The following is a 144,179-nucleotide window of genomic DNA, read 5'->3' on the forward strand; positions in this document are numbered from 1 at the left end:
TTGATTGACTTAGATTGACTTATAAGGTGGGTTACTATTAGAAGTGGTTACTATTAGAGTGTGGGTTACTATTAGAAGATTACGGTATTAGTTTTACTTGGTTATAAAGCAGATGCCCGGTTAGCTCAGTCGGCAGAACGTCATGGGTCCAGGTGAAGAAGTTAAAGCTATCGTCTATCGAGCTTCTGCGTTTGGAGTCCACAGATTTGAACGTCCCCCTTTCCAACACACATCATGATGAGGCAGTAACTGATCGTGGACCCAGGCTGTGAGAGAGGGCCTTACCGTCCTAGAGGCAAGGGAGAATTTTTTTCTTCTGAAGAAATGACTAAACTCAGAATTATACAGACAATGTTAACCATCAACTTCGAGAAATTTCAGATAGATGATCCATAGATAATTTCAACTAAGACAATGTTAATGTTATTAATAAAAGTTATTTCAAGACGGGTGAAATTATCTCTGTAGACTGCGCTGGTGTTTTATTAATGGATCATCCAAACAATGACGATAAGGTTTTACACTATTGATGAGTCTAAGATACAGTGTAAGTACCAATTTAGTGAAGCATATATAATACACAAATTGATTTATAATATTTATTTTGTTTTCTGTTCTTCTGATAATGAGAATAGTTTCTCGAAACATGTCACATTTTAAGGCAGTTTGCCTATTCATTAAATGCCTCGCTATAGTTATTTTAACTCGTAAGTTCGGTGGAATCATTCACAATATTTATTTATTTTTTATACAGTGTATATAGGCCAAAAACGCAGCAGAAATGTTTAAGCATAATGTTAAGTTGTACTTACAGTTTCAGCCACCAATTAGCAAAGTATGCCAATGATTTATGCAATTGGAAGCCCATTCCACACCAAATTATTGGATATTTTAGTGCTTAGGTATTGTGAAATATTCCATGCATACATGACAATTGGACGGCATTCCATATTTCAAATATGATCAGTTTGTTTCATCTCTGTGTTGAATCATTTTGTTATTAGCGATAGAGAATATAGGATGAGCGTGATTTGTATTTGCTTGAAGGCCTATCATCACTACTACGATTATCATGATGTACATTCATCAGCCAAAATATAAAAACTCCCACATGTTTCCTTGCTACATACGGCTCAAGCATGGAGGTTTACCTCCATGGCTCAAGCACCACTGGTACAAAATATATGATAAATGACTTTTCTGATTATTTACAGTGATTATTTACAATAGGCCTACTATAATGATAGTAGGGCCGCCTATGATTATTTACACGGTCAATTACGAATGAAAAACAACACAGTCATTAGTATCGAAAAATTAAAGAAATACAAAAGTTAATAATAAACTGATATGATGCCTAATGTTTCAAGAGGTCTGTAGGTATCTCCATCATGTAAGCCTCCTCTTTTTTGTAGGCGCTATCGTGCATTCCAAGGCATATGTTTTGATGATAGCGTAATAGTGAAGTTCACTATAATATCTCTATGGTTAATAGGTTATTATTAACTTTTAATATGAAATTGATTCTTTGAAAAATATTTCAAATTGTTCTTAGTAATTAAGTTCCCTTCTTATCTCCGCCCCACCCATGCCTTCTTATCTCACCAGAACTCCCCACGCAATACCCCATACGTCATACCTTTTAAATAAGTTTAAAGTCAGTGATGTCGATTGGTGAATGGAGTTTCTAGAGACTATAATGGACCAATCAGAAGACTTATGTCATCCAGCCTGGACATCTGTCGCAAACATAGTAAACAATATCACCAATGAAACATCATCGACGTGGACAAATTCATTTTCGGCTTGCGTAATTTTGTTTAAAATACACGAAACACACATAGACTCAACGAAACGCAGCTAAGGGTGCAACCTACAATATCAAAATATTACTATAGACTGTTATATCTGCGTGAAAATGTGTGGTGAGTATAGATATATTCTTATTTTAGTTAGGCCATTGCGTACAGCTAAGAAAAGAAAACGACTCAGCAGTAAGAATGAGTTTCAACAAGCTTCTACTCAGCGATAATCTAGGCCTAGCTAGGCCTACAGCTAGACGTGTTTTTTATGGGTTTTTTTAGTTTAATGATTGTAAGAACAATGTATTATAATAATGAATTATGAAAAATAAATAATAAAACCCATTAATTAATTTTTATTGCATTATAGTACAGTATTAATATTATTAATATTAATAGAATCATATACAAATACAGTAGGCCTAGCCCTAGTATTTTAGTAACGAAACGGATTTCAAAACCAGAACTTTCTCAAAATAATTTGTTTTTTAATTCTCTCCTCTTCATGTGCATTCTGCTGGATTTCTTGTCTTTTTTTGTATTTTTTAGTTATTTATTATTAATTTAAAATTATATTATTAATGTTTATTGTGAATAATTAATATAATATCTTATAATAATTTTTGTAGATGATCTTGACTTTTTACGTCATGTAATGCAGCACTTATGTGGTAAACTTTAAAGCTCTTTTCTAGCAATTACCACAGGAACCAAGTTTGTCAAACCAATTGTAAACTGTGATTTAAAAGATCAGTTAGTCAGGTCTGAAGTAGATCCTAGATCGTGGTCACTCAATAAAGTGGCACTTTTAATAACCTTGTATTTAAGTTTTTTGGTTTGATGTTACTTTATTCCAAGTTTATAACACTTGACCCAAATCTCCTAAACTGTCATTCGTCGCATGTAGGTGTGAATAGTTTGTGTCATAGTTTCTTGTTCATTCAGGATTCTGGTTGATATTTAAGTTACTTTAAATTACAGTACTACCACAGTCAAACTAGTTCTACTGTAGATACTAGTAGTATTATTCAGACTTACAATACATTAGCTGTATTAAAAACCAACCATGGGCTTAGGAGGTAGAGTACTACGTTTTATTGTTTTTCTTTGAAAGTAGTTACAATATTTTGATATAAATTTTGCGGTACACCACATGTATTAGTTCTGAAAAGAACTGTTGAGTTTCTCAACGTTTTGGTCAATATGCTTTGATCGTCCTCAGGAGTGAGCTAACTAATACATGTGGTGTACCGCCAAATTTATATCAACATTTTATTTCGCCATGTAAACCTTCAAACAAAATATGTTGTATCATTCTATAATTTGTAGTAGTTTTTATTCTTATTGGACAATCATTTTTAATTCAGGTATATTTGCTTACATTAACTACCTTGTTCCAAGAGACAGAAAGTTCATTTTGGACTGTCTGATAAAAGGTCTTCAACGTCTGGAATACAGAGGCTATGATTCCGCAGGTAAGATCTGCCACATCTGCTACTACTAAGTACAATGTGTTAATTATTAGTTGCATAATTATAGGTTAATTATATTTTGAAAGCAATGTGCATTTTGTTATCATTCAAATCGTCAGAATTTTATACAATGTCAATAAATCAATATTATCCAGTGTAACATCTGGTAGCAGTGTGTAGATTAGGATGGTTTAATAAAAGGAGATATTCACCGAGTGAAATCTGGTGTATATTTGTAATGATGTAATTTCAGTTCTTTATTGCATAGCTAGCAAATAGTGATTTTATACAATGGTGGTTATTATGACCTATTGTGGAGTAATATGAATTTCATGCTAATAATAGTGATCTGGTGGGTTTACACCAGCGAACCAACTTGCAATTATAAAACGTGTAAAAAACGATTTAGCGTACTGTACATGTACACTGTAACTGTTTTCAAAATCATAAATTATGAATCTACCCCTTACGCTTGCTTCCCACTAGGACGTAAGCACGTTACAAGTCATTTGTCCAATCACGATTCGATGCGTTGTGCCTACGTAAAGTAGTTGCGTTTGAGGTTTTAAAAAAGTTGTTTTTTTAAATCACAAGTCTACAGTTTAGATACAATTTAATTAAAAATAAATAGATACTGAATAAGATTTTTAGGATTAACATAAATACTTTACTTTGAATATCAACAATGGAATACAGACACTTTAAAGTGTTTGCAATAACTCAATATCACTATAGTAACATACAAATATGTAAAGGGACTCGCTTATACTTTGATTAATTGACCTAAACAAATTTTAATGAAATATAATTTTAAAAGGAAATCCTCTTATTTAATACAAAACTGGAAAGCCTCTTTTGAATAGGTTTTTACTGTATTTAATATATCTTATGTCTTTTAATTTTTTGTCATTTCTTTTCATTTTTATCTAGGCATTGCGTTTGATGGTGGAAATGAAAGCCCTGATGTTATCAAAAAGCCTGAAACCAAGATTGTGAAGAAGAAGGGCAAAGTAAGAGCTCTTGAAGAAGAGCTAGCATGTAAGTTATGATACAATTTTCCTGAAATACCATATTATAATATATTAAAATAACAAATAATTATATTGAGCTTTTAAAGTATAATATAACAAAAACAGTTTTAAGCAATTTTGCATTTAATGCACTACCATTATAAAAAAACAGACATTTTGTCACTATAAACCATGCTTGGGAAAATACTGCAAATTATAGATTACACTACAAGGTAAGACTGTTTTGGGTGGAACCCAATTGTTTGTTTAATCATGTAGAACCATTTGAGGAATTCTTTAGTAATAAAGATTGACATAAACACAGAAAGTATCCACCCAATATCCACCCATGCATTCAACTATATCCACCATGATTTTAGCCAATTATAAACATACTCTTTGAAAAAATACATGACAGTATTTTTTTTCGCTGTGACTAAAGATACGGTACCGTATCCTAACTTCCGTTTGGTAAAGGTACGGTAAAATTGCATTCCTAAATATAAAACTCGTCCTAAATATTAAACTTGTCCTAAATATTAAAAACCTAACCCTCTAAATAATCTCTCTTAAATTAAAAAATAAAATGCAGCAATCAGAGAATCACCATAGGCCATAGCCTCATCGCACGTCCACCAGGCCACACAGCTGGCTTACAGAATTCCACTTCCATAACCTATTTGATTAACATGCTTACATAGCGTCCTCAATAATTACCATACCTTTAGTGTTTAGAAGTATGGATATGGTACCGTATCTTTAGACATAACATTTTTTTTAGTCCCAAATTAAATCTTGATTAAGACAACTTTTTCATGATTTTTTTTAGGAATTTTACATATTATTAATTCAACGTTATTTCTTAGGATTCTACTAATTTAGTATGTGTTTGCTATACAGTATGACGTAGAGTCGTATCTGTAACTGTGTATACGCATAGATAAAGATGTTAAATACATGAAGGTTTCTTACCTTTCATTCATACAGTAAATATTGTTGTGATAACTTACCATTCAAAGGTTAAACAATCATAAGTTTATTTGTTTTTCTGAGTAAACTAAAACTACAAAATAAATATAATTTTGTATATTACCTGAATAAATTGACATAGAAAATGTAATAAGAACACCCCTCCATAAAGCTCTTTCTACACTATCAAACTAGTTTGACAAAAAAAGTGTGATGTGCCCAAATATGGTAGTGATATGCCCAAATATGGTAGTGATATGACATCATCATGTTCATATATTGGCACATCACATTTTGTCACATAAAGTTTGATAGTGTAGACAAGGCTTTACAGTGCTATCATTCATCTATGCTGGACAATCACGTAGGCCATCCCACTCATATACAGTACACAGTTTCCTGATATCATGGCGGATTTCTAATATTTATATTGTCGATATTATGTCCCTTTTTGTTAACTAAAAGCGAAAAACGCATTGGGAAGGCATTTTCCATGATTTTAATATTTGGATGTTAAAAAACATTTGAATGGCACTTTCTGTAGTTTTGCCACGCTTTTATAAAGACGTCCACGTTTAGACATGAAAACATAAATAATTTTTCTTATCGAGACATTAAATAATGGTAAAATATTTTCTTCCTTGCAGGTGAGAAAGACATGAAGTTAGATATAGAGTATGACATACATTGCGGTATTGCTCATACCCGTTGGGCCACGCATGGCGCCCCCTGTGCTATCAATAGTCATCCCCAACGATCTGATGTAAATAATGGTAAGTATAGATTATATGTGTTTTTTTCTATTTTTGTGAATTTTAAATCATTCATTTCCTGTTAGTTTAGATTTCACATCAAAATGTGAGTGAATATTAAAAAATGTAATAATTAAAAAATCACAGTAAGCTAGATAGATAATACTTATTTAATCTCAGTGTGTTTACACTTCTGTTAAAAAAATCTATAATATAAATTCTATATTAAGTTTGATAAACTTTAAAACAGGAACATAGACAAATATGTTACAAGTACGTTTGGGATAAAAAATATGTTTTTCTTACAATATCTTTTGTGTTATAGATCTATGCATAGTCCCAAGGTGCATATATACAAAATCTGGTGAAAATTAGTGGGACTATACTAAAGCTCTGTCTACACTATCAGACTTTATGTGACAACAAAATTTGCCCATATATGGACATGATGATGTCATATCACTACCATATTTGGGCATATCACTACCATATTTGGACACATCACACTTTTTTGTCAAACTAGTTTGATAGTGTAGACAGAGCTTCAGATGTTGAAAAACATATGGAATTCAACATTAGCATTATGTCTGATGCAGTGATAACAAAAATAGGGATGGGAATATAGATGAGCATGGATTCATACTCGGCACAGTTTTTATTTCCGAATGATAAATCATTAAATTTATTTCAGAATTTGTTGTTGTTCACAATGGAATTGTAACTAACTACAGGGACATCAAGAAAGTGCTTGAAAGTAAAGATTACGTATTTGAGTCAGAAACAGACACGGAAGTGATTGCAAAACTGTGCAAGTACGTCTACGACCACCGTGAGAATGAGGACATGTCGTTCAGAGAGCTTGTTGAGGTCGTCATAGCTCAGCTGGTAAGATGAAAATGATAATCAAAATCTATTCTTAATAGCACCAAGGCAATCTAACAACAGGATGCTGAGCTCCAGAGATCAAAGGGTTTCTTTGTGGCTGCAACACGATCAGTTCAATGCCCCTTAATAGATTCAGCGCGTAAGAGTAAGAAATCATTTATACTGACCCATTTAAGGATCACAATGGAAATAAGCTAATAAACTTTTTGGGCTATCTTTATAAATGTATTTATTTGTAATGTCAGTATGTTATCACTTTTGTATGTATTTTTTATGATGATTTTCCTAAATCAGACCCCAAATAACTTGTCTCAATAAAATTTTAAACTTTTGTTTTTCTTTTATACAATTAGGAGGGAGCTTTTGCTTTATGTTTTAAAAGTATTCATTATCCCAGCCAGTGCGTTGGCACTCGAAGAGGGAGCCCTTTATTGATTGGTGTCAAGACAAAAGGAAATCTGTCCAGTAACTTTGTACCGATTCTGTACCGTGACAACAGAGGTGAGTCACATGATCACATTTACACTCATTATCTATTTAATTGCAAATGCACAGCCATATATATATTATCTATCATATTACAGAACATAATAGATTAATACAGTTTTGAAGGCTGTGAAACTGTCTAAGACGTTCATCAAATACATATCTTACCCGTCGTTAAATCACACTTTCAAAAACACTATCCATACATAGTCAATTTAATAGCTGCATGATCAGTTCCTCTCTTCAATGAAAAAGTTACCAACACCAGTTGCGTGGCCATATGTCCCATACGCCTGAGTATATAATATAGGCTTCCTGTATTGTAACTTAAAAGCATTGATTGTTATATATGCTAGGGAGGGAATTTCAAGATGATGTGGCCTATAATAGAGAAGGTAAGAATCTAAACACTTATGTTGCACTTTCTCTGCACTAACAATAACATAACATCTTACTTACTGTGTAAGGGGCACAAAATGTTCTTTAAATATGCTGTTGCTGTGGGCCTGTACTGTAGCCAATGTTTAGGCTAAATATGTGTTGTACAAAAGTTTGTAGAAATAGCAAGTTGCTGAGCAATCACTCTTTTGAAAAATAGTAAATGGCAAGCTTAGAGGTGGTTGTGCTGTTTTTACTTTAGTTAACCCTATTTGCAGATTAGTTCGGTGACGTAGTGTCCTGGCCTTTTTTAAAAGACTAAATGGTTTCACTTATGTCTTTGTTTCCATCTATTTTATTGCTTTTATAATTGTTTAAACTTTAAAATTACTTAACCACCTTAGTTTGTAGTATAAACTATAAGATAAGACAAATATTCATTGTCTTGAATACAATATTGGCGAAGATGAAATTCAATTTTTGCTAACGCTTAAAGAGACAAAATGTGTTTATTTTATAAGGTCCTGAAATGAATTAAATTAAGAATTTTCATAGGAGCATTAAACCCCTCCCCCCCCCCCCCCCTTATTTAAAAAAAAATGTTAATGCAAAAAATAGGACACTAATTTCAGGTCGGCACCTAAAATTTGGTTAGGCAAAATGTGTTTATTTTATTAGGTCCTGAAATGAATTAAATTAAGAATTTTCATAGGAGCATTAAACCAAAAAAATAGGACACTAATTTCAGGTCGGCACCTAAAATTTGCCATTTTTAGGTCCTATTTCAAAATTCTGGATCCTCCACTGATTTTTATATTTCAATTGTGAAACAAACATGATTGGTTTTTGGTAATGTGTATAATTTTGATTTGTTTCTGAGAACAATAGTTTATTTAAAATATCTTTTAAATTAACTAAATGTGTTACGTGCACGTGTCTGTAGCCATAATACTCATTCAGTGTTGCTCATTTATCACAGCTCGGCTATCATTCATTTCATTCATTTATTGTTGTATTTAGTCAAAATTAATTAGATCAGTTTTTTAAGGTTTTAAAAATGCTCTCATGTAACTGTATGTGTTTGCATAACATCTTTTGATTAATGTATTTTCAATCAGACTTAAGACTTACAAAAAACCATTTAAAAGAACGCCACACTTGCTTCCTCATAAAATCAACAATTGATATTATTGTACTGCAGTGTAATAATAATGGTAGTATTATTTTTAACCCATATCAGTGTTCTCCGTAAGCCGGTTACCAATTGCTTCCAACCGGTATTTAGAAAACATAAAGAAACACTTGTTTAGTAGTAGTGGGCTAGGCCTAGCCATTGAAACCATTACACAAGAGCAATCTGATGCTATATTTTGTCAATTGGATTGATGCATTTATACAATATATTTGAAATTGTAGTATTAAGGTTTAGATTTTTACAGTTTGTTACTTAAGATTCTGTACCTTGCTTAATTGTCTGAAATTGATTTCTAAATTGGGAGAACACTGCATATATTTTTAATATAGATAAATGTAAGTTTTTACTTCACAAAATTTTGTTTCAATTTCTGTAATATTGTACACACATTTTGCAAATTCCAATTTATCCTTGCTTATTCATCCACTAATTTTTACAGAATTTTATTTTGTAGAAAAATAAAATTTGATTAATTAAGTAAAATGTGTATTTTCAGTGCTGTTTAGTCATTTATAATAGATACTAATTAACTGAGACTTTAATTGTTATTTCTAACCTTAACCAAATTTAACCTAAATGTTAATATTATCACCATCATTAATATTTCTAATTTAATAATTAAACCATTTGTCCCATATTGACTCGATCATTTTTATTTCTTTAAATTTTTGCTAACAAGCTAAGGAAACAGGAAGCAGCGTAGAAGAAAACAATAAAAGTAATTCAGGTTTGCCGTTGTATCTTACCGTTCATGCCTGCCATAATGGTATATTCCATCTACCATGTCTATAATGCCTGTCATATAATGATAAATAATCCATCTGCTATGTCAATTTCTTCCCCATATAGTCTTTGCCATTTCTACTATTCTTGTCAGAGGTGTTAACAGTACTAGTGCTAATGGAATGAAGTGATTATCTGAATGCATTGCTGTTCGAAAGTTTTCAGTCTAATTTTTTTCCTTTTATTTTCTAATTAATGTTTATCCCTCCTTTATTATTAATTATTATTTTATTGCAAATTTAGTTCTGAATATCACAGCATACATTTAGTTTTCAAAATACTATGAATTAAGCTGTACATTTCATTTATACTTCTCCATATTCTGTACCAATTATCTTGTTTAATCTCATATTAAATATTTATTCTAAAGTGTTGATAAAGCAATAGTAATGTAGTTAGCATTCAGTGATTTATATTTCTAAATTGACATTACAGATTACGAATTGTCTCTTTGATGCACTTGTTTTTTTGCAGGGGTATCCTGTCTCTTTGTTTGCTATCTTTAACTTTTCCTACATCGATCATCTTGAACACTTAACACATTTTTTTTAGTCGTCCTCTCCATTTAATAATTACTTTAGAATGCTCTATAGGAATAACCAAACTTTTAATGTTTTAATTTTTTTTTTCTGAAGATGACATCGATCATCTTGAACACTTAAAACACTTTTTTAGTCGTCCTCTCCATTTATGAATTATTTTTGTTGTGAATGCTCTATAGGAAAAACCAAACTTTCAATGTTTTAATTTTTTTTTGTCTGAAGATGACACGTTTTTCGCATGTCTGTTCAAAAGAAAACTTTCAACATTCATTGCATGTGCTCTTTTGCTATTTATTATCCTAAATTGAATTGCACACTGGCTCTGGAAACTGTTTTGCTAAATATTGCCTTGATATAGAATAGTGAGTGCAAGGGCAACTAGTATTATTACTACTGTACTAACACCTTTTGAACATGATTTAGAGAGGGAATAAAATTCAAAGATTTATCCAGTCAATTGGTTGTGGGACCATACCAAATTACGGTGCTGTTTGTTGTTGTAGGCATGTCGGTGATGGAACAGAAGTGACATTTGTTGGGTAGCGTGTCCTACTGTCTTAATAAGGGTTCTAATGCATATACCAGATTTGGATATTAATGCATTCGAAAGAGTAGGAAAGAATTTGGACTGTATAGTTTCTAATTTTTAGGGTGTCTTTGAGAATGTTGATATACTGTACTGTAAGTACAAAACTCAATTCATAGAAACTATTTAGTTTATTTTATTTTTTAAAGATGATAACCCATGCAGATTCTTCATTAAAAAGAATTTGTATTAAGAATTTATACATTTTTTATTAGTACAATAACTCCTATATTCTTTCAGTACTAAGAATTGTGCTTGACAAGTTTTGTAATTATACCGTTAATAAATACAATTACAAAACTTGCAATGGAACCTTGATTGAGTTGACCATCATTTCAACAATATTTCCCATCAGAATATTTGATAGTAGATTTAATTTTATGATCATTATTCCTTCCTAACTCATGCATTTTAACACTTTTTAACCCATTTCATTATGTATAACCTATTTCAGTATTCTAACAAATCCTTAGTTCATATGTTACAATGAATATACCTAGATGACAACTAAGGGAGCTGGAAGGGTGTCTGTCAAAATATTATGTCAAATATTAATGAAAATATGCCGCAAGTAACAGAAACAAATTATTCATTTTGTTCTTCAGGTACTGACTCAGCCTTCAAAAGAAGTTTCAGCACAACTGACTTTGAGGTTAGTGGCGACATCAAGGCAGCTGAGTACTTCTTTGCGAGTGATGCTAGCGCCATCATTGAGCATACCAATCGTGTCATCTATCTTGAAGATGATGACGTCGCTGCTGTCATGGATGGATGTAAGTTGTCTTCTTTCTCGGTGTTCATGTGTATGCTTAATTTAATTCAAAAGAACATGTATGTTTAATGTACTTATGGTATGAATTCAAGACTGGCATTTAGATCAGTCAACTATAGTAAAAACCCTATTTTAATTTATGTACAGCGCATTGAGAGCTTTCTTATATGCGCTATATAAGAATGAACTATTATTATTAAAAGGACATCTTCAAAACCCAAGTATCCACTTAATAATGATGTTGAATAGGAATTGGCTGTACTATTAAAACATATATTATCCCCCCCCCCCCCCCCTCCACAGCAAATTTTTATTTTAATCGGGGTTGGGATGTAGTGTTCAAATATATACAGTGTGGAAGCCCTCTTTTGTGACGCCCCTATTCTGAGGACATCCCTTTTTAGGAGACACTGTCTTTGGAAGAAACATGGGAAAATATAATACAAGTAGGAGACACCATTTTCAGGGGATCAAAGGTGTCTCCTTAAAAGGTTCTACTGCATTGCCCTTTGATTGTTTCATGGAAAAGTGTCAACTGAATCGGGTGTACTGTACCAAAGGATGTAATCTGTACACTCACCATGAAATAATGTACTTATCTCTAGACTCTAAGTCACATAAACTTGTTAGAAAGAAGATTAACAGCAAATGTACAAAACCATTGAAAGAAGAACAATGAACCATAGTGACCATATAGTGACTAACTGCCTTTGAAACAATAGCACAATAGTAGATGTTTTAAACACATCCTTCTTTTCAACAAGTGTGTATATTTGTGTTTCTTTTTAAGGTCTTTCTATCCATCGAATGAAAAAGGAGGAAGGAGAGTCCATGTCAAGAGAGGTGCAAACACTCAAAATGGAGATTCAACAAATTATGAAAGGTAATGATTTAATGTAACCATGACTTGCTGTATTCAGACCACCATGATGAATAAACTTAATTTGCATAATAAATAATAATTATTTTTATTATTATTAATATATTATTATTAATTTCAGGTAATTACCAGTATTTTATGCAGAAAGAGATCTTTGAGCAGCCTGAGAGTGTCATCAACACCATGAGAGGTCGGGTCAACTTTAAGGACAAAGAAGGTAAAGAACTTTAAATCCAGTTGTCTGCTTCAGGATTCTCCAATGTATTTTGTATTGTTTTAAAAATTAATTTTTTTTTTAATAAGTAGTAGTCTTATATATAGCACCTAAGCGCTTTACATACAAGAATGATCCATAAAATATCCTAAAATAACCAAAGAGGAAGAAAAGCAGAGGAACCATTTACACCGCTCAGTTCTCCAGCACTTTGAGATCTCGCCGGAACATTATTCACAGAAGCTCGAGTGAAAAAGGATCTGTCTATCCTATCCTCCCAAAATAAGAAGAAAAAAGATGTGTACTTTTTATTTTGTATTTTCTTGAAGTTCTCATAAAGATAATAATAATCATAATTAATTTTTTTTCAGTAATACTTGGTGGATTGCAGGACCACCTTTCTGAAATTCACAGATGCCGACGTCTGCTTTTCATTGCTTGCGGAACAAGTTACCATTCTGCGATTGCTGTGAGTGCATTACAATTTATCGTTTAATAAGGCACAATGTTACAAAACATACAATTTAAATTTGAGGTAGCTCTTTTCCATAAACTATTTCACCTCTTGGGGAATCATTTTTCGAGTTTTGATTACATTGGAGTTGGACATCTACAGTAGATACTATGTTTATGGTTTAAAAACTAATCAAATCTTTCCAAGTACATGCCTATAGAGCTTTATACCAACTATACTAACCTTGCATATTATTATCTACAGACTCGCCAGTTACTTGAGGAGCTGACAGAGCTACCTGTTGTTGTAGAACTTGCTAGTGACTTCCTTGACAGAAGAACACCAATATTTAGAGATGATATCTGCTTCTTCATCAGTCAATCAGGTATGTTTTATTCTGGGATTATAGTAATGCTCGTTTTAATCTGGGATTATAGTAATCTCAGTTTTAATCCTATAGTTTTTAATTTTTGCTTGCTTAATTTAAGTGTAATATATTTTAAGAGAAAAATTTCCACACTGATTGTTGCCATGATATTCTGTTTTATAACCAGCAACCAATTTTGTTTTTATACCTGTTTGTGAAAACACAATAAAGATAACCTGAACTTGACAATTTTTTAACATACACTGTACACAGAGACAACAGCTAAACATCCCATCTAAAGGGCCAGACAATGAAAGTAAAGCATCTTGCTGAAGGACACAAACAAGATGGAACATACTATTAAAAATACAATATGAAAATAGTTTATATTATATTATATTAGTATTTAATTTCCATGTCAAATCAAATGTTCTTTCAAGTTCATATTGATATCTATTGTATAATCTAACCGTTTCTTTTATCTATAGGCGAGACCGCAGATACATTGAATGCATTACGATACTGCAAGAAGCGAGGCGCCCTCACAGTCGGTATCACAAACACAGTCGGTAGCTCTATCTCACGTGAGACAACTTGCGGTGTTCACATTAACGCTGGACCTGAGATTGGTGTTGCCAGTACAAAAGTAAGTGTGCAATATATTATTTATTTTATCTATGTGTTAAAATTCTTGAAGAAAAAAATGCGAAGGAAAAACATATGGAATTAGAAAAGATAATTCAAGATTTAATTATATTTCTCACTGTACCCCTGTGCTAAGTGACTTGTCTGTCTCTGTTTTTTGTTAAGAATAGAATAGATACATAGCTATGCAAAATATATTATTAGTTAGAGCATAATATTTATACTTTACTGAGTGTTCTCTGCGTGGCAGAAGAAACATAGTTACAAATTTATAGAGTAGAAATAGCATATTATCACTTTTTAAATCCATCAAACAGCTTGGAAGGCTTTCATCAAGGGTCTTTCCCACCTGTTCAGGCACGGTTCCAGTTCGACGCCGGAAAATCCAATCGAACGTCAATGTTTCATTTGCAAGCGGCTACGCACATATTGATTAGCGCATAGCGGTGTGGAGCGCCATGAAAACGAAACATTGATGTTCGATTCGCCGGAACCATGCCAGAACAAGTGTGAAAGACCCATAAACAAAGTTTTTGAGAACAGTGCATTATGTTATGGTTACATCTTTGTCATTGTAGGCCTACACCAGTCAGTTCATCTCTCTTGTCATGTTTGGTCTGGTAATGAATCAAGATAGAATCTCAACAAGAAGCCGCAGAAATGAGATCATTGAAGCCCTCGAAAATCTACCCAGTAAGTAATGATGAAAGAGTTTTCCTTCATAAATTTTCTTATGTATACAGAGCCAATGCACTTTGTACAAACTATTTTAAACTTGTGTTAGTTTTTGTCAACTGCCTGTGAAACATCAAACTTTTGTTCCATACCATAGTTCAATTTTCCCGAAACAAACATTTTCTGAAATTCTTTCTACTACTAAAATTGCATTATGAAATTGTAAAAAATATATATATTTTGATAAAATTAAATTTTGCAGACCTAATCAAGGAGGTTCTCGAAATGGATGATGACATTAAGAAATTAGCAGAAGAATTGTACGAGCAGAAAAGTATTTTACTTATGGGACGTGGTTTCAATTATGCAACATGCCTAGAGGGCGCACTTGTAAGTCATTTCTGTATTATAATTTATATTGAAATTAAAGTAAACAACAATAATAAAGTTTTTAGTTGTCTAAATTTTTCTCAATAAAAAAAGTACTTAGTGTATGTTGTTACATAAGACTAAAGAGCACAAGACAATTTAACACTAAACACTACATTCTGACTGGAATATTCCTTTAAAAGTTATCGCTACTAACACATAATCTTAACTTGTATTTTATTAGAAAATTAAAGAGTTGACCTACCTACATTCTGAAGGAATTCTAGCAGGAGAGTTGAAACATGGACCATTAGCACTTGTAGACAAGGCTATGCCTGTTATCATGATTATTATGAAGGATTCTATGTATACGGTAACTACATATTGATTGTTATCAATAAATAAAAATGGTGGCGTCATCTAGAAAGCATATTGAGGGCATTAACAAAATAAACAAAATGAAACAAAAAAACATATCTTTCTATATATATTGTTTTGTAGAAATAGTGCTGCTGTTTTATTTTTTAATTTTCAATTACAGTAAATGTTAGAATCCATAATAAAGTGTTGTGCTTTATAATTAGCTATCCTGATATTGACCAATGGGATAGTTGACTAGCCTGTACATAGAAATGGAGCTGTAACTTGGTGGTTAACATGCTTGCCTTCCAATCCCAAGGTCCGGGGTTCAATTCCGACCTAGTGCCAGGGTTCAATCCTGACCTAGTGCCAGGGTTGTAACTAAAAGCTATTCACTCTTTAAGCCTTGAATAAGACTTGGTTTATGAGCATAATAAAGTTTATCCATCCTGTAATTGGCGAGTTGAGTGTTAGGATAAAAAGAGGAAAGAAATTGTACTGTATGCTTGCTATCTTCAAGAAAATTTCCAACAATTCTGTCAACACCCTTCACCCTATTAAATTGAAGCCAGAAGATCAATCTCAATATGTTTTTTTTTATTCTTTAGAAATGTCAAAATGCACTCCATGAAGTGACTGCCAGAGGAGTAAGTATTGGTTTTCTAATTTATATAAAGAGGCTTAGTTTATTTAAAATTCTTTTTGTATATAAACCACAAATGAACTTCCTTATTATAGCCACACATTTATTAAAAATATGGTATATTATTAAAATTATTATAACTACTGTACTGTTTTTAGATCACAAGATAGTAAGGTGTTGCTTTTGTGTGATTTTAGTATAATATAATCCATGTGTCTTAAATATATATTATCTCTTTAAATATTATTGAAAATAATTGTATAATACCTTTTGTCTCTTTATAATAATATATCTCTTTTTAATTGTAAATAAGATTAAAAATAATTTTTTTTCTTTGTTTCTTGATTTGCAGTGTGCACCGATTTTGATCTGCCAAAAGGGTGATACGGAATCACAAAGCAAGGCCTCACGTGTGATTGAATTACCTGGCACCGTTGACTGTCTTCAGGGCATTCTTTGTGTTATTCCCCTTCAACTTCTTGCATTCCACACAGCTGTACTTAGAGGATATGATGTAAGCCTACAATTTATTTTGATTCATACAAACTTTTCAGTGTTTGCTCTGTAGAATGAAGGGTGACATGCATCCCACCTTTTTTGCTGCTTCAGTTGTGGGTCAATCCTACAACCAGATTTCTTGCAGCATGGGCACCTTCCTCCCTAAGTACCCCTTTCTAAAGCTCTGTCTACTATCAAATGTGGCAAAAAAAATGTGATAATGAAAATGATGATGTCATATCATTACCATATTTGGGCATATCACACTTTTTTGTCAAACTAGTTTGATAGTGTAAACAAAGCTTAAGATTTAGTGAAAAATTGATGACAATACTCTACACTTGATATTAGTACACATATGACACATATTATATGCCTTGCAATTTTCCTCTCAGATGTTTAAAAAAGGCAGTGTCTTAATTGACAATAGGGAGCTTTCATCTTGGATGTTAACAAAAATGTCTGCTAGGCTAGCATGGAATATCTCACTAAATGTGTAATTTATGGGCCTGCACTGTGAGAACAATCCAGTTTTTTTCACATTTGCATTAGTATAAAATATTGAAATCTGTCCACAATTGTTAGATATTAATTGATTAAGATTTACTAACATTTGTTTTTTCTTTCTGCCTAGGTTGACTGTCCAAGAAATTTGGCAAAATCTGTTACAGTAGAATAATCTAAAGCAGATGACGAGATACAGTATCATTATAATGGCATGGAATGTGCAGTATAAAACATGTGATGTACTTCCCAGTTTATACCAAATAAGGTCATAAGTTAAAAACGCAGTGAGGAAATTCTATTTATAGTTTGACAGATGCCATTTCTGGGTATTTTTGTCTATATTGACCAAGATTAAGATTTTTATTTTACCTTTTGCTTTTAAATATATTTGTTGAAATTATTTTGGAACTTTGACTGACAAGTGTATGCTGCACGAAATTAATATTATTATTAAATAATACGATATTGATACAATATAAATGTTTCTGCTTGATCCTAAGAATGTAAAATACCTTGAAAGATTTTGTACATTTTTTGTTCAATTGATCAATAAAGTAAATTGGAATATTTAAGCTTTTTACAGTCAAACTTGGAAAATTGGTATCTATCTTGAAAAACCGTTTATTGTGAAGGGTATCCGGTTTTTAAGTTTACTATAGCCTTATTGTATAAAGCTCTGTCTACACTTACAAAGTTAGATAGTGTAGACAGAGCTTAACATTTGTGTAATTTATGGGAATAAATAAATAATAGTAAATATTTAAGATACTAAACGGTATACATAAAGTTTTGTCTGCACTATATCAAACTTTATTTGACAAAAAAATGTGATGTGCCCATATATGGACATGATGATGTCATATTACTACCATATTTGGGCACATCACACTGTTTGATAGTGTAGACAGAGCTTTAGATAAAAAGTTCAAATTCTCCTCATATTAGTCATGTTTTAAATGACAATGCCTTATTTGTGCTCTGATGTGAGTTATCTTTATTTTGGGATCGAGGATAAAGCTTGGAATTTTATCAGGACAATATTTTCTAATTTTTGCAGTTTTTTAGGTCACATTTTTTGATATAAAAGTACTTTATTTATTTAGCAATTCAATTATCAATTTGAATCAAATTGTTAATAGTTCTTTTTTGCACCACATTGGTACAAATTAAGACACACTTACTTGCATATTTTAATGCTTAATCAGAATATATTATTATTAAAATTATTATATTATTATTTTTACACTCTTAAATAATATTAATTAAATTTATTTACTTCTTTAAATTTCATATTATATTAGACACTGTTTGTGTATTATTAAAAAAATATATAATAGATTAAATGCTACTGGCTAATAAGTATCAGTATTAGCAATAACTGCATTATGTAGGCCTATTTCTTTCCTGAAAAGTGTCAGGTAGGTGAGGCTGAGATTGGTCTTCCTTATCTACAATCAACTCTCCCAATACTGGACGCCCTTTGGGCTGGCCTAACATGTCTGATTTTTCAGAAATGATGGTACTCTGAATTTGGGGCTTTTTGGACCTCAACAAAAGTCTATTTTGGGAGAGTTGATCGTTTTAAGACTTTAAAGAAGATTTCTTCGACAACGAAATTCATTAATATTTATTTTTTATAGATATTTCTACATAATTTGGCATGGGACAATTTTTATGGAAGAATAGGTAAAGAACTAATTTATGCCATAGTGTTTAATTCCTGTTAAGAATTATCACCCTTAATATTAGCGGTTTATAATGCCAGCAGTCAATTATGGGTACCTGATTATATCCAATTGTATTCATTTTAGAATACCAGGTATAATTGTACTGATAATAATGAACATTTAAATAGATATTGTGATAAAATGAAACTGCTTCAGTAATGTTTAAATTTAATATTTGCCGACTGTATATAATGTATTTGTGCACTTGTGGATAAGATAATAAAATTACTCTCATTGTACTATATATATATTCTGCTGTCTGCTTGTCGATAATGTACATGTGTGTTACACAAAATGAATCGGTCATTGCAAGATAAGTATACTGTATTGATAAGTATTGATAAAGAATCATTTTACCTTTGACCTTGACCATTAATTTCTGTACATATTTCTTTATGTACAGTTCAATAATATTTTATAATTATGATTACCAGTATTTTTTTCAAGAACGGGCTAAAAAAAAAATAGCAAGGCTAAATCCTACATTCTGTATGATGCTGCCTACCCTCAACTGGTCATATACAATGACCACCTTTTATTTCAAGACACCAGTATCTTTTTACTATTATTAAGAAGGTCAGAAATTTAATTAGAACAAAAATAGTGCTAAAAAATTAAAATGGAAGACCACATAAGAAGCTTATTGACTTGAGTGAGTGGCCGAGCAGTTAAGACAGTGGAACCGTAATCCATAGCCATAACATTGTCAAAGGTTCGAGGCTCATTCGCTCCATGGTTCTGGTGGTAAAACAAGTCTTTTCAGATCATAGTTCACACACACAGCCAATGTCCCGTGGGCAGATGAGATAGTGCCTTAAAGTGGTTGCACTGACATGACGTGACCCATAGGGGAGAAGCATGTAGTTGAAAAGTGTAACATCCGAGTCCACAGCGCCATGAGCAATGATCCGTTCGTTGGAAATTGATGCTATACAAGAACTTGTATATTATTATTATTGTATGGGGATAATTCATTAAAAAAGATGGAGTGTTGTTATCATGGGAAATGAGGTAGCTCTCGTCGGCCATCCGTGTGCAAAATTTGGCCCCACAAAAAAAAGTTAATCTTTCTTTAAATACAGAAATTGACATGACTTTGCATATATGTTAATGTAATAGTGGGTAACAGGGTCTCTAGATAAGCTGACACATATATATGACCCGTTGACCTTGAGTTGATTGTGGATTGTGTTTAGCCCGCCCATTTGATTACATTCGGGTGATTAAAGATGAAAGTTAACTGAAATCCTGCATCAAAATGTTGAGTGGATATATTATTTACCCCAAAATTTTGGTAAAAGAAAATGTAATGCTAATAATCCGAAAGAATTCTGAATAATAATAATACTGAACTACAATTCTACAGTTTCTGTGTTTATTCCAACGTTGTACAATTTACCTAGTACAGTATGAATCCAGTATGAGATAAAATATTTCAGGTTAAAAAAAAATTAAACTACTTTAAATGATTTAAACATGATTATGTTGATCCTAGTTATCCTCCAATAGCGTTAAATGCTAATCATAGGATAAGAAGTAAACCTATGTTTAAATATCTTATTGGTGGGTATAGGTAAGGGCACCGTGTTCTGGTACCATGTCACGCCATGATCCCAGGGCTTTTGGTATGGTAAGCACTATACCAGAGCCTGTTCGGCACAATGAATATTGATGAGGTACGTATATATTTGAATAAGGCAGCTAATACGGTCTTACCGTGTTCGTGGTGTTTCAGTTCACTCATGCTGTGATGCGGAATTGCATAATGAATATTCAAATACATATACTCATTAATATTCATTATGTCGAACAGGGTCTCATATAGTGCTTACCTTTGGGTATCACCAGCAAGCCAACATATATCATATTGTATAACAACATGATACTAACTAATACTTATGTTATAAAGTGATAAAATTAGACAATTGAGTACTGTGCGTTGTTTTTGTCTATTTAAAATCAGGTTTACCGTTGATCGAAGTTCCTGACCGACCGATACAGTAGTTGGCTGTGTAGTTGGCACATTTTATACACTCTTCAATGTCTTTTCCTTGTATCAGCTGAGCCAAAAATCCTAAAAAGAATTGTAATGTTTTTATTTTATTTACATGATGAATAAAATTGTTTTATTTATTTCTATGTTAGACAGAAAGTGTTTCAATACTCTAGTTATTGTTTATTTAATATAAAGTACTTTTTTTAATGGAAAATTATCAAAATAGGACACTACCTCCAACAAATGCGTCCCCAGCTCCATTTGTGTCTACTATATCTTCTTCTTTAATAGGTATGACTGGAAATTCTTTCACTTCTCCATCTAAAAATTAAAATATTTTAAAATTTAAAACCTCTCCTTCAAGTTAATTACAAAAATAAAAATATCATTCTTTCATATAAAATAGTTTATACCTTTATAAACAAGTGTAGGGTCTGATCCCTGAGTAATGACCACAATACGAGCCTTTTCAGATTTTTTCTCTTCTTCTGAAATCTTTTTAACAATTTCTTTCAAATCTTCAGTCTAAAGAACAAAAATAAAATAACAAAATGCCGGAAGCATAGATCAATTATTACTGTATTTAAAAATACATGCAAATACTTCTTGTGTGTGGAATGAAGACATGACATGAAAATTAAAACTACTAAGTAATAATAGCTATCTATTTCCAGTTCCTCAAAACATGAAAGTGTCTAATCCGAATTTCCTCAGTTTCCAGTTAAGCGTGAGGACCAGAATAAATACATTTAACATTAACATTTTACCAATAAAGGTGAATAAAAACAAATTTTTAATCGATCATTTTGTAGTTTTATTAAAGTTAATCAACAATTAGCAAAAATAATGATGATGATTTTTCAGTAACTATTATGACATGGTATGGTCATATGCTCCGAGTAAATGAAAAAACACCAGCTAAGATCGCACTCAGAGAGGCTCAGCTTCAAATAGAAGACCAAAAATAACATGGATGACAAACATAAAAAAGGAAACAGAACTTTTCACATACGGACCTATACACATGCTTGCTAAAAAAGCTTTCTAAATAAATAACAAATGTCTAAAACTTACACCATAGTTTTGCTGCTTAGAAAATTCAAGGGCTTCCTGAAAAATAAGAGTTATAAGTTGGTTACCAATAAAACTTCCATTTAATTACATTACATAGTGTTTTACTGTAAAATATTTACTATTCATTGAATACATTATTATCAGAATTTAAATCAATGTTATAATTTGTTGTTTAAACAAATAATATTGTACAAACACAATGAACTGCTATACTATTAATATATACATGAAATGCATCAATAATGACTAAAAATGGAGGTGTACTCAGGGCTTTTCCTTCTGTTATTTACTTCAGTATATTAATATTAGTAGGTACAAACATAAAAAATCATATCAAAATTCTGAGAAATCATTGTATAATTAGGATTTCTATAAAACAATGAATGTTTTGTATTCACTGATCCATCTCATTAAATAAAGCCTTAAATAGACCATCTTTCAACTAGTGAAATATTCTCACCATCCACAATTTATATACATTTGATTGGATGATTGTGGGTCACATAGTACATTTTTATTTGTATAATATTACACCTAATTACTTTTTGTACTTACAGTTTCATTTCCAAACAAGTAATCAACATATGGTAGTAGTTTTAGCAATGGATCTTTAAAGAATTGACTAAGAAATGGTGCTGACAAGTTGAAACAATACGTTTTCTTTTCATCGTATGAATGTTGCGCTATTTTCAACATGGCCTCTGGATTGACTGTCAAATGAAAACCCTGAAATCAAATATAAAATAATGGCATTGTAGATGGCATATTTTCTTACCAATCTATGATTCCGGGTTCAAACCCTGGATTTTTGTCATGGTCAGAAACCCTGCAACTATTTATCACTAGCAGCACAAGTTTATTGTCAACTAACAAGTGGTAACATGAATAAACAAGAAATATTTCTTACAAAAAACGCTGCTCGACATTTTAAAATTAATCATTGTTCTTTCTTCAGATATATTTATGATTAATTATTAAAAAGATGTCCTTTAATCCCAAAAATACATACAAATCAAAGATAGTTCTTTAATTATGAATCACATGCCCATTTAAAAATGGTCAATTTTGAACTTTAATGTGCTGTGTGTGTGTGTGACCTCAAGGCATGCAACTGAATACCCTCTAGAGACAACGTGACTTCAAGCAAAGAGTGATATATATTCTTTGATTCAAGTGAGAAAATTCTTTCCAGTCTGTTGATTGGCGTCAACCAATCAAAGGGCGAGAATCCAAAATCGTTCAACCGTGAGCCCTCATAGACTCTCTTTTCCCAGAAGTTTTTTGGGTCAAGCAGCTGAGATCTATAAATTATAGTTGAGTTTACAAATTAGCAAAACTGTTTGCCTTAGATACTATAACTGCTGCTTGCTTTATATCTGAATGAGTAGTCCTCATGGGACGTAGCGGGCTAGAGCAGCAGCGTGAAAACAACCACAAGAGGAAGTTTTGTAGGACCAGACATTTCAAGATGGATTTTACAGTACTTTAAGGGTGCGTTTATGAATCTTAAAGGTCTTAGAATATGCCCTGATAATTTATTAAACATTCTTGAATACATTTTTAATGTCCATCTGGATTTAGCGGGGCTTTAGAATCCAGAGTCAGCCTTGAAGTCAGCAGTGTACACACCAGTTCATTGGGACTGTGTAGTACTGTCATATAAACAAAGGATTTTTTGCATTCTTTTGATTTCTGATGCCAGTTCCGAGTGCTTAAACATTTTGTAATACAGCCTAGGTTTCTCTATCCAAAGAAGCATAAGTATTCGTTTCATTGTTGAGATGCCATATTAGTATACCATAGAACCAATCAAAGACAACATTCTGTTAAATAAGACAATCTTTATATAGTTTAATTATAGCTTACCGCACTGTAAAAGAAACTGGCCTTTTCGACTTGATCCCAGTTTTTATCAAGATGTTTACTGGTGTAGCAGTTGGCAGCAGCAAGATTCGCACAAAGTGACCTATCAGAAAATGAACACACACTGGTTTTTACATTTGCAAATAAAAACAGTTGTGGTAGCCAAGTGATCAGGAAGCTGTACCACCATACAAGAAGGCCTGGGTTCAAGTCCCCCCAACAACAAAAAGGATACTAGGAGGATAAGGCAGTGCAGACAGGAACTGGCCACTCTACTCCATAACACCAAGGCTTAGTACAATGAGCTCCTAACAGCCGATTACTCTACTTTTACAATTAATACAGGACTCGCATTAATTAAAACCAACAATATTGAAGAAGTATTCAATTTTGTCATGCAACATTTTATGTATTTTTATATAAATAATTGGTAAAATGTCTTGCCCTACTAGCTCTAACCGCTGTACTACAGCAGTACCTATGGACTCTGATGTAATTGTACATTGAGAACACTTTAGAACACAAAAGAAATTGCAAGTAGGGAAAAACATCTGACTAATTAACTTAGTTCCCTGATTCTAGCTACTTTGTATTTATTTATTAATTTATTCAACTTTGTTTTACAGGGGTAGCTAACAGCTGTACTACAGCAGTACATCTGACCTTAAATTTTTGTAGTAGAGGCCTTAAATTGTAGTAGTTTAACAAGTGCCATTTTTGTGGTATTTTATGTTATCAGCTCATATATGTGTTATATCAGACATCATAGTAAAGTAACCCCACAGCAAGCATCCTGCAACAGGAAATTGGCCCATAAGGTTTACAGACAGCGAATTCAACCACCGGGTTTTAGTCTAGAATGATTATCAACAATTCTTATAGAAAATATGCTTTTAATAATAAGGTACAAATGTCTGCATTCGGATGGAATTAATTCAATTTGTAAAACCCAACAAATATATTGGTACACAACGACTAGATACATCACACTGTAGCAAGTTATATTGTGTTATAGGGAGTTTTAATTTTGTGATGACCTATGACCAAGGAAATCTGAAGTTAACTCATATCATATTGCTGCATAAAACTAGATGTATCACATGTATCACATTATTTTTGGTAATAAGCCTTCATTTTGGGTTGATCTAGGAACGTCATCTTATTTTATTGTGCGCATGTAGGGACAAAGATTTTACAGATTGTACATCTAGACATTGACACAAAATGCATGGGTCATCGCAAAACCAAAATCTCCCGAATGATGACTACCTGAGGTTATCTGTGATAAGGACAGCACATGTTCCAGTGGCCTCTTTTTCGTTCTCCTCATAATTCACGTTTACTCCACTGTCTTTTGCTTTCTCAAGCAACTTCGTCGCAAATTCATCCTTACCGACGCATCCAAAAAAAGTAGCCTTATTTGGTTTATCTAAAATCCACTATAAAAAAATAAACATGGATTAAAAGAATGAATTCCAAAAGTTTTCTCCACATTTCCACTTGTAAAACACACTAAAACATGACCATAAATTGACATCTTATTACAAAACTATAAGTATGAGTCTTAAAAAAATGCTATGATGCCTAAGCGGGCAATTATTAATTTTTAGAAAAACATTTTGTTTAATGTGTATTTTAAATGCTCATATACCAACAAATTTTAAACTTTGGGGTAAGAGGTTTGGGCAACATAACCGAAATCTTATAAAACTAGTACATTACCTGTGCGAATCTCAGTGAGTTTTGTGTAGCGCCACCTGGTATGTATTGAACTTCAAATTTTGTTACCATTTCATCGTACATTGGTTTGTGTTTATCTTCAGCGAGAATGGCATTGTCCGCCTTAAGATCATACCTAAATTTGAAATCCGAACAGAATTGTTTTTTTTTTCAGCATTTAACAAATTCAACAGCAGATAAAATCACTGTCCTCATTAAAGTAGCAAATGTTCATAGTACAAACTTGGAGAGTGAAACTTCTTTTTTTTGTTGTTAGAAATCCTGACCTCAGACATGACTTGGACACTGGAATTGGTAGGCAATCGTAACCACAATTAAACCATTTATTTAACTAGACACTAGAAAATACATATCATAGAATAATTTTATATAAAAATTACTGTTCATTTTGAGGGTTTTGCGCCAAAAATTTAATTTACAAAATGGTTGACATACTTATCAAGAAAGTCTTTAGTAACTGTCGTTGAAATGTCCAGAAGAGGATTGCCAAGTCCAAACAAGGCACCTTCAGCAACCTCACTGAAAGAGATAATGTTAAAATAATGTACTTTAATGAATTTATAAATTATACACTTTTTCAATACAGACTTGGACTTTATGCAAAACATATCCTTGAAATTACACCTTGGTAGTCTATGAGTACTGCTTACCTGGATAAACCGAGAGAGAGGGCTATATTGTCGGTTTATCCAGGTAAGCAGGCACGAAATAGACTTAGTACTACAGTGTGCCCACTGACGGGGTCACTGATGGGGTCAAATCCTTAAAATGATGGCACAGTTACACTGTGGAACCTTGATATCAGGGAGGTAAGAGGTCCACAAAAAACTAGTTTACATTAAGGTAATAAATAAATAGAAAAAAAAAGAAGCCTATATAGACCATGACAGGATCAACAGGGAATACATATTGTTAAGGAATACCATTGCCAGGACTAATTTATCATAAATAAAATTTATAATGATCGGAATATTATTCAACTAACAGCTGTTTTTGTTTATTGCAATGCAAATTCTGACCTAAACATCTTGTGTAAAAATCAGAATATTGTAGCCTCAGGTATCAATATGTTATCAGGTAGATTATTCTATCCCAAAGTTAAAACAAATAGATATAGAAACACGTAATATTCCATCAGATATCAGGTTATACAATAGAGATTTTGAAACACTGTAATCAACTGCTGTTCCAGACATTACATTTTGCCATTGCCAGGTATAGCACAGCCAGTACTGTAGGTTGATTTTTTTCTTTTCTTTTTTAAAAGTTGGTTTAATATCCAATTGCACAAATAAAAGAGACAATTTTTTAGACTAAAAAGATAAAATAATTTACAGGCACTTAAACAAAAATTTGCAACAACAAAAATGAAACAACAATGGATGACCTCAAAATCACCAGTTTTGTGTTAATAATATCATTGTGAAATTAAGGCGGACTTGGTCGTCACACCGTCATGGTATGATCAAAAACTTATTGTTAAAATTCAGCACCTGTGACCATATTTTATTACAAATACCAATCAATTTCAACATTTTAAATTTGCAATCTGGATCTTCGTTCAAACAATAAGTTAATTAATGTACAATTAAAGGCAGATTCCGTACAGCCGATTTTTATGAGTAGAGAGGAGATTATTTAGGTGGGAGGGTTAAGTACAGTATGTTTAAGGGTGAGGTTAATTTTTTAGGTTGATGATAACATTTAGGCGTACAGGTTCAGTTTAATCACATAACAATTGTCTGTACCTACCATACTTCACATTTAGCAGATTGCAAGCCAACAAAAGTAGCTGAGAGTATTATTATAAACCTCAGCCTACCAGCACCACCCACAAAGGTTATTCAATTAAATTTTAAAGCAGTAGTCATGGCTAGCCTACTACTACTTTAGGCCAACAGTAGAAGGTAGTAATACTCTCTAACTGATTATTAGACATAGGCCGCCTAGCTTAGGCTTACAAATCATGAAAGCCAAAGCCATTTATAAACATATTATAGCTCTCTTACTTAATAATAATAATAAGATTTATACAGCGCACATAAAGTGCTCAAGGCGCTAGTGAAAACCATGAAAACATGAACCTAGAAAAATGATGAATAAAACTGATACCTACCTTGCCATGATAAACCAGTGGTAGGCTTATATAAACACACGTTTAAATTGTCAACGTGGTTGATATCAAAATCTCAACCTACCAGGCGTGTTACCGATAATTGTATGCACGACTGATCACAAAGAAATCATCAGTGACCTGGTAATTTTGGATTGGACGACTTTTAGGTCAGGGGATGCAAATGGTAAAAATTCCAATAAAGAATACAATATATTAAATTATAATTAAATCTATTATGATGAACACTGAACAGAATTATAAAATCGGAAATGTAATTACTGTAGTGCAGGATTAGATAAATACTTTACTAAAAACGATAAAATGAGTTTGACTTTCTTTTGTTTGAAAAATATGCAAGTCACTGATCAATCAGAATCAAATCAAGAGTAATGTTTAATCAAATATTTTATTTATAATTATACCATTTTTGCCTATTTATTTATAAAAAAAAAAATAAATTATTCACACACACACACAAAAAGGCTAATGCATTACATCATTCATAAGACAGTCGATTTATTTGCACTCATCTCAATTACCTCATGTCAGCTACTGAAACCTCTCATTCGTGCGTGATTTGGGGGAAACCCCTAAAACCGGACGCACGCGGCGTGGCATCACAAAGAAAATTGGCGCGATATTTAACCAAACCATGGAGTAAAGTCCATCATGACCAAACAAAGTTCTACGACAGTTAATATGTCTTAAAACACAGTTTTATTATATCCGGTTTATGCATTATGAATGCAAAATAGTGTAGGCCTAGGCCTATTTAGTATATTAGCCCTAAAGCTAAACGTTAGGCTTAATATTAATTCACTATTTTAGGTAAAACATGGAGTTATACCTCATATACATGGGTAAAACGGTAAAACCTGCATTAATAATTAGCCATCCATCCATGCATGACCAACCCGATCAAAGTGATACCTCTTTCTAATACTATCTATAGTATTTACTATTTTATAATTTGTCCTAAATAGTTAAAATTATGCATTAAATAAAGTGTTGTCAGCATACCAATTCGATTGTTTGGCTTTTTTTTGCACAGGTTCTCCGGAATCAGAATCAGACATTTTTATAGTAGACAATGTCGAGCTGCCTTTAGTATTTTTAGCTTGCTGTATTATAGTTTCCTTTCCTCCTCCTGCTTTCCTCTCTCACCTTTTCCGTTCCGGTGTTTTCCCGCCGCTGTGCCTGCATGGTTCCACAGCCTAGCCTCCAATAAACAGCCATATGCGTCTGGGTTTACTAGTCTAAACATTGAAAAACGCCCTCTATTATTAAAAATAATAAACAAAAAAGTTTGTATGCGAACAACATATCCAATGGTCCATAGCAACACGACGAAAGGACTGTGAAAAAACACTGTAAAATACCTCGTAACTTGTGTGAAAGTTACTATTTATTTACGGGTATCTAATTGTTATTACTATTCTATATAACTAGATTGACTAGAGAGCTAGCCTAGGCCACCAGGCTCAGTCAGCTCACGCAATTCAATTATTAGAAAAGTAGGCTAGCTAGGCCTAGCCTAGCCTTGCTAGAGTCACTTATTAGATAGCTAGGCAGGCTAGCCTACGAACTACTCTAGGGCCTGGCCCTAGCCTAGTAGTAGTATAGGCCTAGCTAGTAAGTAGTAGGCCCCTAGGCCTGGACAACTTAATGGAAGTTAGGAAAACGTGACCATTTCAAGAGTTGTAACCTAACTAGGCTTTTATTTAATATCGTTAAGTCTAATAAGAGCAGGTTTGAGGACACTACAAAACATTACTACTAGGCTAGGCCTATATTATTATTTTGCCTGAAACAGTACTAATTATTATTTGGAAATAGGCCTATATATAAAATTTATATTATGATAACAAAATATAAATATACAAATATTTTATTTTGTCCTAATTTTATACAATTATCATTACAGAAATGGATACTGAATATCTAAAGAAACATGTTGGGCATTGCCTGTCGAAAGGCTTAGCTGAGATTGTAGAGAAGCGACCAATAGATCCTATTGAGTACCTTGCTAATTGGTTATACAAGTACAAAATGAACGAAAGGAACGATAAAGAGGACGTTGCCATGACCCTACAGTTAGAAAAAGAGAGAGAAGTGGCAGAACTAGAAAGAGAACAAGAAGAAAAGATGAGGCAAGAAGCACAGAAGCTGGCAGAGGAAGAAACACAGGCAATAAAGGTATTGTTGTAAAATTAATGCAGAAAAACAACTGGTGTAATTACCATCAACCAACCCTAGATATTATCATCTTCATAATTTTTCTCGCACTCTTGTCCAACTCACCAATCTCTGTCTTTCCACAGTCTTGGACTGCATTACCAAAGGATTAGTTAATCAACTTATTACTTGCCTAACTTTTTTCTTCTTTTTGTTTTAACTTATGTTTTTAACATTTGTAGACAAATTATTATAGATTTCACCTAATTAATTTCCTACTACATGTGTTTTTACCTATCAACACTATCAAACTAGTTTGACAAAGAAAGTGGGATGTGCCCAAATATAGTAGTGATATGCTTAAATATGGTAGTGATATGACATCATGTCCATGGGCACATCACATTTTGTTGTCACATAAAGTTTGATAGTGTAGACAGAGCTTAACATACTCTAAATTCAGTTATTATAACAAGACATTTGTTTATTTTTAGGATGCAGAACCAGAAGCTCCAGTTGTCCAAGTAGTAGTTGAAGATGATGACAAATCAACTGCTGCTAAAGACAAACCTGCGCTACCAGGCGCCCCCAACCTGGAAACTGTACCTGAAGCTGAAGAAATATCGGACGATACCAGCGGCACACCTAAGGTACATTTATTTCCTTTTTAAATGCAAATACTGTACAGTAGAACCTTTATTAAAGGGACACCTTCAAGACTTGAGTGAGTCAGGCTCTGTTTACCGTACCTAAAGAGCCAACTATATCGGCAAGGGGTCGAGGCTGACTTACTCCTAGTTCTGGTGGTGGAACAAGTCTTAAGGATAAGGACTATAAACCGTAGGTCCAGTATACACAGTTATAATCCCTAAAGTTCATCATTCAAGACGAGTATGGAGTTACTCCAGTGAAATGGTTCACAAAATATCACCTGTATCAGGGGGATTACCACCTATCTGATATAGGAGAGTGATTAATTTACTATTGGTAATCCTTGGCCACATGTGCCTAAAGACATAAAATAAAAAACACATACACTGTATTTCACCTTGATCATTTCACAGGTCACCTTAATAGGTGTATCCCCTGAATAGGGGTTAACCCTAGTTTTAAAACTTATTTCCCCTCATTCATTTCCCAGAAAAGTGTCCCAAAAGAGGGATTAATCTACTTTCGTGTTTCTGATGGTTGTCACCGTCTTTTCAATATAAAATTAACATGACTTAATTATGGATCTTAAATTTTTGTTAATGCTAGCCAACTGATGCCGAAAAGACAGAGGGTACGAACGAAGAGGTGACAGAAGCAGCAGCTGGAGAGGAAGAAGGTGGTGGCAATGAAGGAACAGAGGCAGAGGAAGCAAAAGCAGAGGAATCAACCAGCTAATAAGGGCTTCTGCAACCTGCTATGAAACGAATATTAACTATAAACAAAGACATTTTTTCAGTCCACAGTACATGATGTCAACACTTTACCATATCTTTTTGTTATTATGTATCTATTTGTTTTTTTTTATTATGATTAAAAATAACTATGATTTAAAATGTCAAAAAAAAATTTCATTTTGGGTACACTGTACATTATGAGGGATGTAAGGGTAACATGGCAGAGGACACAGAGATGCCTGTCAAATTGTATATATTTAAGGAGCATAAATTAAATAAAGTGGACTGTTCTGTTTATTATTTTATCACAATTGCTTTTTATTCTTCTTGGGGGGAGGGGGGTTGGATGAGGTTGAAGAAATATGGTTATTTATTCACTCACTATATACAATCACAGTTTATGCATACAATTATAACAATAAAATTAAAGATGCATTGTCTCCCAAAAACAAGAAAAATGAAGATAATATAAAATAATAAGATAATAAAATTAGACTTTGAATAGGTCATTTTGCAGTTTTAAAAAAGTTATTCACTTCTGTAGAAACAAAAACCCAACAAAATAATTATTTCATTTATAAAAAGACAAAATAAAAGGTTAATTCTAACCAAAAACCCCATATTTTTGGCTTTAAATTACATTTTTTCAGGTAAATAATTTTGTTTTAATTAGAGAGGGCGCTATATATAAAAACGCACTTCTCACAGGAGGAGCATATGATCGGAAGATATGTCTTTTTTCCTTCGTGTATTCCCCATGTATTAATTGCTGCTTCAGTTGGATTATGTATTTGCCTTCATACTTAGAGTTGATTTAATTAGTCAATTGAGGATAGAAATCCTGAATTACTATTGCAACTGTGTGAAGTTTTATCTCGTCGAAATTAAATAAATCAAATCAATGGAAACCAAGCAACAAAGAGGGCATTAGGCCTACTCTCCTAAGCCGCGAATAATTAAGGATTCCAGCTATTTGCTATGTGTGCCACTTATATGAAATAAATAAAATAACTTCTGTCTACTACACTAGGAGGAACTATATAATACAATTATGTCGGTGGTGTTGTCTCGTATTCATTGTACGTATTCACATTTTTTATAAATGTATATTCGAAGAGGTTGCTAAGGGAACAAAATGTTCAGTGTCAATATATTATGTTTGTAAATAATTCAATAAAACTCTAATGTTTTTAAATTGTTATTCAACTGAAACGAAACAATCGGAAATACAGGGACTTTCCCTCACATTACGTCATTGAAAAGAATACGCGCCCCTCTGCTTACTGCCGCAATCATCAAAGCTACCGCAACCAGACGCGCGCGTGAGCGGATATAGGTACTTCCTTTTTCCAGATGATTGACCTGGATATACCACTTGTCGGCAACAAATCAAATTTAATCGTGGATAAATGATTTAATTAAATACGTCTTACCGTTATAAGTAGGTTTATTTATTTGGTATAAATCAATCAATTTAGGTTAGTTTGGGTTTTGTACCGTGGCCCGTTAGTTCACAGAAATTTAAATCACAATAAGCCGAAGCAAAAAATAAAAGTTATTTTTATAAAAATAATATTTCAGGCATTTTTCGGCTCATCAAAAGTCGTTCTAATTATAATAAGGTTTAAACCAGGACAAATGACCGAATATGTATTTTATTTCTTGAATAACAGAGAGAGACCTGGATTCCGATTTGTGTCGCGCAGACGGCGGTGGTGAAGGATCCTCCATACTTACGCAGTCTAATCTCAATTGCGGCCTTTTCTGCATTTATTTTATGCATGGTATTGCTATTTCTTTTGATTAACACTTTAACATATATCAGGCATATACTATCATCCATTACATCATCAAGATAAAATGACTAAATATGTTATCCCCACAGCCTTTATATTTAAAAAGTTTTGATTGAGACATCTTGATTTACGCCACGCCCCGTGCTTTTGTCTATTTCACAACATTTATACGTGGGTGGTCTCTAACCTTCACGAAAAAGAGGCCTAATTATATGGTGGGCGTATTTCAAAATAAATATTTTACATAATAATAATAATGACTACTGACAATATGTTATATTTAAATCGATAGTTTTTTATTTATCGAATATATTGGACTATAGAAAAATGTAATGGTTTTTTAAAAGTTTATGATTGATAATGATACAGTGTATTTAAGTTAATCCATTATTATTACCTCTATGAATAATATTCCGTTATTTTCTAATTTTACACAGCATGTACGGTATAGCGCCAATTTCTTTTCATAAATTAATAAATATATCTATGAATGATTGTACGTAACATCACACCGCTTTCTCAGTGGCCTTCAATCATAAAACAATCTGATTATTGAGGAAAATTTCAACACGACACAAATTCCACATACTGGAGATAAATTTCACATTAGTGCGTGATGTGTCTAGGGATCAATTCTGTTTTGTAAATATTTATACTGTACTGGATAACACTTGACATATATTTGGCACAGTGATCTTGTACCATAGGGTTGTTAATAAAATGTTAATCGTTCTTACCCCAGCTGGTTTTATTAAACGTTATGATATCTCACAATTAACACATTGACCAATCATAATAGATCACATATTTCCTATAGCCAATAGTTACATTCGTTTCAAAGCCCATTTGGCATCCGCCGAGGTCAATGTATGTATAGAGAATTACATGTTTTTGTTACAAAATATGAGCATTATTTTATACAACATTTTTTTCTAACCAACTAAATGCATATTTAGGGATATACTAATATTAATGCTATGTAAGTGAGTACATTTATTTGAATTCATTGTAATTATATGTGTTCTTTTTGTATTTACTAAAATTAGCTATGATCAAAAGAAAATTCTCGCTACTTGGTATCGCTTTCTATTTACGAAAGTACAGTCGTTGTAGTGTGGATGTAGTGGTCAAATGACAAAAATGTGTAGGAAATTGTAGGTAAATTTGACCTTTTGTTCGAAAAAATTGATCTTGTGAATCGATGGTATTCGACTTTAGGATTAATCGTCAAGTTTAAGTAGGTGAAATGGTATATAGTGTCTTTTTTCACCTGACTAACTTGTGATTTTTGTCGGTGGGTAAGTCACTTGTGCAAAGTTACGAGATAGAGCAAAACAATCATAGCAGCCATTTTGTAAAATGGCTGCTGCCAATACAATTAATTTGACAGGAACAAATTAAGTGTTTTGCCTGTAGGGCACTACTAGACAATCTTTTGTGTCATGTTAATCAATGTATTGATTGTAATACTATTAACCTAGGTGACTATGTAATAAATATTTGTGTAAATAAATTGTTAATTTTCTAGCCAGCGTGTCATTCACAAAATGAGATGAAAACTCTAGGCTAGGCCCAGCTAGAGAAGGAGGCTAGCTAGTGAGGCCTAGTTTGGCAAGGCTAGTGTTGTGACTGGGCAAGACGGGTTTAGTTAGTGTAGTAGTAGTAATCTAATACACTGTAGGCATAGGGCCTAGTTTATTTAGGCTAAATCTAACGTAAACAAAACTTAAATTGAAAGTGATTGTACCCTTTTTTCAATTGTTAGTATTTTTTTTATTTTATGAATGAAAATTGAAATATTTTATTTATTGTATCATTCTAAAAGAGGGCTAATAATAACAGATAACATTTATTTTATAATTGAAAATTTACCCATCAGTAAAGACTAACCATGATCCATCTACTCTAGCATAGCTTGACATTATATAACCCAGCAGTAAAGGACAGTATTTTAAAAGGAAATAAAGTTTAATACTGTAGCCATACTACTACAAATAAACCTACAGTACTTTATTAGAGAGATACAGTAGTAGTGTTTAAAAAAAATAAATTTTAAATACTCTATATTCTATTTCCATTCCTTGTCTAAATTGAACAATTATATTAATTTATATATATTGCTTTTTGATGATTTCATTTAGTTAGAAAATTAGTCATTACTTGTATCCTGTTCCTAATGAGTTTCTATGCATGACCAAATAAAGACTAATTTTTGTATGGTACTGTAGTTGATCATGTAAAAAGCATCGATTATTCATTTATGAATATTTTATATTTTCAGATGTGATGTAAATTAGAAGAAGTTTACAACTTTTCAGTCCTAATTTTATTAAATTGGATTTATTATGGATGGTAATAAAAGATACAAACAACCATAATGGCAAAAGAAAGTGGTCAGTGCTTAGCGAATGCCAAGTACACCCAGTGGATATTGGAGGCTATCCGCAAAATACGGAAGCAAAAACAGCGTCCGAACCAGGAACGCATCTGTAACAATCTTGTCTCTGGGCATGGTCTTAGCCGGGAGACAACCTATGAACAGCTTGAGCTGTGCGTCAGAGACGGAAATGTCTTGAAAGTACTCAATAAGGGTATTGAATCGTACCGTGATCCGGAAGGTGCGCGTGGTATGCGCGGTGCTAGTACACGAACTGTTAACAAAAGCACTGACCTTGTGAAGGTAATAAAAGCAGCAATAAAGGAACTAGGAGAAGGTGGCTCTACCTTTAAAGAAATTGAAAAGTACATTACACAGTCAAGACGTATAGAAGTTGGAAGCCAGTCAGAACTTAGTACTAAACTTCGAACTGCTATAAAGCGAGCTGTCGCCTCAGGCAGACTTGTAAAATATGGGAGGAACTTTCGTATACCGGATGATGGGGAAACAAGCAGCTACACTACATCATCCACTTCCTCTAGCCCTCCAATTGAAAAGGTACAGATGATGTTTTACAATGTGTGGAATTTTTTTCAAATGGATGAAATCTTGCATGTATTTATACAGAAGAAAGCGATAATAATAACAGCATCATACATTTCTTGCATTTATACTTGACTGTACTTGACTGTTATAACTTTATCACAAATACAGTTAGACCACTAAGGGAACTGGAAACAACAAGTTGTCCCATGATTAAGGGTTGGCTGAACATTAACATTTTCTCTTGTTTGTTTCACAGAAAAGTGTCCCCTAATTCAAATGTCCATTGGCAGAAATTTAAAATTGGGAAGAGGTTGGGGTATTATTGTAATGTTCTGTCATTTGTATTGCCTGATGTTTAACACCTCCATCCAACACGAGAGAGGCGAATCCAAGATTATTTAAACAAAGTGCTAAACATGTAATATTATTAATAATCTGTAAAAATAGATATAAAGTATTTCACAATTAATTTTAGGTGCCAAAATGGGAGCAATCAAAAACCTACTCCACTGGTTCTGCACCACCTGAATGATTACTATGAGAAAACTCACCTACCACAAGTATATCAAGTGTTATAATGTTACCATTTTTCTTGTATTTTTAGGATGGCAACCGAAGTGTTGCTACACCTGAACCCCTCTGTCGTATTTGTGAGAAGGGTCCTGTAGAGGAAATACCTGAAAGCCTGGTCTCGTGTGCAGATTGTGGCTATAGTGGTGAGTTTCTTTAGTCCCTGCTAATCAAATATATTTTATATATACCACTAGCATGCAAATTATCGCCTGGCATTTTCAAAATAAAAAAAATCAATACACTATAAATAGTAAAAAACCACATGTTGCAACTAACATCTTAGTCTAAGTTGAAAGAGATTCCACAAAGCTTAATGTTTACCCATTTAGTATCGGCCACTATAAGAATATTAATCTTGTACTATTTGTCACCCACACCAATCATTTAGTACTGTAGCTATATCTGTGTCTAAAAATAATGGCTGGTGGGAGCTTGTGGTGGGTGATAATTTAGATGGATGTTTGTTTTAAGATTACATTACTGTACATGACCCACATCATCTATTTCTTCGTGATCCTTAATATTAACAGGTGGTATCCATATTTTGTTGTAATTACATACAGATTTTTTAATGAGACCCCCTCTTACAAATTCAAGTTCAGCAATTATACATTATTACATGATGGCCAACTGGCCTAATTACGACTAAAAGAAACTTGTGGCATTCTTTTTGCTACAGTACTAGGTTCTGCAACTTGTTTCACTGAGCTACGACGATATAGTATTAATATTACCAACACGATTTGACAGATACACCCAACTATATGCACACTCAGGCAATGTATCAGTAAATGTTTGATGTAAAAAATGATCACTCCATGGGCTATAGAAGACAAAAAGATACACAGGAACTCACAGTTATACCTGTCATTTCAATCCATCGGGTATAACATGTTTTGAGATGAATTACTGGTGTAAACACACATAGCCACTGTAGTGGACAAATAAAAGAGGAGAGAACCCTATTTGACAGCACTGACATGGCGTGACCCTTACCGTAAGCCGCCGCAGAAGCATACAGTGTAGTTGAAAAGTAACATCCAAGTCCACAGCGCCATGAGCAATGTTAATCGTTGGAATGACGCTACAAAATGGACATTATCATTATTAAAGTATCTTTGATTTAAAGCTTTTTATGAAAAAATCAATTGAAGGTACAGTAGGACTTCTGTTTTACGTACCCTGATTTTACGTTCCCTGGATTTTACGTACGCATAAAATGACCGATGACGTCATCATTTTTAGTAATTTATTTAAGAATTAATTTATTACAAACCACAAAGCCATGGCTGTGTGAGACAAGCCACACGCGTGCATTCTTCTTACAGCAATTTTATTGATAAAAAATACAAGACAATTGATTTTTGTTTATAATAATTAATAATAATTATTTAAACATCGCACAGCCTGCATATATTTTTCTAGTTAGGCCTCACAGCTAGGCCTTACATCTACAGTAGCTAGGCCTAGATTAGTCTAGGCTAAGCTAGTGACCACTACGTGAGTAAAGTAGGTAAACACGACAGCCTTTTTAGCTACGATCTACGTATTTGGAGGTAAATTTAAGGTCAACCTGGATTTTACGAATCCTATGTCTTACGTACGCCTTTTAGTCCCGTACCGTATGTAAAATGAAGGTTCTACTGTATTTAAATACCCATGTAAAAGAAGGACCCCTGCTTACCCAATTGTCTTTCAAAAGACCAATTGGGTAAACTTAATCTCTTACACTTGAAGAAGAAATTATTAAGGATCCTGGAATATCCATAGATCTTATTACTGTAATCTTGTACTGCTTATTGTAAACTGTAGGAAAGTCCGCAAATTACCCACTAAGCTAATAATGCTGTAGTCATTAATTTATGAAAAGGAAGTAATGGATTTATTAACATGATCAAATAATATCCAATATTGTCAAAAATAAATTAATATGTCTGTAATACTAGTTAGATTATTGCTGTAATGAAAAACCAACAATAGTATCAGCAAAATTACTTGGTACAGTTAATTGAAATTAATATTCAAAATATTAAAACAAACATCAATAATGACATGTATAATAGAATTTGCTTTATGAATGAAAGATTACAAAATATTGAAAAAACAAAATTATCTCTGTTGCTACAGTATATATTGTAAATTGGTTCTTAAAGTTTTGTACTGAAAGTGCTCTGTTAAAAAAAGATTACTGTACTTTACAGAAGATGTAGTTAAAATACTGTAAAGCTCTGTCTACATTACAGACAAAAAAAAGCGCGATGTGCCTAAATATGGTAGTGATATGACCAAATATGGTAGTGATATGACCAAATATGGTAGTGATATGACATCATCATGTCAATATATGGGTACATCACATTAGATTTTGTCAAACTAGTTTGATAGTGTAGATAGAGCTTTAAACCTACAAAATGTTGCCCATGGGCTTCTTTCTTTTAGGACTGCTTCTTTTTGAGATGCCTTTTTTTTTCGAGATTACTTTTACAAACTATAGTACTACTATACAACAAAGAATGTAATTTATTAAAATATTAATTTGTATCTTAATTTCATTTTATGATTTTTGATTGCAATTGCATTATGAAAATTAAAAATGAATAAATTTATCCTGCATTAATATTTGTTACGACTACAAGACCAAAATACATGAATTACTTTCTGCCAGGAAATAATAGATTACCCGATTCCATTCTGTATTTAAAAAATGGAAGCAGCCAATTGTTGTCCATAGATTTGAGATGATGTAATTGTGTAGACTAGCCACTGTATAATAAACTAGTAGTAGACATATTAATGCAATGCTTGGTTACTGTATCAATATTATAATATATGGAATCAAAATCATAATTTAATATTTCATATATTAAATTATTCATGCCCAATATCGTTTTCAAAAAAAGCAGTCTAAGTAGAAGTATATTTTAAATTATTTTTACACCTTTTGGGCTGTGTTTGATTTTCCACCTATTGGCACCAAAAAACCTCTTTGAAATCTATGTATCCGTTTTTGTGAAAACCGAGCAATAAAATAATTAGAAAATGCTGTGTTTTCACTGTACAGTGATATATCTGAATGGTTGCTACACAGTCTAAAAGGACCTGTGTGTACCTGTAAAGTACAAAGTGTGAGTTGAAGTCCACCTAAATTTAGATTAAAAATGACAGAACTTCAAGTTTTGTAAACGTACCCTTGTATTTCTCCTAAGGAATTTTGATATTACTGTTTGCTAATTAGTAATTAAAAATCAATTTCTCTGGGGAAAAAAATCATAGGTTTGTTAATGTTATTGTACTGTGAGTTGTAAAATAAAAGTCCCTGGTACTGTACTACTGTACTGTAAGAATTGTGTAATCAAAATTACTCACAAAATATGGAAAGAGGTCATTGAACTTTATTGACCTTCAATAATTAGTTCAATTAGCCATCGAAAGGTCATTAACTTTGAGTTGAGTTTCAGATACATATGTTATGAATCACTGGTCAGTATAATGTTGCCAAATAACATTGAATGTAACATTTCTGCTGCAATGGTACTGTAGTTCACTGACCTACAGTACATGTACAGTTACTACTGTATATTAACATTCTATTTACAGCTAGTCTGAATAGCAAAATAATCCGCCATTGAAACTAGGTAACCTTACAAGGTGTTAATGTAAAATTATGTGTGTCAATGCTAATGTAAGATGTGTACTGTACCCAAAATATTACACTGTACATAATGTTTAGACTTCACATAATTTTTCACTATTCTCACTCCTTGTTATTTTTCATTGGTGACCGAATAAATATTCATTATTTATTATTATTAATAACACGGCTTGTGGATATAATCATTCTTATAATTCTGTAAAAAATTGTCTTATAATAATAATAATAATTGTTGAATGGAAGTATTTAGTGGTAAAAGTAGTGCTTTATAATTATATTCGGGAAATACAGCAATAAAAATTTACTACCTTTTGAAAAACATAGTGTTGATTAAATGTGAAGGTAGTCTTCAATATTAAACTGGAGGTCATAACACATACTGAAGAATTTAAACATGAATTTAATTTTACTCGATATACTATAAGCTACAGTAGGCAGACTGAAGAATTGAGGATTGATTTCATGCAGTTAATAAGAATGGGTTTGGTGTGAGGCCAAGTAAAACAATATTTTTTTCGTTTGATTTTAAAAAAAAAATATGGAGAATGTGGGTGCTTTATAAAAAATATGTTTTGATTTGTTTACACAGCAAACAACCCTTTAGTATACAGTACATTACAACACCATCAGAACATACTGTACTGTATGTCTACAGGATCAGCACAGGTTGTCAGATTGCTGTTGCATACAATCTGCAATAAATTTACTGTTGTTTTTGTAAATCTGTTATTTTTCCCACCTCTCTAAGCCTACAGTACAGTACGTACAGAATGGCCAGTCAGTTTCACAAATTGGAGATCAACTGTTTAAAGTTTACCTAAAAATTTATCAAAATAAATATATTTGCCAACCGGTTGGAAATGAACAACAGAAATTTGTGGAGAAAACAACCCAAACGATGACATTTAAAAACAAATTAGTCTAGTACAATAACTGCTGCTTTCCATCGATATGAATGTAAAGAATACTACTAGAATTAAGAATAATCTATTTATATACACAGCCTCTCATATTAAAAAAAAAATCCTTATTCCAAGAGAAAATTGAATTTAGACTGTAAAGTAAAACAATCTTGCAAGAAATATGTAAAAGTAAGATTAGATAAAGACCAAACCAAAAAAAAATTATAAAAAAAAATTAAATGAGTAATATTAATAAAACAATGAAAAACTAGAAAAGATAATCGGGCTGATGTACAGTATAGTAGACTGATGATGTACTGTACTGTAGACCACAGTACTAAAAAATTATAATTGAAAAACAAAACCTGTATCAACACAAATGATAAAAACTTTCCTCAGGCAGGGTAATTATATTACGTAGCAAACTGGCGCCATATTAGTTTGTTGAAAGGATAATTTATTAAGGCATATTAGTATCCATATAACAGAGTTACAGTATCCATAGAGGCCCGAGCAACCCTAAATTTTGTAAATTCACAATGTAAAAGATAGGACATTAGATTCAATTTAATTTTACTATTTTTAGACACCCCTCCCCTATTTCAAAATCATAGATTTGCCAATGACGCTACTGTGTGTAAACCACATTTGTAGATCCAAATAAATTATTTTTGTCCATCAAACTTCGAAAATAAGGCAAATAGCTTGATTTCGTTGTGACGTTTGCTCCCAAATCCTTTCCACCATGCGTCGTTGTGCGCTATTTGCAATAAACCTTATGTTACATTGTTTAAATTTTTGTTTTCTTGTAGGACATCCTTCATGTCTCAAGTTCAACGAGGAGGTCAGCAAGAAGGTGCGTCTTGTTAGGTGGCAGTGTAGAAAATGTAAATTATGTGCAATTTGTAAACAACAAAGAAATTTAGTAAGTAAAACCAACACATTGTTTTGATACTGCTAACCTTTGATAACACATTGAATAATGTTTTTATTATAACATTATGAGCACAATGATTAGATGATATAGATTACCACCACTTGGACTGGAAGGGAGAAACTGTTGGTTTTTGTTATGCCGATTCAACACTGGGCTGGTGATCTTGAGCTGATGGAATTGATTGGTATTGGGTAAAAATCCTGCCTAAATGGTCAGTTAACATAAATACTGTAGAAATACATTTTACTTATTTTATCAGGAGTACTTTGAGAATAGCTACACTATCAAACTAGTTCGACAAAAAAGATGTGATGGCCAAATATAGTATTCATATGACATCATCGTGTCCATATGGGCACATCACATTTTTTGTCGCATACAGTAAATAAAGTTTGATAGTGTATACAGAGCTTTAAAAAATACAGATATTTTAAATTTGAGTTAATTGAGATTAATTATTTTGAATAATTGTAAGAAACATTGGTTCAAATCTGTGAGAACCCCAGGATTTGTCTTGTAGTGTACTGAAGAGGTCACTCAGTATAAAGAAGAAATCAAAATATTGTCAAGTAAACAGATGAAGATTAACATAGGATGACTAATCACAGATTGTCTCATCAGATCATAAAATAAATTGTAATTAAAATGTGACTAATTAGCATTTAAGCTGTATCTATCAAACTAGTTTGACAAAAAAAAAATGTGAAGTGCCCAAATATGGTAATGATATGCCCAAATATGGTAGTGATATGACATCATCGCGTCCATATATGGGCACATGTTTGATAGTGTAAACAGAGCTTTATGCTTTGATAAATTTTGGTTTCATTTTTAACTATTTAAAGCAGTTTCACTCACATTAACGCATGCATTAAAAAGTTAAATTATGTCGGTATATTCTTCAGTAAGAGTCATTACTAATTCATTTTTAAAAGGATGTATTAAAAAAAAAATTAATGTAGGTATTTAATGAGAAAATAATTTTGACAATCTCCATAAATGAATAACAATTTTATTGGTATGAACTCTAGATTTTTCTTCAAATTTCTCGTTTGCTAAATGTCCAATGTTTCATCTGGTTGTGTAAGCAACTACATTAAAATACTGTATTTTAAACATTTATTTTCTGTATTTTTCAAATTTAATGGATTGAGCAGTGTTTCATAGAAATGTGCCAAAAAATGTTCTAATCTTTTATCGTAAAGAAAAGAAAGAGATAGTTTTGACGTGATTCAAAGAAATGACTCATAATTCTTAAACTCACTATTTTAATTAGGTTGATTAATTATTTGGTAGTACTAATAGAATTTCTATGAAATGCACAAGTAAATTTGCCACAATTGCTTTATTGAGATTGGCTGCAAACCAACATTTTAACTCCTGGTATATTTCTAATGACCTGTTTCTGATATACAATATAATGCCGAATATCTGTTTATTGAAATACTTATATTAATTATAATAAAAATTACAAACCGACCGCATTTTTTATATTGCTTTATTTATGTTCCAAAAAAACGTAGTTTAATAATAAAATTGACAAAAAATACAATGTGCCAACCAAACGGTCAAACTGCTATGGTAGTTTGACTTAAAGGTCAATGGCGGTCAATTGGATAACAGTTGTCCAGCTAAATGTAATAACCAGTTAAATAATAATATTCCATCAACCAATCGATTGGATGTTTTAACCATTTAATCGGTTATTTACTTGTTACAAACTAAATAAATACCATATATTTGACCCAAGTAGTAAATCTCATGAAGTCTATTGGTGGAAAATGATTTATTTATATTTTATAGATTATTTTATTTATTATAATAATATTATTAAATTGAAAGAAAAGTAATTAAAAAATTGTGTACAATTTGTAGCCCTTCCTATTTGACAAAAAAACCCACCTTTACTTATTGCTACTGTTCAATTAATAGATTTAACTGATTAGCCCCAGGTGATGTGATAGTACATATTCTACTATTATTCTACTATTTTTGTATTTGAATAATTAATATTTTCACTTGAGGTTTTCATGCATATTATAATCTCTTGGGATGGGATACAAAGGTCATGAACTTAATCAGTGTGATGAATACTAAAATAGATACACTTGGTGGTGACATCAAGTAGCAAAAAGTATGCGTATGAAATGCAAGAATGCTTTTGAGCCACGTCTGCGATTTAATACCAAACGAGAGTAATAAAGCATCCCGATAATCAATTATTATAAACTTCAACCATTCCCAATGTGATGTAATTAAGTAATTTATTTATTAACTGTTTGTTTTAGCTGATAAAGCACCATATACATCTTACACAAGTTGTGAAAATGTTTAAGGAATATTGCACATGTAAAAATCTATTCTTAGTACAGTCATTACCATGGGTCCTATGAGCTAATGTAGCTTCTTTGTAGTCATACTTGGGATACCTGGGATTAAAGAGAATTGTAACCTAAAAATTCCCAAAGCTACTGTATGTCACTGCCTGACCTTTATAAGCATGTTTCTAAAGCAGTTTCTAATGCTTTTGTTCTGGTTTTTTTTCTGTTTCCATAGGAACTCATATCATGTAGCTCCTGCGACAGAGGCTATCATACAAACTGTGTTAAACTTAAGAAAACTCCAAAAGGTAATTTTTTAATATCATTTTTAGTGTGATGTTATTTTTTAACCTACTAACAGATTTAGACGTCTACACTTGGTACAATCCACTGCGATTCAGTGAATGAATGCATCCTTCTTGGATAAGGACTTAAACTGGAGATCTTGTGTCCACCTTAAAGAACCCAGTACATCTTTTGGAAAAGTAGGGGGTTAGGGGGTTAGGGGGTCCATCTCACTGTCCGCTCATATCATGGAAAGATGAATGAGTGGAATTGTGTGGCAGTTGTATGACACAGAGGTAGATGAGAAGAAAGTTGGTGTAAAGTATGTGTCGTCCACACCAGTGCATCTTTTGGAAAAGTAGGGGGTAAGGGGGTCCATCTTACTGTCCGCTCATATCATAGAAAGATGAATGAGTGAAATTTTGTGGCAGTTGTATAACACAAAGGGACCCTTAGGTAGATGAGAAGAAAGTTGAAGTGTAAAGTATGTGTCGTCCACACCTGTGCATCTTTTGGAAAAGTAGGGGGTAAGGGGGTCCATCTCACTGTCTGCTCATATCATGGAAAGATAAATGAGTGAAATTTTGTGGCAGTTGTATAACACAAAGGAACCCTTAGGTAGATGAGAAGAAAGTTGAAGTGTAAAGTATGTGTCGTCCACACCTGTGCATCTTTTGGAAAAGTAGGGGGTAAGGGGGGTCTATCTCACGGTCAGCTCATATCATGGAAAGATGAATGAGTGGAATTGTGTGGCAGTTGTATGACACAAAGGGACCCTTAGGTAGATGAGAAGAAAGTTGGTGTAAAGTATGTGTTGTCCACACCAGTGCATCTTTTGGAAAAGTAGGGGGTAAGGTGGTTCATCTCACTGTCTGCTCATATCATGGAAAGATGAATGAGTGAAATTTTGTGGCAGTTGTATAACACAAAGGAACCCTTAGGTAGATGAGAAGAAAGTTGGTGTAAAGTATGTGTCGTCCACACCTGTACGCAATTGCAAGACACTGGTTATTTCCCCCACTTTTAACATTTGATACAGTGTTAGCAGTGCATTGTTATAAGTAACCACCTTTACACGCATACAAAACAATAACTGTTTCATGCCATGTCATGTTAGACTTTTTTAATTGCACTTGTAGCGAAAACTACGAACGAAAATAAGCTGTACAAACATCTTCACAGCCGTGACCATTCCAAATGTTTTGTAATCGTAAAATCTGTATTTGTACAGGTTGAAACACACCATTTGTTACAATACAATTATCTTATATTTATAGCTTGTCATAAGCCAATAATTCTAACGTTACAAGAGGTTATATATTATAGTTACTACATGTATCCGAATATTATTTATGGTTGATCTGATTTCATGTGATATTCTTATTATGTTGATTGTAAGGTTATATTTTATGTTAAACAAGATATTATTTCTATGAATTCTGAAAAATTGTGTGTCATCATAAATGCGTCATATACTAAAGTGACTATCACATTATAAATGCTACTACTAGCCTTATGTTGTAGTGTATCTGAGATAGCTGATGATCACTCCCTAGGGATTTACTGGCTTTAAATACCTTGCAAGGTATTACGCTGTACAATTCAGGAATGTGTTGTGTATGAATTATGATTATTATTGAAATAATAACATTGCAATGGTTACAAAGAAGATACTTCAAATTATTAGGTACCGAATATGATACAGTAGATAATGATTCAGTAGATAATGATTCTTAATATCTTTCAGTTTTAAATATTTTAACATAGTATATGAAAACTAAATTAAACTTCATACAAAGCGGCAAAAAATAAATAAAATTAAAATATAAATTGTTCATACACAGGCCAGTAATAAAGAGGTATAAACTAAATAAAATTGTCTGATCCATGATGCTAACCGTGTCAATATTATTGTACTGCAGTTACTGCAGTAACCACATTTAATATTTAACCTGTTTGTGAAATTATTTAGAAAGCTTTTGCTTTGAACTGTTTATTACAGTGACTGTCTTATAATATAATGTTAATATTAGTATTACGTACAGGTATAGCACGTTCCACAAACAATATCATCCCAATGTGCTAAGTGGGTGGAAAAACTTATAAATTGAAACAAAAAAGTAAAATAATATGTGATAGCAGTAAAAAATGTACAAAATTTAATTTCTTACAACATTTTGATACTGTAAATTCAAAATATCATAAATTACAGTAGCCCTACTAATGCACATGAATGCACCTTTTAAATAGAATGTTTGTTTTTTTACTATAGGACATTGGAAATGTAGTCAATGTAAAGTTGGTAAATGGAATAAAGCATTTGCCAAAGCATCAACTACTATATTAAAACATCGGAAAATTAAACTAAAAGAAGCGCATAGGATTAAAAAACATGCTCGGAAAATCGCTCTGAAAAAACAAGTAATAAGGTATGTATCTACTCAAGCATATTAATTTAAATCTTAAATAATAAAAAAAGCATTTTTTATGCCTTATTAACTCATTAATAAGGAATAATCGTTTATGAGTATTTCATTGTTACAGGCTTTTAAAAGGTAATCTCTTGATTTCGTACTGATTTAATTTGTGATAAAATATTGATGTTACCTTTGACATATATTATGTTGACTTGACAAGCTCTTGGAAATAAATTAATTTTTAATTGTTCTATAAATTTCAATCATCAAAGTCTTCACTTTCTCATTGTGCTTTGTTTCCATAGAAACTGTCCATATCCAGATTGTGACGGTTCGGGGCATATTAATGGTAAATTCAAAAGACATTCAAGGTAAATTATTTATGTAAAAGAAATAAAATTTTTAATTTGAATTTCAATGGCATTCCAAATTAGAAATCAGTCAAAAAAATCAATCAAATCAAAAAATGTTGCTTTTCTGTGATGCAATGATGTAATTAGATTTTCTATTTTCTAATGAATTTAAAATGTTTATTATAACATGATGAATTTTTACAATATAAAAATATTTCTCTTGCAGGTTATTTAATTGTCCTCGGTGTCCCCCAGAAGATAGACCACTTAGAAAACATAAACGTTCAAAGACTATATCAAATGGAACACCAAGCGTCCCAAGTTCAAAATCATTGCATCACTCGGAATCAGACGGTGATGTATTCACCGATGAAAGACTATTTGATTCATCAGCACAACCAAAAGGACTTATTGATGGATTGTCTCAATTTTTCACGCCGTCGAACCAAAGAAAATCACGTAGCTCCTCTCTGTCCATGCTTGGATTCATCCCGATTAGAAATAAACCAAAAAAGACTGTGTTTCACAGACAGACCAGTGAGGAACTGCCTTCGTCAACCACTAAAATTAAACCTAAAATTCCCATCCGCCTTCAGCCGTCCAACGGCAACGATGAAACTCGATCACATTCCAATTCCTCCTCTCCACACTCTGAAATTCGTAACCTTGGATCGTCCCAGCTGAAAGGGCTATTTGATGGATTATCACATTTATATGCAACGTCCGAACCCCGGAAGCGTGGTTTGTATGGTTTACCGCCGGTTTATGCGCCACATAAGAGATTCAAGAAGGATGGTAATTTTCTCTTGTTTCAGCCGGAGGAGATACCACATACGACAACCGTCTCCGACGATGTTTCTCTTAGCGACAAAAAAGAAAGTAATGATGACAAGAAAAAGAGTTTAATGCAGATGCCGTTGACTGCATTTGGTATCGGGTTAAAGAAGAAGAAAGGAAGTCAACCCGTTGTACCTGAACCAGTACCAGATAGTGATACTAATGAAGAGGAAGAAGACCAGCCTTCAGAACAAGAAGAAGGTATTTGCTAAAATTTTATTACAGTTGAACCTCCTTGAGAGGCCACCTCCCTTAAGCGGCCACCTCCGGCCGCACTTTCAAATGCCTGTTTGTTCTTCCTATCTAATTAGTGCATTTGGTACCTCCCGCAAGCGTAGCCATAATACGTGAGTTTGGCTCTCTATTCGCAGAATCTCCCGTTAGTGATCACCATCCCGTAAGCGGCCACTTTTCCTGGTCCCGTGGGTGGCTGCTTCCTGGAGGTTCAACTGTATATTGCTTTTTAATTTTCTGTCAATAGTAATTGATAAGTGTTTGTTGTGAGGCAGGGATATCAAAGTAACAATCCTCTTAAAGGTACATGTCAACTCATTCCATTCTGCATCATCTTAACCAATCATGAAATGTACTTCCAGCTTCAGTGAAATAATTGTGGTTTCATTGGGGTTTAGGACTTTTAAGCTTGGTTCCCTTGTGTTGTGTTCTAGTAGGGAACCAAGCTTTAGTATTTAATGGGATATGGGCTAGCTATGCAAGTCTTTAATAAATTGATGTGTGAGCTTGCTAAGTGTTTAGAACTTAGTAAAACAGAATGCGAGCTAATGAGGGTCTACACTCTTTAATTAAATAAACTGTGAGCTAGCTACAAAGTAGTATACAATATGCAGTAAATGGAAAGTGGTCTGACTCGAGTCAAGCTGTGTATTTTGGCAGCTTTCCTTGTTTTTCTGCTGTCTTGTGTGAATTTTAAAGTATAGGAAGATGGACATCCGTTGCCTAGACTGTTTAGAATTAGTGTTAAAGTGGAGTTTGTATGTAGTGTAGTAGGCAGTGTACTGTCTGTGAGTACCAAATAACCTCCAGAGATAACCTCCTTTAATATCAAGCGTTTCCTTTTTTTCGGGAAAAACAAAACCGTAACATGAATAAAATTATTGTGTATTCTCATACATTTTATTATAAGATAAATATATATCATTTTTATAACAACATTCATGAAATTAAACTTAATAAGTTAATAAAAATTGATAAGATATGAATGACACTGGATGTGATATGATTTGCACGAGGATTTTAAAAGGTATTCAAGGATGTTTGTAGATATTGTAAATGACTGAGTGAAAAATATAGTATACAAAGGATTAAGTTATAATTAATTCAATTTTGGCTTTGAAATTTATTTTAAATATTTATTATTTAAATTTTATACTATTGGGAAAGAAAATGGTCGCATACTGTACACCAAAAAAAAAAAGACATACACAATAAACATAATTTAACTGATACTAATATAATACTAATAATGATAAGATTTAAATTCATTTGCTATACTTCAGTGTATACAGTATGATATAATAGAAAATGTTATAGTTTGATTTGTTAGCCATTTTAGATAGCCTTTTACTGCTGGGAATATTCACTTAACTGTATTAACCATCTTTACATTACACTAATACAGAGTTGAATTTGTACCTTGATTAAAATTAAAATGATAACAAAAATACTCAAAGCCGTAGTAAAGAATCAATTCTTAATTAAACATGCAATTTTTTATAAAACGTCATTTGAGAAAAATAATACTATTTTATTAAATTCAGAAATTGATTTTGAAACCATATATCTAATTTGCACATTATTAAACTATAATACCAGTAAAAATTGTATTCAATATTAAATGTATAATAGTAATTTATTGTCCAACTGACATGAAGTAGTCAACTGATATGCTGATTATTTATGATGCAAAATTATGTGAAACTAAATATTCAAGCAAAATGTCAACTTGGTAGTAAGTAAAAAACAAGGCTATAAAATATTTCCATATATTGAAGTGAATATGAGATTGACAAATAAGATGCTAAGCTTAAGAAGGCACTGCTAAAGCCTGTTATGTTATAAACTGTGTTAATGATCTTTGGTCATTAACAACAATATTACAGTAATATTTATAATATAATATTATACAATATTGAAATGTATTATCATAAATTGGTTAAGATTAATCAAAAATATTTACTATTTATTTATTTCCATAAATTAAACATGTGTACATTATTTTAAGCTTTTTCTATACTATCAAACTAGTTTGACAAAAAAGTGTGATGTTCCCAAATATGGTAGTGATATAATGTCACCATGTCCATGAGCACATCACATTAAAGTTTATTATAGTGCAGACAAAGCTTTATGTATCCCATTTAGTATCTTAACCTCTATAGTACACTATCAAACATTATGTGACAAAAAATGTAATGTGCCCATATATGGACATGATGATGTCCTACCACTACCATTTTTGGTCATATCACTATCATATTTGGGCACATCACACTTTTTTTGTCAAACTAGTTTGATAGTGTAGAAAGAGCTTTACTGCATGACTTTCATCATCTCAGTGTCATTTTAGCTACATCATTAAAGTATCTCATCACCATTATAAAACTGACTCATGCATAAATTAGGTTTACCCAAATTTAATTTGTAGTAATAGCCATCTGAAATTAGAACGTATTTTAGCCGTTGATTTACTACAGTAAACGTGTATTTTACAATTAATATGTTTTCAAGAAAATGGAATGAGATTGGGAGAGTAAATATCGTAAATCTTGGAATTGTAGATTATTCTATGAAAGATCAATGTCCTGATTTTTTTTATAAGATATTGTAAGAGAAGAAATGTATCATGACTATAAGAATATCATTCAACTGAGACCACATCAAATGTTTATCCTTTAAAGTGAATACAGTATATTCCAGTCTAAATACATTTTTACTCATCTTAAAGATGTATTGTCCCCCAAAAACACGAAAAATGAAGATTAATATAATCAGACTTTACATATTTTTTTTTGGTAAATCATTTTTTTTCCATCCAGTTTTTGGTCAAAGTGAATAACTATTATGCAACATTGAAATTGCATATCCAGGAAAAAATATCTTTAAAAGTCATTTTTATATTATGTTATTTATTATTTTTTTCACTTTAATTTTACAATTGACCTCATAATAGTGACATTTAAAAGTGATGATTTATTGGAGGCCTAAGTAGATGACAATTTTTTCTAATGTTTATTCTTACTGGTTGAAATATATATTTCATTTTATAGATAATATACTGTATAGTTATACTTAGCAGTCTTTCTGCTCTTCTAATGTCATTAAGGTTCAATATAAGCACAACAGATATTTTGGTGGTATGGTTTCAAATGTGTTAAATCAAGAAGGCAAAATCGTCATAATAAAAAATCACATAATTCAAATTTCTGTAGAAATATAATCTTCCTGAATCTTGGGAATTACTTCTTTACCTTTTCCTTTTTCCTAGTTTCAGATACAGATGAAGAGTCACCATCAACTTTTGCTCCTCATCCTCAAGGAGTTGCCAAACAAGACATGGAACTCTTCCAGATGGCACAAGATAAAGCACTGGCAGAAATCATGCCAGAACTCAGTAAACCACCAGTTGTAAGTATTCAAACTTGATCTTCATTTTACTGTCTATACCAATTTGTAATAATGATATGTCCATTTGTATTGTATAGTCCTCGGAAGCTCAATGCACAATTTTAGCAGGGATTTTAACAGGCCATCGCTAAATTGATCCTACCTTTGAATCAATGCCAATTAGCCGCCTATGTTATCTCAAACCCTGTCACAAATGGTTCCCCTTTTATAAAATGTTGTGCCCTCTCTGGCGTGGCCTATTTCCTGTCGTCTTGGTAGTTCAAGTCCATAGTTTTTTTTCAGTAAAACAGGTAGCACAAGTGCCTCATGTCTTGAAGTGGCTGCTGCACCTCCCCGTTTGGTTTGTATACATTCCACAGATCATTGCTTATAGCGTTGTCGACTTGTTACACTTTTCAACAATATACTGTACCTCTCCTCTAAGGGTCATGTCACTGTTGCCAATTCAGGTGATCTTTCATCTGTCCAGACTAGGTTGCAGTGCACACAAGCATTGTGTGTCTACTCAACCTATGGTTTATAGTGCTCATCCGAGAAATCTTGTTCTACCATCATTCAGCGAGTGAGCCATTGCCGATATTATGGCTATAAATTCACTTTTTTATCCTTTGTTGTTTTTTTTTTGTATTTTCTTGCTTGCTCTTTCTTGCTCTTAATAACTTTTGTATTGAAATAGCAAGTGCAACCCCCTTGGATCTGCCTCTGGTAGCTTGGTGGTTTAACAAACTTGTCTTTAACGGAAGAAAACAATATGGAAAAGCATTCTATACTTAAGTTTAGATTTTTCTTTTTTTTCTGTTTATAAGTTTATTAATATGGATGATATTTCCGAGATAAAAAGAAATTGAATTGAATATAATTAAAGAAATAACATATGAAGACAGATATTACTGATTATTTGTAATGTATTTAATTATGCTATGAAAGAATAAAGGTGGTAGTTCACGCCACAAAAGAGAAAAAAAAAACTTGTCTTCCAATCCCAAGGTCCAGGATTCAATCCTGACCTAGGTTTGTAACTCAAGACTCTTTCTCTAAGCCTCAAATGAAGCTCAATTTATAGTCCTGTTTCTATCAATATCATTAAAACAAATTATTTTTTGGTACAAATGTACACTGATAACTAGGATTATTTTTAACATCAATATTTATTATTTATAAGAATCACGCCCAAGGTTCAATTATTGTATTACCTTTATTAAGATGCTGTGTAGCATTACAACCTTGGTTTTTTCAAGTGCGTTCATTTTTCTAGTTATTGATTTTTTCCTGAGGCTAGTTAGTGAAGCATCATCTTCTTATTTAGGTGTGGGTTTTATATTCATGAGCAGTGATTTTGTTTATATTAAATCTGTATATCAGGAAATAAACAACGTTCAATAGACCATAATAAGTGTTTTTATTCTCCATAAAATAAGTGTAAATAGACAAATTATGTAATAAGTGCCTTTAGTCTACTATCAAATATTGGATAAATAGTCAAATGATGTAATAAGTGTCTTTAGTCTACAGTACTATCAAATAATGGGTAAATAGACAAATTATGTAATTTGTGCCTTTCGTTTACTATCATCAAATAATGGGTAAACAGACAAATGATGTAATAAGTGCCTTTAGTCTACTATGAAATAATGGCCTTTTTGTGCGCACATGGCTACCAGAGAATTAACTGGTACTAGTAGTACAGATGTTTTCTGCTCAAACACATCCTAATAAGTAAAAATAAATAAAAGTATATGAAAATAAGTTTATGTTTAGTTAGTTACACATGCACATTTTATTTAAGCTAATATGAAAGTTATAATCCACTATTAGGTGTAAGTTTCTTTTTCAGTATTATTTATAGTACAGGAAACAATATAAAAAGATTAGGTAAATCTAGTCATTTTATGAGATACAGTATCACTTTAACCATCTTTTGATTGTCTCGCCATGGCTGGTTGCATTTAAAAATGAGTTATGCAAGATTCCCTGAAATCCACAACAGAAAAGCTTATTTATATAGTGGCTATCATAAGTTAGTAATTCAATTTTTTTTAAAAACAGAATACTTTTTTTGTCTAAAGCGTGTAAAAAATGCATGCGGTTTAGAAACATTTTGTTTGGCTTTACCAAACTAAAGCTCTGTCTACACTTTTATTATATCAAATTTTATGTAACAATTTTTGCCAGTCATTATTCTATACTTATGTTGTTACATACTTGTGACTTCATGTCACTTGTCACACAAACAAGGTCATTAGTAGTAGGCCTATATGACTGAAAAAAAAAACATTTTTTAAGAACTAAATTTTTACTTGGATTCTGATTATACTGATATTAATGTTACTATTAATGTTACTAGTGCATGTTATGGGAAAACTAGAAATGTTCTTGTTAAGTGTTCATGCCCAGACTTTTTATCAAAAGGAGAAAACGAAAATAATGCAGATTATTTGGTACGCACAATTTAAGAAAAAAAAATGTCCTACTGTAGGCCTAGGCCCTAAAACTAGACATTACTATGTGTCGTAAAGTCTCCTTAAAGTTCTGGAAAATAAAGTCATAGTAAAATAACACTAAAATTAAACTATACTCATTAAATTAAAATATTGTGAAGTACACTATCCAATTATTTATAACATCTTTGATAAATTTACTAATTTTATTAACAATAAACAAAAATAACAAACTCAAAATCAACTACTGTATTTTGATATGTATTGTAGATTTGTTGAGAATAACTTAATGGATTTTAAAATTATAAAAATATAGATCATTTTAAATTAAACTTAGGAAATATTAGATTTACCTAAAGCTAAAATTGTTTCATAAATTTTATTTATAGAATCAGAAATAATTTCATTGGAAAATAAAAGGAAATATGAATTAAATATAGATTTTTAAAAATTAAAAAAAAAGATGTACGGATAGAGCTAAAGTAATAAATGAAGCGGGATTTAATAAAATATAAACTTACTTTATTATTAATCTATCTAAATTGCTTTGCCATCTATAATTACACAAATATTTTAAAAATCGTTACAACTAATAGCTGAAAATATTAGCATGAATATTACCAAAGGCGTTTAAATCAAGATAGTGCATACATTTAAATAGCAGTTGTCTATGATCGCAATCTCAGCAACGTACATGGGTTTCTTAATATAGTTATGCATGAGCGATCGCAGAAACGTAACTTTGTTGCTCAAGTCGTTTAGACCTGGCATTTATTGTGAAATTCAATTTGCACTTCCAACCTTTGAAGTAGATTGCATTTTTGCAACTAAGGTTTAGTGCAAAAATAAATTAACTGTATAACTCCATATTTTTGTGCACTGTTTATTTTTAATGATTTTTTTATACGATTATAAATTTATAAAGCACACACAAGTATACATTTTTTATTATGTTTCATGCAAAAATTGAAAACTGTAAAACCTTACGGCTATGAAAATAACAGGGATAAAGCACATTATTCTGACATAAATTTTATAGTATAATAATTAGGTGTTAGCAGGCTTAGTACTGATCTGTTATTAGGTGTCCAGCACCTGTTTGTTGCCATGGCAATTCCGTCATAAAACTGTTTACTTTATACAGTGTTACATTTATTATCATTACTGTTACCTGTTTTTTAAGATCTTAGAATATATACTTTTTTATTAAACAGGTGTTTTCTATAATGTACAGTATTAGTTGTCTGTGGTGTTGATCTTCATCAACTTAGATGTTAATAATTTGTATTAATTTATTTGCCAGTCAATACAATTTACAAAAATACTTTCTTCAGAGAGATCATAGATCATATGAAATTAAACAGTCAATGACTTTTCAACTGCACCTTTTACAAAACATTGCTAATTCAATTCAATTCAACTTTATTTAAGGGAGGCCCAGATCAACACATGGTTGCACATACAAAAAATAAAAATTTAAACAACGTTTTTACAATAACAGTACATTATGGAAGGATCTATAATAATAAGTTTTTATAATCAATAAACCATTAGCTACAGATATTAACAAATCACCTTGATTTAATTTAAATAAAGTCCTGTTAAAATGATAGATTTAGTATAGTTGGTTTCTTGTCAAATGGACTACGTGCGCATAATATGAATGAATTGGTTATAACGATTGATATTTCAGTAACCAATCATTTAAATTTATTCCAAGTAGGATTTCAAACTATATTAAAGCTGCACTTATGACATCACTGGATTTTTAGCGATTTATTACATTTATTTGTATTATCCCCTTAAGAACTATTAGGGTATTAGTAAAGCAGTAAAAACCCCTCCTCTGAGACAACTATATAATAATGGATACTTTTCCATGAAACATTAGCAGTGGAAACACTACAGCCAATCCCCATTGAGAGGACAACTCTATTGAGGACCCTTTATTGGGTCAATTAACTTTTATGTTATTAGTATAGTAAGACAACCCTATTGAGAGGACACTTTCTCATAAAACTAACAATTGTATACCTTAGCCAACACCTATTTAAGGGCCATCCCTATTAAGTAATATGAGAACACTTTGGGTTCCCGAAGGTATCCCTTAATAGGAGTTTTATTGTATACTTTATTGATTGATGATTGATATTGATTGTAATTATTTTTTGTAATGACATATTGAGACAACTTGTTAAAATATCTATACAAAACATCTAACTGTCTCTTTAACAACATTGTACTGTAACTAAGGTTGTGTATAGTACAATTCTTGGCTCTGATATGCCTATGACTCATAACATTATGCCAGTACATACACGCAGTAAATCTAAGCTATTTTTTTTACATCTTTTTGACATGTTGGCTTTGTTTCAAATCAATGCAGTGAACTTGATCTTGTATTATTATTATTGAATATACTGCCTTGATTCAATTGTAATGTTTACTATCTTTTAATGCTACAGATTATTAATGTTAATTAATTATCAAAACATAATGCTTAATTCTTAATAGGCCACACGAGACACAAGATGTAAAGCTCTGTCTACACTATCAAACTATTTTGACCAAAAAAAAGTGTGATGTGCCCAAATATGGCAGTGATATGCCCAAATATGGTAGTGATATACCCAAATATGGTAGTGATATGACATAATCATGTCCATATATTATGGGCACATCACATTTTTTTGTCACATAAAGTTCGATAATGTAGACAGAGCTTAAGGGAAAAGAGGATTTTAGTGTAGTGTGACGCAGAATGACCTTATTATAATAGGAGCTTAAAATTTAATGTGATTGAATTCCTGCTTTTAGAAAACAAGTAAAAAATGAAGCTAACTGTATCTTGATGACAAGATTAGTATAAGAAATGATTTTGTGCTTTACTGTAAACCTACTGTATCAGACTAGTCTGTAGTGTCTTAAAGTTTAGATTATGTCTGGACAGGATTCTAGTCTAGGTCGATACCCTAAAGTATGTTTCTACTAGGACGCAACAAACGAAAGAACGTGCGCAACGTATTTATTTGACCAAAGCTTATAATTGGTAAAATTATGTGGTTGCAACCAAACTATAGCCTCGTGGTGGAGTGTTTTCCCACGGAAACCAGCCACAGGGATAGTGTAAGATTTGAACCTAATCTTAGAATTTTAAAAACCAAAACACTACTACTATGCCGCTACTACATGTATAATTTCACACATTAATTGATATTATATATTTTTTTAATCTTGCCTATTGTTAATGTATTAAAATACACTTTTTTAAACAAAAAAAAAGGTAGTTTTTTAAATTTGGAAACCCACGCGAACGAGTCAACAAAACAAGGATAGATACTTGGATGGCGTCCAAATTGGTTTGGTTTTGAATTGCTTCACTTGCATTGTGAAATGCTATGTCATCATTTATAAAGCAGTCAGATATTAATGGTTGCAATTTGCCATAGAATTATAATATTTCTAACGAAAAAAATGCAACAACAATCCGTGGCTAGAGGAGCTTTATATGATTTTATCACGTTTCTATTTTTGTATCATTTCTTAAGATTAAATACATTCAGTGTTTAGTGAAGTAACATGACGTTTTTTTAAATTGAAAATACAAATTGTTGTCATAGACTTTTAATTTCAGATAAAGCAAAACTTGTTGAGGCAATAAATTATGAAATGGGCTAATTTTCTTTTGGGCTATAAAAACGTATTGAAAACAAAACAATTACTCATGTAATACTGCTATATCAGAACCTTTCCTTTGAGATACCACTATTAAGTGGATATTATTTATAGTGAAAAAATAAGGAAAATATGTTTTAATAATACAATACAGCCAACCCCTATTCAGGGGATACCCTATTTAGGAGGTACCACTATTCAGGGGATACCCCTATTTAGGAGGTACCACTATTCAGGGGATAGCCCTATTTAGGAGGTACCACTATTCAAGGGATAGCCCTAATTTGGAGGTACCACTATTCAGGGGATATCTCTAGCCAGGAGGTACCCCTATAAGGAAGGTGTCCTCTTAATAGCTGTTTTACTATATTGAAACGTAGCTCTTATATTCTTAAATTAAAATAAAAGTGTATAGCATGGTATGAACGTACAGTAGATCTTGAGTACACCAGCAGTGAAGTCAACTGATACGTCAATGACGGTCATGTGTCTTACAGTAAAGGTCACTCGGGTCAATCAGGCAATCAACTGGGATATTGATAAAACAGTTACTGTAACAGGTAGCTGAATTTCTTGTAAATCATAAATAAATACCAATTATAACATTTTGTGTTTTTAGGTGTGCAAGCTATGCTCTTTCACTTCAACTTCTAATACTGTAAAGCCCAACATTTTCACGGCACTAAATTTTCGCAATTTTTCATTTCTAACTATTTCGCAACCTTTTATTTTCGCGAATTGAGTTTCTTGTCGAATTGGCGAATATATTAATTGTTTTGTGGAAAATAGCAAACAAATCATGCTTTAGAAAATACTATGTTAATTTAACCTTTTAGTATCATTATCAATAGTTTTCGCATGTCATTGTTTTACAATCTAGACCTATACATGTGCATTTATCAAGTGTTGATCTTTCAATCACAGTTGAGACTGTACAATTAATGAGCATGCTGTAATAAATTGTATTGTAAATTACAACTTATCAATGACTAACTAACCTAGATAGTAAGATGTACACTATCAACTAGCGATGCCGCAAGCTGCGTGCACAAACAGATTACAATGAAATATTCTACTATAAACGGTTAATTTTCTAATCGCATAAAGGTAAACATTTTCATTAAAACGAGTTAAGTATAAAATTAATAGTGAAAATGCAAATTCATATTACAAAGCCCCTATTATTATATTAAGAGGACACCTCCAAGACCCAACAAAGTTCCCCTTAATATGGCCATAGTGTGTTTTATTTTTCCTCATTCTTTATAGGATAGTGTCCCCTTAATAGTAAGGGTTCCATTTCCTCCCCTTTCTTTAAACTTGCTACTTACCAAGGTCGTAGGGAGAGGTTAAAAACAGACGAGGCAAAGATGCTTTAAATATAATTATTATTAATATAAAATATGACCATATGTACTGAGGAATTGGGGTGGGTAGTGAAAATTGAAAATTTCATGCTGGCTACAGCCCTGCTTACATAGCCAAGCCTCATAGTTTATTCACTTGCATTTTCTAATTATCGTACATACATAGACCATCCAAAATATATCATTTTGATACATAGTAATATTTTTTTAGTCTTGCATCTGCTGAGAATGATTAGCTTATGGGAAATACATAATAACAATTTTTTTCAACCCCCTTTTTTTCATAAAGTTCTGACCTCAAAAGTCAAAACATGACTACTCAATCCAGATTGTTCTCAATTTTTTTCTTTGTTTCTGATGTAACCGTAATCATAAGTAGTGCATCTGTTATTTTTATTACAAATACTGTAAAGAAAGTCACATAAAATGAATAATACATAAATTTATAGTTAATATTATGTTGTTATTTTATACTTACTTTTAAATTCAATAATCTTCAATAAAAATGACTAATACTATAATTGATGACACTGGATATACTCATGGGATACTAGGTATTCAATCAAAATATCTGTCTATAGGCCAATTTACACAGATAAGTGGTAAATGGTAAACCAGAAAACAAAAATATAGAATCTATGTTATTTCTTATGACCATTTGACAAATCGGGGAGCAGATGGGCGATTTAGTGGAAACCTGTTGAGGATAGATACAGATTCTACAAGGGACAAGCTACGCGTTTTTTCCATTTTCTGTTACCGCTCGTCTGTGTAAATTGGCCTTATTGATCTGGGTGGAATTAGAAATTTGCTGTGAGAGTGGCGTTGTATGGCTGTGGGCACAGTAGGATAGAGTTCATACCGATTACTGCTTAGAAGTTATTTTATTAATTCAAACATTTTATTAACATTATTATTAATAGTCATTTTTGTGCTAACCATAAAAATTAAATGTCATTCATTATTATAATCGCAGAGAGGAAATTCAAATACAGATATTAAAAAAAATGATAAAATAAAGTCTTTCTACATACTTGGTTATTCAGTTATTTTTTACCCATTAATTAAGCATAGCCTTAGGGTACCAGCATTTTGTATTGGTACATACAAACCATTCGTGCGTAGCATTTTAAATCCACAGTACATTTGTATTTATTGAAATACAATGCAAATAGAAATGCTACTTAAATAATAAAGAATTGTTTAAATTTGGTTTTAAGTTAGTACCATATTTGCCATCGAGTCATTTACAAATAATGATATAAAAAGTTCAATCACCAGTTATCTTTAATTAGATAAAAAAAGACGTTATAATACTAGTAAACAAGACATGACAAGATAAAACGTGATGAGACCTGGAGAAATATAATTTAATGTATTTAAAACTGATCTGGTGTATTCATTTCATTGTCAATGTTTAGTACATCATTCGAAGTTATTGTGAAAGACATTAAGATTTACTGATACATCAAGTCATGGAAGACATTTTCTCCATGGTCACATTTTTACAAACATTCCACAGTATTTTATATACGCAGTAGAATATACTATCTTCATGCAGCCATTTGCATTTCAGTTGGTATTACTGTGCTGTATGTACTTACTATTCATTGTAGACTGAACTTAGTACTAATACAAGCGTTGATGATTGTGCTTGTTTTTCACACTAATAGTTAATCTCTTTAGATTTGTAATTGACCAGGTGTACATTACTAACTCACTGCAGCAGAACAAAGACCTTTCCTTTATTTTTTATTGTAAAATTAGTTGTTTGTTGAACTTGATAACCTTATTTAATAAATCTAAAAATATTATTTACTATATTTCCCAAATATGTTATTAAAATCTTTAAACAACAATAATTTTCTAATAAAAGTAATAACTGTATACCAAAGGCCAATTTACATAGACTAGCGATAATGGTAAGCTTATTTCGAAAAAACACAAATATAGAATCTATTTTTTTATTTCTTATGACCATTATTTACACAAAATGCAGACGGGTGGTTGAGTGGAAAACTGCTCAGGATAGATACAGATTCTATGTGGGAAAAACTATGCGGTGTTCTGCTTAACATTACCGCTTGTCTGTGTCAATTGGTACCACTTTTTTGTGTGTGATGTGAAATTGTTTTAAACTGTGTTAGGTTCGTGATGATCTTGTGAGAAACAATAATGTAAATTCAACTGTAAAATGTCAATAAAAAATGTAAATCAATTAATTACATAAAAGATGATAAATCGTGTCCTTAAGTAAACTCTTTCTTTATGAATCATCACTTTGGGAGTAGATTGTTTCACATTTATAATAAACATGGTTGTTTATTCTACTTTCTGTGAACTGCCTAATTGAGCAGTAAAAACACGAGACTGATATAAAATTTAATGTAGTATAATTACAATGATTAAATTTCATTGTTGGTAAAAGAGAAGAAATAAATAATTTGTATTATTGGTTTTTACTAGATGATTCTTTTATTTATAATTTCAAAAAGAAATTTAAAAAGATGATACTGTACTTGGTACTACAAAAACCAAAAATGATGCTTCATTAAAAATATATAGAGGACCGTATTTAAACAAGGCCATATACATGGCTACAGTCGCATGCTCAAATTTGAGTTAGTGTTTACCGACCCACCGACCGACATAGTGAGCTGTAGAGTTGTGTTCGCATGCGACTAAAAAAATGAATCAAGATGCAAATCTGTATATTGTTTCGCATTGAATTATTAAGTATTGAGGTTATAGAGTATAGTTTCTTGTTTTTACATTTTCAATGTTAATTTTCAAGAATATATATTATGTACAGTGCATTGTTATTATCTTTTGTTCTATTATGTTTTTGGTTACATGTTTACTTGGGAATTTAGAAAAAAAAAACTTGAAAGAAACAAAATGGTCTGTATGAATAACGAAAGAAAAATAAAACGATTATGTAGAACTTGACAGTTTACTTTCCCTTTTCTGTATGTGGTAATAGTAATATAATTTTTAATAACAATAAAATCTTTATTTTTACAACGAAAAAAACTCGTTCACCAGAAAGGTTTTCTTCCACAAGACTGTATAACATTGTAACACAAAGTATTGTAATAAAAATACAAACAATTTTTTTTTTCCAATCTGTAGTAGTAGTATCAGATTATGAATAATATATGTTAATTAATAGATTAAGTCATATTTGTTACATTAACCTTGAAAATGAGTCATTTATACTTTCAGCTATCTTAAATAATGCAAATAATATTTAATGTTTTTTTCTGTCTTGCAGACGGTTGGCGGGAACGAAGGACAGGTTGATCTACCGACTCGTTCACCGCAGTCGATTGAATTTGGGCCATATGAGATTACAACATGGTACACCTCGCCGTATCCTCAGGAGTACGCTAGGTATGTGTGTCGGCTTTAAAATATGGAATACTTCTTATTACAACATATACTTTTACCTATTGGAGAGCTTTTGCTGTGGCAGCTCTAACTTTGTAGAATACTCTACCAATTTCAAACTGACAATGTGCTTGGATTTGAACTCTTTTAAGACTTTTAACAAACTTTTTCATTTATATTTGCTATTTCCTATTTTAAGATCTGTCTACACTATCAGACTAAGTGTGATGTACCCAAATATGGTAGTGATATGCACAGATATGGTAGTGATATGAAATCATCATGTCCATATATGGGCACATCACTTTTTTTGTCACATAAAGTTTGATAGTGTAGACAGATCTTTACTTTTGAGAGCCTGCTTATATATGCTGTAAAAGATTTAACTTTATATTCTTATTTATTATTCTTATCATACATCTTATTTAGAATTTTAAAATCTAACACCATATAAATAATTTATGAAAATTAATGTGAATGATTAACTCTAAATTAACTCAGTCATTGAGCCTGAGTATGACATCATTATTTCAAAGGGGAATTCCCTTTTTGTTTCAGATTGCCGAAACTGTATCTATGCGAGTTTTGCCTGAAATATATGAAGAGTCGCAATATCCTTCAACGACATAGGGTAAGGACAATTAAATATAGTAAATCAATACATTTATTATCAATAACTAGTTATTATGCTCTTAGAAATAATACTCTTCTATAGCTAGTTTCCATTCATCATTGTTCATGAAAAGCAATCCTCTTCTATAGCTAGTTTCTATCTCTCCCACTGTGAAACTTGCTATTATTTTAGCTTTCACACCAGTGCCAGCAAACTTCCCTCATATTCCCCATTTCCTGAACTTTCTGCATTCTCATTCCTGAGGACGATCAATTCAAAGTATATTGATCAGTTCTTATGTTTATATTGTCCCCCTACAATTTTTTTAAAAATTTTTCTTGTTGAATATGCCATTTTAATGTCGCATAATATTTATTCACTTTGATCAAAAAATACTTAAATTGTACAAATAGGAAAAATCTTGAACAAATTGTTTTGATTGTTTTTCTTAGCAATAAAGTCAATGACCACATTTCAGAGGATGGATGATGAATATGCTATACAACAATCACTTAACATTTACATGAGACATCACATAATCTAATTGTGACATTACCAAACAACTCAACTTCATCATGCTTTTTAAATATTGTTAGAAAAAACAAATTATGAGTCATTTGTAGCTATAAATTTGGAAAAAAAAAAAATATAATGTTAAAAACAATATATATATCTTAAGATTATAGCCTTTATTTATTTAAATCACAATACACACATTGAAATGATATACAAAGCTGTATCTGGTTGGGGAAATCCCCTCTATTTATGAATAATTTTGTTAAGCAAATAGTTGAAAATAGAAAACATGTTTATGTTTAAAAATAGTATATCCTGCGACATAGCATTTACCATATATATTTAAATCGCAAAGACACAAAAAATGAATGTAAATATACAAAAAACTATTTCTTTTTTTTTTTTTTTTCCCCACCTCATTTATTTGACCAAAATATTGTTTAATACAGATTCACATGTTTTCATTTTTTGTACAATTTTATACAGTATAATTTAATATAAAAAAATATTGTTTTTAGGAAAAATGTCTTTGGCGGCATCCGCCTGCAAGTGAAATCTACAGGAAGGATAACCTGTCTGTCTTTGAAGTCGATGGCAACATCAGCAAGATCTACTGCCAAAATCTGTGTCTGCTTGCAAAGCTTTTTCTTGATCATAAGACACTGTATTACGACGTAGAACCATTCTTATTCTATGTGCTAACCACCAATAATACCAAAGGATGCCATATAGTTGGTTACTTTTCCAAGGTAAGTGATGTTACTAATAATTTGCTTTAAATGCAAAATATCCATAAAATTGGAAAACCAAAGGAAAACTAATCTATTAGCGTAAAAAGAAATTACAAAAACCCACATAACTGCATTCTGTTTACCAGTAATTTAACAGTACAGAACGGCTAGTACATAACTCACAGGTGTTCTCAGTTATGTGAGCATCTAACTGGACAATAAAAACCTAATGATTAAATAATAATATTATAATAATTCATTCTTATAGCGCATATAAGCAAGCTATCAATGCGCTGCACATAAATAAAAATAGAGAGAAGTGGCAATGATTTAAATTAATGAAAAACTTGTGAGAAAAGGAGAGATTTCAACTGGGTCTTGAAAGAGTTTGAAAGACATCAAAAAGCATATATATCTTAAGTGCACTCTTGAAAAGGTTAGTTGATTTGCTAACGCGATAACTTATTCCAAAATGAGGAGCTGTAAAGCTCTGTCTACACCATTAAACTAGTTTGACAAAAAAAGTGTGATGTACCCAAATATAGTAGTGATATGTCCATATATGGGCACATCACTTTTTTTTTAGTGTAGACAGAGCTTATGATTGGAAGGAAGCAATACTGTTATCTTTGTTTCTCATATTATCCCTTTAAAATCAATAATATTTTAACACTGTTAATCATCATCTTCTGTCGGTGATAACACACATTCATTGTTTCTTTTAATAGGAGAAACATTGTCAGCAAAGATATAATGTATCCTGTATCATGACGTTGCCGCCGTATCAGAGATGTGGCTATGGAAGATTTCTCATAGATTTTAGTAAGTTTAACCACTGATACAGAGAAAATGTTTACAACAAGGAAACTTGTTTAAAGGGGGAATCCCGATTTCAGTTTCTATCACTTATAGATTACACAAAGTAATTGCAATATTTATCTATAAATAGTTTATTAATAATTTTATTTATAATAAAGTAGATAAGACTAATACAATTACTTCTCAGGTCTCTGTCTATGTAAACAATTTATTATATTTATTATAGGCTATTTTATTTATAATAAAGTAGATAAGACTAATACAATTACTTCTCAGGTCTGTGTGTATGTAAACAATTTATTATATTTATTATAGGCTATTTTATTTATAATAAAGTAGATAAAACTAATACAATTACTTCTCAGGTCTGTGTCTATGTAAACAATTTATTATATTTATTATAGGCTATTTTATTTATAATAAAGTAGATAAAACTAATACAATTACTTCTCAGGTCTGTGTCTATGTAAACGATATATTATATTTATTATAGGCTATTTATTATCAAGACGTGAAGGGCAACCAGGGTCTCCTGAAAAGCCTCTGTCAGACCTTGGAAAAGTGAGCTATAACTCCTACTGGAGGAGTATTATCTTGGAGTATATGCATCGCAATCAGCATTCAGCACAAATAACAATTAAAGGTATGTAGATATCTCATTTATTTTAATTCCATTCTTTTAAAAGAAAGGTAATAATCAAGTCCAGCCACTTCCCCTTAAATCACATACAGTCAACTCTCCCAATACCGGACACCTGATGTCTGATTTTCTGGAAAGTCTGATACTCGGAATATGTTTTAATGCTGAAAAATAAATTTGGGACCTTTTTAACCTTGAGAAAGTCTGTTATTGGGAGAGTTTCAGGTTTTCAGAGAGGCTGGTATTGGGAGACAAAATTATGGTAAACATTTCATTTTTTTCACTTCATTTCATTTATTTCGCCATTAAAAAACATGATAAAATAACTTAATAGTTGACTCCATTGTTTTTATTTTTTGAATGTAATTGTTCTGCATTTATATGCATAAAATTAGTTATAATGTTATATCTCCCAAATAATTGTATTCTTAGTGACTTTTCTTAAATAGGATGCATTGTGTATCCTGAACATTAGAACAAAGAAACTAAAAATGTTTATTTTATTGGAAACAAAACATCCACACAACAAAAGAAACACATTTAACAATGAGAGAATTAGCATTGAATTTCACTTTGTATTATCAAGTTTATTTGCTTTAGAATATCTAAAGTATGATATTACTATTTCTGTACTTTTGTTAAATGGATTCACAAAGACTTTAATTTAACTCTTTAATTTACACTTCTAACAGATGTTTTTAATTTTTGATAACAAAGAATTTTTTCAAGGCATTTTTCTTTTTTTTTTTTTCATGAAATGAATATAAAATATTGTGCAGAGTATTTTTGCAGAGCAAAAAGATAAATGGTTATTGCTTTTCTATTTAAGTAACTGTGTGTTGTAGTTTCCTACCAGTAGTTAAATTTATTCTTGATACATTTTAATCCATGAATCAATCACATGTTTGTTTCTATGACAGATATTAGTCGTGCCACTGGCATGTGTCCGCATGACATTGCATCAACGCTCCAAAATCTAGGAATGTTAGCTAACAGAGATGGTAAACTGGTGATAAAACTTCGCAATAAATTAATTAGTGAACACATGGAGAAGGTGAATAAAAGTCGTGACCCCAGGTTAGTGTTAGATCCAGGCAGTCTGAGGTGGTCGCCACTCATCGTCTATCATCCGTCAATTTTAGATGAAGAGAGGCAAGTCAGAAATGAGGTAAGCTTTGTTCTTTAGGTTATTTTATCTGTGATGAGGCCATTGAAATTTTGAATACATAATGGGATGGTATATGTAAATTTGAACATACATTTTGAGTGGATAAAATTTTTGGACAATATTACCTATATGAAAAATTGTAAAAAGGTGCTTTTTTATTTTCTTGAAATTGAAGTAGGTATATGGCATTTTAGATATTAACAAATAAACAGTAGTATACTGTATTGCTAAGACTACATCTTCAAGACCAAAAAAAGTGTTCTCTTCATAGGGGTGTCCCTGAATAGGGGTAAGGTGATAGTGTCAATGCATATATTGCCTTTAGTCCATTTCACTAGAGGTATCCTCTGAATAGGGGTATCCTCTGAACAGGAGTATCCCCTAAATAGGGGTGTCCGCTAAATACGGGTGTCTGCTAAATAGGTGTGTCCCCTGAATAGGGGTTTCCAATTGGGGTTCTACTGTATGTATATGTAAACAATTTTCAAATGATTATAGGTTACTAGAATGGGCGACATTGTTCGAGACATTGAGTTTGAAAGAAAGGCAACAACCTCAATGGCAGCATTGAAAGAGGTTCCTGCACCACCCAAAAAGGTTAGTCTATTTAAATAAACCTTTTAACCAATTCTTATATTCTTTCATTGTTCATTTTAAATTTTGTTTGCTTCAACTGAAATGCTAAAAGTGTAAATTTATTTTATTATATTAATGATTATATTTTATATATGATTTTCAATTATTATTATTATTGCTGTAGTCTTCATTTGAGCATTTGGTCATATGGTGTTCAGGCGATACTGGAGACGTTTGACGTCACAGTCAGAATCACTTAAACAATCACAATATATGGCTGTACTAAAGTCGTAATTAAAGTGATGATAGTCAATTTTTGTATTCAAAATTAAATAATACAGTTTTTCACATTGTTGTTGCATACATGTAGTAAAAGCCTGACCTTGTCAGTCAGTGATTGTATTTAAAAAAAAGGTGTTTTAATAATATCCGAGTTACAATATTAAATTATAATTTGGATGGTAACATTTTACTTTTGTGGTCATTAATACCATAACCAGGTTGCCATCCTCCAGATGCCAACAGTCTATAAGTTACAACCACCATCCATTTCATTTGATTACAGTAGAACCCCTCCTTTTGGACACCTCTATTGATGGACACCCCCATTAAGGGTTCTACTGTTAATGTATTTACAACATTATTGTGATGTAAGACAAATTAATTAAACTTTTCTGTTAAACTTGTAGCTATACAGTCAGCATAAGGATCTGTTTACCTCGCGGGGGGATTACGTTCCCTCTTCCCATATGAAACAAGGGGACAGAAGCCCCCCTGTCCTAACCAGGGAGGTGAGATGGTTTCTCAGCGTTAGTCTGCATGGATTGTTTGATGTGTTTATTTGTGGTAGCTGGGTGTTAGATATCATTATATCCCTTGATATTATTCAATCAGAGTTCTCAACTTGCTATAATTTTATTTTTGATAAAATATTTCTGTAGTAAATAGAAAATTTTCAGTAGCTTTTTACTTGTTGCGTCACACAGTCATTCTGAGCATGCTCACATGTTTCTGAGCATGTCCAGAATGATTTTAAGACTTGAAAGTTGTCTCTTGGTGCGCCATGAAAACGAATGACCACCACACTGTAATTTCGGCATTCATACAGTAGTGAAAACCTAGAATTTCATCTATTCGTGATTTCATTCAGAAATATTTTTTTTATCTGGGGTTTCTCATAATTTTAGGCCAAATCGTAGTTTTTATGTATTTCCTTAGTATTTATCCTCATTTCTATAAGTCCGTAGTTAGACCTAATTTCCGTATTAATTGCGGACGTTCGCTAGCACTTGAGAACCCTGTTACATTTCACAGTGGCTGAAACACTCCCAGCTTTTCATATTATTCAAATAGTTTATCCTTGCCGGCAATGGCTCACATGAATTGTTCATTTCATTTTTGTTTTTTACTACATCTATAACAATCAACTACTAAGTCTGTTTTACTATCCAAAGTTTGTGCAGAATATTTACACATTCCTGCAGTAACACTGCACATTTTTGAAAAATACGTAATAATGAAATTCGATACAGTTCTTGATTTAACTAATATACCAGGTATTTGTTGCTGCAATTATTAGAAAATATGTTTGTTGCAATTATTAGAAAAGATGTTTCTAGACATATATTCTAGATTATATCATCATTGAGAATAACGTTGATTAAAATAAAAAATATTGGGTTGCTGAATTTTCATAAATCACTTAAATTGTGTATGTTAAAAAGTGTACATTAAATCCCATTTGGAAATGTTACAATTATTCTATCCTATTTTTGGCAAAGATTTCAATTTGTATTGGCAACTCAATAGCCTGATGTAAGGTTGTTAATTGATAGTGACTGTTGATTACTGACCTTAACCTATTTAAACTCCAAAAGTTAACATCGTTTGGATAGCAAAAACAGGCTTAAACTGATGTACTATGGCATGGTTTCTATTTTTTATGATTGTGCACAAATTATAAGTTGTACCTCACGTTTGTTTGTTTGTGTGAACCTATCGTTATATCCCACTATTTATTGATCCCTTACCTTCCATATTCTTTCACATTGTCAATTTATTATCATCAGTAGCACGATAATAAAAAATTGTAGAATCTTTTTAAAATTTCATAATAGTTAATATATGCAGTACTTTTTTTTTAGAAAACAAAAATTATTTGAAAGCTTAACTGTTTGAGTGAAGTGTTTAACGAATAAAACATTACTCCCCATACAATGAAAAATATAGACAATATATATTATTACTGGTTTGTTAATCTAAAAACTATATGGGTATTATTCTCAAGTCATTGTTTCAAAATACATTATTGGTTTGGACAATGTATATAAAATAAGCTATGACTCAATCCTAAAGGGTGTGTGGCTCTTTCCTTTGGAAACCAGTTATGTTGTAAAACATTAATTTAACTTTTTATTCATTATGACATCCATTCGAGTGGTTAGAACTCTTGACTATCGTGCAGAAAGACACGGGTTAAATTCCCGATAAGAACAACTTCCAGTTCACTGTAAATAAGTACCTGTTGAAAATACTAAGGATAAGATGGTGTGGAAAGGAACTGGCCACCGTACCACATAATGCCAAGGCTTAGTACAGTGCGATCTAACTCCTTCGTTCAGAATGACTAGCCTTTACCTTTGATAAAACCAGCCTGCCCCAAAACCAAACTTTAAAATTCTGAAAAAAAAAGCTTGAAAAGCATTCAGTTATCAGGGCTAAGCAAACCCGACACTCAGGACAAGTGTTTTTTTTTACAGTTGGACAACCACATTTGACATGTTTTCTTGTCCCAGGACAAACACTTTTGAAATTTAACTACTAGTACAATAGTAGGAGTGTATAATACCACTTTACTACTAGTTAAGGGGTGGTAAAGCTTGAGGAATTCTCATCTTGAAATGTCTAACTGTCAAATTTAAGAATGTTAGCCTGAAACTTGACATCAAATGATACTTTAAAAAGAGGGAGCGTGTGTAAATCACGTTGAATATTTTGTTTGCTTGGCTTTACATAGAAGAATGGCTTTGCTCTTACGATAAATAAATTCCCGAATACCCATATGACCTTTGACATAATTCCCTTTTTTAAGCTAACTCTGAACTGGCTTTAATATTTTACACTTGTATTCACATAGTAGCATGCTTTCTTTTTATATTGTTGGTTTTACACTCACATCTATCATATCATTTTATGTTGACAGTATTTATTTAATTTATATTGGTTCAGTTTTGTTATACTTCCACATTTATATATTTCTTTTACTTGTTATTGCAATTTATGAATAATTTCAAACACAAATATGTCTTTAAAATACCATGTATATATATCCCAAATGTCAAATTTAAAAAAAAAAGTAAATTGTTATTTTTTACATATTGAGAAGATTGGCAATTTTGAAATATGCATTCTGAAAGATATACATTTTAAGGGATCATGTAAAAAATAATCGACTGCAATACATTTTAATGTAGAAGTTTATGAGGCAGACACTGGATATACAGTGTTTAAGATTAAACTTGCTAAATGATAATTGCAGGTTAGAGAAAACAAAATGTAATTACTGCAGTAAAGTAATTTTTACATGGTCCCTAACATTTGTAAATTTCCCTTTTCATTTATTCATAATTCCAACTGAAAACAAACCCATCTATTTGAGTTATTTAGCTTTGAATTAAAGTGTTCATTTTCAACAGTAATTTTGAATTTATACAAAATTATCCTAAAGCCTTGTCTACACTATCAAACTTTATATGATGTGCCCATATATGGACATAATGAAGTCATATCACTACCGTATTTGGACATATCACTACCATATTTGGGCACATCACACTTTTTTTCATAGTTTGATAGTGTATACAAAGCTTAATTCATGTTTGTCATTATTTATTTACTGATATTTTAATTATATAGATTTGTATACTTAGTATTTTTGCTATTTGTATTTAAAGGTATATGGACGTTGGAAAACAGGAAGAAGGAAGAGAAGAAGGAAAATCCCGGTTTTAGTTTCCCAGAAAAAAGATAAACGAATTCAAGATGAGAAAACTGAAACACAGACGCAATTACCTGGTAAATTTTTAGCAGATAGGATATAATTATAATAATGGCATCATTATGGCATTGACTATGTATATTCTGTGAATCTTCATTTAAGACATCATCTGTCTAGCTAACAGAAAAATCTTTTTCTGCAATTTAATTGCAGTATTAAGTCTGTCTACACTTTAAAACTAGTTTTACAAAAAAAGTGTGATAAGCCCAAATGGTAGTGATATCCCTAAATATGGTATTGATATGACATCATCATGTCCATATACGGGCACATCACATTTTTTGTCATATAAAGTTTGATAGTGTAGACAGAGCTTTATAAGCATTCTCCCGCATGTTTGTGAGACTGACAGAACCCTGAGGTCTATGTATATGCTTCCACTTGAATTTTTGTTTTGTACAGAAAGATTTAGATCTTCGCCGGTCCCTTTCTTAGCTGGAATCATTAAAATGATGAGTCCACAAATTTTGAATAAGTACTACTGTATCGATTTGCCAGTGGACATTTTTTGATTTGATTTTTAAATTTATTTAATGAAATGAAATCTTTGAATGAATCAATATACGTGAATAGAAAACATATATATTTTAATCATAATAGTACAAAAATACTAATAATCCTTTTCTATTATACAGTTACAGGTTTAGAAGACACTAAGGAAAAAGAAGCAAATATTAGTGAATCAAAAGTCGAAAAAGAAATGACAAAAGACAATGTACTATACACATCATTCCCACGCAAGGTTTTGAAAAGCCGGAAAAGCCGAGTCCTAGGACGTCTATTGGATATGAATCGGAACGAAGAATCTTCTGATGATGAACATAGAAATGTTGAGCCCCTGACTAAACCAACATCGCCAAAAAGTCTTCTCCCACCAAGTAAATCTCTACGGCCAAAAAACGTAGTGCATGTGGCCCCTATTAAGGAAAAGCGTGGATGGCCTAAAGGCGTCAAAAGAGGTAAAATTGAACGGCCGTCAACAATTCCTGGCAGGAGGAGACGTAAACGACGAAAAACTGCTTGGTATTTAAAAAAACCAAATAAGCCAGTGGTCAAACCTAAGTTCACAAAACCATCAGTGGATGAGGAAGAGGTTGTTGAAAAGGCTTCAAGTGATTTAGAAAGACGTAGTGGTGAACAGTCGGAAGGAGAAGATGCAGACTGTGAGGATGAAGGAAGAATGGAAGAGGAGACAACGGTGTGTGTTAATGGTAACTGTACTCCTCCTACTCTGATTGAAGATCAAGTTAAAGAATCCAAATCAGAACATGATCACAAGGAAATAAAATCGACAGAAAATCTGCTTGATGACTCCATAGAAACTCTTGAAAAAAATAGTCATGCAGATGAAGTAGACATGGATATTCTTGAAAGTCACAAAGTGCAAACACCTGAAGCATCAAAGAAAGTACATGATTCAGATAGCAATCATGACAGTGATACTGAAGGTAGTAACACTGATAATGCAGTAGCTAACAGTGTCAATGATAATGACGATGTCACCAGTGATTCTAACAGTGATTGTAATAACAATGATGATGTCAGTGATAATGTCAGTGACAATGATACAAGACCTAAAGAACGAGAGCAGCCTATCGACCTTGATGTAAATAAAAATCTAGAAATTAATGACAATGACATTGTAAACAAAATATATGATAAGGACAATGCTGAAACATCGCCCAAGCAATCATCAGAAAAGTCAGTATTGGAAGACATATCATTATCAAGAGAAAAAGAACTTGCCAAAGACCTGGATGATAAGAATGAAGACCACGAAGAAGATGATATCATATCTGAGAAACTTGACCAGCATAAGGAAGAACATGATTATCGTAAAGAGCAGGATGTACAAGAAAAAGAGCAGATTAAAAAGCAGAATGAGGACAAAGATGTTCCTGTACTTGATGGCAATGAATCCGAGAGTGAGAGTGATGCCACACATAGTAACAGTAGCAGTGATGAAGTTGGAAGTAACCACAGTTCACAGAAAGAGAAACTTGATTCAGAACCTGTTTTGAACAAATCGGACGAAGAATTTCCTCCTGAAAATGAAGAAAAAGAAGAAAGGAATATTGATATTCAAAAAGAAGAGGAACAACATTTTGAGTCTCAAGAAGTGGAAGATAATTATAATAATGATGATTACACCATGGGGCATTCTCCAGAGAAATCACCTGAAATTGGATCAGTTCTTTCCCCAAAGGATTTCAAGAAACAGAATACCGTTGAAGGTGATGACTTTGAGACGGATGGAAACAATCTAGATGGTAGTTTAATGCAAGGACACTTTGAGAGTGTTGACCAACCAGTGTCTGCTGATGATGCTGCAGAAACCGCAAATGCAGTGTCTGCAATCATGGAAGAGGAGGAGGACGAAGAAGAGGAAGATGAAGCCGAGGCTGATGCACCAAATCAATGTTTTGAGAAAGTTGTCAATGATACTTATGACCAGTCAAATATTGAAAATGCAATTTTACCGGTAGTGGAAGGAATGTCCACTTGCCAAGAGAACATTGGCATGGACACTTACACTAATGAGTCAACTGATATGTACAATAACACTGGTAATTCTGCTCTTCAAGATCAGCAGCAAATGAATGCAGCAGCAGCAGCTCATAACCAGAATATGGGAATGATGGAACAAATGCAAAATGACCATACGTTGCAAATGCAGCATTATTCTTGTCATAATCCAATGCGCCGCAGCAGTTGCATGGCAATTGCAAATCCTCCAAGTATGGACTCTTACAGTAATATGAACCCACCTGATAACATGAACACTCCAGTGGCAGGAGCTGCAATGGCTTCTTGTCTTGGAAATAATCAAACCGTGTGCAATCAAGCGTTAAACCAGTCCGTGTGTAGCCCAACCATGAACCAATGTAGTCCAAATGTGACGCAGCAAGTGTGTAGTCCGCCTGTAATGGGTAATATACACAGTCCACAAATGGTAGGCATGCCCAACATGCATAGTCCAAACATTCCACCACAAAGTCCTGTTGCAGCTAAATTACGCAGTCCAAATATGAACACTGCACAGACTTTTAATTCAAGCATGGCTGCCAATCAAGTGTGCAGCCCAGGCATGGGTAATTCAGCTCAGGCGTGTAGTCCTGTAGCCACGGCCCAAGCATGTAGTCCAGTTATGAATCAGGCTACAGGATGTAGCCCCACTATAAGTGTCTCGCAGGGATGTAGTCCAAGTCTTACAGGTACACAGACATGTAGCCCAGCCATGAATCAAGCTCAGGGATATAGCCCTGCTGCCATCAATCCAATTCAAGGATGCAGTCCAGCAATGAACTCTGCGGTATGCAGTCCTGGCATGGGTAATGGACCGGTACCAAGTCCAGCAATGCCATCTGCTCAAATACGCAGTCCATCTGTTAACAGTAATCCGATGTGTAGTCCGGCGATGCAAGTCAATCAAGTATGTAGTCCGATGAACAGGCACGACGTTGGCCAAACCCAGTCGGACGCAACAATGGCACAGATGCAAGGCCACGGACGCCAATCGGCGCATGATGTGCACGGTAATAAACCACGGTACGGTATCGAGGCACGACGAGAATCAACCTGTAGTCTAGCTAAACTTCAGCAACTGACTAATGGTATATCGTACCAAGAATCGCATGGGAATCAACTACCTGTAGCGCAGTCACCTAGACCACAGACTAATATTACACCACCTCATAACCCTACACCTCCACCACCTTTGCAGAAAAACATCACTCCCCCTATGTCACATTTACCCGCTGTTTCTCCTCATTTGCCTACTGAGATCAACTATCACCATCATCAACAACAACAACAGCAGCATCAGCAACAACAACAACAACAAATGCAACAGCAATCAATGAGGCAATTACATCAACAGCAACAACAGCAGCAACAACATCACCACCAGAATATGATGCAGAACCCAAACTCGCAGAGATATCAAACGCAGCTACCACATGAAATGCAACGTCATTCGACATTCTATCAACATCAGCGCAGTACAACACAACGCTATGCTCAACAACGTTTCAAATCGTTTCCAGCATATTACCACCCGCAACATCATCACAATACGCAACACGGTACCTCAACGCAACATTACATGCAGACTAATTATAACCCGCACGGGCACATGAACGGGTTCGTTACACAACCTGTGTATAACAATTACGATGCGAACCCTGGATACATGGAACAATCCGTTCCCGTTAACATGATGTGTCCTCCGGCGCCAACGCAAATGTCTTTCAGAAATCCCACATATCGGCACGGACCGTCGTCGGTGTACAATCATCAATACGGAATAATGGATGCACGTGGTCAGATTTTACGCAGGTGAAACTAGAAGAATATTTTACATGTTTATACCAAATTTATCGGATCAATTTAAAAGAATATTTTTTTGGTATTTAATAATTTTAATAATATTTAAGAAAATGTTGTCATATTATTATTATTATATTCTAAAGATTTGAGAGAGTGCATGAGTTTTGGTACTGAGAATTTGTGTGAAATTATCATTTATTTAATAATTATCATCTATATAAATGTTGCTGATTTTACAACAACAGTTTTAGTTATCAAAAGAAATATTTAAATATGTTTTACCAAAAGTTGTGTCAAGAACTGTCATAGAATATTACAAAACACATTTTATCCAGCAAGAAAAGTACATAAAAACAACATTATTTACATTTGTTGTTGATCTTTTAAGTTAAGAAAACATTAGATATATAAGAATTAATTTCTGTAAAAATCACTGCCTTCAATTAAATTTTTTTATCTTTATAAAGAAAACTTTTATGGAAAAAAAATATCGCTGACTGCAATACACTGTGTTTATTCAAATTATGTTTGCCGTGGATGTTGTTGGGAATATTAAAAATAAACAATAATTTGAATGAAATTAAGAAAATTGGTTTTTTACGATTACTACTCAGGCAAATTTGTACACAAGTGAATATACGAAAGAAGGGAAATCCTTTTTAATAATATATTCATCATTTATTATCTTCATATAAATTACAATACAGTAGAACCAGGCCCCTATTAAGGGGACACCTCAGGATGAAACAGAATGTTCCCTTAATAAGGGTGTCTCCTAAATAGAGGTAGTATTAAAACATCTATTGCCTGAAACTGTTCCCTAAGGCTCTATCTACACTATCAAACTTTATGTGACAAAAAAATGTGATGTGCCCATATAATGGACATCACACTTTGTTGTCAAACTAGTTTGATAGTGTACAGAGCTTTATAGGGGTTTTACTATACATCTGAATACGTTGGAAGTATTGTAATAATGAAAGACTAAGTAGTGCCATTGTTAGGAGAAGTTATAATTACCGAATTATTTAGAGAAGGTACTGTGAAGGTGATGTGTACCAATTGTGCTTCCATTGTCTTTAAAAATGACAAAAAAAAAGAGGAAATTCTGAAATTGACACAACAATTACGCTTTATACATGTTACATTCTGATTGTCCAAATTGGTGAAGTAAACAGGTATCAAATATTATTCTCATTTATAAAAACCAGTGAAATAAATTATGCCTTAAGTTATTTAATTTAGATTAGCAAATCATTTTAAGACGCTTATTATTTTTCTATTTTCGTTCTGACTATGAATCTTTATTGTACCAAATCAGGTAATTTATTAGTCAATATCACAACAAAAAAAAAACACTGTCAGTTGCAGCTTATTAAATTGCTTTAACAATATTGTGTATAGCTTAAAAAACCATGACAATTTCATGGTAGTATTTTTGTACAGTTAAGTATAAAAACTATTATTTGATCAAGACAATGTAATTATTTACTGATTTTTATTTTTATTATAACAGGAAGGTTTTATACCTACTTAAAATATATTTATTAATTTACAACTGAGAACAAAGTTCACGTCCCACTGGGAATTTAAACAATTATATATATATTAGCACCTTGGTTTACACATGTGGTCCGTGAAATATTCCTGGACACTTTATATTCTGTTTGGGGTAAAGGTGAAAGGTTAAAGGTTGTAGCTTGCATGTTTTATTTGGTAAATGTTTTTCACTTAGTGGTTTGTTTATTTATTTTCTTTTTTTAAAATCTTACACATTTATATTGCTATGGAAGTATACTTTAGTTTTAAAAGGTTTGTACAGATTTCAGGGTATGTTTTTTAAGTACATTCAAGTTGTGAAAATTGTTTAACCAACTGCCAGTAACATTTATCAATTTCTGTACGGTAGTAATCTATTTATATCCTTGTTGCTTACCGTCATACAGCTATCTATAAATGTATTATGTAAGATCAAAATTAGTCATTATTGTTCTTAACTTCAAGAACTTTAATCTTAGGGCATCAATTATTTACAGAATCATGGTTTTTTTTTCAGTTTGTACATAATGAAAAAGATTCTGGAGTAGTTGAGTTATACAAATATTTAGTTTTTTAAAGTTGCAGAGTGACTGTAGCTATGTAATGTGTCTAGTATTGTACATTTGCATGAAAGATTGTTAAACCCATGTAAATGTTGATATATTTTCACTGTGTACAGTTACCCAATAAATCTACTTTTGAATCAGTGTATTGACATTCAGATTTGACATGTTTTTACTCTTTTCTTTTGATCTATTCAGGATTTCTGATTCATAATATTTAAAATGAACTTGGGGAGCATTGCTACTTGTTAAACAAGAAATATTTCTTACAAAAAACGCTGCTCGACATTTTAAAATTAATCATTGTTCTTTCTTCATATATATTTATGATTAATTATTAAAAAGGTGTCCTTTAATCGCAAAAATACATACAAATCAAATTATGATTCACATGCCCATTTAAAAATGGTCAATTTTGAACTTTAATGTGCTGTGTGTGTGACCTTAAGCTGTTGGAATGCAACTGAATACCCTCTAGAGACAACGTGACTTCACGGCGGCGCGGTACAAGTGAGAAATTCTTCCCAGTCTGTTGATTCGCGTCAACCAATCAAAGGGCGAGAATCCAAAATCGTTCAACCGTGAGCCCTCATAGACTCTCTTTTTCCAGATGTTTTTTGGGTCCAGCAGCTGGGATCTATAAATTTTAGTCGAGTTTACAATGTCGCAAAACTGTCGGCCTTAGATACTATAACTGCTGCTTGCTTTAGCTTCTGAATGAGTAGTCTTCATGGGACGTAGCTGGCTAGAGCAGCAGCGTGAAAACATAGGCATATTTACGTGGGTTTTCGTAATCTCCGCCCACACCCACTAAACAAATCGATCTGTGCGTGCGCAAACATTATGATAAACTTTAGTTACGTACAAACGGAGCCATATAATAATATGGCTTTGCGAACAAAGATCGTATAGCGCCACCACTATGTGGCGCTAATAGTATCTTTGGTTACGTACGTCCGGTCTAAAGATACTGTGGGCTTACTACACTACCTTTGGTATATTGGGTGATAAATAAGATATTGCGATGAACAGTTCTTATTGTTTGACAACAAAAACATAACATAAAATTTACCATTTGTTTTCTTAATCATTTTGCATTTACCGATTATTCTACGTTTCGATACCATTCAGTTAACGTTTTTCATTACGCTATTTTTCAGAAATAAGGTTTTTCAACTTAACGATTTGACTCGCCGTAAAATTGGACACATGTTCATAATTATTATCTACCAATTCCAGTTGTTACTTGATATTATCGAGTGAGGGCAGCACTGTACAGACTTGATATACCTGACACTTTGAGCTGTTGTTCTCATTGTGTGTCACGGTACAAAACGTTTGAGGTACCGTAACTTGAAATGGCGTTTCGAGTGAATCTACGAGAAGAGAATGCGAAATACTTGTCTGAAAGGAAGCTGAAAATCCATAATCCTCTTATGCTTGCAGTTGTACTAGGACAAGAGGAAAGGGTGTGTAGCCTTCTCAAAGATGGGGTCGATCCAAATATTCCAGCCCAGATAGAATGTCTGGCGGTGTCTCAAAATGAAGACGGCTCTAAAGACATATTAGAAGAACTTAGTCTGAGTAGACCAACACCGCTAATTGCCGCTGTGTGTTTTAGACGACTGGATATTGCTAAAATTCTTCTGGACAACGGCGCAGATAGTCAAGGTGTTGATATACATGAACGAACTCCTTTGGCGTATGCAGTAGGCTTTCAAATAACATCTGTGGAAATGATAGAGCTGTTAATTGACCGTGGAGCAGATGTGAACAGAGCAGACAAATATGATAAAACCATCTTTATGCTTGCTTTAAAAAATCGTACTTTCCCTTTGAAGCAATTAGATATTCTTTTGAAGTTATCAGATGTGACGAAAAAGGATCATTATGGACGCTCAGCAATTCATTTCATGTTGGAGCGGATGCATGACCGAAAGTTTCTAAATGAACAATTAAATGGAAAGCATGCATGTGTGAAGTTTCTTCAGGACCTAGTCACACGTGGGGTTGATGTAAACGAAAGAACATTTGATGGCGCGACACCTTTACATGAAGCTGCTTATTCTAAATGTCCAGACTCCTTGAGTTTCCTTCTTGGTCACGGTGCATCATTAACATCTCGAAATGCACATGATATGACTCCACTGTTCGGCCTCTGTATATACGATTGCAGAAATGTTGTGTGTTGGGACACAGAAGTAAAGAATATGCGTAAATGTGTGTCAATTTTCGTCAATCATGGAGTGGATTTAAATATATCGCAAGAGCGCAACTGGAGATTGTTACACACATTTGTTAATATGTACCTGCAGCCAGATGTTCTTGATGATATGTTGGCAATTCTATTGGACGCAGGAGCAAATCCGAATGCTGCTGATAACACAGGATTGACATCTTTACACAAGTTTGTGGGCTTTTGGAGTTCTGAGAAAACTGGATCGACTGAAAGGTCATTACGACAACTACTCAGTAAAGGTGCAAACCCGAATGCAAAATCTCTTAAAGGAGATAGTCCTTTGCACCGAGTTGTACGTAGAGACAATGCGGTATTTGCACGAATACTATTAGAAAATGACTCTGATGTCAACTTAGCAAACAATATGGGTATAACCCCTGTTCATTTGGCAACCCATGGAGATGAGATATTTTCTCTTCTACTTGATCATGAGAGTAATTACCAAGCAAACTGGGCCATCCAGGACGAAAATGGCTCTACTCCCTTGCACTGGATAGCGTCAAGTAGAAATGCTAGAGCAAAAATTACCCGACTGGCACAAGTGGTAGAAAAATATGTATATCCATTGGATGCGCAAGGTAGAACCTATCATGACCTGCTGATGCTTTGGGGCGTCATACCAAACCCAAACAATATACATGCTGTGCCAGTGAAATCAATATTTTCACATTTTGAAAAAGGGATGCCCGATTCGGAATGGATAAAATGTCTCAAGCACTATGAAAGTGGTGAAAGTGAATGTTCGGTGAATACACTTGTGTTGAACATTTTGAGCAGAAATGATATGGGTTTATCTATTAATACCACAGAAAACAAAGAGATCGAGGAGTTGATAAGGCATGTGCTGACACAAGCATTAGACCAGATGACAAAGGAAGAACCCTTAGTGGCCTCAGAATTGGTGCTAGCAGGAAGCGTCAGGGAAGGCACGAAGACGGATTTTCCAGATGAATTTGACGTTCTGTGTGTTTTAAAGAAAATAGAAGACTTCTTTCACCCAGAAATTGACGAGTATGTGCCTCATGGAATGATAAAACTTGTCCTAAATGAAGACGTCAAGCATGATGGAATACCACCTATGCAACATGTGCATAAATTTACCTTGCAGGGTGGAGAGTTACTAGGTTCCTCTCTCACAAGGATCGTGTACCACAACCTAGCTCAGAACATCGAGCAAATTGTTACGAACAATAAAGAAACTAAAAAACTTGAAGTGATCAAGTCTTTGAATGATATGAAAGGAAGCATTGATACCTGTACCTTCCTGTACTTCGGACATACCTACCATTTTCTTTCAATAGACGTGGACGTGGTAATAACCATTGAACTTCCGAACTGGAAGCCACCAGAGTACTTTAGGGCAAGTGGCGCTTTAGTAACACCGAAAATATGCAAGGCACCTCTTCAAGTTGTGTTGCGAAACGTACATGCTTCCAACCCAAAACCCTTAGTTTCTGACGTCTACTATAGGGTGTCTGTTGCCAGATGGGAGACAGAAATATTTTGCAATATGCCATCACCAATTAAAAGAGCCTATATTGCGATTAAAGCCATCGTTCATGAGCCTTCACTTCACGTCGGAATTGACAACGGAGAGACACTGATTATCACTTATATGGTGAAAAATTGTTGTTTCCACGCTATAGACGACCATCTTCAACTAACTGGAACACCTTTTGACGATTGGGTTATCTCCATGAGGAAAGAAAAGGGAAACAAGGCCATGTCAGTTCAATGGATGACTAAAATATGTGAAGTATTCCGCAAGTGTGTCGACAAATCTTGCTTACCAAGCTACTTCATTCCATCTATAAATCTCTTTCATGATGAAATGGGCAGGTTAAAATATGACATCAATTCTCTGGATTCAGCAGTTTACAGATTGGAAACCGTGTTAACAAATTATGAAATTTAATTCTTGACTTAAAGACGAACTGAATTTTCCTGAGACAGTTGTGAAAATACCTGAAAATACAGAATGGAAACGGTACAAAAAATACAGCATACGCTACAGCGAACACTAAAGACGAACCGATATACCAGGGCGTCGACCCGAAGCAAGAATGAAAATAGACATAATTTAGAAATGACAATGAAAATACTATACAAATGCAGTAATTCACGTTGAAGAATTATCCGAGACACCCACCGAAACATTCCCCATGAAGAACATTTTTAAAACCATTTGAATACATAGACATACTTTGGTGTGCTATGTGGAAGATATATTTAATTTTTTTTTCCTAAAAAAAATGAATAGAATAATAACAATTACACGAGATTTAAAGAATGATTTTTTTTTTTTAAATCACCACTAAGATAAAATGAACACAAATACTATGCTATGTACCGTTGATAATACTATTTATGTACTTGTGTATTATCCTACATGTACCTACATTTCTGGGTGCTTGCAACATTTCATACTACTGTATATTCTATGCGACATATACAGTTCATATAATATGTTATAACACACATCACCTTTCAATCAGTGACACAAAAAGTGTTGCAGTCAAGTTTAAAAACAAACAGAAAATTGGAAATTCTTAATTAAACAATAAAAAAGGAAAAGAAATGGGAAGTGCCCATATAATATTTTAGAATTAAAGCTAATCACAGAGTAATTTTATTAAAATAAAGATACTGGAATACAAACAGCAATACTATTTTGGATATGTCTGTGAAGTTGGTTACTATAGTTCCTAGTTGGTTATCCGCACTTGGCAGATAACCCCTTGTTATTGTCAGGATCTTTTTTTTTGGTTATCCGCACTTGGCGGATAACCCCTTGTTATTGTCAGGATCTTTTTTTTTTTTTTTTTTTTTTTTTCTTTCTTATTCTTCTTTCTTTCCCAGAATTTTGTTGCGCGTGTATCTCTAAATCTTCTCAACATAACAGTGTATAACTTTATCAAAAGATTGACCTCTATCTGAAGATGTCGTAATAAGGTTTTCGGTCCCGTGCGAGTGGCGCAGCGTAAGTTACGCGCAATTTTATGAATTTCGCGTACTTAATTTAGACCTCTATCTGAAGATGTCGTAATAAGGTTTTCGGTCCCGTCCGAGTTACGCAGCGTAAGTTACGCGCGATTTTATGAATTTCGCGTACTTAATTTAGATCAAAAACCATTAAACTATTTAAATTGAAACTTGGCAAAAGTTTAATTTATATCATGCGCTAACTTTCTATGGAGAGAAAATGGCATGTTTTACAGAAAGTTACGCGCGCACGCGCGTTTAAAATTTTAAAATGTGACAAAAATCAATTTCTAATCAACTTTCTATGCGTTTCATGTCATTTTGAGCATGCCAAAAATTCCCACGCGCGCGTGCGCACATAGCGTTAAAAACATACTTTTTTCGCGTGATTTATGTTTTTCCAGCCTTTTCTATTAATTTTACCAACTTTTAAACAATTTCGACTCAAAATCACGTCATACGAGCACGTGGAATTGGATAATTTGCGCGAGTTTTTGATGAAAAAGTTCAAAAATTTGTCAAAATTATGCCTTTTTTTAAACAGTCATAGATTCTAAACTACAAGGTGAATTTTATTGTTTATTACATATTCTGAAAGTAGATGAGTTGTAGATATCGAATCATGCATTGATATGGCTAACCCGATATTGTGACGTCATCGTATGGCCACTCGAATATAAAATAGAGGATTTTTGTCTCTTTCGTCATAGCTCATCACATTTAATAGAGCGCATCTCCACTTATCCGTATTTCATTTTCCCCCATGTTTTTATATTGTCTAGGTCAATCAATTATCTTTCGCATGATTTACCATTTTTAAATTTTTTGTGACGTCATCATGTCCAAAAGCGTCAATAACTTTGGTCACTTATTTTCACCTATTCTGCACTGTATGTAGTACGTATACAGTATAGTGTTATACTGTATATACTTAGACGTGACACAAAATAGAGAGCGCACTAACATTTTTTCAATGGCATAATCGTTTTTCTGCGCGCAATATTCTAACGTATGACGTGCACGTGGCGTTTGCGCTGCGGATAACCTAACTCGTCCGTAGTGACGAGTTCAAATCTAGTTCCTTATTCAAATTCAATTAAAAGGACAGTTCACAAATATATTTTTAAAAACAGATTTTAATACGTAATAACTGTCTAATTGAGGTGTTATTGCATCAACATGTTAGCCTTGACCTCCTCTACTTCTTCCGGTCAAAGTTCAATAACATTTTATGCATTTACGCCCTCTACGGCGAATAAGTAACTAGCTTTTACGAATGATATAACACTTGACCTACTTAATATTTTCAAAATATTTTGGTATAGATCGATGACCCTTGACCTAATCTACCATTTTCCACCCTAGTTCCGCAAACTTTTTTGCATCTACGCCCTCTACGGCGAATAAGTAACTGGCTTTACGAACGTTATAACACTTGACCTGCTTAATTTTTTCAAAATATTTTGGTATGAATCGATCACCCTTGACCTACTCTACCGTTTGCCACCCCAGTTCCGCGAACTTTTTTGCGTCTACGCCCTCTACGGCGAATAAGAAACTGGCTTTACGAACGTTATAACACTTGACCTACTTAATATTTTCAAAATATTTTGGTATAGATTGATGACCCTTGACCTACTCTACCATTTTCCACCCTAGTTCCGCAAACTTTTTTTGCATCTACGCCCTCTACGGCGAATAAGTAACTGGCTTTACGAACGTTATAACACTTGACCTGCCTAATTTTTTCAAAATATTTTGGTATGAATCGATGACCCTTGACCTACTTTACCATTTGCCACCCCAGTTCCGCGAACTTTTTTGCGTCTACCCTCTACGGCGAATAAGTAACTGGCTTTTACGAACGTTATAACACTTGACCTACTTAATTTTAAAAAATATTTTGGTATGAATCGATCACCCTTGACCTATCGTAACTATTATCACTCAATGAATAGTGTGCGCTTTTTAATTGTTAATATTAACGGTAACAGTATTAATGAATATGTTAATTTTGCTGTTATAAGGTAGTGTAAACTGTTTTTAAGTAACAGTTGCTGTAATGACATTCGAAAAAAAACCATTAGTTCAGCTTTGTTTGTTTTTTTGTGCGCTTATACAGGCGCGGATTTAGAAAAAAAAATTTATCAGCCATGTCTTTTTAAAATAAAATAATGACTATTTTTATTTGTCTGCAACACGTCGGATCGTTTATCATTTAGGCCCGGGCCTAGTTTAATTATTATTAAGTTATCTTAATAAACGGTCGCTGAATAACGAACGTTGTGTGTGATCTATTTGCCGCACACGCACCCTCTAATAAGAAATTTCACACGACGTCTCTCGTACGTACGACGAAGGATTGAAAAAACAATTCCTTTTGACGTACACGCACCCTCTGATAAGAAAATACCATTCGCGTTCCAGCATGGTGTAGTCCATTATACGTGTAAAATTAGGGGTGTCCACTTTTTGGTACTAAATTTTAGTACCAAAGTTAAACACGCACCTCAACCGAAGATCGTTGGAAGTATATTATATTTATATGTTATCGCACCCACCTCAATAATCCAGCCGACAGATCATCGAAAAATCTTGTTTAACAACGTCATACACTAAATAACCGAACGCGTTTTTACCGAACTCAAGGAAATGTGGATTATACTAACAAAAAAGCTTCAGAAATCGAAACTCGGAAAATAACTATAATTTATATTCTACTACATAATTCAATTCAATTCAACTTTATTTCAGACAAACTGTCCATATGAAACATATAAATACAATAAAAAATAATACAAAGCATTATGTGACAACCGTCATGGAGAGAGGACTAATAATTATTTGTTGACATATAGTGCCTCTTAAAATATGTGGATTATGTTTTGAGGTTTATTGGATGTAGACTGTAGACATTATTATATTATTGATTACTATAGTTTACAAAACAACACATTATTATGGCTATACTGATACTAGTTAACACACGTAAAAGTATACATGAGATTATATATACAAAAGTTCTGTCCATTTTCTATGCAACTTTGAATCTTTTAGAATACGAGAAAAAACACATGTAATTAAAGTATTACAGCTTTTTTCAATTTTTGTTTTGAAACAAAAAATTGATTTCCGAATGTACTCATAGAAGGAGGGAACATGGTTATCAACATACATAGCACTAGCACTACAGCTCCTTGAGCGTCTTAAAATCTTTCTAAGTGCGTTATTATAACAGACCTGTAATGACTTTATAGTTTTTACATTAAAATCGCACCATAAGGCCGCACAATACATACTAATACAGTATGACTTAAACAAAGTAATCTTAACATCTGTTGAGCATTTACTAAATTTCCTACAAAGAGAGTTACCTCTAATACATAATGATCGATATTGCCTTTTAATATCCAGTTCGTCCCTAGTATCATTGCTGATAACACAACCAAGGTAGGTAGTGGATTTAACGTAATTTAGTTCTTTACCACATAGAACAGTAACATAATTACCATTCAGTTTTCTTTTCCTAGGGCAAAAACACATGCAAATTGATTTTTTTGAATTATATAATACATCAAAGTCATTAGCAAAATCCTCACATATGTTAACCATCTTTTGGAGGGCATCTAAAGAGGGCGCAAGTAACACCATGTCATCTGCATAACTTAAGTTGTTGAACTTTGTATTATTGAGCTCACAACCAAAATTACAATCACTAAGCATACTGTTTAAATTGTCAATGTAAACATTATATAACAGAGGAGACATAACACCACCCTGTCTAACGCCATTGGTAACTTTAAAACCTGAAGACATAGAGTTACCCCATCTAACAAAAAATCGTTGATTCTCATACCAAGATTTTAGAAGTCTAATAGCAATAATGTTTGTTTCTCTCATAATTAATTGCCTGTACAGTGACCAGTGATTGACTCGGTCGAACGCTTTACTCGCGTCGAGAAAACAAGTAAATACGGGGCTCCCATTCCTATTATAGTAATCCACTATCTGCTTAAAAACAAAGATACAAGTATCCGTTGAGTGTTGACTTTTAAAAGCAAACTGGTGATCCCCTGACTTAAGGGTATCTCCACAATAATTGATTAACAATGTTTCAAATATCTTAGATACAACAGAAGCAAGAGCTATAGGCCTATAATTATCCATACTCGTAATGTCACCAGATTTACTCTTAATTATAGGTACCAGTACAACTCGTACCATTTCATCAGTGACATGGCCGTGAATACACATAGCATTAAAACATAAACTAAGTAAAGTAATAACATGTTTTGAAGCATACTTCAAATGCTCTGCACTAAGCCCGTCAAACCCAGGGGATTTACAACTATTGAGCTTATTTATACTATCCAATATATTACTATCAGTACAAATTTTATCATCAAAAGCAGATACATTAATTTCATTAAGATGTCTTTCAACATAAATTCTATGAGTATCATTGTTAACACAATTGAAAAGCTTCTCATAATGATCAGCCCATGTTTTACATATATTATTATCCCCTCTAACATCATTAATAATGTTAGATGAACCAGAAGATGAGTTGTTCATACGCTTTACGTTATTCCAAAAACTGTTAAAATCGTTATTAATATAAGAGTTCGCAATCTTATCAGCTCGAAGTTGCTCTTCATTCTGTCTGCAGTTCCGAAGAGCCAGTTTAAAACGAGATCTAGCAACTTTCATGGTATCAAATAAAGGACCATGTCTAGGTTTCCCATTAAATTTCCACAACAAGAAAGCTTCCCTAGCTATATCATGAGCTTCCGAAACATAGTCGTTCCAACCGGGAACAACGTTAAAAGATTTACTTTCATGCGAAACAAATGAATGATTAGCAGCTTGATTAAGACAAGAAATTATATTATTATACAAAGTATCAATATCATCAAAATGTTTAGTGTCACCACAATTCACATCATTGCATGAACATACTGAAGGAGGAATAACAACATCATTAAGCAACAATTCAGTACGCTCCTGATAGTTGTAAATTTCCTGATGAGTAACCTTCTGCCAATTTATATTGCTTGTATAATTCTTTTGGTTATCTTTTTCATGTTCAATTTCAAAAGAAAAATCATAAACAAAGCAAACTGGAAAATGATCCGAACCGATCATGTCATAACGTATGGAAAGCTCTTTTATCCGAGCATTAGCTCCGTTGGTAGACAGGACATGGTCAAGCCAACTCGTTGTAGCAAAAGCATCACTGATATAAGTAAAGTTATCAGAGTGCTGTCCTAATAAATTTAAATCAGTTAAAATTAAGTCGCACTCGGATGTAAAATTTAACAATTCAGCACCAAATCTTTTTTTGTGATCAGCATTAAAATCACCACATACAATAACTTTATCACCATGGAAATCACTAATTATAGATTGAATTGTACCCAGGTAGTCAACAAATTCAGCGAAGTGCTCATCGCACTCATAAGGAAGATATACATTGATAAAGAGTGTAATATCATTACCACTTCCTAGTTCCAAACCAATAATCCTATTGTCGTTGTAATTAACTGTTTTGATGTAGTCGTGCAAACATTTTCTATAAAATATGGCAATGCCTCCATAGGGGCGTCCTTCAAGTAAGCCATCGGAACTCTTAACAGACGATATCCCAAAACAATCAAACTCTTCATGTAATGATTTTAATATAGGTAACTCGTCATCAAGCAGCCAATGCTCCTGAATGGCAATAATATCATTACTCATGCAAAGATCATAAATTTCTTTTTTGCGAGATTTAAATGACCTACAGTTAAAAGAAACACATTTCAGTTTACTACAATTAATTTTAGATTCACTATCCATCATGATGTATTGTTTGCCTTATCGGTTCATAATACCGTCTGATTATAGCAGATTGAGGCCAGAGCTCCGCTTCATTAATACAGTTCTTATGTGCAAAACCGCATTCAACCATAAACGAAGTATAGTCAGAACGCTTACTAGGCAACACTTCCACAGTAACGTCAATTTTCTTTACTCTTTTTAGATACGATTTTATTTCTTCCGCTTTAGTATCAGGACTCAGATTTCCTACATACATCTTGTAAGGTGGGGGATCCCTACCTTTTAAAGCAATATCAACACCGGTTCCACGCTTGAAATTACCCCGTTTGCGTTTTCGTCTTGGGTACTGAAAGCCGTCATCACAATCCATCCAATCACGAGCGTCCGGATCACTGGAAGGCGGAGCTTGCCTACGCGCATGAGTCATTACGTCATGTTTGTTTACTTCTGGACGGGTAATTCCCCTCTTCAATACTGGTACGGTAGCTGATTTCACAAACTGTGTTACCGAAGCGGAGTTGCTGTTCTTACTATTAGCAACTGGGCCGGTATTGGTTGCTACTACGTTAGAAAACAGTTTGTTACTTACAGTGTTTGTAATAGGTTGCAAATCACGATCAGCTAACTTTTTGTGGGAATCCATTAACATCCCTCACTTGTTGAGCAAGTTTACATCGCTGGTTAGTAGCGTAGGCATGTGTCGGCCTTAACACAATGGAATTCTATCCTCAACCTTTGTAGTTCTCTGAAAATCAATGGGGCATCAATAGCATCCACAGGCACAACCGGTATTTTATTAAGGTTTGCTGCAGCAAAAATAGGCAATTTAGACAGGTCACATTGGATGAGATAGCCCAACACATCATTTAGTATACCATCAGCTTTGCGTCGAGGTTTATGAATCGCATTTTCAGGATCACCTACACAGACGCATAACATCTCCTTGGCCTTCTTTATGTCATCATTTGGAAAATTGGCCATACAAATAGCATGTAACCGATCAAATGTCATACTACCCATGTTATTGACTATAAAGCACAGAAGTTCATTAATCAATACATCATTTGGACCTTTTCCAGTGGAATCATGATGATCAAATTGGGTGTCATCATCTTCATCAGCACCACCATGATTAGCATTCGAGTTATCATCATGATCGCCATGTAATTGACTTCGTTGTAGAATGTCTTCGGTTCCAGCTAGCCCCCTTTCAGATGACGCCATCACTACGCGCCAATTTCAAGGGGACGCTACCGGTCAAACAATGGGCTCACACAGGTTGGACAAAAGGTGATCCCAATGACAGTTCGGGCTAGCTTTTACTGACACAGAGACTGATAAAAAACATCAATCTTAACAGAATATCTTCACCGATCTTGAATTTTCATACTAGTAGTACATTACCCAAATATATAGGCCTACTAAATTTTCAAAATCCTGTTAGATTTGTATCAAAAATCGGGAAAATAAGTCAAATGTCCGGAAAAATCAAAACATCACGTCCGAAGTCGTTGAGTTACATTATTCTCCTTTTCATTGGCTTAATTTTTACCGTGGTTAAAACTCTGTGTATGAATAGTTGTAGTTAAGGCCTACAAGCAAATTTTTCATGTTTTCTCCGTCCGCTGCTACTAGCAGCTATTAGTTAGGCTAAGTAGCTTGCTGTTAGGGTCTTGGTTGGCTTCACATGCCTTTTTTGATCGCATTGTTTGAAACTAAACGAAACACAGGACGGTAGACGCTAAACATCGTACCTTATTTATTATTATTATATGGATCGTAAGATGTAGACAGTCCTCTTCTACTACTACGTACGCTATCTGATGAATAGGGGAAATCCCCCAAAAAATGTTTGCGGGTAGAATTTTTTTTTTTTTAATTCCACCCGGGCGCTCAACCGGAAACAAGCTGTTTTTTATTTTGGCCTAGTTATTAAAATATTTTTTAATGTTGGCCTTGGTGCCCCTTCGATTTAAAACAAATGGCCTTGGTGCCCTACCCATTTGGCCTTGGTGCCCCTCAAATCAACGAAAACCAGAGGCCAAATGGCCTTGCCCATAAAATCCCCAAATTGACCCTCCCTACAATTTGTGACGTTTTTAAAAAAGAATGCATATATATACCTTAAAAACATTAAGCCATGTCATTCCTTGTCTTAAATGTACGTTTTATGGTAAATATGATAAAAAGAGAGAAACATGCACTAGGCCTACCTAAGTAGCTCGCGGTGAATCCTCTCGTGGACGGTCTTTAGGCCTAGCCTTTTTGTAGGCCTAATTATTTGTCGGGGGAAATTTCTTTATGATGTATTTCATTGGCCATGGTGTTGAGGAGATAATTTCATAGCAATAAACAATATCTACAAATGTCATTGTACTCTTATTTATTCAGTGCGAGTTTTGTGATCCTCTTGACAAAAAATACATGCGGTCTAATCTATGCCGCCTTACAGTATGTTCGTTTACATATTTTGTATAGCTGCATTCACTGAAGCTGTTGTTTTTGTGTGTGAGATTCTGATGGTCATTGATAAAAAAACAATCCATAAATCAGTCTTGAAAGCGTCAGATACCGAAATTTTCCCGGGCCTTCGGCCCTTGGACCCCGACCGGGGCCTTGGCGGCCCCCTGGCCCCCAGCTACTTACAGTTCAACATTACATTTGTTACATTACAATTATTGTATTGTTTTTAAAACAACTTTCATCACCCAGGGAAGAATGTGCGCTTTTTAATTGTTAATTAATAAAGGATTATTAATGAATATGTTTCACATTAAAGGTTAAAGGCCTATTTCACAATATGTTAATTTTGTTGTTATAAAGTCTATAAGCCTAAACCGTTTTTCAAACAATATTCCACCCAATTTAGTTTGTGAGGTATAGACGGCCGGGTACTGTGCAAATATAGTTTTACAAATATTACTGTATATTGTGTTTAAACGACTATTATCACTCAATGAATATTGTGCGCTTTTTAATATTAATAACAGTATTAATGAATAATATGTTAATTTTGCTGTTAGGTAGTGTAAACTGTTTTTAAGTAACAGTTACTGTAATGACGTTTAAAAAGATATTACATTTGATCGATTGCAACTGTTGTAATTAACGAGAAAAAATAGCCTGGCATAACATTTATTGAAGTGGGGCGGTATTGAATAACTATACAGTGTGTCGTCACATGTTGACGTAAGAAGTTATTTATTAGTTCTAGTTTATATACTACGATAGAGCCTACTTTAAATGCTGTTTTAATTTCAGGTAGTCATGTTGTACTTGTGTTGAAAAGTTTTAATGAATCATAACGGAATAATAACTTGTGGTTATCGTTTATAACCAAACTGTTGTATTTGTGTTTGCTTCAGAAATTATCTTCTAAAATTGCATGTTGTAACAAGTCAAAACAAAACTAAAATGAATTGGCCATAAAAGGACATAGGTACAAGTTCGCGGAACTAGTTTGGCAAATGGTAAAGTAGTCAAGGGTCATCTAACCATAACAAATTACTTATTCGCCGTAGAGGGCGTAGATGCAAAAACTATTTTGAAAAAATTAAGTAGGTCAAGTGTTATAACGTTCGTAAAAGCCAGTTACTTATTCGCCGTAGAAGGCGTAGACGCAAAAAAGATCGCGGAACTGGGTTGGCAAATGGTAAAGTAGGTCAAGGGTCATCGATTCATACCAAAATATTTTGAAAAAATTAAGTAGGTCAAGTGTTATAACGTTCGTAAAGCCAGTTACTTATTCGCCGTAGAGGGCGTAGATGCAAACAAGTTCGCGGAACTAGGGTTGCAATTGGTAAAGTAGGTCAAGGGTGATCGATTCATACCAAAATATTTTGAAAAAATTAAGTAGGTCAAGTGTTATAACGTTCGTAAAGCCGGTTACTTATTCGCCGTAGAGGGCGTAGATGCATAACAGTTCGCGGAACTGGGGTGGCAAATGGTAAAGTAGGTCAAGGGTGATCGATCCATACCAAAACATTTTGAAAAAATTAAGTAGGTCAAGTGTTATAACATTCGTAAAGCCAGTTACTTATTCGCCGTAGAGGGCGTAGACGCAAAAAAATTCGCGGAACTGGGGTGGCAAACGGTAGAGTAGGTCAAGGGTGATCGATTCATACCAAAATATTTTGAAAAAATTAAGCAGGTCAAGTGTTATAACGCTCGTAAAGCCAGTTACTTATTCGCCGTAGAGGGCGTAGATGCAAAACAGTTCGCGGAACTAGGGTGGAAAATGGTAGAGTAGGTCAAGAGTCATCGATCTATACCAAAATATTTGGAAAATATTAAGTAGGTCAAGTGTTATAACGTTCGTGAAAGCTAGTTACTTATTCGCCGTAGAGGGCGTAAATGCATAAAATGTTATTGAACTTTGACCGGAAGAAGTAAAGGAGGTCAAGGCTAACATGTTGATGCAATAACAACTCAATTAGACAGTTATTACGTATTAAAATCTGTTTTTAAAAATATTTGTGACTGTCCCTTAATTGAATTTGAATAAGGAACTAGGAACTAGTAACCAACTTCACAATCACCTCTGCTCCCCTTCTTGCTGCTCGGTTCAGTTCCATTTTCCATGGTGGTATGGTATCGATTAATAATTTAATCAATTGCATTTCAAATAAAATTAAACTATTGTAGCAGACCTACCACATAACTTTTGAACATTTCAACATTTACTTTTAATTTGATTATTTATACATCCTCTATATATCTCTTTATTTAACCTCACATTGACAGGTTACCTTCCTGTTACCTTCACTTTTCTAGCTAATGGATTTTAAGAATGTTAATGACTCTAACAGAAAACCACATTAATTCTCTTAATCCTAATTGGTCAGATGAGATGGGCCAATAGACCGTTAATATTAACAATTAAAATGTCAAAGACCAACTGATGAATGTGGAATTTGCGTGTATGGTGGTTTGATTCCGTAATACTGTATTTTGATGATGGCAACTATTGCATTTTCTATGTATATGTACAGGCGCGTAGCAAGGGAGGGGGGGGGGGGTTATGGTTAGGGCGAACCCCCATCCCCGACATGCCCAATACCTCACCCTCATCTCTGAAAATCCTCCAAATACGTGCCCCACACAGTACAAAAGGTTAAATTGAAAAATTCGTAAACTCGTTCGTGAATAACTCGATACCTTCTTCGCTGTATGAGCGTATGTCGAGCGATACGTGTCTGTAAATTGCTAAAGAGTTGCAAATGAATTGCCGATTTTCACTTGAAATCCCTGGATGTAACATGATATTGATGCGTGTATCGTACTGGACGTACGTTCACATTGAACTTGAACGCAAAACTAAATACCGAGTGAATGATAAAAAAAAGTACGAATACGATCGTTTTGCTCATTGGTAGCATGCTGCATGAGAGTGTCTTTTCTGACCAATTAGAGGTGCCATTTATTATGAATGTTATGTGCGAGAGTACCGGCCATCTAGGGGTGTCATTTAACCAAATTCGCTTCGCCCCTCCAGATTTAGGATGGCTTTTAAGTAAGGGTAGAATTAAACGACATTCAAACTTATCAGATTAACATAATTCGTTTTTGCTGTAGCATACGTCGATACACAGTGCACGACGTAACCGTCGGTAAAATTCGCCTGGAAAGTAATACTACGACACATTTTGGTCCCTGGATGGAATATGATATTACGCGTCTGGACCCAACGTTGAACGATTCGTACAAAGGGACATCGCCAGACAAGTGCGTACCTATTGTTTAGTAGTTGGATTGCTGGCAATAATGAAGGCATATAAAGTGCATTAATAGGGGTGTGTAGAAAGCGACGACCTCGAATTGGACGACCCCAACGACCCGGGCGACCTCGAATTGGACGACCTAGAATTGGACGACCCATAACACGAAACCGACGACCCCTATAGCCTAGCCTAGCCTAGGCCTAAGTGTGGTATTAACATCCCGAAGCCGAACATAGCCAAAGATCTTTAAACCATACCTTATATAATACTCGCAAGCAAGCAATTGGTTGAAAAAATACAGAAATATCGCCATTTGATACTGAATGTGTCGACACGAACAAACGAACATATATGGAACGCCAAGAGTGCATCATTAAAACTGCATTTGACTCGATTGGCACACGAAATATCATAAACATGGCAAACCGGGTAAAAAAACGGCCCCTTTTTCAGCGGCGGGTAAGGTTTGCTCAGTGGATTGGACATCGCTAACCCAAATAATCAAATCAAATCAAATCACCTTACCCGCCGCTGAAAAAGGGGCCGTTTTGACCTGATTTCCCATGTTTATGATATTTTGTGTGCTAATCGAGTCGAATGCAGTTTTAATAATGCACTCTTGGTGTTCCATATCTGTTCGTTTGTTCGTGTCGACACATTCAGTATCAAATGGCGATATTTCTGTATTTTTTCAATCAATTGCTTGCTTACGAGTATTATATAAGGTATGGTTTAAAGATCTTTGGCTATGTTCGGCTTCGGGATGTTATACCACACTTAGGCCTAGGCTAGGCTAGGCTATAGGGGTCGTCGGTTTCGTGTTATGGGTCGTCCAATTCTAGGTCGTCCAATTCGAGGTCGCCCGGGTCGTTGGGGTCGTCCAATTCGAGGTCGTCGCTTTCTACACACCCGCATTAATAGCCCTCTGACGTACTCGCGGTCAATGGAACGTCACGGTTTTCTAGGCGCTAAAGCTATGAGGTCAACGCGAACGATTTTTACTGTATTCCCCGACTCGACAAAAAGTACCTGTGTTCCCAGACAGAGGATGGGGGATAGGCTCCCCGACGAGGGGATAGAGCCCACGCAGCCCATCCCATCCCCCACTCACCTATTCGGATACACAGTTGATGATTTTAACCTGGATGTTTTACTATTTTTATGAGATTTAAAACTTTTTTCTTAGAATATGCCAATTGCGCATTCTTTTGACATCATACTTTACTATCTTATGACGTCATAGGTACGTTATATGGTAATTTAAATATTAATTGGAAAGTTTAATACCACATTTATATAGCAACTATTCTGAATTTATGCTAATTAACCTTTTTTATGTCTGACCTTATCATGTTCATTTCAACAGAAAAAATTTTAGAAAATTGTTTTCCTGTGGTTTCTACATTTTTTTGAACATAGGATAATGTCATTTAAGCAGTTATAACATAATATATGACATCACAACTACCTTATGACGTCATAGTTACGTCATATGGTAATTTAAATATGCTAATTTGAAAGTTTAATGTCACATTTATATTTAGTCGTAATGCACTTAGGTGGTCTAAAACCAACCGTTGAGGAGATACGGGAACTTCAAATGGTAAATGGCGGCCATTTTGAATTTATGCTAATTAACCCACTTCCCGATGTCCGATTTCGGTAAACTTTGGATATGATGTTTATTTGGACCATATCAACTAGACAACAAAATTCTGTTGCATTTAACATATCTAAACGATTTCCTCTTCATAAAATGACTTATTTGACCTAATTTGACATTTGACCCTTCATATCTCGAAAACGCCCCCTCCCCGTTGCGATCAACATTCATATTCGTATTCTACAGCCAAAACTACCCCAGAAAAAATAGATGAAGTAAACTCTGCAAAAAGTGACACCTATACCTCAAATACGACTGGTCTACAAGCCCAATATTACCATGCACTGATCACATTATTAACACACTCTTTTCTCAACCAGCATCTTAGCTACATCGTTTATTGCATTGTCTTATCAAATATCGTATATTGTATATTTTATCTATTAATTCTCACTTGATTCACTTGGAATAAATTTCATAGTTTACTGTATACATTTAGTAGTTGTTTTATTTTACCGTTGCGCCGACAATTACTAAACTATAATGAAATATTAGAGTAAATACAGTATTAGATAATATAGTATTAATCGGTATAGTTTTTGTTGAAATCCTGCTAAATGATAACAGTGGCTTATATTTGAGAGTATGCCCTATCATTGAAAATATTAATTGTGTTATTTATTTATTTATTTGTTGCTTGGTTTCAATTGATTTGATTTATTTATTTTAGGCGCCACAAAACTTCAGTTGATAGATGCAATAGTAATTCAGGATTTCTATCCTCGATTGACTAATTAAATCAACTCAAAGTATGAAGGTAAAATACGTTGAAGCAGCAATGAATACACGGGGAATACACGAAGGAAAAAAAGACTTCCGATGCTGTTCTCCTCCTGAGAAGTGCATTTGTATATATAGCGCCCTCTCTAATGAAAACAAAATTATTTACCGGAAAAATTGTAATTTAAAGCAAAAAATATGGGGTTTTTAGTTAGAATTAACCTGTTATTTTGTCTTTTTATACAACGAATCATTATTTTTGTTGGTTTTTTTTTCTACAGAAGTGAATAACTTTATTAAAACTGCAAAATGACCTATTCATTTTCATGTTTTTGGGAGACAATACATCTTTAATTTTATTGTTATAATTGGATACATAAAGTGTATATAGTGAGTGAATAAATGACCATATTTTCTCCACACACACCCCAAAAAGAAAAAAAAACAATTGTGATAAAATAATAAACAGAACAGTCCACTTTATTTAATTTATGCTCCTTAAATATATACAATTTAACAGGCATCTCTGTGTCCCCTCCCATGTTACCCTTACATCCCTCATAATGTACAGTGTACCCAAAATTAATTTTTTTTTTGACATTTTAAATCATAGCTATTTTTAATCATAATAAAAAAATAACAAATAGATACATAATAACAAAAAGATATGGTAAAGTGTTGACATCATGTACTGTGGACTGAAAAAATGTCTTTGTTTATAGTTAATATTCGTTTAATAGCAGATTGCAGAAGCCCTTATTAGCTGGTTGATTCCTCTGCTTTTGCTTCCTCTGCCTCTGTTCCTTCATTGCCACCACCTTCTTCCTCTCCAGCTGCTGCTTCTGTCACCTCTTCGTTCGTACCCTCTGTCTTTTCGGCATCAGTTGGCTGGCATTAAAAAAAATTTAATAATTAAGTCATGTTAATTTTTATATTGAAAAGACGGTGACAACCATCAGAAACACGAAAGTATATTAATCCCTCTTTTGGGACACTTTCCTGGGAAATGAATGAGGGGAAATAAGTTTTAAAACTAGGGTTAACCCCTATTCAGGAGATACACCTATTAAGGTGACCTGTGAAATGATCAAGGTGAAATACAGTGTATGTGTTTTTTATTTTATGTCTTTAGGCACATGTGGCTAAGGATTACCAATAGTAAATTAATAACTGTCCTATCAGATAGGTGGTAATCCCCCTGATACAGGGCTATTTTGTGAACAGTTCACCAGGGTAACCCCCTACTCGTCTTGAATGATGAACTTTGTTTTTAAAGTGCATAGGGATTATAACTGTGTATACTGGACCTACGGTTTATAGTCTTTATCCAAGAAGACTTGTTCCACTCTACTACTGTACAGTATTTGAATTTAAGAAGGAAATAAATGTACCTTAGGTGTGCCGCTGGTATCGTCTGATATTTCTTCGGCTTCAGGTACAGTTTCCAGGTTGGGGGCGCCTGGTAGTGCAGGTTTGTCTTTAGCAGCAGTTGATTTGTCATTATCTTCAACTACTACTTGGACAACTGGAGCTTCTGGTTCTGCATCCTAAAAATAAAAAAATGTCTTGTCAACTGAATTTAGAGTATGTTAAGCTCTGTCTACACTATCAAACTTTATGTGACAACAAAATGTAATGTGCCCATGGACATGATGATGTCATATCACTACCATATTTAAGCATATCACTACTATATTTAAGCATATCACTACCATATTTGGGCACCTCCCACTTTTTTTTGTCAAACTAGTTTGATAGTGTTGATATGGCTTTAGTGTTACAGTATAAAAAAAAACATTTAGTAAGAAATTAATTAGGTGAAAATCAAATCATTTTATTAACATCTATCTATAATAATTTGTCTACAAATGTTAAAAACATAAGTTAAAACAAGAAGAAAAAAGTTAGGCAGAATCAAACAAGTTACAAGTGGACGAACTAATCTTTTGGTACACGACTGTGGAAAGACAGAGAAGGGTGAGTTGGACAAGAGTGTGAGAAAAATTATGAAAATGATGATGTCTGGGTCGGTTGGTAATTACACCAGTTGTTTTTCTGCATTAATTTTACAACAATACCTTTATTGCCTGTGTTTCTTCCTCTGCCAGCTTCTGTGCTTCTTGCCTCATCTTTTCTTCTTGTTCTCTTTCTAGTTCTGCCATTTCTCTCTCTTTTTCTAACTGTAGGGTCATGGCAACGTCCTCTTTATCATTCCTTTCGTTCATTTTGTACTTGTTTGTATAACCAATTAGCAAGGTACTCAATAGGATCTATTGGTCGCTTCTCTACAATCTCAGCTAAGCCTTTCGACAGGCAATGCCCAACATGTTTCTTTAGATATTCAGTATCCATTTCTGTAATGATAATTGTATAAAATTAGTACAAAATAAAATATTTGTATATTTATATTTTGTTATCATAATATAAATTTTAAATATAGGTCTAGGCCTATTTCCAAATAATAATTAGTACTGTTTCAGGCACAATAATAATAGTAGCTAGCCTAGTAATGTTTTGTAGTGTCCTCAAACCTGCTCTTAAAAGACTTAACAAATTAATAACAATATTAATAGACAGGCGCGCCACAACTCTTGAATAGGTCACGTTTTTCCTTACTTCCATTAATTTCATTAATTTGTCCAGGCCTAGGGCCTACTACTTACTATCTAGGCCTATACTACTACTAGGCTAGGGCCAGGCCCTAGAGTAGTTCGTAGACTAGCCTGTCTAGCTATCTACTCCTTCTAGCCGCGCCTAGATAGAGACTGAGAGAGGCTAGGCCTAGCCTACTTTTCTAATTGAATTGCGTGAGCTGACTGAGCCTGGTGGCCTAGCCTAGCTCTCTAGTCAATCTAATTATATAGAATAGTAATAACAATTAGATACCCGTAAATAAATAGTAACTTTCACACAAGTTACGAGGTATTTTACAGTGTTTTTTCACAGTCCTTTCGTCGTGTTGCTATGGACCATTGGATATGTTGTTCGCATACAAACTTTTTTGTTTATTATTTTTAATAATAGAGGGCGTTTTTCAATGTTTAGACTAGTAAACCCAGACGAAAATGGCTGTTTATTGGAGGCTAGGCTGTGGAACCATGCAGGCACATGACAGCGGCGGGAAAACGCCGGAAAAGGTGAGAGAGGAAAGCAGGAGGAGGAAAGGAAACTATAATACAGCAAGCTAAAAATACTAAAGGCAGCTCTATAAAAATGTCTGATTCTGATTCCGGAGAACCTGTGCAAAAGAAAGCCAAAGAAATATCGAAGCCGGCGCCTGATTGTTGGTATGCTGACAACACTTTACTTTATTTAAAGACCCCTTCCCTGCAATTTTGGACGTTTTTTGGAAAATAATACATAGGCCTAGCCTAGGCCTAGGCCTATAGGCCTAGGTTCAGGGACGATTCGGCCCTGAGACGATTCGGCCCGGGACTATTCGGCCCACTTTTGGTGGGACGATTCGGCCCACTTTTGGGCCGAAACATCCCACTTTGTGGGCCGAAACGTCTCACTTTAGACCAAATTCATATTCATTTTTTTTTTATTTATCAAGTTTTTAAAGGTGTTTAACAATCCGTATTTTATTGATATTGACAAAGTTGATATAATGTATATAGGCCTAATAAATTACTAAAAAAACGTAATTTTATATTCAATTTATTACTTCGAAAACCTTGTTTATTTCGTGCATTCGCCAAGCGGCCAACAGAGGGCGTAACTTATTTACATCGCGCGCGTGACTAAAAAATGATTATTTTCGACAATGTTTTCAAAATGTTTGCTTTATTGCATCTTTATCCCTAGTAGTGCTACCCCATAGTCTCTCTGAAAATAAAGTTTGGGGAAAAAAGCTTATTTTATGCTTATAAATGCATATCAAAGCCGATAAATGTAAGTGTGCCGAATCGTCTCAGGGCCGAATCGTCCCGGGCCGAATAGTCCCGGGCCGAATCGTCCCAGGGCCGAATCGTCCCGGGCCGAATCGTCTCAGGGCCGAATCGTCCCGTTACCGGCCTATAGGCCTATATCACTTTAAAAACATTAAACCATGTCATTCCTTGTCTTAAATGTACGTTTTATGGTAAATTATGATAAAAAAGTGAGAAACAATGCACTACCTAAGTAGCTCGCGGCGATCGACCTCTCGTGGACGGTCTTAGGCCTAGCCTAGCTAGGCTTAGTTTTGTAGGCCTAGCTGGTAAACATCGGTAACGTACGAACATCGTACGCTAGCTATATACCTAGCCTGACGTTGTATAGTTGCTGCATTAATTGTCTTTCTATTTTTGCCAGACTCCGTTGATACAAATTGGGGAAAACCCGGTATTTTCGCTGAAAAGTTAGGAGTCTTCCATTTGTTTTGGCCTCACGATCGATCGAAAAGTGGGCGAATTACAGGTGAAAAACAAAAATATCAATCTGCGCGCAATGCATTTTGGGATTTATAGCGGGCCACTATAATTATTAGAATCGACTTATTTTTTACATTTTTAACCGTTTAAAGACGAAAAACGTTATCGCAATAGGACCATATAGTATTATTTTTACATTAAATATAGTTTGTGATCTTAAATTAGATCTAAAAAACGTAGGGAAGGGGGCTTTAATGCATAATTAGGCCCTAACTAACTAAAGGACAAATTATAAAAATAGTAAATACTATTATTAGCTCGAAAGGGGTATATCACTTTGGTCGGGTTGGTCATGCATGGATGGATGGCTAATTATAATGCAGGTTTACCCATGTATGAGGTATAACTCCATGTTTTACCCAATTAAAATAGTGAACTAGACATGAAACTCGTCACTTTGACGAGTTAGTTATCCGCACCACGACAAACGCCACGTGCACGTCATACGTTGGAATATTGCACACAGATAAAGATTATGGCATTATGACAAGAACTGAAGAATATGATATGCTGTTAGTGCTGAATTCTGTCAATTTTGTGTCATATAGTATATACATGCAAACAGTATAAGCTGTATACATATTACATACAGTGTAGAATAGGTGAAATTACGGGACCCGCCATTTATTCCAATTTTTAACATGGCGACGGTATCAAAATGAAACACTTAGATAGCAATTTCAGAAGGAAATTATCTCAGGAACAACATATTAACGTGTAGAAGAAATTTGAATACGTAAAATATAGATGCGCACCCTTTTAAATGTGATGAACTATTACGCAAAATATGAAATACAACTTTTTTTATTCAACTGGCCATATGATGACGTCACAACATCCGATTGGCAAAATGTTTACATGAATTCGTATCTACAATCCAATAGCTTCCAGAAAACGTTTTAATCGTGATTATCACATTTTATTCTTACGAGCTATTACAGATTAAAATTTACTGTAAAGATGAAATTAATGACCCACGTAATTAAAATTTTTAGGCATGATGACGTCATAAAAATTAAAATATTTTTATCTCATGCTAAAGAAAGTTGATTGACCTACACAATATATAAATGTAGGAGAAAAAAGAATACAGATAAGCGTGATGCGCTCCATTGAATGTGATGAGCAATAACGAAAGAGACAAAAATCCTATATTTTACATTCGTGTGGCCATACGATGACGTCACAATGTTTTTTTAGCCTTATCGATGCATGATCCGATATCTACAACTCATCAACTTCTAGATTTTGTAATAAAAATAAACGGTTAACGGTTTACTTTAGAAACTATGACTGTTTAAAAAAAGACCTAATTTTGACGATTTTTTAAGCTTTTTCATAAAAAACGTGCACGAATTGTCTAATTCAACGTGTTCGTATGGCGTTATTTAAACTGGAAAAGGTCTAAATTGTTTTCAAAATTACTAGGAAAGGCTTGAAAAATATAATTCAAGAGAAAAAAATATGTTTTTAACGCTACGTGCGCACCGCGCGCGTAAAAAATTGCGCGCCCGTAGGAATTTTTGACATGCTCAAAATGACAAGAAACGCGTAAAAAGTTGATTAGAAATTAATTTTGCGCATTATTAAAATCTCGGAGAAAATGGAAGACGGATAAGCGTGATGTGCTCCATTGAATGTGATGAGCAATAACGAAAGAGACAAAAATCCTATTTTTTACATTTGTGTGGCCATATGATGACGTCACAACATCCGTAAGGAAAAAATTCTGCATGAATTCATATCTACAACTTATCTGCTTACATATTAAGTTAAAAAATTCGGGGGTAACGGTTGATCCTGAGGAGCTATAATAGATTCAAAATAGGCATAATTTTGACAATATTTTGTAACTTTTGCAACTAAAACGCATGCAAATGATCTAAATCAACGTGTACGTATGACGTCATTTTAATTTGAAATGATGTCAATCTTTTTAAAAATGACTAGGAAAGGCTGGAAAATCACAATTTAATAGAAAAAAACATGATTTTCATGCTGCGTGCGCACTGCACGCGTAAAATGAAATTTTGACATGCGCAAAATGTCATGAATGGCATAAAAAGTTGATTAGAAATTAATTTTGCGCATTTTAAAATTTTAAATGCGCGTGCGCGCGTAACTTCTTGTAAAACACGCCATTTTTAGTTAACTAAAAGTTTGCCCTTAATATGACTTAAATTTTCATAAAGGGTAAAAAAAAAATTACGCTTGGTTTTTAAGCTATGATCAATCATTAAAAATCATAAAATCGCGCGTAAGTCACGTTGCGCAACTCTGACGTCATTCAAAAATAGGAGGTGCACAACTTCACGTAAATGCCCATATGTTGACAAAGTTATGAAATGTTATGTTTACAAGTTTTTGAGATACGTGAGACACAAAAATGAGGGAGAAAGAAATAAGAAGAAAAAAAAAGTAACAGGACGATTACAAGGAGTTATCCGCTACTAAGCGGATAACTAATAATACAGAAAAAAAATATTGATCTCATACAATAACAAGGAGTTATCCGCTTGGTATACCAAGCGGATAACTAATTAAGCCTAACATTTAGCTGTAAAGTTTAATAGGGCTAATACTAAATAGGAGGCCTACACTATTTTGCATTCCAGTCGGAAAGCTGCGTTGGTAACGCATCACTGATTTCATTCATTGTGAGGGCGCGCTTCGTGGAAAATGTTGGAATTTTTGCTATTTTAGTACACTTAGAAAATGGTATAATTTTGATATTAAATGAAATCAATAAACGTATTTCAATAGTTGAACTACAAGCGTAAATAATGATAAAAACTGTGATCTAAATTCCACAGATTTTTTGTTTCAAGAAATATCATTATTTTATGTATAAACTTTTTTACTTTAATTTTTTTTTAAATGATGGTAAAAAATCATTAAATTTCATATTTTCTAGATAAGGTTTCAAAGCGAATTTAAAATACTTTCAAGATAAACTATTAAGCTATCTATTAAAATAAAAATCTAATTTTAAGCTTTCTTGGGATGCAACTCCCACTAATCAAACCAAACCTACTACATTTCTGTTCTGTTTCGATCGAAAAATCGCCATTTTGAAACTTTGTTTACGTTTTACGAAGCTGGTACGAATCGTCCCGGACCGAATCGTGTCTGTGTTCAATACGGTTTTCATGCAGGCGTATTACGTCATAGGCCTAAGATTTCAATTTGCTCCCCGATTATTGTTCTATTTGGTTTCTGAGCTAGGAAAGGCTACCTACTATAATTACTTACTTGATTTCTAGCCTAGCTAGGCCTAAAAATAGTATTTTCTAGGCTTAGCTAGGCTGAGTAATTCTGATATAATACTAATATTAGATCGGTAGGCCTACCCTAGTGAGTGTTAATAATAGTAGCTGGGTATTCTATAGTCTAGGCTGGTGGTAGGTCTATCCCAGCTCTGCTCATATACCAAGCAAGAAGAAGCCTGAAGAAGAAACTAGGCCCAGAACAAATAAAAAACTGTTAAAAAAACAATAAATGGAAAAACAAAAAAAAATAACCCATTTTCAATTTATATATGGGGAATGTTTTATAAAATCGGGCATGTTTGTTTCAGAGACTCAAACGTGTATTTTTATATGGTCATGTTTTTAAAAAAGATAATTATGGGACCAGCTGAAACCAAGATATAAAAATATAAGTCCATCATTTACTTGAGTATTGTTACAGTGATTGGTTGGTACTCAGTATTTCAGTATCTGGCAGTAAATGTCACACTTGTATATAAATATTACTTAGATACAACTTGCATTTCACACAAGCAACCAATTTTTTTTTTACGTATACAGAATGTGAAAAAGCAGTTTTTAATACAAATATCTTTCAAACAATACTGATATAAATAGTAAATACTACTACTGTATATAAAAACTTGCTTTTATTTAAATAGCACCTTGTTCATCAAACATAACAAACTAGCTAGGCCTATATCATATTAACTTACGTGAGTCTTACGGTTGTACTGATTTTATGATTGTTTTATATGTTTATATTGTATGTATCTGTGTGACTCTGGTTAATAAAGTAAATCAATCAATCAATTGCAACTTAATTTATATCTTATCATTGACTGATCTGAAACGCTTCTAAAACTTGAATGCGTATGAATGTATATGTTATATTATTATTAGCGAATAAAATGAAAAACTATCAGCTGCAGCAATGATATTGAAATCGAGAAAACCATTACAGCTTCCACCGTCCAACCTCATATTGAAGAACGAGACAGAAAATCGTCGAGTCTTGATACCAACAAAAAACCTAAAATGAAAATGAATAGCTGAAATGTAATGAATGAAACTATTTAAATAATTGTCACTATGATATGAACAAAACATTGCATCGTTATACAGTATAATTATTCAACAACCTGAAAACATTTTCAGATATAGGCCTACCATGAAAAAGCAGCAAATACAAAATTTCCTTATGTCTGTTTATTGTAATAATTATTAATATTATAAATAAATTGTACCCCTCAGTTGTCAATAATTTTACTATAAATAAATATTTAACTATAGAATAGGTAGGCCTATACCTGTATCAGGCTGCGATTTGCTTAATTATCTTTTTAAAACTTCCCAATGCATCTTCAATATAGAGTAGGATTGTAACGATACTTTAATAATACTAAATTGTAACTAAAGTATTTAAATTATTAACAGAACATGTTACTAGGCCTAGGCCGATATAATACGACAACGATCCACCAGGTCGTGCATATACTCACCTACAACAACCACAATCAACACACCATGCACCACACACGACGGAACTAGTGCCGCGAGACGTAACAATATATGACATGAGGACCTTTTTTAAAATGTTCGCTATAGGAAGCTTAAATAGGGTTTCAAGCCAATTTTAACGTAAAACAGACTATTGATACTTACTCTATCCATATACGTCGGTTTTTTGGTAATTCACTGTATGGGATGCAAATCCCACTAATGGAAAATTTGTAAACAAACACCTGTTAGAAAACTTCAGTTTTGACGGACGCACACGAACTTTGGAAAGAAATTGTCGCTGACAACAAATCCAACAAATTATTCAGAAAATTAGGTGACCTGCGACATCTTAAACATATAAGGAACTGATCTTACCATATATGGTTAATTTTTCGCCTACTAATGTTTATTAAACAGCTATTAAATGACGTATACTTTATGCTAATATTTTCGCGCGAAACGTTGATGCTTCTGTGCCGAGAGAGGGCTTCTAAAATTTATGACGTCATGCGAAGTCGAAAATTCAGCGATAACGGTCATATTTCCCAACGCGGCTCTCCGACTGATTCATAATGCATAAACCGGATATAAAGCTGTGTTTTAAGACATATTATCTGTCATAGAACTTTGTTTGGTCATGGACTTTACTCCATGGTTTGGATAAATATCGCGCCATTTATATTCACTCGATCTCAGCCAATTGATGATTTTCTTTGTGATGCCCCGCCGCGTGCGTTCGATTTTAGGGATTTCCCCCAAATCACACACGAATGAGAGGTTTCAGTAGCTGACATGAGGTAATTGAGATGAGTGCAAATAAATCGACTGTCTTATGAATGATTTTGTGTGTGTGTGTGTGAATAATTTATATTTTTTTATAAATAAATAGGCAAAAATGGTATAATTATAAATAAAATATTTGATTGAACATTACTCTTGATTTGAATCTGATTGATCAGTGACTTGCATATTTTTCAAACAAAAGAAAGTCAATCTCATTTTATCGTTTTTAGTTAAGTATTTATCTAATCCCACACTACAGTAATTACATTTCCGATTTTATCATTCTTCATCCCCTTACCCAAAGTCGTCCGATCCAAATAACCAGGTCAGTGATTTCCTTGTGTTCGGTCGTGCATACAAATTGGTAGCACCGCCTTGTTGAGATTTTCATAAACCACGTTGACAATTTAAACGTGTGTTTATATAAGCCTACCACTGGTTTATCATGGCAAGGTAGGTATCAGTTTTATTCGTAATTTTTTTAGGTTCATGTGCAAGTAAGAGAGCTATAATATGTTTACAAATTTCTTTGGCTTTCATTGGTTTGTAGGCCTAGACTATAGGTCTTTTAGTAAGCAATTAAAGTAGAGTATCACCCTCTCTCTAGTAGTAGGCCTAGTTGATTACTAGTAGTAGTAGGCTAGCTATGACTACTGCTTTAAAATTTAATTGAATAACCTTTGTGGGTGGTGCTGGTAGGCTGAGGTTTATATTAATCTTCATTCAGCACTGCAATCTGCTAAACGTGAAGTGCAGTATGGTAGGTACAGACAATTGGGATTATGGTGAACCCCATAAATAGCAAACTGAACTTACACCTAAATGTTATCATCAACCTAAAATTAACCTAACCCTTAAATATACGTCGCTAGTTCTGTTTCGCACCTGTTTTTATTTCGATTTCCTTTTGACTCCAAACTTGTTAACACGTTCACTGCCACGGCGTATTTATACGTCAAAAATTGCGTGTCGCTACTTGCCAAGACGTAATACTACGTCAAAATCGTAGCACTTTTGTATTGTATGTAGAATCGCTGGCAGTGGTGATTGGAACAGGAATTATCGCATGGCAGTTTATGAATGATGTACGTAAACGATAATCTAAAAATAAATGTCATATGTTTGTTTGTGTTTATTCCCTCATGCATTGAATATGGTTGATACGATGGCGCCCTCACACTCAATATAATCATCTCAAACATGTCATAAATTGCGCTAATAGTAAATAAAAATAATAATGCACGTGGACAATGACGTATGAGCGTGGACAATGACGTATATGAACAGTTTGACCGATTTTAGCGCGGAAAATCCCCGACGTATATTTACGTTCCTGGCAAAGTCAATAAAATTGTTGGACCATTGCCAGTGACGTATTTATACGTCTCAACGGTTTTTCCCGCCATCGTATTTTGAATGACATCATGATAGTCTGTGACCAGATGTTACACTTTCAAACTGTAATTTAATATGTAAACGGGACTTGGCACTGGGACAGAAATTACGGAAAATGCCTTGGCAGTCAATGTGTTAAGTAACTTATTGTGAATAACAACACCTTAGAATTGGGCCTCATAAGTACTTTTATGAAGAAGAATCACATAAAAAGTAACAAATAAATCCTTTAAATTGATGATTTTACAGACATGTTTCGCGAATTTAGCATACTCGAAGTTCAATATTTTCGTTTCTATGGAGCGCCAAAAGAGCAACTATAATAGATGGTTAAAAACTCAATGGAATGCGTCTTCTTTTAATGCATCTATTGAAATACACGTTTACTTTCAAAATATTTTGTCAATAAAAATGCTGTAACATGTTACAGCTAATAATGTGCCGTTTTCAAATATCAACCGACCCTAAATGAGCATCACTACCTAGACTAAGAAGAATATTATTTTTTTTAGATCATTGAGGTATAAATCTACAGTACATGTAATATGATGGATGAGTTTGTTTTTTAATTCTGATCTTAAAAGTTATTTTAAATTTTCACCAATAAATGCATTAAAGATACGCATTATACCGATTTTTTAGCCCTCTATTATAGTTGCTCTTTTGGCGCTCCATAGAAACAACAACATTGACATGGCGTATGCGAAATTCACGAACCGATGTGCGAGAAACATGTCTGTAAATTCATCAATTTAAAGGATTTATTTGTTAATATTTGTGTGATCTCCTTCGTAAAAGTATTTTTGAGGCCTAATTCTAAGGTGTGGTAATCACGATAAAGTTACTTAACAAATTTTGAGTCGAAATAAATGACAGGTGCGAAACGGAACTAGCGCCAAATATACTGTACTAAACCTTCCCTAAATAATCTCCACTGAGCACTCTACTCATCAAAATCGACTGTACGGAATCTGCCTTATTAGGGGCCGATCGTCGTATGCATATTACAGTATACATTAATTAACTTATTGTTTGAACACAGATACCGATTGCAAACTTTAAATGTTGAAATTGGTTGCTATTTGTAATAAAATATGGTCACAGGTGCTGAATTTTAACAATAAGTTTTTGATCATACTGTAATGATTTTGGGGTAAAAGAAAAAGATAGAGGGCGGCAGATGGAGGCAGAGTTAGGCAGGAAGAGTAGCAGAGAACGGACGTGAGAAAGAGGGCAGAGAGGGATTTGAGAAGGAAGGCAATGGAGGGTTACCTCGAGCTGCGTTAAAAAGGAGGGAGAGATTGGAGCTGGAAAAGCGGAGAAGCAGGGAGAAGACGTGTTAAATAAGTAGAGACATTAGAGAAATTGGAAAACAAAGTGTAGAGAAGATTAGAGAAAAGAAAGAGAAAATTAGAGCTGAATAATAAAAGGAGAGTTAAGACACAGCAAGTAAGTTAGCCGGAGGGTACAGCCTACCGCTTGTGCTGCTGTTGGAGACATAGTGAGCCGGAGGTTGCGCCTACTGTACTGGTTGTATCACTATTTGAGACATACTAAGCCGGAGGTTGCGCCTACTGTACTGGTTGTATCACTATTTGAGATAGCTGAGCCGGAGGTTGCACCTACTGGTTGTGTTACTGCTTGAGATACAGTTAGCCCGTGGTACACCCTGTGGTTTTGATACTGCTTTGCTGGTGGGTACACCTATTAGCCAGTGGTTAAGACTACTTACCCTGTTAGCCGGTACGTGGTTACGTGCTGTGGAGGTTACACCATTGTTGGTGGCTACGTTGCTGTTAGAGGTTACACCATTGTGTTGGTGTACGTTGCTGTTGGAGGTTACACCATTGTGTTGGTGTACGTGCCGTTGGAGGTTACACCATTGTGTTGGTGTACGTTGCTGTGGAGGTTACACCATTGTTGGAGGTTACGTGCTGTTGGAGGTTACATCATTGTTGGTGGTTACGTGCTGTTGGAGGTTACACCATTGTTGGAGGTTACGTTGCTGGTTGGAGGTTATGCCATTGCTGGTGGGTACACCTATTAGCCAGTGGTTAAGACTACTGGTGGTTACCCTGTTAGCCGGTACGTGGTTACACCATTGTTGGAGGTTACGTTGCTGTGGAGGTTACATCATTGTAGGTGGTTACGTTGCTGTGGAGGTTACACCATTGTGGTGGTTACGTTGCTGTGGAGGTTACACCATTGTTGTAGGTTACGCCGTTGTTGGTGGTTACGCTACTATTGGAGGTTACGTCATTACTGGTGGTTACGCTGTTGTTTCAAGTCCGGCGTAATAGCAGAACTAATTTAATTAATTATTATAATCGGTTGTTACCAATAATTTGGAATCAAAGAAGAATAAAGGAGGTCACTCCAAAAATTGTAATTGATTTGTTTGTTTCATTCGAGTGTACCGTGGTACCGCAGACCCCTCCCCCCAAAAGGGAACGAACCCGAGAGCGGATTTTCGTTACAATACCATGACGGTGTGACGACCAAGTCCGCCTTAATTTCACAATGATATTATTAACACAAAACTGGTGAATTTAAGGTCATCCATTGTTGTTTCATTTTTGTTGTTGCAAACCTTTTTTTTGTTTAAGGGCCAGTAAATTATTTTATCTTTTTAGTCTTAAAAATTGTCTCTTATATTATTTGTGCAATTGGATATTAAACCAACTTTTGAAAAAGAAAAGAAACCCAACCTACAGTACTGGCAATGGTAAAATGTAATGTCTGGAACAGCAGTTGATTACAGTGTTTCAAAATCTCTATTGTATAACCCAATAGCTGATGGAATATTACGTGTTTCTATATCTATTTGTGTTAACTTTGGGATAGAATAATCTAACTGATAACATATTGCAATCTGAGGCTACAATATTCTGATCAGAAGATGTTTAGGTCTGAATTTGCATTGCAATAAACAAAAACAGCTGTTAGTTGAATAATATTCCAATCATTATAAATTTTATTATGATAAATAGTATTCCTTAACAATTCCCTGTTGATCCTGTCGTGGTCTATACAGGCTTCTTTTTTTTCCATTTATTTATTTATTATCTTAATGTAACTAGTTTTTAGTTGTCCTATCATAAGCCCCTTGGAGTTTCCTGGAGGTCCCTTTAATCTTCTTTAAATTTGTTTTACTCCTTTTTGTTATTGATTTTTTTTTTGATGAGATGAATTAAAGAGATTGATTTGATTTAGTCATGACAATCTTAAACCTGCTAACTATGGTAAACATATATTGGTCAATGATACTGTAGATATTAAGAGTGAGGTATAACCTCTCTGATATCAGGTCTCCACAATGTAGTGCTATTATTTTAAGGATTTGACCCCATCAGTGACCCTCTCAGTGGGAAAACTATAGTACTAAATTTCAAGGACATGTATTGTATAAAGTCCAGACACCAATACTGTATTGAAAAAGAAATATAATTTATCAATTCATTAAAGTACATTATTTTAAAATTATCTCTTTCAGGGAGGTTGCTGAAGGTGCCTTGTTTGGACTTGGCAATCCTCTTCTGGACATCTCAACGACAGTTTCTGAAGACTTTCTTTATAAGTATGTCGACCATTTTGTAAATTAAATTTTTGGTTTAAAAACCCTCAAAATGAACAATGCTTTTTATATAAAATTGTTCTATGATATGTATTTTCTAGTGTCTAGTTAAATAAATGGTTTAATTGTGGTTACGATTGGCTACCAATTCCAGTGTCGAAGTCATGTCTGAGGCCAGGATTTCTAACAAAAAAAAAGCAGTTTCACTCTATAAGGCTTTGTTTATGTAGATTAACCAAGTTTGTACTATGAACATTTGCTACTTTAATGAGGACAGGGATTTTATCTGCTGTTGAATTTGTTAAATTCTGAAAAAAAAAACAATTCTGTTCGGATTTCAAATTTAGGTATGATCTTAAGGCGGACAATGCCATTCTCGCTGAAGATAAACACAAACCAATGTACGATGAAATGGTAAAAAACGTTGACGTTCAATACACACCAGGTGGCGCTACACAAAACTCACTGAGAATCGCACAGGTAATGTACTAGATTTCGGTTATGTTGCCCAAACCTCTTACCCCAAAGTTTAAAGATGTATTGTCCCTTGAAACACAAAAAAATGAAGGTCAGAATATTCTAAATTTAAATTGGCCATATCAAAGTAATATTAAAGTTATTCACTTTAAGTCGAAAATTCGAGCCAAAAACAACAATTTTACGTAATTAACAGCTAAATTAATTTGATTACATTTTGTCTGGAAAATCGTCGCGAGCGAAAGTAAACAAAGATTTCAAACCATGATTATACATTATGCATGATGCTAATTAGGATTGTTTACAACTCGTCATGGTTGAGAAGGTGTTTTCACACAGATCGCGAGGAAGTTTTATGATTATGCATACAGAGTAGCCAAATAAGCGCGTTGCATTATGAGATATGTTTTGATCGAAAACTTTGACTGGAAGTCAAAGTTATTTTTTGAACCAAAAAACGTCTGTATTTCAGTTAAATGATTTTTTTTTCGACTAATTTTTGGTGAAAGTTAATAACTATTATGATACTTCAAAATGACCCACTTTTTTTCGAAATCTTTTATTTTTAATTTTTTTGGAATTTGACAAAGGGACAATACATCTTTAAAATTTGTTGGTATATGAGCATTTAAAAAAACACATTAAACAAAGTCTTTTTCTAAAAATTAATAATTGTCCGCTTAGGCATCATAGAATTTTTTAAAGACTCATACTTATAGTTTTGTAATAATAAGATGTCAATTTATGGTCATGTTTTAGTGAGTTTTACAAGTGGAAATGTAGAGAAAACTTTTGGAATCCATTCTTTTAATCCATGTTTATTTTTTTATAGTGGATTTTAGATAAACCAAATCAGGCTACTTTTTTTGGATGCGTCGGTAAGGATGAATTTGCGACGAAGTTGCTTGAGAAAGCAAAAGCCAGTGGACTAAACGTGAATTATGAGGAGAACGAAAAAGAGGCCACTGGAACATGTGCTGTCCTTATCACAGATAACCTCAGGTAGTCATCATTCGGGAGATTTTGCTTTTGCGATGACCCATGCATTTTGTGTCAATGTCTAGATGTACAATCTGTAAAATCTTTCTCCCTACATGCGCACAATAAAATAAGATGACGTTCCTAGATCAACCCAAAATGAAGACTTATTACCAAAAATAATGTGATACATGTGATACATCTAGTTTTATGCAGCAATATGATATGAGTTAACTTCAGATTTCCTTGGTCATAGGTCATCACAAAATTGAAACTCACTGCTACACAATATAACTTGCTACACAATATAACTTGCTACAATGTGGTGTATCTAGTCTTTGTGTACCAATATATTTGTTGGGTTTTACAAATTGAATTAATTCCATCCGAATGCAGACATTTGTACCTTATTATTAAAAGCATATTTTTTATAAGAATTGTTGATAATCATTCTAGACTAAAACCCGGTGGTTGAATTCGCTGTCTGTAAACCTTATGGGCCAATTTCCTGTTGCAGGATGCTTGCTGTGGGGTTAGTTTACTATGATGTCTGATATAACACATATATGAGCTGATAACATAAAATACCACAAAAATGGCACTTGTTAAACTACTACAATTTAAGGCCTCTACTACAAAAATTTAAGGTCAGATGTACTGCTGTAGTACAGCTGTTAGCTACCCCTGTAAAACAAAGTTAAATAAATTAATAAATAAATACAAAGTAGCTAGAATCAGGGAACTAAGTTAATTAGTCAGATGTTTTTCCCTACTTGCAATTTCTTTTGTGTTCTAAAGTGTTCTCAATGTACAATTACATCAGAGTCCATAGGTACTGCTGTAGTACAGCGGTTAGAGCTAGTAGGACAAGACATTTTACCAATTATTTATATAAAAATACATAAAATGTTGCATGACAAAATTGAATACTTCTTCTAACAATATTGTTGGTTTTAATTAATGCGAGTCCTGTATTAATTGTAAAAGTAGTAGTAGTAGTAATCGGCTGTTAGGAGCTCATTGTACTAAGCCTTGGTGTTATGGAGTGGAGTGGCCAGTTCCTATCTGCACTGCCTTATCCTCCTAGTATCCTTTTTGTTGTTGGGGGGCTTGAACCCAGGCCTTCTTGTATGGTGGTACAGCTTCCTGATCACTTGGCTACCACAACTGTTTTTATTTGCAAATGTAAAAACCATTGTGTGTTCATTTTCCAGTAGGTCACTTTGTGCGAATCTTGCTGCTGCCAACTGCTACACCAGTAAACATCTTGATAAAAACTGGGATCAAGTCGAAAAGGCCAGTTTATTTTACAGTGCGGTAAGCTATAATTAAACTATATAAAGATTGTCTTATTTAACAGTATGTTGTCTTTGATTGGTTCTATGGTATGCTAATATGGCATCTCAACACAACCAAGAAACGAACACTATTCTGAATAGAGAAATCTAGGCTGCATTTACAAAATGGACTGGTGTGTAAACTGCAACAAGGATTGTTGTAGTGACAGAGCTAGCATGTAAATCGATCAACGTACCGTACGCTGAAAAAGACATCATTCGTGCCAAAATCTTTAACACCATTAACACTGCTAAAATCCCACCCTCCAACATATCATCCGAAGAAAGAAAAGCTTTACTCAATTTAAAGAAAAACAGCGACATAACAATCTTGCCAGCCAACAAAGGTCGAGCTACTGTTATTCTAGACACAATTGATTATGTAAGCAAAGTTAATGACATGCTTAGCAATAGTAACACCTATGAACAGCTGAAGAAAGATCCAACGGCAAACCCCAAAAGAAAACTTGTCAACATCTTGAACAGGCATTTCAATGATAAGAAAATATCAAGAAAAGAAAAGAATGACATGTTTCCCACAGCTGAAAATGTACCACGCCTCTATTGCTTACCCAAAGTACACAAACCAAATTGGCCCATCCGACCAATTGTTGACAGTATTAACACCATTTTCTACGGAGTGTCACGCTACATTAAGGAAATCCTCAAACCCCTAGTAGGCAACTCAAAACATCATGTTGAGAACTCCAAACAGCTAGCGATATGAGGAACATAAACATCCCTCCTAATGAAACACTAATATCATTTGATGTTGTTTCTTTGTACACAAAAACACCAGCAAAAGAAGCAATAAAAACCGTAGAACATTGCCTAAAACAGGACAAGCAACTTAACGCAAGAACAAAATTAGAAGTGGTTGACATCATTGAGTTGCTATCACTGATTCTCAACGCCACTTATTTCAGTTTCCAAGGCAAAATATACAAACAAAAGGAAGGTTTAGCGATGGGTAGTTCCATCAGCCCCATCATAGCAAATCTGTTTATGGAATGGTTAGAGTCGGAGGCGATTGCTACGGCACCAATGGAATTTAAACCCACCATATGGTATCGCTATGTCGATGACATTCTTGCCAGCATTCCCTTGCATGCAGCTACGGATCTTAATACTCACTTAAACAACATTGACACTACCCAAAACATCAAATTCACCACCGAATGCATGTCCAACAACACCATTCCTTTTTTGGACATTCTCATAACACTACAAAGCAACGGATCATTAACTACTTCAGTCTACAGAAAACCGACACACACAGATCAGTATTTAAATTTCAAGTCAAATCACCCTTTACAACACAAACTCAGTGTTATTAATACGCTTGTGGATAGATGTGAAAACACCTGAAGGACAGAAACAGGAAATGGACCATATCAGACAGGCTTTGAAGAAATGCGACTACCCAGATTGGACATTCAAGAAGGTAGAAAAACAACGACTCCAAAAACAGCAACGACAGCTTGATCAAAATCGCAGCAAAGGGACAACATCTACTAAAGAAAAGTCATGTTGTAACATCGGGATCCCATACACAAAAGGTCTGTCTGAACGCATAAAAAGAGTATTCAACCAACATCAAATTGACACCTTTTTCATCCCATCTAATAAGATCAGGCAAAACCTCGTTCATCCAAAAGACCGCATCGAAAAAGACCAAGTATGCGGTTGCATCTACAAACTACAATGTTTGAACTGTCCACAAGCTTACATAGGGGAAACAGGGAGGGCTTTAAAAACATGCATAAAAGAACATCGCACAGACACAGAAAACAACACGGGAGGGATTTTAACTAGGGCTCAAAGATCGTCTACATTTTCAATCATACATAAATCTGCAATAACAGATCATGCACTACAACACAATCACCTCATTGATTGGAACGCTGCTATCCTTGAGAAAGAATGCAACACTCAAAAAAGGCATGGAAAAATCATGAACAGAGATGAAGGAGCCCACGAATTATCACACATTTATGATCAACTATTGAAGAAGGAGAAGAGGGCACGTCCTTTTGGACCTATTGGTGGCGCTATACCAACTCATCATCGTCATGGAATTAACAACGCTAGACGATGAAACGCCAGTTGAGAATGAAACTTGATAGGTTTCGAAACGTACTGTAAGTTCGCTTATACTATTTTTGGTTGTTAAGTCATAGGTTGGTAAGAAAATATGTTAACAACCAGCTACAATGCCATTATTTTATATTTGATTTCAGGGTTTTCATTTGACAGTCAATCCAGAGGCCATGTTGAAAATAGCGCAACATTCATACGATAAAAAGAAAATGTATTGCTTTAACTTGTCAGCACCATTTCTTAGCATAGAGTTTAAAGAACCATTGCTAAAACTACTACCGTACGTTGATTACTTGTTTGGAAATGAAACTGTAAGTACAAAAAGTAATTTTATACAAATAAAAAAGTACTATTGAACGACCGTTGAATAGTGCACACTATTGCACACCATGTGACACACAATCATCTAATCAAATGACAGGATTTGATTTAGGTGTTTAAATTGTGCATGGTGAGAATATTTCATGAGTTGAAAGATGGTCTATTTAAGGAGATGAATCAATGAATAGAAAACATTCATTGTTTTATAGAAAACCTAATTATACAATTAATAGGCTTAATTAAAAGGCAGTGCTCCAATTTTATTATGTCATTATTGGGACATAATGCATTTCGTGTAGTGTAGTATAGCAGTTCATTGTGTTTGTACAATATTATTTGTTTTGACAACAAATTATAACATTGATTTAAATTCATTTTGATCAGATTAATAATGTATTTAATGAATAGTAAATATTTGACAGTAAAATACTATTTATGTAATGTAATTAAATGACAGTTTTTTTAGTAACCAGCAGAGAACTCTTATTTTTCAGGAAGCCCTTGTATTTTCTGAGCAGCAAAACTATGGTGTAAGTTTTAGACATTTATTTAGAAAGCTTATAGATATATTGTCCATATAGAAACACATTGCGCGTCTTACTTGTGTTCGCCACTTTTTTAGCAAACATGTGTATAAGTCCGCATGTGAAAAGTTATGTTTCCTTTTTGATGTTTGCCATTCATGGTATTTTCGTCTACCTTTTGGTACCTCTCTGAGTGCGATCTTAGCTGGTGTGTTTTCATTTATTCAGACCATACCGTGTCATAATAGTTACTCAAAAATCATCATCATTATTTTTGCTAATTTTTGATTAACTTTAATAAACTCTAAAATGACCAATTAAAAATTTGGTTTTATTCATCTTTATTATTAAAATGTTAAAGTTAAATGTATTTATTCTGGTACTGAAGCTTAACTGGAAACTGAGGACATTCGGATTAGACACTTTCATGTTTTGGGGAACTTGAAATAGATAGCTATTATTACTTAGTATTTTTAATTTTCATGTCATGTCTTCATTCGACACACAAGAAGTATTTGTATGTATTTTTTAAATACATTAATAATTGCTCTATGCTTCCTGCATTTTATTAATTTATTTTTGTTCTTTAGACTGAAGATTTGAAAGAAATTGTTAAAAAGATTTCAGAAGAAGAGAAAAAATCTGAAAAGGCTCGTATTGTGGTCATCACTCAGGGAGAAGACCCTACACTTGTTTATGAAGGTATAAATACTTTTAGAAACTATTTTATATGAAAAAATGATATTTTTTAATTTTGTAATTAACTTGAAGGAAAGGTTTTAAATTTTAAAATATTTTAATTTTTAGGTGGAGAAGTGAAAGAATTTCCAGTCATACCTATTAAAGAAGAAGATATAGTACACACAGATGGAGCTGGGGACGCATTTGTTGGAGGTAGTGTCCTATTTTGATAATTTTCCATTAAAAAAAGTACTTTATATTAAATAAACAATGACTAGAGTATTGAAACACTTTCAGTCTAACATAGAAATAAATAAAACAATTTTATTCATCAGTAAATAAAATAAAAACATTACAATTCTTTTTAGGATTTTTGGCTCAGCTGATACAAGGAAAAGACATTGAAGAGTGTATAAAATGTGCCAACTACACAGCCAACTACTGTATCCGTCAGTCAGGAACTTCGATCAACTGTAGACCTGATTTTAAATAGACAAAAACAATGCACAGTACTCAATTGTCTGATTTTATCACTTTATAACATAAGTATTAGTTAGTATCATGTTGGCTTGCTGGTGATACCCAAAGGTAAGCACTATATGAGAGCCTGTTCGACATAATGAATATTAATGAGTATATGTATTTGAATATTCATTATGCAATTCCACATCACGGCATGAGTGAACTGAAACACCACGAACACGGTAAGACCGTATTAGCTGCCTTATTTAAATATATACGTACAGTCCAGTACCTCATTAATATTCATTATGCCGAACAGGCTCTGGTAATAGTGCTTCCCTGGGATCATGGCGTGATATGGTACCAGAACTTTGTAATGGTGCCCAGACCTAAACCCACCAATATTTAAACATAGGTTTACTTCTTATCCTATGATTAGCATTTAACGCTATTGGAGGATAACTAGGATCAACATAATCATGTTTAAATCATTTAAAGTAGTTTAATTTTTTTTTAACCTGAAATATTTTATCTCATACTGGATTCATACTGTACTATGTAAATTGTACAACGTTGGAAATCAGGTTATTTTTAAATGTTGACAAAAATCAAAGCAATGGATTCAATTGGTTTAACCAATTCGTAAACTTGTACCCATTGGCTAATTAAAAATGCATGAAAATTGGGATGAACTGATTGGACCTACACTTGCGTCTGAACAAATGTTCTCTTTGCACATAACTACTGTACTAACACTCAATGAACTATTACAAATTTATTCTATTGCAGTACGATTTTGACAACATAATGTTACTTAAAACTCTATTTACAAATGCATATCATGAAATCTCTGGCCTCTTTAAATAAATGTGTTTGGCATGTGTTGTTGAATTTAATGTCTAAAGTCTGTTTTCCTGTCGACGCTATTGTTAACAATAATCAGCGATCTTCCACGTAAACATTGAAATTTACAGGAAAAGGTACTCGCTATCGTTATCATTTCAACTCGATCGTTTTCAAACGATCAACGACGATAGTGTCGAATAACGTCGACAGGAAAACAGGCTTTAATGTGCAAGCTTAAAACAAAGACCATAAGATCCACAAATATAATATATTTTGGGAAATAAGGTATGTTTATGTCTAAACACAGAAACTGTAGAATTGTAGTTCATTATTATTATTATTCAGAATTCTTTCGGATTATTAGCATTACATTTTCTTTTACCAAAATTTGGGGGTAAATAATATATCCACCCAACATTTTGATGCAGGATTTCAGTTAACTTTCATCTTTAATCACCCGATTGTAATCAAATGGGCGGGCTAAACACAATCCACAATCAACTCAAGGTCAACTGGTCATATATATGTGTCGGCTTATCTAGAGACCCTGTTACCCACTATTACATTAACATATATGCAAAGTCATGTCAATTTCTGTATTTAAAGAAAGATTAACTTTTTTTGTGGGGCCAAATTTTGCACACGGATGGCCGACGAGAGCTACCTCATTTCCCATGATAACAACACTCCATCTTTTTTAATGAATTATCCCCATACAATAATAATAATATACAAGTTCTTGTATAGCGTCAATTTCCAACGAACGGATCATTGCTCATGGCGCTGTGGACTCGGATGTTACACTTTTCAACTACATGCTTCTCCCCTATGGGTCACGTCATGTCAGTGCAGCCACTTTAAGGCACTATCTCATCTGCCCATGAGACAGTGGCTGTGTGTGAACCCCTACTCACCCCTCGAAAGATATAATAGGTTTCGTACACACAAGCAATGTTTGTACACTGGACCTATATCTGAGAAGACCACCAGAACCATGGAGCGAGTGAGTCTCGAACCTTTGACAATGTTATGGCTATGGATTACGGTTCAATGTCTTAACTGTTCGGCCACTCACTCACGTCAATAAGCTTCTTCTTCTTCATTTTATTTTTGTAGCACTATTTTTGTTCTAATTAAATTTCTGACCTTCTTAATAATAGTAAAAAGATACTGGTGTCTTGAAATAAAAGGTGGTCATTGTATATGACCAGTTGAGGGTAGGCAGCATCATACAGAATGTAGGATTTAGCCTTGCTATTTTTTTTTTAGCCTGTTCTTGAAAAAAATACTGGTAATCATAATTATAAAATATTATTGGACTGTAGATAAAGAAATATGTACAGAAATTAATAGTCAAGGTCAAAGGTAAATGATTATCAATACAGTATACTTATCTTGCAATGACCAAACAGATTCATTTTGTGTAACACACATGTACATTATCGACAAGCAGACAGCAGAATATATATATATAGTACAATACCGTGAGAGTAATTTTATTATCTTATCCACAAGTGCACAAATACATTATATACAGTCGGCAAATATTAAATTTAAACATTACTGAAGCAGTTTCATTTTATCATAATATCTATTTAAATGTTCATTATTATCAGTACAATTATACCTAGTATTCTAAAATGAATACAATTGGATATAATCAGGTACCCATAATTGATTGCTGAGGCATTATAAACCGCCAATATTAAGGGTGATAATTCTTAACAGGAATTAAACACCTATTACCTATTCTTCCATAAAAATTGTCCCATGCCAAATTATGTAGAAATATCTATAAAAAATAAATATTAATGAATTTCGTTGTCGAAGAAATCTTCTTTAAAGTTATACGATCAACTCTCCCAAATTTAGACTTTTGTTGAGGTCCAAAAAGCCCCAAATTCAGAATACCATAATTTCTGAAAAATCAGACATGTTAGGCCAGCCCAAAGGGCGTCCAGTATTGGGAGAGTTGATTGTAGATAAGGAAGACCAATCTCAGCCTCACCTACCTGACACTTTTCCATACAGGAAAGAAATAGGCCTACATAATGCAGTTATTGCTAATACTGATACTTATTAGCCAGTAGCATTTAATCTATTATATATTTTTTTAATAATACACAAACAGTGTCTAATATAATATGAAATTTAAAGAAGTAAATAAATTTAATTAATATTATTTAAGAGTGTAAAAATAATAATATAATAATTTTAATAATAATATATTCTGATTAAGCATTAAAATATGCAAGTAAGTGTGTCTTAATTTGTGGTGCAAAAAAAGAACTATTAACAATTTGATTCAAATTGATAATTGAATTGCTAACAAATTGATAATTGAATTGCTAAATAAATAAAGTACTTTTATATCAAAAAATATGACCTAAAAAACTGCAAAAATTACAAAATATTGTCCTGATCAAATTCCAAGCTTTATCCTCGATCCCAAAATAAAGATAACTTACATCAGAGCACAAATAAGGCATTATCATTTAAAACATGACTAATATGAGCAGAATTTGAACTTTTTATCTAAAGCTGTCTACACTATCAAACAGTGTGATGTGCCCAAATATGGTAGTAATATGACATCATCATGTCCATATATGGGCACATCACATTTTTTTGTCAAACAAAGTTTGATATAATGCAGACAAAACATAACCTGCTTTTCTATCTAATGTCACATTGACTTACAATAATTGTTCTTTTCCTCCAAATTTCGAAATAAACAGTGATTTGATATAATATAATAGTACATTTTATAATCTCGGCTGTTTTTTTAAAATTCAGTTTAAATTTTAATAAAACACATTTTCTGCATCTTTTCATGATTTGATTAAATTTGATATTCCATTTTTTGTACACAAAATGATTAATGCCAAAAAAAGACACAAAAGTATGGAAATCATTGTCTGTGTTGATTTAAATGTACACATTTATTCCACAGTGTACTTTTTCATCATCGTATTTTTCATGGAAGGTAATGAGTTGAGATATGTATTTAAAATTTGGCCTATTAGATGTTGGATTTCATCATGTGGCCAGGATTAGGGTCTGTGCACAAATGTTAAAGTGCACATCATTTTGTACAAATGACCTAACTCATCTAGTAACGAGTTCAAATCTAAATATAATTATTATTATCAATTAGTTTCTAAATTCACAAACCTCTAATTACTACAGAATGTATCAAAATATTTGGCCAACAAATCATTAGGAATGTTTACCTGCTTGGAAAAATATAAGCTTACATATAATACAAGAGAGCCCTAAGACTGTGGAACACTAGATTTATATAAACATGTTTAATATATACTTGGTACATGATTGAATATTATTACAGATGTATATTCTGATTCTTACTACAGCATAGTGGGATCGAATTTAAAATCACGGATTAAAATACCACTGTGTTCCCATGAACAGCATTCTTTATACTATTGACTACCGTTAAACAAAGAGATGCAGGTTATTCATTTTATCTTTTACAGTTTTAAAACCAGCTAGGAGTCCCTATTTAATTATTATGGACATCTCTTTTTTACTGTGGCCATTTCTTGAAATATCGGCATCATATTGCCTGTGCTTGATTTTAATTCTTTTCAGAAATTCCTTCTGCTTTTAGCTATTTATATTTTTTCACCATAAACTATTGGCACACTTTCAGATCGTAGATCAAAGAGCAACCTACTGTAGTAGTTTGTCCACAATCAAATTTACAAATGTATATACATTATAAAAACATGAATTGATAAATCACTTGAAATAAGGTCAATATTATTAAAGCATCACTGGAGTCAGTTCTGTGGTGTTTTTGCTATAAGATGTGTATGCAGTTGTCGTACTCCACAGACGTGGTGTAGTGGGTTCACAATGCCACTGCCTAGTTGACATTCAAAGTGTATAATATGCCAGCTGTACATGTGTACATGTTCAGTTATTCTGAATGGTTCAGTCGTGGAATCCCAAACTGAAGCTTTTTTTCTGTTTCAATCAAATTGAAATGTTGACATGTTGTCTCTCTGAAAAAAATATTTAAAAATGTTAAATAGGCCATTTTAAAGCTCAGGTACAGGCATGAATTGCAGATATAATATTTGGTAAAATGTACATACATTAAATAACAGAAATTATGATAGAAAAAAACATAATTTCTCTTAAAATGAAGGTCAAATAATAAAGAATTTAGCAAACTTGTTCTATAAAAACCAGTCAATATTTTTAAATTTATTAAAACTACAAAATAGCCTATTCAAATTTTAATTTGATTCATCTTTATTTTTCATGTTTTGAGGTTAAAATACATTTTTAACGAAATTTGAAAGGAATGTTTCCAAATTGTACAATCAAATAACTTTCAATACCATCTCTATGAACTTGATACTTTACCATTATTGTTCAACACATGTCTTTCCTAGCTTCTAGACTGTCTACAATATCTGTTCTTCCAACTTTCTTCAAGACTTCTTTTACTGTTTGCCACTGGTTCACATCGTCATTCTGCTTGTCTCTCCATTGAACCAGAGAATGCATAGTTGCGTCTACAATTGCCTTTGGATATTTTCCTTCATTCTGTACCAATATGTGTCTAGGAATGGCAAGTCTGCTGCAAAATTCCATCCAATTCTCATCCATCATCCCAGAAATTGTTAAAAGATGTAAGTCTGTTAAGCATCCTGTGAAATAAATAAAGTTTACTCTAACAATTTAAAAGTGGACTAGATGTTTTCTCTATATGCCTACTTCAAATGGCATTTGATTGGAATTTGTTTTTTTTTAATTTTAAAATTATGATTGGTTTGCGATCGTACCTTAAATTATTTACCAACATTAATAGTGTAATCTATATTCATTTTTATTTATGGTTAAAATAAATGTTACAAATTGAAATTTATGTTCACTCTCTAAATACTTGTGATACTATAGTACAAGAAAGTTAACACAGTAAAATTGTATTATTATACAAATAATGAATGTTTATGAGAAAATTCTTAAAATGTTTACAAAAAGCTGAACGTGCATTAGAGCGGGTTAATTATCACCATTAGATATTACTTTTCTGTTAGGTAGGGCTAATTCCAAATGACATGTGATGTGTACTTAACCAATCAAATTGCAAGAATACAAGGTGTCATAATTCAAAATGTATAGATACTATAACAAGTACCCAGTATTATCTAACCATTTTTTGATTGGTCTTGAAATACTGTGACTTCTTCAAAACTTGTATCCTCTTTGTAGGCATGTCTTCTGCGCAGGTCGCAAGCTAAAGGATTGAGTTCTTGTTGTCTTAAAGCCTTGATCATTGTAGGAATTTGGTTTGCACATCCATCTCTCCAAGAAACCAGGGCATCCATCAGGGCATCCATCATGCTGACTTTGATGTTTGTGTCTGTGATTTTATCGATATCTATCCATTTAATGCCAAGTCGCACTGCTAGTCTTCTCCATTCCGAGCCTAAATGCTTGCAGATGAATAAGAGGTCTTGGTCTTTAAAGCCGTCTGCCAAAGTCAGAAGAAAAGAAAAATGAAATAAATAATGTAAGTGATTGGATTTTTTTCAATAAAAAGTGCCAGTTATGAAAAATTTGATTAAAACATCAGCAGGATAAAGGTTTTTAGTGAACTTATAATCCTGGGAAGCATGTTTATAATTTTGAATGATATTTACAAACCATAACCTTATGTAAGTTGAAATATTATATGGATGCCTGGAATCATAACATTTTATAACCATAATACATACCTGCTTTTGTTTCACCAAATAGCCAATCAGCAAGGTTTGTTAGGCCATGTTCTGTTAGAGCCCTGTGCAATACTGCAAGTTGATTACTACTTGTAGTTTCTTTCTTCCAATGATGCATCATTTTCTCAGTAGCTTCAAACTTTTCATTACCAAACTCTTTTGTCACTGTATAACTGATTCCTAAACAAACACCAAATTGTTTCCAGTTGTCGTCCATTTCATCACATACTCTTTGAATTGTGAAGTCATCTACAAACCCTATGAATAGTAAATAAGAGACCATGTTGTACCATGGTGACTATAACAAATCGGTTTAAAGTTTTGAACAAAACTTGAATGATGCTTTATTATGAAGAAAGAGAATCATGATGGCTTGCCTCACTTTTTTTGTTTGTTTTATATTTTATGTATTTGTATTTTTCCCCAACTTCCTAAACAAAATTGCTTGCTTGAATGGTCTTATATTTGAAGTAAAATCTACTTTTGATATACCATAAACACACACATGCACACCCCATGTAATGCTTTCATTCTCTTATCTAGATTTCATGTAAACCCTTTTATCCAAAACAGATACATTATTTTGTTGTCAACTTCAATCTATTATGTGAATTTTAAACTACAGTATTATCATGCATTGTGAAACTTATATTGTCAGTTTCTGTGATGTCCCCAATCAAGGGTAAAGACAAGCAATGCATTTACCTTGCGGTACTACACTATCAGCAAAAAATCTACAGTAATTAGTCACATCCATTGCATTGCCTTCACAAGGCAATACAGCTTGGTCAAACTTGCTAATAATATGCAGATGAGCATTTTCAATGTTTGGACGACATACACAAGGGATGTACATCTTAGCTTTAAGACCTCGTGCGTTACTCTGACTGAACACCTCTAATTCAGTTTGAAGGAAGCTTAGCACCTAGAAAACATTATAGAATTAATAGACGCAAAATAGGCATCTAATCAATACATTGTAAAATAATTAAGTTATTTAAAAAAACATATGACCATCAATATAAATACAATTAAGGCATTACAAAAAAGATTATATCAATATTATTAAAAATATAGGTATCCTAAAGCTGTGTTGGTGATTTTTAAATATAAATATTTTTGAGAAAGAAACCTACTTTCTTACAGACAGAAGGTTCTGGCTTATCTTCTGCAGACTTCACATTAAGGATTTTTGTTCGGACTATTGTTGTCTGCAATAAGAAACAAAAAAAATTACAATTAAATGATGTTGTGAGCATTTATAAAAGGGGAAAGGCCGAGCTGCGCTGAATTTTCTTGCCATTGGTTGGTGGATCAGTTCAATTTTACCCTCCAAAAAAAGACATTTTTAAATTAAATAAATTCAAGAATTATGAAAACAACGTTGAATTCCAGATTAACAAACAAAAGGGTAACATACAATCTAATAATATTTACATCATTTACCATACCAGAAGTACATTATTTTCGGGGACTTCCCCTTGACGTTTGCATTAAACGCAAAATACAATTGTTTTGCCGATTCCTAGCACGCTATGGGAGTGTCATTTCCGGCCAACTAGAGGTACCATTTATCATGAATTTTACATGCGAGAGTAATATTTCCGGCCATCTAGGAGTGCCAGTGAAATAAATTTGCTTCGTCAAAAGCCCCACGAGGGGGAGGTGGTGGCTGTGGCAAAATACTTCGTGTCCGAACCAGAATGGAGGCAGAAATATCAATGGATCGATGTAAACAAATACATTGCAACATACATAATAAATTATTTGTATTAATTATTATTTGCAGGTACATAAATGTACATTGTAATGTACAGAAAAATCAAATTGAATGTATATTTATAGTTAGAAACATAATGACATAAGTACTGAATCCTTTTGTTTCTATTTTTTACTAATACCAATTAATTTATGTTCTAGGCTTTTGCTGCTACCTATTAAATGAAAAAAAATGTACCTGTAACATACGGCGCTGTCTAATGGTAGCCACATACAGAATGACTTGATGATGTCCATCAATATTCAACTGTACATGCTCAAAAGATAGTTGAGGTTCATAATTATCCATTTGGAATTTCTCAACAAATTTAGTTGCAGCACGTTGAAACAGATTATCTGGAAGGTAGCTACCGAAATCATGAAAAAGAGAAACGGCACGCTCTCTGTCATATTTAGGTGGTGCTGAGGCTTCAGGTTTCAAGCGTGAAAGAACATAGAAAATTCTTCCCTTGTTCTATTAAAAAAAAACAAGTGAAAAAAGGGAATTTTGTCAATTTTTTATATAAAATAAAAATTTAGATGGTTTGTCAAAAAGAAGTGATTGTCACATAGATGTTTATAGGAAATCTGAACTTTCCAATCATAAAACTTTTTTTACCAAGTAAAGGGATAAAGAAAACTACAAAAGAGATTTTTGAAATGTGTCTGTAACCTTATTTAAAACTATTTAAAAAAAAAACAATTTTAAACTTTTTATGATTTTCTTGTCTTCATACCTTTGTATGCTTTTTTTCACACAGTAAACCAAACTTTTCCATGAGGGACACAAAGAAGTTAAATGTTTTATCATCTGATGAATTACAGAACTCCTCCTTCTCCCATAGATGCCTCAACAGATGTTCCTCTAAAATACCAGTGTTCAGCTTTATCCAAGCATCTCTCAAAGCTGCTGTCTATATTTAAAATTTATAACAAATTGAGTTTGACAATGACAACGTCTTTTACTTTCTTTGAACAATAACAATTTAAAATTAAATTTACTGATTTAAACAAAGAAAAACGTGAAAATTCAAGAAGCAAATTCTTATAAAAGAATCCCATTTAAATATCAATTTTATTAATATGAAATTCAGTTCTTAATAAAAATTGCAAAAGGTTTTTCAACAAAATACAACACTAATTCTATGCAAATAAATTTTAAATTTTCATTCAATTTTTCATCAGTTGACTTTTAATTTGTCATAGACATTAATGGGAATTGTTAATTACAGTATACTAATTTGATTTACTGTGTCACTCATTTTAATGAAGATACTTGGTACATATAATACAGAGGTAGTAAAACAAAGATTTTCTGGGCTAAAAATGCAAAAGCTAATACTACTTTCAAATCGCACAAATATGCAAATGTTTTACAACATATATTTGCTAACCTGAAGCTTTGGATCTTCAACAGTGATGACTGTTTTAAACATGTCAACTAAAAGCATCAAATTTAAGACTACTATATCCTTTAGGGCCTTGTCATCTGGATAATAGAGAATCTCACCAATGTCATGTAAATACTGAAGCAGAACACCTTGGTCATGTATTACTTCTAAGCTGACAACTAAATCAAATATCTGATGGACAAAAAAGTTTTATTACAACATTTATTTAAAAAAAATAAATCTGAAAATGAGTTTTTTACTCATTTTTCACTTAATTTTTCTTCCATCTGTATATTTAATGTTTATCTATTGAATAATTAGTAGTTCTCGTCGTGCTTAAATTTGCAATATACTGAATGACAGTACTGCTTACTGAGAATATAATTAAGTATGCAATTGAGGTCATATTCTAAAATTTTAAGAAAGCAGGTTTCATATTATTTACATATTTTGATTTAAATTAGTTTTTAAACATGTATATACCTGCTTAGTTGGTAGATAGATGTGTTTCTTCTTTAATTCTTGAATTTCCTGCTGGACTTGCAGCCATTTTATTGGTAAAATATGAATCATTTTCCTTGATAAATCAAGTATTTCTTCTATGATGTCACAAGCATTGCTCCTTGAAAATGGTAAACTGTTTTCAATGGTAAAGATAGTTGAGCGCACAAGAGCAGCAAATGGTTTGCCTGCCAGGGCCTGCCAGATTTGATCCTTTATTTGTGCAACCTGAAATAAAGATTCATCTGCTGTACATCTGTATCTGTACACTACTGTACACATAAAATATGCACTGACAATAACTTGTAAAATGTTAGTGAGTGGCCGAGCAGTTAAGACAGTGGAATCCTAATTACGTAGCCATAACATCAGCAAGGGTTTGAGGCTCACTTGCTCCATAGTTCTGGTGGTAGAACAAGTCTTCTTGGATAAGGACTATAAACCATAGATCCAGTGTACACATCTAGCGCATGTGCACTTTAAAGGACCTACTGTAGTACATCTTTTGAGACGAGTAGTGGGTTACTCAGGTCTACTAGTACATCACAGCCACTGATCATAACTCGGCCCCCTGGGAGACCAGTCTTTGACTGAAGAGGGTGGCCAGTATAAACAAATAATAACAAGACATTACATCAAAATAATATAATGGAAGTGGAGCACAAAGGTTAATTATTTATATCACAGTGCATTTTTAAATTGTTTATATACTATACTATACCCTTTGTTTCTTTTCTTCTTCGGTTCCTTTAAGGCTATTAAAATGTGTACCAATCAGAAATATAGGAGGAGAAGGCTGACCATCATTTGTCTTTGCGTCAGGTCTACTGTTTGTGTATGCAGACTGAATCCAATGAAGAATGAACTCAAGATTTGTCATTCGATGATCATACACCTCACCCTAAATGCAACATTTCATAGAAACCTTTTTTAAAATATTTTTATCTTTCAATTCTTTTATTAAGAGAATTGACAAATTACCTTCTGCTTTGGTTTTCTAAATATGTAATATACAATAAACTAGTTTATAAAGAAACTTAACTGTGAGATAAAAATATACATTGAAATTCTTACAGTTGTTGGATTCAAAACCTTTGCTGGGGCATCAAGATCATCACACAGGTTGAATACTACACAGACAACAGCAAAAGATACCATGAAGATCTGAGATACATTGACAATTAAAATAATGAAATTAATAGCTGAATAATAAATAACACACATGTATATGAGTTCTGCCCATTGAATATCTTGTGCTCTCAATGGTTAAATCAAAATAAGTTGTTCTATGTTTATTTTATTTCTATTTTTTGGGATATCAAAATTAACTTGGCTTGAGCCTTCTGTTGTACTCATGATTTACTAGTACAAATAGAGTAAGTTATGTTCAAATCAAATGCCTGTGATTCTTATTAAAAACCTATTATTTTCAAAATTCTTTTAGCACATTTTCATGGCACATGGTGTGAATATGATGTTGTTTTAAGGCTGATAAATTTTTGTTTTTTTAAATTTTTTTGTTATTTAAAACCAAAGGAAATTAAACAATGTTTCGTTCTAAAACTATAGGATAGTATTTTTTTAAATCCAATAAAAAATCCAATCAATAAGAACAATAAAATTGATAATCATCACAGTAATATTGCTCTTATCATAGTCATAACTATGCTCTTATTGATCATGTCATTTGATTGGACTAGTGAAAATGTTATTTTCATCAAGGATTTTTTTTTTTTTTACATCTAGGATGAAAACTTTTTAGATTTCTTTTGTTTTATGTAGGAAAATGCATTACTTTTTTTATCGTCAATCATTATCATCCTAGTGCAAATGGGCCTTGAGTCTACCATATTTATTTTTCAACAAATTAGTGATTTTTATATTTATTCAACTACTAATTTTATTCTCATCAAACACCAATGAATTTTTACACTTTCCCACAATTTTTTGGCACAATCAAGCTATTTGTTGTTGTTTAAAATTTGTATTGTTTAGATAATTTAAAATTTGTATTGTTTAGATAATTTCAAAATTCAATTAAAAATCAAAATGTTCATATCTCGTTGATTTGTTTTTTTTATGGTATACTAATAAAGTGTATAGATTTTTATTTTCAAATTTTCCAACAATATTCAATAACAAAAGGTGTTTAAATTGTTGATAAATTGTGTGACTTGTTTAGATGTCATCAGTTGGTAAAACAAAACAAGTACAATTTGTTGCCCATCAGCTGACTTTTTCATTTTGAGTCCACTAATCCAAGTTGTGTTTTTCATATATTTACTTTTTTGTTCTTATACTATTTTAGGCCTTTGTATATCTTTATATCTATATATTGTACTGGAAACCTCTACCTCACAAAAACAAAGTAAAATTTATTTAAGCAAACTTGATTAATTTACCCGCTGCATCACATGATAGATTGGCTGGCCGCCAAAGTCCCAGATGTTCATAACAAATTCTTTGCTTGTCACCTTTGAGTCACCTTCCTTTTGAAACATTATCTCTTCTCTTTTTTTAAGTTTTTCCTCCAAAGTTTTTTGGATGTTTTTAGGCATTTCTGTCTTTTTCTCTGATGAAATTAATACAAAAATGTTGATTGTTAATTCTAATTCTAAAATGCATTTAATTTTGAGATTGAAGGTTGCCCGAAAAAGGTCATGGTCACTTCTAATATCAATCAGTGCTTGAAAATGTACTTGTTTGTGCCTGCATCTCCTCTCCAAGATCCCGTCTGCAGCCGAAAGCAACTCATATAGTGTAAGTGGCTTCACTCGGAAAGAAATCTGATGCAATGCAAAGTAACCAACAAAACAAGAAATTCCCTTCTAACAATATTGTTTCCACCCCCCCCCCCCCCCCCCCACCCACTTAAATTAAATTAATTAAATCTGTGTTCATAATGTACGGATGTTATACAATTTTGAGTTGTTCACCAGGAAATACAGATAGTTTGCATTTGTTTTTCTTCTATTCATTTTTAAAACCTATTTTTTATTCTTCAAAGCAACCTGCTTAATTATTGTGTGTGAACTAATATATTAGAATTTATAAAGTATAATAAATATCGGATTTAATAGATCTCTCTATTGCCCAGATAAATTACTGCATGTGCATAGCACATATAACGCATGTAAACATGTTAACAATTTTTACAATTGTCAAAATTCATTTTCAACAAAAATTAGAGTATGTTTTAGGCAATTTTAAACATTTCAAATATTGCTACGAGTGCAAGTATTTTTACACGGTTACTGTTTTACAACCTTTTCGTTAACAATTTTATCCTGTTTTATTAACTTTTCAACTTGAAATAGCGTTATACGAGCATGTTAAAAGTGACAGGCTATGCACATGTAAGGCAAACAGAATGTTAAGAAATATGCTTAATTGTAAAATAAGACATGTTCGATCGATGACAAAAAATGCTGTGCAGTGAAGCGTACCCAACAGAAATAATAATTGATTTTACCCATTCAGTAATGTAGGCCATAATGTATGCATCTAGTAAAAATGATTGCGGTATGTAATAATCTAATATCTGCACATAGCAAATGCACGGAGGATCTTTCTTCAGGTTTTATTGAAGTGTAGGTGGCTCGATGTGAAGTGATACTGGTTATAGTATTTGTGGTACCAAGATTGAATTCAATCAAGGGGAAAATATAATTGTTACTAAATGGAAGAAAATCCTATTTTAGTGTGATTTTCGTTTTTCTTTGCATTGTTATTTTTTGGATATGGAATATTGCTATTATGAAATCAAATGATCAATTAATATATTATTCTGACAAAATTAATGCATATAACCATGGATAAAATAGCAAAAGGATATGTAGCAGTGCCATTTAGCATAGGCTAGCACATTGGAAAATCTCTTCACCGTCGATACGTATTCTTGTGTTATTTAATCCATGATATAACCTATAATTAATACTAAGGGCAAATTAAATCTATTTTATTCCAGAATTATTTCTGAAAATGTTATAGTTACTCTATTTTTCTGTGTTCATAATGACTGTACCATTAACTTTATAGTCTACATGAATTGTAGGATGCTAAATGTTTACCTTGTTTTGTACGTTTTGACGTATCTTTATGTTTCCTCTTTTCTTCCTGCTTGGATCCCTGATTTGACTTTTTTGCTACTTCTACTTTATATTCCCTCTGGGGTTCACTCTCCAACAGTAACACTGGTTCTATGTCAGAATTTGAAGCTGCTGCTGTTGATGTTGATGTTGATGTTGCTACTTCTACTTTATATTTTCTTTGGGGTTTACTCTCCAACAGTGGTTTTATAGATGTTTCTCCTATGTCAGAATTAGAAGCTGCTGCTGTTGATGCTTCTCTCAGTCTCTTACTCTCTAAAACTTTCATTATTTCGTCTGTGACAGCATTCTCATAAAGGTCATAAGCTTCAATTATTAAAGAAAAAATAGTGTTTTAATGTTGTTCCATACAGAAGTATGTTTTGTTACATACAGAACAATGCAATGATATTATACAGAAATTGATTGATTAGATGTACAGTATTATAACATAATTCTCAATGAGGATCTCAAATTTTATAATCTAACTGTTAAAAAAGGCAATATCGGTTATATAGCCAAAATGTTTCCATAACCTAGGAATAGGAAAGACTGACCTAGAGTATATCATTATAATGCAGTACAGTTGAACATCATCAGATCTTGAAAGTAAGTAACCTTTCCATGCATTCATATTTCATTATATAATATGTTGGTTCAGTAATATTTGTTAGAGAATTTTAAAGCAATTTTACATTGTCAAAAGTTAAGCTTGGTTCCTACTAGGACACAATGCAAGTTTGTGACTAATCCAAGCTCTCGCTAGCTTTGTTAACTGTGTTGCGCCCAAGTGAGAATCAAGCTTTACAGGAAGTAAGTTATACCAATATCAAAATTTAATTGCGCACACAAAAATATCCACTTATGAGAGTACCTAATTGCAATGATTAGATAGGAAGAACAACAAGCACACTTACAAGTATCTTGTGATTTTTCCTCCAACATTGTTTCATCAGCAGCATCTGTAGTGCACACAAGCTTTGTTGTTGCTATGGCATCAGTTATTTCTTGCTTAGGATCAAAACTATCCAAAACAAAATTGTTTACATAAAAGTATTATAATTATAGTTATTGTATTTAATAGAAAAATAACGCTTAAAAAAGAACGACGTTTCGACTCCATCATGGGGTCATTATCCAATTTTTAAAAAACTAATTAAATAACACAAGCCAAGGGTCAAAGTTTAAATAACAAAAGACCTATTGTCTAACATCCTGTCAAATGAAAAGCTTGTATAATAGCCAACACCTCTACCAACGCATTGTTGAACATAGCAGATGTTTAATAGGACAGCATTTAAAGGATCATAACGTGATTGTTAATCCAAGTAAAATTAATTCATGTTTTAGTATACTTAGGAAATGCAAAAACAAATTATTCCTGCCAGCTTGCTCAATAACTTGGCTATCGGGTTTCACTCGATTTAAAACAAAAGGTCTTATCATCAGTTCTCCCTATGTAATTTTAAATACTATTCCTCACAATTTGCTTTATGGCGTATATTTAATTTAATCTTTATTAACTTGCAGTAATTAGGTTATATGCATGATATGCATATAACCTCTTGATTCTGTCAGGATCTTTATTTATTTATTTATTTATTCTTTCCTTAGCACTATTTTGTCCGTGAATTATCTTGGCATCAGTTTCATCTAGCTAAGTCAATTTTTCAGAGTATATTCCTTATGGCCAGGAATCGATGTGGTCATGTTTTCACGGTGCGCAATCATAAATTACGCGGTCTACGCGCGATTTAATGAAATCACGTTTGTAATCATATCTTCACAAGCATGAATCACTTTTAAACAAAATTTGGTACTCATAAATTTCAGGTCATATTTCATCATATGGCAATATAATTACGTGCGTAGCGCATATAACGCATGCGTACGCGCGCTTAAAAGTTTTAAAATTGTCAAAATTTATTTTCGATGAAATTAGAGTACGTTTCAGGCAATTTTAAGCGTTTAAAAAATTGCCACGAGTGCGCAGAATTTTGCACGCGCACTGCACGTTAAACGTTAATGCGCACTCTTTTTGCCCGATTTCTGTTTTACAATCTTTCTTTAATAATATCATCATATTTGATTCACTTTTCAACTCGAAATTGCGTTATACAAGCACGTCAAAAGTGACAGGCTACGCACGTATAAGTTAACAAAATAGTGAAAATATGCTAAATTTTAAAATTAATATATATCGTCAGAATGCTGGGGAACACCTATTTTTTATTTCATTTTCTTGAAGTGTATGTATCATATGTATGATTTATTATCAAATTAAGAGAACAAAAGTTGATTAAGTCATCATTAATTGCATATTGAATTTAAAAAAATTAATTTCGACAATCAAACAAATTTTGACATTTTCTTAGGCCGAAATAACAAACTTAACATTAACTTTCTTTCTTAAGAATTTCATATATTAAAGTTAAAAGTATATAGTTTGACAGTGCATCATTTTTTTAAATTTTTAAAGATGTCATCATAGTAATAAATTATAATTCATTGCGGTATGTAATAATCTATCTGCACCAAAGTGGCTACTGAATAGTAAATACACGGAGGAATCATTCTACATGTTTTAGTAAGTTGCGTATGGCTCGGTGGTCTGTGCTCGTGTCTATAGCATTCAAGGTACCGAGATCGAGCCTCACTTTGGGTAACGAAACGAAATAAGATTTTTTTTTATTATTCGTATTGTTTGTTCAATTTTATTTCTTAGTGTATAGATTATACACATGATTTATAATGAAATCTAGATAAAAAGAAACTTATGTCAAGATTCAAGATTCAAGAAATTTTATTTGTCCATAAAAATGGAAATTCACTTTGCTTGGTAGATTAAAACAACAATATTGCAAACAATTTAAAACGTGCAGTATTATAACAGATTAAAAAACTTATGTCTTTATTATTATGTAACAAATGTGGTTTATGACATTATACGCAGAGGGATCTTTGATCGGATTGCGATACCGGCTATTGTATTTGCGTTAGTAAGATCCTAGCATATATTATAAATAATTAAAGATTCTGAGAAAATCAATCAATCAATATATCTTTTACAAATCAATTATCTTTATTTTAATCAATGCATATAACCTATAATTCGTCATAGTGACGAATTAAATCTAGTTTTTATTTTGGTACTGCACTTTCACACCGACGGTCCGAAAATAAAATACAATAATAAATAAATAATAAAAAACTAAAATGGCTATCACCACCAATGGTCAACTTAGTTGAAACCAGGAAGTTGCAAGGTGAACCCGTGGACTCAACGTGAACCTTGAAATTACTTAGCGGTAACAGTTGAAAATCTACCGATGAAATCAGAAATTTTGTTTATAATATCTTCCTAAGATAGAAATATGGAACAATATCGTAATAGTGGAAACTAATGTTATGAAATCTACATTTTGCATCTGAGATAGATAAGGTAGGTATCCAAGGTGAAGTTTTTCCATTGTGCTCGCCTATGTCAGAATTAACCATAATTTATATATAGATGCTTACTTTTTCCGTAACAGAGAATTGATAGTAGAAGTTTTTCCAACTCTTTCAAGGCCTACAAAAATAGTTCTGCCTTGTTTAACTTCAGTTTCCCCTTCCTTTAGAGCTTCATTAAATGCTTTTAATGCTTCTGTTCCTCGTGAAAGTATTTCTGATGGAGTGGACACATCCGAACTTTTACTTGTTTTGTACCTGCTGCGTTGGTGGTCATGGTGATAAAATACTGTCATTGACAAAAAAAATGCATGAAAACTGTTATATAAACAGAGACGTTTACAAACTTTTAAATTTTATAACCAATTAAATCTCAAAGGGCAGCGGTTGACCTCATAATAATATTAGGGACTTTACACATCAGGACGAGAAGCAATGGATCACAGCAATTCACACTAAGCCCCATCTACTTTTAGAATGTCCATGTCCCAATCTCCTGTCCACAATTTTCTAGAACTGCATATTTGCTATCTTTATCCATTACTCATTAATCAACTTCATAGTAAATTAATGCTGATAATGTATATACAGTACCTGTACATTATATAGAAATTGTCTGTTTTATATATTATAACATTTGAAATTTATGATTTGTTAAAAATAAACTAGAACTTCTAATAAGGATCTACTGTACCTGATGTAGCCATCTTGTCTGATGGAGTGGACACATCCAAACCTTCACTTGTTTTGTACCTGCTGCGATCGTGGTCATGGTAATAAAATACTGTCATTGACAAAAAAATGCATGAAAACTGTTATATAAACAGAGATGTTACAAACTTTTAAATTTTATAACCAATTAAATCTCAAAGGGCAGTGGTTGACCTCATAATAATATTAGGGACTTTACACATCAGGACGAGAAGCAATGGATCACAGCAATTCACACTAAGCCCCGTCTACTTTTAGAATGTCCATGTCCCAATCTCCTGTCCACAATTTTCTAGAACTGCATATTTGCTATCTTTATCCATTACTCATTAATCAACTTCATAGTAAATTAATGCTGATAATGTATATACAGTACCTGTACATTATATAGAAATTGTCTGTTTTATATATTATAACATTTGAAATTTATGATTTGTTAAAAATAAACTAGAACTTCTAATAAGGATCTACTGTACCTGATGTAGCCATCTTGTCAAACAATACTTAGTTTCTATTGTCTTTACTTTACTTCTGAAAAACTATAACAAATAACAATTTTGGTTAGCACTATTTGGAAATGTCGTTTCTTATCAGATTAGCTTATTTCTGAGTCTAGTACAGTATTTTGGTGTAGTATTACTCACACAGTATAAGTTTACATTACAAATTTTTACATGCATTTAAAAAATATATGTCGATACAGTAACCATGCATGAATTGAATGTACAGTAACAGAAATAAACGCATTAATCACATTATTATGTTTATTCATTGAATGATTGATAATTGCATTAAATTGATTTTAAAAGTGAGAGTAGAAAAAACAAAATATTATGCATTTTGCTATAGGCTAATTCAGAACAATCATGAGTGTAAAGAAGTACAGTATGCACTGTAAAGGTACAACAGATTTTAAGTTTCAAGTCAAGAAAAGCACATACAAAGTTAAACAAACACACTTTATTTATTTGAAAATAAATAAGCTTTTGATCGGTCCTTTAACAAAAACAATGTTACTTCTGGATCATTTTTACAAAGTACAGCTGATGACTGACTGGCAGTTAATTTGTTCCATATGGGGAAGAGGATAGGTACAATTTTTTAATTTATTCTATCCACTCAGTAACGAAATATTGTTTTCATGTTTTATAGGCCTATAAATAATATACCACTATATACAGTAAAACATTTGCGATTTAATACTTTGTTAAAACTGTCACTGTCATAGTCGATTGAAATAGTAATGTACATGTAACGATACACCACTACGACGTTTATATATTTTGTAATTATTAATTAATACAAACGTTGAGAAGCAACTGTCAGTAATAAAGTTTATTTGTATATTATGTGTTTATAATCTAACAGCTGGGGCTACCCACACTCACAGTAATAAAGTTTATTTGTATATTTCAAATATTTGTTTATATTACTGTACATAGCCTATGTAAATACGTGAACGTGATTGGTTGAAACTGCATCACATGACTACCGCTGCGAGGATCGTAAATCGTATATATCCTCGATTACGATGATATTGACTGAGTAATTTTCGCGTAATTATCATGTTCCTATTATTAAACATATAAAATCCAGCAAATTCTCGAGTACGATGATATTGACTGTGTAATTTTCGTGTGGCAACACTCGCGTTTGGCAGTAAATAAACAAAAGTCATCTACTGAGGCTTGAACTCGTGACAAATTTTCACTCCATCACAAGACAACGCTTCATCCGCTGCGCCACGAAACTTAAGAAATTAATCAACAAAACTATTTAAACTATGCATACATAGCGCCCTCATTTGTTATTAGTCCTCCCTAGATGTGATGAAAGACCTTTCGTGATTGGTTAATACTCACAGTTATAACTCGGTACGCGTGCGGCGCGGCGAACATCCAGTGAATCGAAATCCTAGGGAATGATATTATGTTCTCGGGGAATATATATTCCCTCGAACACAATATCATTCCCCCGGGGATGTCAAATCTTATATTTAACCTCTAAGCAGTCAATATCTGTATAATATTATATCTAACAGTACCAACACTCACAATAAGAAATTTGCAATTCAAAAGTGGTTAATACCTATTTACAGTATTTTATAGCATTGCAATACTATTTATGTTTATTCTCCAAGGACCCATAAATTTACTCACTTGTGTAATAATTTGTTCCATTCATCGCAAATCAATACATTTGTATAAACGTATATTAAATCTATCAAAATAGTATTTTAAAAGAAAATCAGCCTGTCTTCAACATTATGATGCTGTACTCGAGCTGTTCAACCGGTTTTCAGCTATTAAAAACAATAGGAGGAGATAGGAAAATGCGAAGCATCCTCGTATTATTTTGTGCGGGAATTATTCAAGATGGATCCATTAGACAGTGTTTTGAATTTGATTTGCTGGCGCCGGATTGGACCCATGCAGGAACAGGTTTGAACTCACCGTAGCACCACCTCAATTTAATGAAGTGGCGTAAGAGGCTGGCTAACCCTCTTCTTCTTGAACTTAAACTGAAAGACCCTTTCTTTACTGTTGGTCCACTTTATTAAAAAAGCTTTGTCTTGTTGTTTAAGAAGGCGGGGGTGGGGGGGCTTTGTTTGAAATGGCGAATAATTTGACCACCATCCGACCTTTGATTTAAAAAAAGAACCCTCTACTACTAGGCCCTACTAGTAGGTAGGTCCCTGGACTGGATCTTCGTTACGCTAGTAGTTCTAAGCTAGCTAGGCCTAGTATTCCGCCTAGTTAGGGGCTACTGCCGCCTCTTAAAAGTTAGTTAGGCTAGGCCTAGGTTACCTCTCAACCAATGTTTAATTAATTGGCAAATATTTTACAGTACTCACTTGGGATCGATCCCTCGCTTGTATAAGTCTAGAATGCAAACTTATCCGATCCTACCACCGCCGCGCCCATCCACACGTTGAAAGAGTACAACAATTATTGTTACTCAGAAAAAACACATGTAAAGTATGATTAAAGATTTTTGATTGGTCAACACCGGTATAAGGAGGAGGGGCAACGACGGCGCACAGTGGGCCAGAATCAATTCAATGCAAGGCAAGTCCAAATGGGCAATCCAAATTTTTAATATTTTATTAGGAAGAATTAGTAACCATGGAAACTGGTAAAAACAATAGTTCAAATAAACCATAAAGATAACAAAACAATGATGGACCAAAGTCTGTGATAAAAATTGTCAATGTACAGTATAGATAATAATATGACCCATCCCTAGGCCTATGTATAATATATAATTAAAAATGCTGCTAACATGTATTCCGGGTTCAAAAGTCAAGAATAATATTATATAATAAACAAACAGAAATGCAACTGAATTTCAGTGTACAAATACTGTAAGCGTCACCACATGATATGCTACAGCCAATCAATTACCTTCATCAATATTATTATTTAAAATGGCAACTAATTTGATGACCATCCAACCTAGGATTTTTTTTTAAAAACCTCTACTACTAGACCCTACTACTAGTAGGTAGGTCCTGGGCTGGTGTCTGATCATTTTAGCCGCCAGTCATTTCGACCGCCGGTTATGGAACGGCCAAATTAATGAAAATATGTACTGTTCATTTCGGCCGCCAGAATTCTAAATAATGTAGAATATGTATGACACGCCATGTGTGTTAAAATGTTAAAATTTTACAAATATATTATAAACTTTCTACTCTCCATTTATATGTAAGAATGTTTATTAAACCAAATACATTTTTGTTCTCAATTTATGAGATACATAGGCCTACACTACGCATGCTTACCAGGCCCGTAGCCAGAATGCATCAGAGGGGGATTTTCTTGACACCAATTATTTTGCGAGCGCAGCGAGCAACTGTAGGCTGGGGGCCAGTGAGGCCGCCAAGGGCCCCCGGTGGTGGGAGTCCAGGGGCCTTTGGCTTCTGTGGCTTTGGCAACTTTTTTTTAAAACAAATATTTTATGACGAAATGCGCCCAAAAATGACAAGAAAGAAAAAAGAAAGGTTATCGTTACCGATGCTTTCAAAGATCATTTGCGTGTAATAAGGTATTCCCAAAGCAATCTAATGTTTGATGAGCCTTAACCTTAAAACTCATCCTGGGGAATTTTGGTTGGAAATTATAAATGAAATCCCTTTTTAAATAAGGGGTGATGCTGACATTTTTTTTTATATGGATGCCAGCCAAAAACACTTTTATTTGTATGGTTTACATTTATTATATTCATAAAGCAACACACACTTTTTACAAAGCACATGCATCTTGGGACCTGTAAATAAAAAATAAAATATTCATTTTGACCAAAATATCAGATGGTAAAATAATATAACTTTAAATCTATACAAACGGCAAAAAAACATGTATTTAACCCATTGCGCGATTGCAGTTTTTCAGGCTATTTGGCGAGCCATACCTGGCGGCCGAAATGATCATGTCATATTTTGTCCTTTTTGGAGTTTCATGAATTTCGTCGTTCCGAAATGATTGGCGGCCGAAATGCACTGTAACCCTAAGGGGGGCTGGATCTTAGTTACGCTTTCTGATAGAGTATACCATATAGAATGTCAGAAAAAAAATCCCCATCCCAGGGTCTTGGGGAAAATTTTTTACGGCACTTTTAAATTTTGGCCTATATAACACACACAAATTCCTATTAACACACACAAATACCTATATATAGGGGACAGGGAAAACCAATTCACGGTTTTTTTAACTTGGAGTTGTGTTAAATTAAAATTAGCTGAGGCTTACTTTAATAACTACTTATCATAGTAGTTGATAAATCAAGTCGATACGATGACATCATCATGCCAGAATCCAATATGCCGTCCAATTTGGCGGGAAAAATAGGGTATTGCTAAACCCTGCAAACCCCCGCAAACCTCCAAAAAAACATAGCAAACCCAAGCGAACCAACATAAAAGTGATTGAATCATGAAGTGTACGACCAACTGGGTATATAAAATATTAAATTTCTACTGTTAACTACTTATTTTGGGGATAAAACATCATTTTTTGGTTAAAAATTAGAAATCATTTTTTACCAAAAAATGATGTTTTACCCCAAAAAATAAGTAGTTAAAAGTAGAAATTTAATTTTTTTTTTTTTACATGGATATACCCAGTGGGTCGTACACTACATGATTCAATCACTTTTATTATGTTGGTTCGCTGGGGTTTGCTATATTTTTTTGGAGGTTTGTTTGTTTTGGAGGTCTGTTATGTTTTTACCTACTGTATTCCAGCACTTAAATCAAATTAATAGTTGAATATAAAGTGGATTTATAAACAATACGCACCTCGTGAAAATTCAGGTAACTATTTGTTTATTTCTTGAGTACGTACGATACATCCTTTTTGCGTCGCAATACTGGACACTATTTTTACTTTATCTTTTTTGTTTAAATACAAAGTTAATATTAAACTGATGATAACGAGTTTGATAGGATTTGTTTGCCTGTATTTAGGGGCAACAGGCAAACACACACAACAGTCATTAATAATAATCAGACTAGTTCTTCTCAATGTAAGCTTTTTGACAATCTGATAACATTTTTCTCAAGTACAGAAACAATCCTGGCTAATAAGATGAGATGAAACACAATTTCTGATCAACTCCTAATAAGCAATTACTTTCTTTCATAAAAAAAAATCTCTGACTGAAAAATTGGTTTACCTATAAAATTGTCAAACATTGAATATGTTATCTACATCAAAATGATTAAACACATAATTTATCCTCTTTTAATTCTCTTGCTTCATATTTTTCTATTTCTTATTGAACAAGGCCAACAGCCATTAAGTCGCGTGCTACAATGCATAGTGATACCGAACCGACAGACAGACAGACAGACAGACCGACAGACAGACAGACAGACAGACCAACCAACGTGTATGGAACAGCTTACCAGCAACAGTTAAATGCTCGACTAGTCTAAACAGTTTCAAGACCAACCTAAAGACGTCGCTATTCGCTGATGTTCTCGCACGTTGTTAATGCACAAAGCGCCATGAGCGCCACATGGGTGGAGGATACCGGCGCTATATAAATTTTCATGTATTATTATTATTATTATTATAGTGAACTATAGAGTCGCGTCCACGCGACTAAAAATGGTGGGGTGCTGAATTCAAATCTGTTGTTTACCCGGCTCAATTTTTAGATCTTTACCCTAAAAATGTGAAAAATAAAATGGCCGCCATTTCAGACTTATTTTGGCTTATAACTTGACTTTTAAGTGACATAGCAAGCGGGTTAAAAATGGTTTCTATACGTATGTTTGTGGTACTGAGGATTTCAAATATATTGTTATTAAAGTTGTAAATATTCTATTTCAGCCAAGATGGCCGCCATTTA

At 33.2% G+C, this 144,179-nt stretch overlaps 7 protein-coding genes, 1 long non-coding RNA gene and 1 pseudogene across 16 annotated transcripts; 4 read left to right on the forward strand and 5 right to left on the reverse strand.

Annotated features, from left to right (window-relative positions):
* The first annotated feature begins 1,754 nt into the window (after nucleotides 1-1,754).
* On the forward strand, nucleotides 1,755-19,215 carry LOC144844652 (glutamine--fructose-6-phosphate aminotransferase [isomerizing] 2-like). Of its 4 annotated transcripts, XM_078701658.1 has the most exons (20): nucleotides 1,755-1,925; nucleotides 3,170-3,277; nucleotides 4,205-4,312; nucleotides 5,901-6,026; nucleotides 6,697-6,890; nucleotides 7,244-7,391; nucleotides 7,733-7,771; nucleotides 9,629-9,667; nucleotides 11,466-11,633; nucleotides 12,423-12,515; nucleotides 12,634-12,729; nucleotides 13,098-13,195; nucleotides 13,445-13,565; nucleotides 14,036-14,193; nucleotides 14,771-14,885; nucleotides 15,130-15,257; nucleotides 15,481-15,609; nucleotides 16,205-16,243; nucleotides 16,592-16,753; nucleotides 17,372-19,215. In XM_078701658.1, exons 1-20 carry the CDS (start codon nucleotides 1,919-1,921, stop codon nucleotides 17,414-17,416), a joined length of 2,121 nt encoding a protein of 706 aa, XP_078557784.1. In that variant the 5' UTR covers nucleotides 1,755-1,918; the 3' UTR covers nucleotides 17,417-19,215. The 4 variants fall into 4 exon arrangements, with proteins under 4 accessions (XP_078557784.1, XP_078557785.1, XP_078557786.1 ...); XM_078701659.1 differs by lacking the exon at nucleotides 9,629-9,667; XM_078701660.1 differs by lacking the exon at nucleotides 7,733-7,771.
* A 1,114-nt stretch (nucleotides 19,216-20,329) lies between these two features.
* LOC144844659 (uncharacterized) lies at nucleotides 20,330-28,939 on the reverse strand. Of its 2 annotated transcripts, none has more exons than XM_078701675.1 (10): nucleotides 28,781-28,939; nucleotides 26,080-26,163; nucleotides 25,627-25,759; nucleotides 25,174-25,343; nucleotides 23,908-24,007; nucleotides 22,597-22,767; nucleotides 22,042-22,077; nucleotides 21,381-21,492; nucleotides 21,202-21,288; nucleotides 20,330-21,045 (listed from the first exon to the last, which is right to left on the reverse strand). In XM_078701675.1, exons 1-10 carry the CDS (start codon nucleotides 28,834-28,836, stop codon nucleotides 20,921-20,923), a joined length of 1,074 nt encoding a protein of 357 aa, XP_078557801.1. In that variant the 5' UTR covers nucleotides 28,837-28,939; the 3' UTR covers nucleotides 20,330-20,920. The 2 variants fall into 2 exon arrangements, with proteins under 2 accessions (XP_078557801.1, XP_078557802.1); XM_078701676.1 differs by lacking the exon at nucleotides 28,781-28,939 and adding an exon at nucleotides 27,761-27,874.
* A 152-nt stretch (nucleotides 28,940-29,091) lies between these two features.
* On the forward strand, nucleotides 29,092-31,625 carry LOC144844663 (uncharacterized). 2 transcript variants are annotated; one of them, XM_078701680.1, is made up of 4 exons: nucleotides 29,092-29,175; nucleotides 29,685-29,956; nucleotides 30,430-30,585; nucleotides 31,193-31,625. In XM_078701680.1, the coding sequence occupies exons 2-4, from the start codon at nucleotides 29,687-29,689 to the stop codon at nucleotides 31,319-31,321; spliced, it is 555 nt and encodes a 184-aa protein (XP_078557806.1). In that variant the 5' UTR covers nucleotides 29,092-29,175; nucleotides 29,685-29,686; the 3' UTR covers nucleotides 31,322-31,625. The 2 variants fall into 2 exon arrangements, with proteins under 2 accessions (XP_078557806.1, XP_078557807.1); XM_078701681.1 differs by having other exon boundaries at nucleotides 29,100-29,128; nucleotides 29,683-29,956.
* A 2,610-nt stretch (nucleotides 31,626-34,235) lies between these two features.
* Nucleotides 34,236-78,536, forward strand: LOC144844649 (uncharacterized). The gene is made up of 19 exons (XM_078701654.1): nucleotides 34,236-34,414; nucleotides 35,398-36,051; nucleotides 36,644-36,755; nucleotides 41,979-42,091; nucleotides 44,660-44,732; nucleotides 46,982-47,138; nucleotides 47,432-47,497; nucleotides 47,706-48,517; nucleotides 51,822-51,961; nucleotides 62,716-62,834; nucleotides 63,390-63,462; nucleotides 64,479-64,709; nucleotides 65,420-65,513; nucleotides 66,004-66,153; nucleotides 67,071-67,318; nucleotides 67,817-67,915; nucleotides 68,584-68,685; nucleotides 71,848-71,968; nucleotides 72,587-78,536. Exons 2-19 carry the CDS (start codon nucleotides 35,494-35,496, stop codon nucleotides 76,291-76,293), a joined length of 6,975 nt encoding a protein of 2,324 aa, XP_078557780.1. The 5' UTR covers nucleotides 34,236-34,414; nucleotides 35,398-35,493; the 3' UTR covers nucleotides 76,294-78,536.
* Nucleotides 78,537-97,998: 19,462 nt separating this feature from the next.
* LOC144844662 (uncharacterized) lies at nucleotides 97,999-100,536 on the reverse strand (annotated as a pseudogene). The gene is made up of 4 exons (XR_013612451.1): nucleotides 100,413-100,536; nucleotides 99,605-99,880; nucleotides 98,918-99,073; nucleotides 97,999-98,414 (listed from the first exon to the last, which is right to left on the reverse strand). The product of XR_013612451.1 is annotated as an uncharacterized LOC144844662 (transcript).
* A 66-nt stretch (nucleotides 100,537-100,602) lies between these two features.
* LOC144844657 (uncharacterized) lies at nucleotides 100,603-120,161 on the forward strand. 3 transcript variants are annotated; one of them, XM_078701667.1, is made up of 10 exons: nucleotides 100,603-100,813; nucleotides 112,364-112,447; nucleotides 112,792-112,924; nucleotides 113,754-113,923; nucleotides 115,114-115,216; nucleotides 117,477-117,647; nucleotides 118,152-118,187; nucleotides 118,772-118,883; nucleotides 118,989-119,075; nucleotides 119,231-120,161. In XM_078701667.1, the coding sequence occupies exons 1-10, from the start codon at nucleotides 100,740-100,742 to the stop codon at nucleotides 119,353-119,355; spliced, it is 1,095 nt and encodes a 364-aa protein (XP_078557793.1). In that variant the 5' UTR covers nucleotides 100,603-100,739; the 3' UTR covers nucleotides 119,356-120,161. The 3 variants fall into 3 exon arrangements, with proteins under 3 accessions (XP_078557793.1, XP_078557794.1, XP_078557795.1); XM_078701668.1 differs by having other exon boundaries at nucleotides 100,611-100,813; nucleotides 115,117-115,216; XM_078701669.1 differs by lacking the exon at nucleotides 100,603-100,813 and adding an exon at nucleotides 107,831-107,928.
* A 2,344-nt stretch (nucleotides 120,162-122,505) lies between these two features.
* Nucleotides 122,506-126,049, reverse strand: LOC144844661 (uncharacterized). Its single transcript, XM_078701678.1, has 4 exons — nucleotides 125,924-126,049; nucleotides 125,359-125,679; nucleotides 124,566-124,852; nucleotides 122,506-124,198 (listed from the first exon to the last, which is right to left on the reverse strand). Exons 1-3 carry the CDS (start codon nucleotides 126,042-126,044, stop codon nucleotides 124,575-124,577), a joined length of 720 nt encoding a protein of 239 aa, XP_078557804.1. The 5' UTR covers nucleotides 126,045-126,049; the 3' UTR covers nucleotides 122,506-124,198; nucleotides 124,566-124,574.
* Nucleotides 126,050-126,599: 550 nt separating this feature from the next.
* Nucleotides 126,600-134,606, reverse strand: LOC144845010 (uncharacterized). The gene is made up of 11 exons (XM_078702125.1): nucleotides 134,579-134,606; nucleotides 133,644-133,988; nucleotides 131,976-132,145; nucleotides 130,648-130,737; nucleotides 130,295-130,474; nucleotides 129,556-129,801; nucleotides 129,076-129,264; nucleotides 128,419-128,595; nucleotides 127,881-128,156; nucleotides 127,060-127,134; nucleotides 126,600-126,848 (listed from the first exon to the last, which is right to left on the reverse strand). The coding sequence occupies exons 1-11, from the start codon at nucleotides 134,604-134,606 to the stop codon at nucleotides 126,600-126,602; spliced, it is 2,025 nt and encodes a 674-aa protein (XP_078558251.1).
* A 2,663-nt stretch (nucleotides 134,607-137,269) lies between these two features.
* LOC144844647 (uncharacterized) lies at nucleotides 137,270-140,022 on the reverse strand. The gene is made up of 4 exons (XR_013612450.1): nucleotides 139,982-140,022; nucleotides 138,299-138,361; nucleotides 137,806-137,895; nucleotides 137,270-137,400 (listed from the first exon to the last, which is right to left on the reverse strand). It is a non-coding gene; the product is annotated as an uncharacterized LOC144844647 (long non-coding RNA).
* Nucleotides 140,023-144,179: the final 4,157 nt, after the last annotated feature.

This window comes from Antedon bifida, chromosome 6, assembly GCF_963402885.1.
Source record: "Antedon bifida chromosome 6, ecAntBifi1.1, whole genome shotgun sequence".
In the NCBI taxonomy this organism is placed as follows: Eukaryota; Metazoa; Echinodermata; class Crinoidea; order Comatulida; family Antedonidae; genus Antedon; species Antedon bifida.

Excerpts from the sequence above, each read along its gene's own strand:
- LOC144844652 (XM_078701658.1), top strand. Across the intron at positions 7,392-7,732 it reads TCTGTACCGTGACAACAGAG|GGAGGGAATTTCAAGATGAT; the intron begins GTGAGTCACATG and ends TATATATGCTAG. Across the intron at positions 16,244-16,591 it reads ATGAAGTGACTGCCAGAGGA|TGTGCACCGATTTTGATCTG; the intron begins GTAAGTATTGGT and ends CTTGATTTGCAG.
- LOC144844659 (XM_078701675.1), bottom strand. The coding sequence starts at position 28,836 with ATGTCTGATTCTGATTCCGGAGAACCTGTGCAAAAAAAAGCCAAACAA. Across the intron at positions 25,344-25,626 it reads ACTCACTGAGATTCGCACAG|TGGATTTTAGATAAACCAAA; the intron begins GTAATGTACTAG and ends ATTTTTTTATAG. Across the intron at positions 21,493-22,041 it reads CTAAGCAGCAAAACTATGGT|ACTGAAGATTTGAAAGAAAT; the intron begins GTAAGTTTTAGA and ends TTTGTTCTTTAG.
- LOC144844663 (XM_078701680.1), top strand. The coding sequence starts at position 29,687 with ATGGATACTGAATATCTAAAGAAACATGTTGGGCATTGCCTGTCGAAA. Across the intron at positions 29,957-30,429 it reads AAGAAACACAGGCAATAAAG|GATGCAGAACCAGAAGCTCC; the intron begins GTATTGTTGTAA and ends GTTTATTTTTAG. Across the intron at positions 30,586-31,192 it reads ATACCAGCGGCACACCTAAG|CCAACTGATGCCGAAAAGAC; the intron begins GTACATTTATTT and ends TGTTAATGCTAG.
- LOC144844649 (XM_078701654.1), top strand. The coding sequence starts at position 35,494 with ATGGCAAAAGAAAGTGGTCAGTGCTTAGCGAATGCCAAGTACACCCAG. Across the intron at positions 36,052-36,643 it reads CTAGCCCTCCAATTGAAAAG|GATGGCAACCGAAGTGTTGC; the intron begins GTACAGATGATG and ends TTGTATTTTTAG. Across the intron at positions 66,154-67,070 it reads AGCACAAATAACAATTAAAG|ATATTAGTCGTGCCACTGGC; the intron begins GTATGTAGATAT and ends TTTCTATGACAG.
- LOC144844657 (XM_078701667.1), top strand. The coding sequence starts at position 100,740 with ATGTCTGATTCTGATTCCGGAGAACCTGTGCAAAAGAAAGCCAAAGAA. Across the intron at positions 100,814-112,363 it reads AAGCCGGCGCCTGATTGTTG|GGAGGTTGCTGAAGGTGCCT; the intron begins GTATGCTGACAA and ends TATCTCTTTCAG. Across the intron at positions 117,648-118,151 it reads ACTTGTTTGGAAATGAAACT|GAAGCCCTTGTATTTTCTGA; the intron begins GTAAGTACAAAA and ends CTTATTTTTCAG.
- LOC144844661 (XM_078701678.1), bottom strand. The coding sequence starts at position 126,044 with ATGATGCATCATTGGAAGAAAGAAACTACAAGTAGTAATCAACTTGCA. Across the intron at positions 125,680-125,923 it reads ATTTGGTGAAACAAAAGCAG|ACGGCTTTAAAGACCAAGAC; the intron begins GTATGTATTATG and ends TGACTTTGGCAG. Across the intron at positions 124,853-125,358 it reads TCAAGACCAATCAAAAAATG|GATGCTTAACAGACTTACAT; the intron begins GTTAGATAATAC and ends TTTATTTCACAG.
- LOC144845010 (XM_078702125.1), bottom strand. The coding sequence starts at position 134,606 with ATGTTGGAGGAAAAATCACAAGATACTT. Across the intron at positions 130,475-130,647 it reads AGGTTTTGAATCCAACAACT|GGTGAGGTGTATGATCATCG; the intron begins GTAAGAATTTCA and ends TGTTGCATTTAG. Across the intron at positions 129,265-129,555 it reads TCTATCTACCAACTAAGCAG|ATATTTGATTTAGTTGTCAG; the intron begins GTATATACATGT and ends TTTGTCCATCAG.